Below are 144,179 nucleotides of genomic sequence, written 5' to 3'. Positions count from 1 at the left end.
GTACCACATTGGACTTTAAGTGGGAGGTTGTTGGGGTATAAAGCCCAATGTGGTCGCCCAGGTAAGTGGGCGGGCCGCCAGGTATGTACACATATTTTTTTGTAAAAACCTAATAAGAACTCACTATGCTCTACACATTACAGTAGAGCGAGTTCACCATATCGTCGTGATTTTCTTCTCGCACTCTCTCTCGCGTCGCACTTCCGCTCGTACTCCTTCACCATGGGCCCACGGCCCGGGTCCAGCGTGTTTAGCCGCTTAAAAGAGACCCTTACTAGAGCTACTCGCTCCGAACATGCGGTTAATGAAATAAATGAACGGAGTGGGGAGGTAAATTCGTCATTCATGCCTAAAATAGACCCTATGCTTCTTGAGAGTGTGCATGTGAATGTTCCATCCACTACACCTCCTGATCCTTTAGGACTATCTCCCTCTGAGGTTCTACTACCCGATGGTAGGAGTCTTGCCGAAGTGCAAGAGATCGAACGCTATATGCAAGCAACAAGGGAGAGGGAAATTGAGAACCTACGAAGGCTAGAACAAAGTCGAGCCCTGAAAGCAAAGGCTCCTATGACAACAATCATGCCAGCCGAGCAACCGAGTGCTCCCAAGGTAGCAGTCACGGAGGGGCAAGCGATGGGGAGCAATAATGCTTCCACTTCGAGGGAAACCTCCAACACGCCAGGCCTAGATGGGATATTCCTAAGCGAAAATTGGGAGTATGACCTACAAGCAGAAGCTTTAACTGATCGGTACACAGGACACACCTATCATGTGGGTTGGTTAGATGTTCTACAATTCACATCGGGTGCTACTAGCATAGATGAGCAACAACAGAAAGTCTATGATGTCCTCCATAGGATTGTCGAGTTAGAAAGACGGAACACAGGGATAAACATGCCTTCAACAGGCCTAATGAGATTCTTGGATACGGGAAAGGCCAACCAACCAACCCTATCACAAATGGAGACTCCCTCAGTGAGCCCCATTGATCCTCCATATGTTGTTTTGCCAGGAGCCTCAATACAATCTGAGCCCACAAGTGGCAGCTTTACCTTCCCAGATCTAGCTCATCTTTCTATTAATGACACTACGGCTACCATGCATATCCCAGTGGTGAGCATGACAAGAAGTACACCATGGAGTTCATTTGTTAATATTGCGCCGATGCCTAGTAGCATAGTGCCCCCAACTATAGCTACATGTATGTATCAATCATGTGCACCTGTCGTACCTCAGCCTCATGTAGCTCCTACACCTCCGATTTTTCCAAGAGCTTACAATCCACAATGGCATTATCCAAGCTCTTATACAAGTGGAGCCATGCCATTTAATAATAACATGCCATATCAGGCACCCCCTATGCCTACGGCCACGCCTGTAAACTTTGGACCACCGTCTGGTACACCACCGTACGAAATATGGGACCCAAGAGCCGCGCGTATGCCAAGTCCAAGGCCAACTCCCATCTCACATATGGTTCTAGGAGCACATACACCCATTATACCTGCTCAAATAGGAGATTTGGCAGCATTTGCTCAAACTATCGGTCGCTCTATTGCGGAAAACATGCGTAGTGCACCTGATAGAGAGCCTAGGAGCAAGGCAGTTCAAGTAGCTAAGCTCACACAGAAATTCAGTGGAGACGGAGATGCTAGAAAGCATATGGAAGTCTTTGAACATGTGTGCGATTCCTTGGAAGAGCACAATGAGCTACATAAGTGTAAGGCTTTGAGTTTGACCCTAAGCGGAAAGGCTGGAGATTGGTATAGAACCTTAAGAGTAGAAGAGAAAACGATATACTCTACTCTTAGGAGACTGTTCTTAAAAGAATACATACGAGAGGGAGTACTTTGGGGTGTAGCCTCTCAGCTCCAGAAAGCCCAACGAGTGATTCATTAGTCGCCTAAAGAATTTGAATTCTCGATGCAATCCAAACGAGTGATTCAACAACAACCAATTGCTCGATAGATTCATTAGGGAACTACGACATGAAAGTATCTATAATGGCCTAGTCATTAGAGGTATCACTACTTGGGAAGCAGTCACCATGAATGCAATCCAATTGGAGGATAATTTAATGATTGCAGGAGAAAGAGTGTCTGCCGAGCCGAAGTCTAGTAGCTCGCAAGCGTCAGGGCATGAGCCAATGAAGATAAAGCCAATCGTGAAAGAGCAAACGATATCTGAGATGACTCTGGCAGATCTCACCAAGGCCATCCAAGAAAGCCTTAGGGGTAATCGTGCTCCACAAAACACTCATATGTATCCAAGAAGGGAGCAACAATGGTGCTCAATTTGCTTGGGCCCACATACTACGAGTGAATGCCCTACTTTCAGAGTAAGTTTAACGGGACTTGTAACGCGTGTGGTAGGTATGGCCATCAAGCGAAGGATTGCCTAATGCTTAAACGCATCATGGAAAATAGAACGCCTATAGCTTGGGCAAACTCACCTCGAGTTCCTGCATTGATGCCTACCCCACCCATGGAGCAACAGTTGCCATTACAGCACATGGTCCCTAGAACCCAAAATGTGGTCCAAACCACACCGTTGCCACCTCCAGTGCTAGGACCGCAACCCCCTCATCCAAGAGTTACACTTATGAACCAAATAGGTTGCGAGTCATCTAGTACTTATGTAGATTGTGAAGAGGACATAGACTCTAGTATCACCTATGGAGTCGACATGCTTGAGGAGTGTCCCATGTACTATATGGAAGACCATTGGGGAAAAATCAAACCAGTATATCAAGCTACTGCTCTAGCAGAAAGAGGCCAAAACATTAATAGTTTTGCCCGGAGACCACCTCTTCAGTGCTACGAATGTGGTGGACCACATCGAGTAGCTGAGTGCCCCATTAGAATGCAAAAGAATGCCGCACTAATGCAAACAAGTCAAGGGAGTGCATTGGCAATGCCAATACTCACTTGTAATCGTTGTGGCATAGATCATTTGATCGCACAGTGTCCTAACAATCCAAACACACCGAAAATCACACCATTGAACATAATAGAGATTGTTGATGGGACACCACCAACTATAAACATAGCACCAGTGAATGCACTCACACGGTCGATGCTCCAAAAGAAAAATTACATCCTCGAAGAGAGAGAGGCTGCATCCATTGGCCGAGCGAGAAAGAAGAAAACACGAAGAAAGAAATCCCTTAATGCTTCTAGCTCAAAACCTAGTTCAAAGACTAACATAGGGACATGAGAGGATCCCGTGTATATGAATGACCCTGAGGATGACTCAGATTCGATAGAGACCACGGAGACCAAAACTATTACTACAAAGGAAAAAGCCAGTGAGGAGGATCACGAGAGGGAATTACGACGAACACCAAAAGAGTATTCAAAGTTAAACCACCCAGTTGCGAACCCCCAAGATAAGCCACGAGAGACAAAAAATGAGGATTGCAAGAGAAAGATTGGAACCTATCCAAACCCAACAGTGGAAATTGAACGAGTCCGACAACTGAGGGGTTTGGTGGAAGAAACTCAACGAAAATTAGAACCTGAACCCAAACATATCCAGATGTCAGACACAGTGTTTCCCACACAAGTTCAACCTCACAAGAACTACAGGCCGTTAGCTATACCCAGTATCATTCGGGAAGAGAGTGAGGGTAGGACATCTGAAAGTGGACACACACCTTTCCTACTAGAGAGAATGTTCAATGAGGGAATACCCGACCCCCTTGAGGAAGTGGAGATTCCATCTTCACCATTCTCTTGTCAGGGTCCTACGTCCCACAAGATGCCATTAAATGTTGCCAAATTGATGGATTTCATGTCTTCAGAAGTTAGAACCACCATCATGTCCAAACTATATAAAGACCCCGAGCTAGTCTCAGCTCTTCGAGCCTTCCTCAATGGAGAATTACAGGCCGGATTACCACAGTTTGCACATATGAACAAACCTGACTCGGTAATGAATGATGAGGAACATTTAGCACCACCATTTGACCTAGCGGGACATGAATCTGTAATTGAAGTACCCGTTAATAGGTTGGGGCAATACTTTGAAGGTGATGAATCTAATGCTACTCTACCAATAACTACTAAAGGATTAACTGTAAAGGGGGTCCTTGACGGTGGTGCGGGAGTCAGCATGGTGACAAAGAGTTGTTGGGAGTCTATGGGGCGACCTCACCTTGAAGCCACAAGCGTAGTGGTAAAAATGGCTAATGGATCTATTGTTACGCCTATTGGAATGCTAAAGGATCTCAGAATCAAGGTCTTGGGACACAAGGTAAGGCAGACCTTCATTGTTATGGATTTTTCCAAGCATCCTATGTCATTTGAGATGATCTTAGGGCGTCCATTCATGAGGGAAGCAAAAATGGTGCATGACTAGTCCAAAAACCACGTCTACTTACAATTCCAAGACTCTGTCATTCGAGTTGATCTTTTAAGTGGTCGAACGCATCCTCTAGGAAATAAATTCATCATTGATAATCGATCAGACACAACAATTCACTCAGCTACATTACAGTATTGTTACACGTGTAACGAAGACACGGATATTGGGGAGAACTCTCCTTATATGGATATCCTACCCGGAATGGCTGAGTCAGACAATGTCGATTGGGTACACCTAGCGGCAACTATAGATACATGGGGAGCTAGAGGAACAATCTGGGTAACACCAAATGGGGAAGAGATACCACACATTGCACCAGTAAACATGTTAGGTGTAGTGCATGTAACATCCGATGATAAGAAAGAGGCACATCTACCTAAGAGTGAAACCGATGATTCCTCAAAGGCTTCAGGCCAATACACATCAGAAACGGAATCTCAGGGAGAAATGGATTCAGAACCTGAAGAAACATCGAGTGAACCAAGTATAGAAACTGAACACTCAAGGCCTAGTACGACCATCTATGGTAATTTATATGAGAGTGAAGAAGATACAAGCGAAGACCTATCAGGCGAGTCGAGTTCAAACTGTTAAGTATGGAGCCTGATTTACCCTTGTAATTTTCTGTGGTAAAAGCGCACATTTGTAAGGCCCCCATTATGAGGAGAAGCCATCGTGCGTGAAGGAAAATCACTCGCCGGAAACCAAAATTTTCACGGACAAGAATCAGGGGCAACTTTAAAGGCCTTGGGGGCGGAGGCCCGCGAGACTTTTTTTTTCGTCAAAATATTCTTTTTCGCCGGAATATTATGGCCGGACGGCGGCCGGAAAGTGGTCGGAAAACAACCGGACGGTTGGCCGGTGGCCGGTAGTCAATGGCCAATGGCCGGTGGTCGAAAGTCAATGGCCGGTGGCCGGTGGCCGAATTCAAAAGCGGACTTGTCTTCTCAAGGGCGGCCACACATGGGCGGATTGGAGGGTCCGATTTGGACTTATTCGCACAAGGGCGGCTACACATGGCTGTCTCTCATAAGAGAGGGCAGCCCTTTTGGCCTATAAAAGGAGGCCATTTCTACACACATTTCATAGTGTGAAGTTGATGCAACAAGGTGAGTGTGAGGTGGTGAGAGTGAAGCAAGGCGGGAGCTCCATTAAGGGTATAATCCTTTTGTAAACTACTTATTGTTTTGAAGTACTAAAGCAATTGAGTGGCTGCTTTCCCGTGGACGTAGCCCACATTGGGTGAACCACGTATATCGTGTGTACTCTCTCTCTCTCTCTCTCTCTCTCTCTCTCTCTCTCTCTCTCTCTCTCTCTCTCTCTCTCTCTCTCTCTACTCTATAATCTCGTGTATATAAATATGTCTCTCTCCATTAAGTAATCTACTCAATTATCTATTTAGCTACGTCTTATTTCCTAACAACTGGTATCAGAACAAGGTTTGCTCGTAGCTAAATTATCTCAAGGAAAGGATTCCTTGAATTGAGTGGGAGTTATGGCGGAGGAAGGGAAGCTCAAGATTGAGAAGTTCAACGGCAAAAACTACCAACATTGGAAGATGCAGATTGAAGACTATCTCTACCAGAAGGACCTCTATTCGCCACTAGGCGGTCTTGCGAAGAAGCCCGCAACAATGGCAGATGAAGCATGGATTGTCCTTGATTGAAAGGCACTGGGAACAATCCGGTTAAGCTTGGCTTCAACGGTGGCCTTCAATGTTTTGGAGATGAAGACCACGGAGGACTTGATGAAGTCACTTGACGACTTCTACGAGAAACCATCGGCATCCAATAAGGTATTTCTTATGAAGCGCTTGTTCAATCTAAAGATGGCAGAGAATGGTTCAGTTGCAGAACACCTAAATGACTTTAACACAAACATAAGTCAACTTCGATCAATGAAAATCAATTTCGATGACGAAGTGCGAGCTCTCCTTATACTATCATCTCTACCGGATAGTTGGGACAGCCTTGTGATGGCTGTAAGTAATTCTATCTCTGGCACAAATACTCTTAAGTTTGATGATGTTGTGGGTGTTCTCCTAAGCGAGGAAATGCGAAGGAGAAGCACAGGAAAATCATCAAGTGTTGCACTATCAGTGGAAACAAGAGGAAGGCTTAAGGAGAGGTTCAAAAACCAAAAGGGTCGTGATCGCTCAAGGCGGAGCAAGTCACGCACAAAGTCAGTTCTTGAATGTTGGAACTGCGGCAAAAAGGGCCACGTCAAGAAGGATTGTTGGTCCAAGAAGAAGAAGGAGACAGAGTCTCAAGACAACAAGCCAACATCGCAGGCCAATGTGGCACGTAAAGTAAAGCAAGATGCTCTAATTCTCTCATTAGACAATGTGTCTAATTCCTGGATAGTAGATTCCGGGGCTTCATTCCATGCGACACCACACAAGCAACATTTCCAAGACTACACCAAAGGTAATTTTGGGTATGTATACTTCGGAGATGATGAAGCTTGTGAGATTGTCGACAAAGGTACAGTTTCTATCAAAACTGCTAACGGAAATGAATGGAAGCTTAAAGATGTTAGGCATGTTCCTTCTCTTCGTAAAAATTTGATCTCTACAAGACAATTGGACGATGAAGGTCACAACATTGCATTAGGAAACAAACGGTGGAAGATCTCAAAGGGATCTTTGGTGGTTGCCAAGGGTGAAAAAGTCGGTACACTTTACTTGTGTACTGTTAGCACGCAACCTTCAGCTTGTGCAGCAACTACAGAAGTTGACAGTGCGGTGTGGCACTACCGACTTGGGCATATGAGTGCCAAAGGAATGCAAATCCTTCAAACAAAGAAGCTTCTACCAGGTTTGAAAGAAGTGGACTTAGAGTTCTATGAAGATTGTGTTTATGGTAAACAAAAGAGGGTAAAATTTCAAAAATCAGGAAATGAAAGAAAAAATAAAAAACTTGAGTTGGTTCATTCTGATGTTTGGGGTCCTGCAAGTACACCATCACTTGGTGGCTCATTGTACTATGTAACATTCATAGACGATGCGACTAGAAAAACATGGGTTTATGTCATGAAGAATAAATCCGATGTATTTTCCATATTTCAAAGGTGGAAGGCCTTTGTGGAGAATGAAACAGGTACCAAGGTTAAATGCCTCAGATCCAACAATGGAGGCGAATATTGCAGCCAAGCTTTTGAAAGCTTTTGTGCTAGCAATGGCATTCGGAGGCAAAGGACAACCCCAAGGACACCTCAATAAAATGGCATTTCGGAAAGGATGAACAGGACAATCATGGAACGAGCACGAAGCATGCGGCTACATGCAGGCCTACCGCTTGAGCTTTGGGTGGAAGCTGTAAGTACGTCTGTGTACTTAATCAATCGGTCACCCTCAACGGCATTGGATGGGGGAGTTCCAGAAGAGGCATGGACAGGTAAACCAGTGAATTATGCATTTCTCAAAGTGTTTGGGTGTGAGGCTTTCATGCACATAGATAGAAGCCTAAGATCAAAGTTAGATGCAAAGTCCAAAAAGTGTTTCTTCATTGGCTATGGAGAAGGAGACTTTGGGTATCGCCTATGGAATCCTGAAGATGGTAAAATCTTAAGGAGTAGGGATGTAATTTTTAACGAACAAAATATGTACAAAGATTACTTGGAAAGAAAACAAACAAAAGAAACAGGTGATGAGTACATGGAGCTTGAGGACGGTGAAGACTCAAGGACTGCAAACGGTGACAATGTGCAACAACGTCAACCAAATGCGGAGCCTCAACCTATTCCCCGAAGATCTACAAGAGCAAGTATACCTCCAGAAAGGTTTGTTCCTTCCTTCAACCATCTCTTGATCTCAGATTCTGGAGAGCCGGAATCATATGAAGAAGCTATGCAACATGAATCCAAAGAAGAATGGACGAAGAGCATGCAAGTGGAGATGGACTCACTACATCGCAACCAAACATGGGAGTTGGTTGAGTTGCCTAAAGGTAAGCGGGCACTTCAAAACAAATGGGTGTACAAGCTAAAGGAAGAAGAAGGTGGGAAGAAAAGGTACAAGTCTAGGCTTGTGGTAAAAGGTTTTTCTCAAAAGAAAGGTATTGACTTCAATGAAATATTTTCTCCTGTTGTAAAAATGAACTCAATTAGGCTTGTCTTAAGCCTTGTGGCTACTCATGATCTAAATCTCGAGCAAATGGATGTAAATACGGCATTCCCTCATGGTGACTTAGAGGAGGAAATCTACATGCTTCAACCAAAGGGGTATGAAGTAAAAGGTAAGGAGAAAATGGTTTGCAGATTAAAGAAGAGCTTGTATGGTTTAAAGCAAGCATTAAGACAATGGTACTTGAAGTTTGATCGATGGATGTTGGATCATGGATTCACAAGATGCAACTCGGATCACTGCGTCTACACGGAGAATTTGGGAGATGGGAAATTCATCATCCTAATGTTGTATGTTGATGACATGTTGATTGCAAGTGCTAACATGCACGACATCAAAGACCTAAAAGAGGAGCTGTCCAAATCTTTTTCAATGAAATATTTAGGTGCTGCAAAGAGGATACTTGGTATGAAAATATCAAGGGACAGGACCAGGAAGACAATAAAGCTATCTCAAGAAGGTACTAGAAAGGTTTGCAATGCAAAATGCAAAACCAGTTTCTACACCTTTGGCTGGTCATTTTAAACTAACGAAGGATATGTGTCCAAAGACACAAGAGGAGATAGCCTATATGTCTAAAGTTCTATATGTTGCAGCGGTAGGTTCTCTAATGTATGCTATGGTCTGGACAAGGCCAGACAATGCAGTGGGAGTTGTGAGTAGGTTCATGGACAACCCAGGTAAAGAGCATTGGCAAGCTGTGAAGTGGATACTTAGGTATCCAAAAGGGACAACAACAAATGCTTTGTATTTTGGAGGAACTGATATTTTTCTAGAAAGGTATGCTGATGCAGATATGGCAGGTGACAAAGATACTCGAAGGAGCACTACTGGCTATGTGTTCATGGTTGGAGGCACAGCAGTAAGCTGGGCTTCAAAGCTGCAGAAAGTGGTTTCACTTTCTACCACGGAAGCAGAGTATGTAGCAATGACAGAGGCAAGCAAGGAAATTCTGTGGCTTCACAGATTCTTAGAAGAGCTTGGATTCAAACAAGACAATTGTGTCTTGTACAGTGATAGCCAAAGCGCTATCCATCTTGCGAAGAACTCAGCCTTTCATTCAAGGACAAAGCACATTGAGGTGAGATATCACTTCATACGCACTCTTTTGGAAGAGGGACAACTAAAGCTAGGAAAGGTGCATACAAGTGAAAATCCTGCAGACATGTTTACAAAGGTGGTCAACAAGGAGAAGTTGAGCTTTTGCTCATCTTCAATCGGCATTCAAGGATAAGAAGCCAGAATGGAAAGCAGTCACAGGTTTGGTTTGGAGATCAGTTTCCAAGTGGGAGATTGTTAAGTATGGAGCCTGATTTACCCTTGTAATTTTCTGTGGTAAAAGCGCACATTTGTAAGGCCCCCATTATGAGGAGAAGCCATCGTGCGTGAAGGAAAATCACTCGCCGGAAACCAAAATTTTCACGGACAAGAATCAGGGGCAACTTTAAAGGCCTTTGGGGGCGGAGGCCCGCGAGACTTTTTTTTTCGTCGGAATATTCTTTTTCGCCGGAATATTATGGCCCGACGGCGGCCAGAAAGTGGTCGAAAAACAACCGGACGGTTGGCCGGTGGCCAGTAGTCAATGGCCGATGGCCGGTGGTCGGAAGTCAATGGCCGGTGGCCGGTGGTCGAAAGTCAATGGCCGGTGGCCGGTGGCCGAATTCAAAAGCGGACTTGTCTTCTCAAGGGCGGCCACACATGGGCGGATTGGAGGGTCCGATTTGGACTTATTCGCACAAGGGCGGCTACACATGGCTGTCTCTCATAAGAGAGGGCAGCCCTTTTGGCCTATAAAAGGAGGCCATTTCTACACACATTTCATAGTGTGAAGTTGATGCAACAAGGTGAGTGTGAGGTGGTGAGAGTGAAGCAAGGCGGGAGCTCCATTAAGGGTATAATCCCTTTGTAAACTACTAATTGTTTTGAAGTACTAAAGCCAGTGAGTGGCTGCTTTCCCGTGGACGTAGCCCACATTGGGTGAACCACGTATATCGTGTATACTCTCTCTCTCTCTCTCTACTCTATAATCTCGTGTATATAAATCTGTCTCTCTCCATTAAGTAATCTACTCAATTATCTATTTAGCTACGTCTTATTTCCTAACACAAACATTTACCAAAATCAAAACCTTAACGAGAAACAAAGGTCATATAAGAGACGACAATATCGAGCAAATGTAAGAGCTAGGATAAACAAGGAAAGATCTACTACAGAATGGCTTAGGTATCTAGGGACATGTGATGCTCATCGAAAGCTAGTAGACAATTGGGGTGAACATCTCCAGAGTGTCATGTGGTGCAGCCCGCCACCCATTGACCTCGCTCAATTGGAGGTTACAGAGCCGAAATTGAGTCGAACTATAAGAAGACGTCAAAACCGAGAGTTAGCACAACAACAAAAGGAGGCAGAACTAAAAGAAAGGTCTCCGTCAGGACAAGAGCCTGTTGACTTACATACGGCTCCTGAACATTTTAAATCTTATACCACGGGGGAGCGAAAGGTTGTGTATGCCAAAGCCCAACGAATACCTACCAATGGAAGCAGTGCAGTCTATGATGGTCCAGCGGTAGTTAAAGAGATAGAATTAGCAGAACCAGGTGAGGAGTCTAAACCAGTCTTTATTGCTCAAGACCTTACCGAAACTGAAGAGGCTGTACTTAAGGAGCTCCTCAAGGAATACAAGGATATCTTTTCTTGGACATATCATGACATGAAGGGTGTTCCACCTTCTGTGGTGCAACATACAATTCCCATGATCAACACTGCTAAACCCGTCCAGCAACGACCATATCCAATGAATCCTAAGTACGCCAAAATTGTACAAGAGGAGATTGAAAAACTTATCCAATGTGGATTCATATACCCTATTGAGCACTCAGAATGGGTTTCTCCAACAGTCATTGTGCCAAAAAAGAATGGGAAACTAAGAGTGTGCGTGGACCTCAAGAAAGTTAATGCAGCTACTAGGAGAGATCATTATCCCTTGCCATATTCAGAACATGTGCTTGAAAGAGTTGCGGGCAAGGAAGCTTATAGCTTTTTAGATGGGTACTCTGGTTACAATCAAATCACAATTGCATTAGAGGACCAAGCTAAAACTGCTTTTATCACAAAGTTTGGAGTGTTTGCATTTCGTGTTATGGCTTTTGGCTTAACAAATGCCCCTGCTACATTCCAACGATTAATAAACACTGCGTTTAAAGAATTTCTAAGGGAGTTTTGTGAAGCTTTCCTAGACGACCTTTGTGTTTATTCTTCTTGGGAGAAGCATTTGTTATATCTACGAAAAATATTTGAAAGGTGCAGATTTTATCGCATCTCATTGAACCCTTTCAAATGCCAATTTTGGGTTAAGCATGGAGTCATTCTAGGGCATATAGTTTCCAAGAACGGGATATCCACAGATGAGAGTAAGATTAAAGCCATTGCCGATTTGCCACCACCTACTAACTATAAAGGAGTTCAAAGATTTATGGCCATGTTGGTTTTTATCGAAGGTTTATTTTAAACTTTGCCGAGATAGCGCGTCCATTGTACAAGCTTCTTATCGAGTTTCACTGGATGGAAGAATGTCATCAATCTTATGAGTTATTAAAGAAGGCCCTAACAAGTGCTCCAATCCTGCGAACACCTGATTGGAATGTACCTTTTCATGTGCATATTGATGCATCAAATTTTGTTATTGGGTGTGTTCTAACTCAACCAGGAGAACATAAATTGGACTACCCTATTAGCTTTGCAAGTCGCCAATTAAATGATGCCGAGATGAACTACACTACTACAAAGCGCGAAGGTCTAGCTATGATTTACGCAGTAAAGAAATTTCGCTATTACCTTCTTGCTACCAAGTTTGTGTTTTATGTTGATCATCAAGCATTGCTATATTTGGTAAACAAGCTGTGTTCCACAGGTCGAATTACACGATGGTTGTTAATTCTTCTTGAGTTTGACTTCACCGTTGTTGTGAGGCCTGGGAAGAAACATGTCATGGCGGATCATTTATCTCGTATCCCTAATGGCGAAGCTCCTACGGGGGTTGATGATGAATTGCCTGATACTCCTTTGTTCATTGTTGAGACAATGCATGAATGGAGTGAAAAGATTGTTAACTTCTTAGTTAATGGTTTTCCACCCAAAGAACTGCAAAAAGATATAGCTCGAAAATTAATCAAGGAATGCGAACACTATTGCTTACTGGCTGGAACTCTCTATAAGAGAGGAAAAGATGATGTTCTTAGACGTTGTGCCCGCGAGGATGAGTATTTATATATTCTACAAGAGGCACACATGGGCGTAGCTAGTGGTCACTTTTCAGGAAAGTTGACTGCCCGAAAGATCTTACAGTCAGGCTATTGGTGGCCCACTCTGTTTAAGGATGCATCACTTTTTGCAAAGGGATGTGATGAATGCCAACGCTTCAAGAAGCCACAAAGAAGTGATAGGATGCCTCTACATCCCATCAAGGTAACCCAACCATTTGAAAAGTGGGGCTTAGACTTTGTAGGACCGATTAGTCCGGCTGCACGTAACAAGCAATCACGATATATCATTGTGGCTACCAACTATGTAACCAAATGGGCTGAAGCAAAAGCAACACGAAAGGCGGATGCAAAAACAACAGCTAAGTTCCTCTTTGAGAACATTATCACACGTTTTGGATGCCCCTTTGAACTTGTGAGTGACAATGGAACTCATTTTATAAATGAAGTAATAAAAGAACTCACATCAAACTTCATGATATCTCACCACAAGTCTACACCCTATTATCCCCAAGCAAATGGCCAAGCTGAGAGTACCAACAAAACTCTCATCTCCATTTTGACAAAGACAGTTGAGGCTCATCGCACTGATTGGGACCTAAAGCTTACATCAGCTTTATGGGCTTATCGTACTGCGTATAAAGTTGCTATTAATTTCACACCGTTTAAGATGGTGTATGGCCAAGAAGCAGTTATGCCATGGGAGTTTGTCATTCATAATCTTCGAGTAGCTTCTCAAGAAGGTTGGGATGGTAACCCCTTAGTGGAGCGATTATATATCCTGGAAAGGCTAGATGAAGAGAGGCAATTAGCTGTGCGAAATGCTCTAGTGGAGAAGGATAGGAGAAAGAAGTGGTTTGATAGACATTTAAAGGATAAAGACATCAAGGTTGGTGATAAAGTTCTTATGTACGGGGTACGTAATGAAAAGAAGAAATTGGAATACGTTGGTAAGGGACCATATCGAGTGTGTGAAATTGCCCCACAAGGTACTACTCGTGTGGAGACTCTAGATGGAGTTGAAACCATTGGATTCCTTAATGGGAGTAAATTCAAAAGATATTATGATCCTCTAAGCCAGGAAGAGTTGCAAGCCATCCATCAAAAGAAGGCTGCCAAGGAACAAGCAGAGCTTAAAAAAATCCAAGCAAGAGTTGACGCTCGAGAACGACAACAACGTCTTAGACGCCAACGAGAGGCTAATCTGGGAATCACGCAAGCATTTTTCGAGGACACAGATGACGACTCATTAAAATCTGAGCCACCCCTACGATACCCAATTGAGCTAAATAGCCCCTATGGGAAAGTACTATACAATGCCTTATTAGATACGGGAGCTAAACACAATTTGTTATCCTATGGAGTTTGGTGTCAATTAGGGAAACCGACCCTATCCCCGAGTACGATGCAAGTCAAGGACATTAATAAAAAGAAAACTGCTATTCTTGGAGTCCTTCAGACCCCTGTTGTCTATGACAATGGAAGCATAGTGCAGAGGTTTCTAGTCATACCCGCGGGAGCTATGGAAGGCAACGTAAACCTGGGATGCACGTGGATGTTGGCAACCAAATGCACTATTGATTGGGATACTGGTAGTTTCACGACGCGACCACCGACTCTTACCCCTATCATTCAAGCAAAGTCACCTACGTTGCAAACTCTAGCAAAGTTGAAGGATAGCCAACATTCACAAGCCAAGGTGGTTAACTCGTCTTTGCCGGCTACCCATGAACCTAGCACTTCAAAACTTGTAGTTGCAGCAAGCAGTAATATTACAAGTACTCAACTTGCACGACCTAAGAGTACATATCAATGGGTCCCCAAGGCCTTACTTCCAACTACCTCAACCCTCCCATCTATTCCAAGAAAAAATTTCCCCGGAAAACCAAGAGTGCGCCCTAAGAGAGTCAATACCAAATCACGATGGATTCCAAAACAACTATTAGAAGCCCAAGGCTACTATGATGGAAATGAGCAAATTTGGGTACCTAAACGTAAAATGTGTCCTTCCCTATCGACAACAAACCCATATGAGTCAAACAGTGTAACGCTAAAGCCAATGGCAAACCGTGGGAAGGGAAAGATCACAGAATGCTACACACCTAGTCCATAGCTAGTTTGGGATCCAAGGCAAAACCAATTTATTCCACCTAGCTCAGGAAGGGGGGAGTTCCATGAAGCTTCTAGCTCCTCATGTAATACATCCATAGAGGTAAAAGCTTCTACACAGCCTCCATCTATAGTAGTGGACCTCCATGAAGCTACAAATGAATCCACACCTCCCAGTGTTCAAGAATCACCTGATGAACCACTTCAAGTTCGATCCTGGGAGAGTACCTTACCACCCTTTCAACTTGACGAGGCACCTAGGGTAATAGAAAACTACTGGCAAAAATCCTCACCTATTACCAACTAGAACAATTGGTTTCAAAGGGTCACGACATCATTTCAAACGATATGATCTACCCAAGGAAGGGGGGAGTGTTTGTGGACATTTATTATTCACTTGCTTCCCTCTCGACCTTTCTCCCTGACCTCTTAATCTCCAATCTTAGGGAATGTATATATAAAGCCTTATACTCACAAAAACAAGATAAAAAAGTAAAAGAGAAAGAGCCATAACATAAATCATAAAAACAAATTATGCACAAGAACACGACCCTTGTAATATTTGCACTCTAACCATATCTATTTGCGTGTACAGATATGGCTAGTACGCTAGAGTCATCCACTCCTGCCTTGGGTGAGAGGTACCCTCCTTACTTTTCACAAATATTTCACATGGTCTTTCCAGTGCTTGCATGTGAATGGGATTTGATAGGTACGCTAGCATGTGAGAGGAATTTTGAGGAGTTAGAATGGCTGATACATCTCTTGACCACGTCTGATCCATACTTAGTAGAGAGCGTTTCTCCCATTGCACAAGCCTACCCTTTTGACCAAGATGACTATAGGCGTCTAGTGACCTTCTTAGTAAACATGGGCACCTATGATGAAGAAGATAATTTACAGGACTACACGGATGGCACATATGGTCTCATGGATGATGACTTTGTTTATCTCGACGACGAGGATAGGGGTTTAGCCTTAGGGTTTCCCCCCAACCTCTACAATATCCTATTCCCTTGACTCTCTAGGGGGAGTGCAAATAATTAGGTTAGGGTTCCTTATGTTTTTTGTTGTGTTCAATAAGTGTTGGTACCTTTTCCCACTAATGTGCCTCCTAGAGGTATTCCTTTTGTTTCCTAGTGTGTACAGGAGCGTGTTGCTATTGATAGGATTTGGACCTTCATGGAATCTTTATCTCGACTCACTCTTCAAATCAAGCACGACCATCGACACAAACAGGTGTTTCTTGTCCATTTGCATTGCCCCTTATCTTTTTTGCATCTATGATTGTCTGCTTTAATTGTGATTGGTAGCCTAATATTCACCGCATTTGCTTAGTATCAAACATTTAATTCAATGTAATTTTTTGTCATAATCACTTGTCTAGGTTTAAAAATCAAGCAGTCCGACTAAGCTATTTTGACCAAGTTAGGTGTTAGAGATCTTCTCTTAATACCATGGGGAATGCCTTCCTAATAATCAATGGTTACTTAGGTTCTTAATCCGATTTAGGCAGCATTGTGTGAAATGTACTAGGGCTTTCTAGTGGACTTGACCCTATTGACCTTTCGCTTAAGTATTATAAAGGGATTTTACTAGTGTGATGAGCCTGGGGAGGTGTATCAGTGTTATATGACCCCCCAAAGTTACAAAATTAAAATGCTGAAAATGAACAAACAAAAAATCAAAGTGCCACACTGTAAAATCTTAAGCTGGAAGAGAAATCTCAGCTTGATTTGGTACTTCACTCACATGTATTGCCTATGGTACTAGAGCCCTAGAGGTTCCCAGTGTGGGCACTTTTCCTTGAAAAGCAAAAAACCCAAGGCATACAAAATAAGCACACACATCAAATTGAATCACTGTGAAAACACTTTGGGGGGTCAAAGAAAAGGTAATCAATCAGGCGATGATTTCATGAGAAATTCCTTTTATCGTAGCTTAACTACAAGGTCCTCTAGGTATAGCCTCTAGTCAGCCCTCGAACATGAAATACTTGGCTCTCGCGATTAAACAACTTAATTGACCAGAGAAAATTAAGAAGCTTACCCATGGTATTAATAGTCGATCGCTAGTGCCTTTCGACCGTTAAATTAGCGACCCCAGACTTGTTTAATTTTTTACCTTTACATCTATTTATGCAATTGATTACATTGCAATTTAAATCTTATTGCTGACAAATTGTTTAAAATTCTGTTACCAATCAATTGTCTGCCTAAAATTGCATATGCTTTTTAATCGCTTATGAAAATGCAATTATTGTGCAATGTTGTTTGATTTTGCAGTGACTAATGAAGGCTAAGGACATTCATCTCAAATGCTCTCCCACCTCGACCAACGAGCTGCAACTCAATAGCTTCCGAGGATGAAATCTACATCAGGAAGGGGGGCATGTTAACCCTCACGGCTCACGGACACCCTATCACCTACGAGACGGACGTTGCAACCTACGGTGGACATTGTATTATTTATTTGGTAGAGTCAGGTACCGGGCTTGTCGGTCCAATAGGAAAACGGTAAGAGTGATCGCCGATGAGAGGTGCACTCTAACTGGAACATTCAAGGGATTAGTTGGCTAAGCATGGGTGCCCAAGTGTGAATGGGGTGAGCTCATATAAAAGCCAACTAAACCTAAAATTCACTCATTCTCTCATTTGTGCAATAGAAGAGTGCTCTTGCTCCATCTCCATCTCCATCTTCTTCTTCTTCACCTCCTTGTGTGTGTGTGTGTGTGTGTGTGTGTGTGTGTGTGTGTGTGTGTGTGTGTGTGTGTGTGTGTGTGTTGTTGGGGTATAGGCGCATGTGCCTTGCCCGGCCGCCCAGAGTCTGGGCGTCCACTGACTTGTATACCTTATACATAGCATAAGTGTATAGGGGGCTGCTCACTCTTTGGAGTCTCCCCACCCACATCGTGTGTGTGTCTCCTTCTCTCTCTCTCACTCTCCGTCTGTGTTGCTCCCCGATCCCCTTCAATTGGTATCAGAGCGACAGGTGTGAGAGCGTAGATGGACGGCTTCGCGATGAACTCGTCAGCTATGGCGGAGAGGTCACAGATCTGAGCAAAGAAATAGAGGAGGTTTGTGGACAGCCATACAGAGGCTTTCAGGAGAGCTCTCAGGAGCTTCCTAGTGCTCACAGATCAGAGTTCCTCTACAGATCAGCCCACAGTGTACATCATTTTCCCTCTTCGGGCAAGCTTTGCAACGGCTACATCGGCGACAGGTTGGAGCTTGGAGCTTCCATAGACATGGAAGCATTGTGAGATTGATGCATTCAGCTCACGCATCGAGGTGGGAAGTGAGTTTGAGCCTTTCTATGAGCTCAAAGAAGCACAGAAGAAAGTCGTTCACTTTTTGGCAGTTTGACAGCAGTCTACTGTTTTGCTCATAACTTGAGCTACAGAGCTCCGATTCCAAAAAATTTTGGTTCAAAACGGAGCTGGCTTTGAGCTCTACGACTTTGTAGAAGGAATCCTTTTCTGATTCGGAGTGCAGGTGGGTCTGAAATTAAAAACACAGAGACTATTTTTCATGACAGTTTTGGGCTCTGTTGTTTTCTTTGCTGCAGACAGCTTACCCGTGTACACTGCAGGTAGCAGGCACATATGAGGTGTTACAAGATCGGGTTTGACTCCCAAGTACAGGTTGAGTCTAGTACTCCCACAGGTGTTGCCAGTTGCAGTTGAGTGGTTCTTTTGCAGTGTTGTGGCTTGCATACATGGTGTTTGAGCGGGTAATGCTCTATGTATGCTTATGTGGTGAGCAGTAGATCTTGTCAGCAAGTGCAGAGGTTGGTTATGAATTTGGGGAGACTACAACTCATGCTTTATGGCAGAGATTGATCCCACATGCAAGTCTCGACGGCATAGAGACTTGACATGTTGGCATTGTGGACATAGAGGGCACATTAGGCGTCGATGTTTCAGGCGTTTGAGACAACGGAGGCGACAGATGCGTGATGCAGATTTGGGCATGACAGATGCTAGTGAGATCAGTACGGTGGTTACTGAGTATGCTTGTGACGGCGATGTCACATTTACATCTAGCTTGTCTTCAGACGATCTTATGTCTACGGATTGCATATCGGATTGCACATTGTCTTCACGTTGGTTACTAGATTCAGATACTACTTTCCATGTCACGTCGCATCGTCAGTGGTTTAGCACGTTTTCTAGTGGGAGACTTGGTTGTGTGCACATGGGTGATGGTGCTGTGTATGACATTGAGGGTGCAGGAGACGTATGTTTGTCCTTGCCCAGTGGTATGAGATTTACCCTGCGTCATGTGCGTTATGTGCCAGATCTGAGACGGGATTTGATCTCAGTCAGACAGGTACGGGATTGTGGATGTCAGATTTCGCTACGAGAGCGAGATTTTGTGATGCATTTGGGTTCGCTAGTGATTGCGAGAGGTGCCAGGAGTGGTACAGGTTACCCATTGCATGTGGATCACGCGAGAGACGGTGTTGTCTCTGTGATCACGCAGCCAGGTAGAGAGCGAGAGAGCAGGCGAGTCTCTTTTGCTCATGGGTTGCAGGGTACTTTGCATGGAGTGCAAAGTAGTGAGCTCGTTGTGCACACAGTTGGGGCACGACTTGAGCAGTCACACAGAGAGGTGACAGAGTCAGACATGCATGCTTTGCTAGTGACTGAGCAAAGCAGAGAGTCAGTTGTGCGAGATACTTCTATGCAGGATAGACAGGTAGAGCGGTCTTGCTCTAGTGAGTCACGACAGGAGGAGGTTGTGCAAGAGTCTACGCATACGGAGTTAGAGCATGAGAGCTCTAGTGAGGCACAGCAGATTGAGTGGTCATGTTTGCAGTGGATGATTGCAGAGGAGACTGAGATGTCAGCGTTTATGCAATCATTCCTTTCTATGCTCGACAGTGAGCATGGGGATATAGTTGTGTAGGATATGTCTTCCAGCAGACACCTAGAGCAGCTGGTTTGCTCTGAGGTTGCACGACAGGTTGATGCATCTTTTGCGGACAGTCAAGAGATGCATGTGGCTGACACGCCTTGTCAGTCAGAGATGCCTATTGCCAGGGATATATATGTTGATGCATGCTCCGTAGAGCTAGCAGGGGCCGCTAGCATTGCATCGGCATTCGGTGGTCTCATGTATGAGATGTTGATCTTGAGACCAGATATCGCAGCTGCAGTGGGAGCATTTGCAGTTGGGGTTGTCAGTCATTTGTTGATTGATGATGGCATAGTGCACGAGGGAGATATGCAGGTATTACGTACATACTTGCAGTACGTGTGCGGTACGTCTAGTGGTGTATGGACTTACACGGGAGTAGGACAGCCGGATGCACACGATCACAGCCAGCCAGTGGGTATCGGTTGAGAGCGGTTTTCTCTCGCCTTTTGTAGTCTTTAGACTAGGTTCTCTTGCTTAAAGGCACAGTCGCCTTTAAGTGGGAGGTTGTTGGGGTATAGGCGCCTGTGCCTTGCCCGACCGCCCAGAGTATGGGCGCCCACTGACTTGTATACCTTATACATAGCATAAGTGTATAGAGGGCTGCTCACTCTTTGGAGTCTCCCCACCCACATCGTGTGTGTGTCTCCTTCTCTCTCTCTCACTCTCCGTCTATGGTGCTCCCCGATCCCCTTCATGTATGTGTGTGTGTGTGTGTGTGTGTGTGTGTGTGTGTGTGTGTGTGTGTGTGTGTGTGTGTGTGTGTGTGTGTGTGTGTGTGAGAGAGAGAGAGAGAGAGAGAGAGAGAGTGTGTGATCGAGCATTGCTACGAAGGCACGGCGGCGGCGACGCGATTGAGCGCGGCACGACTGCAGCTTCTTCTTCATCGCGGTGAGGAATCCACCACGAAGGCGAGCGTAGAGCGGTGAGTGACACACCCTTTGCTCTCTTGAGCTTGCTAGATTAGTCTTGTTGTGTGCTTGGAGCCATTTGTGGCTCGCACACGGTGTATCGGCAAGTCCCTTGCTTCGACAGTGCGGCAAGGAGCGTACAGCCCCATTCAAAGGTGTCTACATCTAAACCCGTTACAAATCTTTCGTTGAAAGTAAAGTTAACTTTCAACGAAACTTTCCTCTATCATTATAGCCATCCCATAGCCATTCAGTCCCTCACATTCTGGATGGTGTTTTGATATATACTAACATAATTTACCAAGCACAAAGCTACTTTTGTCAACAAGTTAAAGAAGACCTACAAATGGATGTGTTATCCCCACAAGCTTCTCTACAGCTTGCCAAAATATGGGAGACCATCGCCATTCACACTTGGTAGCACACTCTTGGTAGCTAGGATATTTCTCTAGCCACACGTCCTAATGTCGATCTACCATCGTCTCTCCAAGTGTCATGGCCATACACTTGAGGAAGTCATTCCAAATGTTGGCATATGGACATTCACATGGGTTGATATTACCTTTGAACTTTAGCAAAAATGCTCCCTAATTTACTCACATTGCCATGAAATTTGTGTCCACAACTTTTTCATCCTATATGTGAGGTCATTTTTCCCATAGAGAGTTTCTCCACAGAAGACTCTCACTAACCATGCTGTCAAAATACAACCTAAAAAGCCTATAAATCTATAATCAAAACAAAAAAATACTATACAATGCTCCAATGTAAATCTTTTGATGAGCCTTGGAGACAAGTAAATAAAACAGATAATAAATGTGACAGACAATTAATGGTAAGAAAAATGACCAAAGTGCAAGTCAATAACATAAAGACATTTGCAAACATGTAATCATACATTCATATATCGGTGTGAGTCGGTGTGAGTCCAATCGACCAACAAAACATATCATATTTAAAAGCAAGCAATATAACCGACACCCAAGTGTGAGTGGATGACTTAACATAAAGACATAAACCTCTATATAACTAGATTCAACTCAGAGAATGAGTGAAATACTCCAACACGATGAGATAAACACTCCTCTATCTTCTGTTGATTGGATTCACTTTCAAAGATTCAATGAACTACTCCAACACAATGAGATGATCTTTCCTAAATCTTCTCTTTACTAGATTCATCCCAAAGAGTGAGTGAAATTACTCATACACAATGATCACACCTAAATCTTTTCTTTCAACTAGCATCATCATTAAGTGTGAGATGCAAACTCCACCAAAAAGGATGCACAAAACTATATTGACATTATCGCCAAGTGTGACTTTACACTCCAACGCAAGAAGGTGATTTTAACACTAGTCTTGTAAAAAAGTAGCCACTTTTGTGGCTTTTAGAGACTTTTGTAAAAAATCCTTCAACAACATGTAAGTTACGTAAATAGAAAATTCTTTTAGGAACTATGCCCAACACTCAATATGAGTTGATAAAAAATAGTACAAAGTTAAATGAAGGTCTAAAAGTGTCTTTTCATGGCCATCTTCAATAACTACTTTATGGGGAGACGGACAATTTTGCTCTATTCTCTTTTTAAGGTAAATCTAATTAGTGTTAAGCAAGCAAAAACTTATTTGAAAAAATCCTCAATAGGTATGTGACAGATGCACCAAGATTTTTTGACCTATATCCAAAAACTACCGACATTTTTTACTCCTCCAAGTTAAGTAGTGAGGTACAGTTTTATGTTTATTTGGCTAATTTTAGAAAACAAAAAATGAGCTTTTCATCTAAAATTGTGTATTTGAAAACTTGTTCTTAGCTTAAACCCATACATTAGAAGTTTCGTGAGGTTTTGATGTCATATACAAAAGCTATGTCTCATTTATTGGAATCCTGATAAGAGGCATTTTAATGGCTTCAACCAATTTTGTGGCTCATTTCAAGTCTAGTGTTAAGCATGGAACTTGTAAGAATGTGATCTCTAAGTATGACAGCACGCGTTCACACAAAGGACACATATAAATAAACATAATGGAGCAATTTGCATCTAAGTGTGGGTTTACAATCCAACAAACTATCAGTTTTAATATCTTTGGAGATAGGGAATTTCTCTCCCTTAGCCACTTTGTTAAACACAATACCAAATGTTCACAATGAGGTATTATAGAAATGAGAATTGAGCTCTCAATCTCGTACCTTATGCTATTCCATACAGGTGCTAACTGAAGCTCTCAGCAAGTATATCCTTAGATTTTAGAGTTTCTTTCCACAAAAGTTCTAATCTAATATAAATCAAATTATGATAATAATACAAAAATTATAAACTAGAGTAAAAACTTAACTTTAGTATATAAAATTAACTCTACCTTAGAGTTTAACCAAAGATAAAGAGCTACATTGTAAATTATTAAGAGTTTTTATTCTTTAAAACATTCTATTTACTTTTAGAACTTTCTTTGAATCCCCTTAAAGCTCACATGTCACTTCCTTACAAGGGAGTAGTTGGACTAGTTTAATGAGTCTCCCAAGCCACTATTAACTATAATGTAGTGAATCAACAATTCAATCAAAAGCTTTTTTATCAAAATGTTAAGGGTAAAGGTGTTCTTAGAGATACGTAACATGGCACCATATAATGCAACCATCTAAAAGGGTGGTCTTGTATAGCAAGGGTATATTCTTCATATTATAGGAATATCTCATAAAAGATTAGGTAACTTGTCATGAGGATTGATGCATGCCCTTAGTCTTGAAAATGCATAAAAGACCATGAGAGAGAGAGAGAGAGAGAGAGAGAGAGAGAGAGAGAGAGAGAGAGGAAACAAACTCCACAAGACTAGGGACAATATAGAATAGTGTTGTGCCCTCGATGTGATCCATCCTGCAACCTTGAAGACTTATTGATCGAGATTGATGCCTTATGTAGTCGTATGGTATCTTCCTATAGACCATGCACTTTCAAGCAGAATGTGACATTCTAGTGATGCCTTGCAATGGTCATGAAAAGAAATGGTTGCATTGACATCCATGTAATTCATCTATCAATTGGTTATATTAGATCCCAAAAAGTTTAAGCTTCCAATAAAGCAGTAAAAATAGTTTTCTACGATTTCACAATGCATAATTTTATTTATGAATAAAATAATTTGTCATTATGCCATGCAAACAATGAGAGAAAGACATGAAGAAACCCATTGGCATCATCACCTCTCTTCTCCTCTCCTCCTTGTCAATATTGGAGTTAAGAATACTAAAGGCTAAGGTTAGGTACTCTTTCTCACTTTCACTACATGCCGCACTTGAACATACTTACCCAGTACTCACCTTTGCAAGCCGAAAATATTCTTCCTCGAATGACATGTTGAGTCCCCATGTTGATGGTTGTGGGAGACTCTCACTAACTCTACTTTCGCTCCTAAAGCTTCCTCTCCTCCTAGATGTTTGTGTAGTACTAGACCACCTTATTGTAGCGCTTTATCGTCTCTTTTTATTGGTTCATGAAATTTTTGTAAGATCTGAAACAAATTAAGGTTATTTCTAAACCAACATGCAAAACTGCTACCTTGAAAAAACTCAAATGACTGGAATCCTCTAGACATACAATCAAAACTAAGAAATGAACTCTTCCATGTAGGAGGAATAAAGAGAAAGGTGAACCCAAAAGTGGATTAATTAAGAAATAATCATTACATGCATGTAATATGCAACAAATATAGCATTTTTGCTTTGCAATTACCCAAATATAATGCTAATCCTTGCAACAAACCCTAATTTAAGGATTTCTTTTGTGGATTAAGAAATAAACTAAGATCATAATCATGTACGTTGCATGTAGAAAAAAAATTTAAAAACCTTACAGGATTGACATTAAGGTAAGTGGAAATCTTAACAAATTAATCAATGTAACTCCATAAATAGTCTTTTTCAACAAGTAGAAATCTATAAAGGCACAAATTCATTCATGGTCTTTGTCAAATAATCAATCAATTGAATACTCTATCTTAGTTCCTTTGTTGTAGCTGTGCTTGCATAGTCTCTACCATAATTCTCTACCACGATTGTAATCATGTCCTCTTACCAATGGGATGCCAACTACTAGGTTACGTCCATAGTCGACATCTCCCAAAAAGAAACTCTTTTGAGCCCTCACTAAAATTTGTGAGTTAAGACTAGTGAATCACCACCAAACCTCCGTATATATAGGCCTAGCCTATATGTAGTCCCTTTCTAGCTAGCCACCTCCTCTAGAGCATACATACCAAGGACCCTTTTCCTCACATACAATGAAGCAAAAGCTCAAGAGTACACAACGTAGACCATGACTTGATATGATTGTAAATGGGCAAGTTAGATGAAAAGATATGGGTGTATGCAGTACATTGCATGTTGTTTTGTTTTCATCCCTTCCAAAGCATGTAGGTCTATTTAATTGGAACATTCATCCCTCTTGCACCTTCCTTTGCTTTTGATTGATCAAATAAAGTATATCTCTATTTTTATATTATTACCCTCAATAAAGAGATGAGCCACGGGCACTTGGAGAGTGTAGTACATTAAGGCGTTGTGTATTGTGTTTGGCCAAAGAGAGAAATACTACACAAAACTAGGCCCAACCTCTATTTTCTTTTACATAAAAGTCTTGCTAAAGTTAAAACAAAGGTCAAATTTAGAGAAACTTTGGCACCACTTAGCTTACTCATTCGTTAATGTAAAAAGATGGTATATTCATCCCAGCCGGGTTAGGGTGGCCAATCCATCATTTGGACTAGGGGAACAGCCCCTAAGGGCTACATGTCATACGAGCTGTCAAGGGGGTTTGAACCCAAGACCTTTGACACAAGGGGCTCTTGCTCTACCAACTGAGCTAGCTCTCGTTGCCTCCACCTACGGGGGTTGGGTGTGTGTGTTGTAATTTCAAAGTTCTACTCTCTCAAAAAAAAAAGATGGTATATTCTTTCTTGCTTATTTAAATCGCTATAAATGATGCACGATCTTTGAGTTCTATCTTTCATTCTTGAAATAGCTTAGGACTATCCCATGGAGACATACTAGGCTTACCCTTCTTTAAAGGATTTCCAAAATGTAAGTAGAGTTCTTTAAGTTCATCTGTGGTGAATCTATATGGAGCCCTTGAATAAGGTTGTGTTTCCAAATACAGATGTATCTCCATGTATATCACTATAGTTGGAAGCATATTAAGTAAATCATTTGGAAGGACATTCTAAACTTATTAAAAAAAAAGGCTTCTCTACCTACCTACTGAGGATTGTTTTCTTGTTCTTCCTTCTCATTTATCTTATAGGCACTAAGAAAAGGTTCACATGTTGCATAATCCCTCTCATGAGTTTTATAAAGTTTTCCTTTAATTTTGTGTTCCTCGTCCTCTCTCACTTTGTGAGATAGGGAGACTGAAGAATAGTTTGGAGAAGAAGTATCTTTGTTGTAATGATATAGAAAATTACAACAGTACGGCGTCAAAAGACTTTTCAAGTCCATATAAAAAGGTGGTTGAGTGTGCATTGATACATTTGTAATTGTCTTCTTCTTTACCTTTCCTTTAGCATTTTCTTCTCTTTAGAGTTTCCTTGCACTATGTAGGTGGTCTTTTTCTTTTGAAACCGCTAAGAAATAGAGAATTTAGTAGTTTTTTACATTAAATGTAAAAAGCAATGTGAATCAAACTCTTGATTTCATTTAAAACACTTCTTTTCAAGAACCATCAAAATAGCAAGGGAATAAAACACGTTATATTCGCAAGAAGCCCCTTAAATTCATTTTTTGAAAGAACTTAATGAGTAAATCAGAAAGTCCTACACATACAAAACTTAGCAAATATCTAATATGCCATTTCCGTGTTTTTGAAAATGTGGAACTAAATGGTGGAATCAAGAATCCTACATAATTGTAATGTACAGGCCATATATTTGTCATAGTAAAAGCTTCATGATTACACTTAAAAATCTGGGGATTTCATTGTAGAAGAATTAAACTTTTCTTGTTTTCATAAATAAAGCTCTATTCCTTCAAGAGGTCATTGTGAGACTTTTTAGCCCAACCAAATGAAGAAACATTAACTTTCTAATGAATTGTGGTAGCCAACAATTGCTAAGAGAAATTAACTGAGAGAGAGAGAGAGAGAGAGAGAGAGAGAGGTACATGTGAAAAAATTCAAGCATTATCCCTTAGCAAGTAAGTACATCTTTGTAGATCAAACCTTGTTGTACTTGGTTAATAAGCCATACAACACGAGCAATTGTTTAAAGATTGTGGTCAAGAAGCCGACCACACACCTTTCTACAATAAATGGCCCACTTGCTCTATGGACCAGAAACATTCTCTATGCATGAGATGCCTAAACTAATCTTAGTTAGCCCAAACATGACAAGCAACACAGCGGTCATGCCTTACAAACGACTATTCGATACCAGGCATAAGCTTTTACTTGCTAAATCTCAACATCTAAAGCTTCTGCCAACAACCAGACTATTTCACATGTTTGCAGGTGCAAAAAAGCCAAGAGCTTAAGTGCAATAGACATCACTTCCCATCTTCCAACCAGCCCACACACAATCCGTCGCCCCCTCTTCCAAAAAAAAGGGGGGGGGAAAGTCCACCCATGTTCACACAAAAGCACACGAACACACGAAATTTAAGCAATCTTCAATAGGTGGAGTTACTAGAAACATGAGAAGGGAAGGCACCAAAGGCCTACACAAGGCCATCATGGTTAATTCAACTTGATAGCTCAGCTTTTGACTTCAATACAACAAATTTTGTAAGTTCCAAAGGGGGACCATACTGGCCCTCACGCAAAGCTCAATAAAGACTGCTACAGGGTGACGACACCCCATGCCCATATCCAAGCAAAGGTGCCTGAAAAAGCATATAGAAGACAATTTCAGCATCAAAGCTACATATTGAATAAGGTGCAATATGTTACATCAGGGTAAAAATCCCCGAGCAAAAGATGTAGTCTCCAAGCTGAAGGACCCCTGGAATTACACTTCATATTCCAGCAATTCTAAAAGGGGCCCAGATAAGCTGAGTATCCAGGTTCACATTAATTCTGCAATCATGCATGCAAGGCATTGTCACTTACTATGTGCCCCTTCACCATTTCACACTTGCACAAGCGATGTGCCTGCAATTTTCAAATACTGCATAACCTTCTCTGCTACTTGATTAATTTCCTCCTCTCTCTCCTTGAGCAGCTCTTGAAAGGCATCTTCTGCATTGGTTTCAGGATCTGTATCAACTGCCTCCTTAAAATACGCATCAACCTTGACGACGCCATTACTCCCATTGCCTGGAGATGGCTTTACTTTGAACATCATAAAAGTTCGAGAGCTATCGTGCTCATTTTCTACATCTAGTAGCATTTTATTCTTGCCTACGGCAACACTCTTCGAGTTTCCAAAGACTTCAAGCCTCAACATTCGAGCCACCAGGCTTTGGAAGAATGACAATACTTTCTCCTCAGCATCACCCATAATATGGAGATAGATCAACACTTGCCAACAGTAGTGAAACTGCGTTTTGCAAATCTTGAGGGTCTGCCTCACGTTCTCGACCAGAGCAGGAGAAGGCATCCATGGTTTAAAATTCACAATACTGCCCTTCAGCTCACTATTCAATTTGAATTTTGATAGTGCCATTTGCAACTCTGACCTCACTGGATCAAAAGAAAGAAGCAATGCGGTATCCATACACTCTCGTAAAACTTGCAAGTCACTTGATGGCTCTTCCATTGTAACCTCAAAGCTGCCTCTTTCAACTGCTGTTTGGTAAACAGTCTCCAAAAGATGAAAGCCATTTTGCTTCCCTCGATAGGGGGGAAGAACAAGAATCTTGCGGAAGGGAAAAAACACCATAACCAACATTAGTTCTGGTAAGCAGCCAGAATGAAAATCAGACATTGCAACCCCGTCACTCACCTGGCTGACACGAAGCCTTGTGCTATCTGGATACTTGAAAAATCTATAAACTCTGCAAAAACCAACCATTTTCCATACACAGCTGGACTCATTTGAAGCCTTCTCTAGGCACACGTAAACCTCCCACCGTGGATCCTTTAGCTCTATTGGAGTGGCAGCTGGAACAAAGAGCTATTTGAGATCTTTGTGTTATATTGCAAAGTGAAACTGTTAAGGACTTTAGTCAAAATAAATGCTTTAAAGCATGTATGCACAGTTGCGTCTGACACACATCCTGGAGGAAGCCTGGTCCAGTTCACTACAACAGAATGAGCCTTTCTTTAAAGAAGACTTCAGCTATAGAAACTGGCATTTAGCAACATAATTCAACACATTAAAGACCTCTCCCAACTCCTTACTGAACATAGATCTTTTGACAGCACAAGTGAATTAACCATAGAGATGCACAATCTGCCAAATCAAACGAATCCCCAGGGAAAAATGCATCTGTATGTAATATTTACAATAGCAAGAGAACTAGACCCAAGTCTGCCTTATACATCCCCTCTTCTTTGCTTGACGATGGGTGTGGATGGAAAAGCAGAAGTTAGAACATTATCTGCCACTGCTGTTTACATTTGTAGTTGCTCGACACTGCTATGGGCTGCTGGTATCACTGAGACCGCTCTTTCTAGAAAGCACAGACTAATGCAACCAAAAAAGGAGGTAACAACACATGGACGCAGGCTTCTTAGACATTTTAGGGAAAACAGTTACAGTCAAGACTGTAGCACATCTTGCAAACCAAGTCTGAACTGCAGCTATCACAAGGACGACGGCTCACCTTCAATAAACATGAGCGCAAGAGGTGTGAGACGGGCATGCCAGTCCTTAAGCTCCTTTGATGTTAAATCCTCTAAGCACAAGATCTACATCAAACAAGATCTAAAAGTTACATGAAAGCAGAAAACGAGATTAAAAAATGAGAAATTCGACTCACAAAGGTCATAAGGTGCTAGTAACATCATATAAATCCAAAACCAGCACGTTACAAACAAAACCCAATGCCATCTCTCAGGGTGGACAGAAAGCACGGGGGGCCAAAGATACCTTCAGACTAAGGAACACTACCACTATAGTTAAAACCTTTGAAGAGGGTCTGAAGACAATTCCGGACTTACAGGCTGCCTGTTCATTGACTGCTAGAACCAACAAGCATCCCTCTTATACATAAAAAATGCCAGTGCCCAAACTTGAAGTTCTAACTAAACACCTTCATACCTTACACTAGCTAAAATTACCCTCTGATCCAAGCCCAAGCCTCACTCACTAGATTGCACTGATCTGGACAGGACAGGACACGTCGAACTTCAGAAGCTGAGCTTTTTACCTCCTTAGTAGCATCAGAAGTATCATTTTCAACTTTGTCCCAGCTTCGTTCTTCAGACAGGTTCCAAGATGCTATTTTTCTTCCATGCTGATGTAACAGATCACTGACAATAAGAAAAAATTTGTCCAAGTTAGAAATTTATTCAGCATCACAAACTACAAAAATGGAGTTCAAACATATGCGGCCACGGTCCAAAGAAGCAAGAACTACCTGAAATCTTTATAAGAAGCTAGCAGCTCAAGGAAAACAGCACGATCTTCAATGAGACCATCTCCAAAAATATCCTGAAAGTTGAGATAAATAGAGTTTCTCAACACCTAACATTCTGAAAGAAGAAGACGTCTGCATCTGGTGGAACGATAAAAATTTTACCTTGAAAATTTTTGACAGGTCTGTAACTTGCTGTTTCCGGACTTTTCTGTCCTGTTCCAGCCACCAAATTTAAATTAGAGCAAAGCAACATAATTATCTACAAAAATGGTAAACCATGGAAAAATACCTGCGCTACATCCATGTGACTAATCTCAACATGTGAGTGAAATGACAAAGCATGAAGCCAGACTATAATCTGCATCCAGAAAAGGAACTTGCATGTCACCTGCAGTCCTTGTCCATAACAATCAAATATGTTGAATTGCACTTCATTACCTTTACATTTTTGTAGCCAATAATTTTTCCATCTTCACCAAAGAAACGCTCTGCAAAATCTGGAGAAAATTCTGGAACTGATGCCTCGCCGGTTTGCATTTCATGCACGGAACTAACTGCAAACAAAAGCAGTCCTTAACCTTGGCCCTTCAAAAATACTAGGCAGATAATGTCTTCTACCGAGAGAAAAGAAGAACTGCCTATATGAGAGTCACTCATAAGGCATAAAGCAAAGGAAAAGGGCAGAATGAGACAGGACAAGGCCATTTGCATGATGTAAAACTAACACACGATTGGTATGAACTCAATTCCCACCTCTCAGTTTTGCCTACTTGTGTTGCACACCTTGTAAGGCCCCCATATGAGGAGAGGCCATTTGCGCATATAACTTTGATGGAGCCCTAGCCTAGAGAGGGCAGAACAATTTGGAAACCGAATGAGGAGAGGCCATATGTGCATATAACTTTGATGGATCCCTAACCTAGATAGGATAGGATGGTTAAAAGATGGCTTGAGTGGACTAAGCACATCAACCAAGAAAATTTAGGTGAATCATGAATGCAAGTTTAGGCGATGTCTTAACTTGCAACTTCAGACAAAATGTCTTGCAGGTCCCACTTATGGGACAAAGAATCTTGGGTGAAACGCAGATGGTGTATAAGATCAACATGGTTTGAATAAGCGGATGGTGGATAAAGTCTATGCAATTTAACTGTGACATGAATGAAGCATGAATCACACATGCTTTGTACTCATCTTACGCACTACTTGTAACATTAATTATTCTATAAGGAGACCAGTTACATCACCCAAGCATTTATCCATAAATCAACTAATGCTTAGTGCATTAGCACTCCTTTGTATCCTCCATCTAGAGTTGTCTAGATCGTTGTCACGAAAGTGATGACATGGCAGCCTCAACAGAAGAGGGAAGAGAAAGGATCGCAAGCAGATGACGTGGCCTGTACAGAATCCCGTAGATTGCATCGAAAATCACGGGAGCATGCTTATGTGGCAGTTGCAGCCATACAGAAATTGACTTTCAGTTTGACAAATTTCAGAAGAAAGTCAAACTGAAAGTCATCTGCTTTATGGCCGCAAATGCCACATTAGCATCTTTCGTGATTTCCGACGCAATCTACAGGATTCCATCCAAGCCACGTCATCGGCTTGTGATCCTTTCTCTCTCCTCTTTTCTCGAGGCTGCCATGCCATCACTTTTGTGACAATCGCCATTTAAGCTCTACCTTGAGAGCGCACGGGTGGAAGGAATCATCATATTGTACCTTGTTGACGATCAGATTTTTTATCCCCTCCTCTATCTAATTTGCATTGCCTCTCTACTTCTCTTTTCTACAAGATGCTACTTGCAGCTAAGGTTAACCATAGAATTTTTGTATTTTTGTTTTTTTTGTTTTGGGGGGGGGAGAAGGGAGGGGGGGGAGCAGTATTTTGCCTGCAAATGCAAAGGGTGAGGGGAATACCTCTTCAGATGGCTCAAAGAGAAGCCAAAAAAGCTCACACAAACTATGAGAGCTAGAAGTATTTCCTCGCTGAAGCCAAGTTGTTAGACAAAAAAAATGAGATGGCCAACTTTATCATATTGTTTTCACTTCCAAATTGTTGAAGTGCAAAGAAAGAAGAATGTGGTTTCTCTATCATGCAAGCCACACAAGTAGTAGGTATCACTACTCTTTCCCCCCATGAGTTTGAGAACACGAGGGAGTAATATGCTACACATCTATAAGCTACAGAATGTAGTGTATACATTCTCTCTCAAAGATGGCTTCTTGATAAAGCGGACCAGATTGTGTGTTATATAGAGTTTGAGACCAAATGTATTGATAAAGTGTCATAGTCCACCTTTTGCAGCACGTTTGAGTCTTACTTCTTTTGGCCTCAACCCAAGACAGATGTCAATATATTTGTGCAGGCATGCATGATTTGCCTTAAAGTGAATTATGGTTGTAACCACTTCTAGCAAGCGATCTCACAGAAACAAAGAGAACAATTACAATCTGCAAAACTTCACAACACTTTATCACGTCAAATAACTTGAAAGAACTGATTGGAACAGAGAGTGAAGGGAGAGAGAAGATGTTGGAGCAGGGTGTCCCATATACATGGTCGGTGGCCCTAAACCGCCGCTATCAACGACCCCGATCGGGTATTCCTTTTTTAGTTGATCTCTTCTAAAACAAAAGTCGGAGAGCTAAATTCCAGAATCAGGTGCACAGCAATCAATCTCCCGAAATCCTCTATGTGCAGAAGTGTGCCAGTGGGGTCTACGACAGTGGGGTGCTTTCGTAGACCCCCAAGGGTGCTCCTAATGGGCATCCTTGGTGCTTTCTGGGCAATCACACCCACCAAAGCTGGCGCCAGAACAGCCAAGCACGTCACAACCCCCCCCCCCCCCCCCCAAAAAAAGGTTTTAGAGGCAACCTTTTGAAAATAAAAGCTTGCTTTTATTTTAAAACGGGACACATGAATAACTCTTTCAAAATTCAGTTTCAAAGAAAAAATTCCTGATTTTTGTAAGAGAAATTTCAGCTTTCTAGAGAGAGAAAATTCTAGATACAAAATATGCAAAAGGGAGAGAACTCAGGTTTAGAGTGTCGGACGGTGTGGTAACAAGGGAAAATGCATGTGTGTGTGTGTGTGTGTGTGTGTGTGTTAAGCATGAACTTTTCCGCACGATGATTGTGGACGTTATAATGTAAGGTGCAGCGGAAGTGAATTTGAACTTTGCTCAAGATGCGTGCTCCGAACTGTGCTCAAGGGTTTCTTTTACTTACGGAAGGGAGAGCCTTCCGTTCCTTTAGTGAGAGAGTGAAAATGATCACAAACAAAGTGAATAACACTGAGTCGCAATAACTAAAGAGGTCGCGCGCTCGCTACTGCTGCCCTCCCCCCTCGCCTCCCTACTCTCCATCGCGCTCCCCCCTCCTCCCGTCCTCCCCCCCTACCTGCCCGCTGCCCTGCCCGCCTGCCCCCTGCCCACCTCCTCGCCCACTCCCGGTCTTGCTTGGCAAGTCTCACCCACACCTTCGACGTGCTCGGTCCAGTAGAAGGCCTCCGTTCGCCGACACCACTTCGCCCTTTCTTCACAGCAGCATATACTGATGGAGGCTCATGCTCCACCTCAGAGGGACCCTCAAGAAGCCCCCTCGCCCGACCCTGAAGAGCCCACCACCCGATCGATTGAAGAGCGGATATCATCAGATCTGAATCGCGCCGGAAGATGTCTACAAGACAGCTTTTTGGACGACTTTTGGTTTATTTGAGTTTTGGGTGATACCTTTTGGCCTAACCAATGCTCCAACGACATTTAACCGAATTATGGACAAGATTTTTCAAGAGTTCAGACTATTTGTTGGCACTTTCTTTGACGACATCATTGTTTTCTCCAAGGATGAGGCAAAACATAGAGAACATCTGCTACAAGTCTTTTAGGCATTACGAGATCACAAGTTGGTGAGTAATGCAAAGAAAAGTGAATTTTTCCTACCCAAGATACACTTTTTGGGACACTTGTCTCAACAACAGGAGTGCAGATGGACCCGCCCAAGATAGAGACTATCCGTGATTGGCCCGATTTAAAGAATGTCCATGAAGTTAGAAGCTTCTTGGGCTTATGTTCGTACTACCGGCCGTTCATTAGAATGTTTGCAGAGGTTGCTTCCCCTTTGCATATCTTGACGTAAAAAGGAGTCCCTTTCTCGTGGGGACCCACAAAAGTGACTGCCTTTCGGACATTGAGAGAGAAATTGACTACAGGACCAGTTTTGACGTTGCCGGATTTGCAGAAGTCATTCGAAAGTATATTGTGATGCTTGTGGTCGTAGTCTAGGTGTGGTCTTAATGCAAGAAGGCCATGTCATTGCCTACGAGAGCCGATTGTTCCAAGGCCGGAATTGACAGCACAGATTTATGAGAAAGAGCTTTTGGCGGTTATCCATGCTCTTACTTAGTGGCGACATGTAGCAGGCTACAGTGTCACTTTCACAGGACACAATTAGTACAGTTGGTCTAGGCTGTTTCACACTGGACGGACCCTTTGGGCTGGGAGTGCCATGTGGCAGTTGCAGGGTATCGACGGTGGTCTAGTGGGCATCATGGCCAGGTCACCACATGGCTAACATTTATGAGCCGTTGGTGGCCCTTTATGGTGTTACATATGAGTAGTAGCGGTTGGTCATCGGTATCATCTGCTTCACCTTTGGTCCAGCATCGTCCTCGAGAGCAGTGAGTCTATGCACAGAGCACATCTTCACCATCCCTGCACATCTGAGCCTCGACACCCCCATTGTACCTGTGAGTCCTGGGCTGGAGTTGAGTGTGCTGCCACGCCAGAGTCTGTATCAGCCTTTGAGATAGTCGAGTCATATGTTCTGGTCTGTTGTTGTGTCTTTGTGAGCTCTGTTGATGGCTATTGTTCCCTTTCTGTTCAGTTTGTTTGAGTGAGATTGTCACGCACATTGCACTGAGGACCACCCACTGTAGAGAGCACGACACATTATCCGTGCTACAGGTGCTCTCATTTTGGCGATCACGGTGGGACCTCAACTGAAATCTCACTCTGTGAGGTGTAAATCTTGGAGCTAGTTGGGTCCATCTAGCTTCGCCGACCTTGCCTTGCACTGTTCTCCTCTCGCCTGGTCCAACTGTTCTCTCGCCCTAGTCATCTCTCGCCCTAGTCCAACCTGCCCTCGTCTCTGGTCTAGACCCCCTCGACCCTGGTCTAGTCCTCCTCGTCCCTGGTCCAACCTAGTCTAGTCACTTGCCTGGTCTAGACCCTGGTCTAGTACTCCTCGTCCATGGTCCAGCCTGGTCTAGTCACTCGCCTGGTCTAGTAGAGTCTAGACCAATCTTCAGCCAGTTCAAGGTTTTCTTGCCCAAAGCTTGGTTGGTTTGGTGGTCACTGCATGACCCATACAAGGAGGTCAATCGAGCGTCAAAGCGCCCTCCTGAGTACTTTGAAGTACTACAACAGAAGACGACCCTTGGAACCTCTTAGAAGTCCGTCAACCTCATCACCCATACCTCCACATACGGCATCACCCATTCCTCCCTCCGGTTCCACATCTTCCATATCACCATCTCCAATGAAGCTCTCTCCTATTCTGCTACAACAGGCTACTGAGCAACAGGCTCAGCAAGGGGCCATGGAGCCATTGGCTAGCGTTTTGGCTAAGGTAAACATCAAGTTCCCTACATTCAAAGGTCTCTCTTCAGAAGATGCTGACGACCATGCAAGGAGGTTTGTATCTCTTTGTAGGGGTTGTGGTCTTAACAGGGAAGATGCTTATTTGGTACTCTTTCCATCCACCTTGGATGGCTTAGCAGACAAATGGTACAGCTAGTTTGCAGAGAACCATTTTGCAACTTGGGCAGCCTTAAAACAGCAGTTCTGTGCAGCTTTCTGACCATGTGACTACCAGGAGAAGGTGTTGGATGAGTTGGCCAACATGGTGCTCCAGCCAGAGGAGACTTTTGCAGAACTTATGACCAAAACCAAGTCTCTGGTTGCCAAGCTTCCCCAGCAACCAAGTGAATTTATGGTTAAGAAGTGGGTAGAGAAGGCGCTTCCCAAAATTTCTCAGCAAAAACTACGAGAGAGTCTCCGACCCGACGCCACTCTGGAGGAGTTCATCGCAGTTGCACGAGGATAGAGGGGGCTAGGAAGCTGTTCACCAACCCCCCTCACATAGAGACCCCCCCTGTGTTTTTGGAAAGTCCTTCTGATCCTTTAACTTCTTTACGCAGGGAACTGGAAGCCCTAAAGTTACAGCGAGCTCTTCAAGAGGAGAGGTCCTCTCTTAGACAAGAGAAGCCTCCACATCACGAGGCATTGGAACAGATTAAGCGCGAGCTAGAAGAGCTCAAGTGTCAGCAAGAGACTAAGGCTACGGTTTGGTGTAGCTCATGCCGCTCTCCAGGGCACCCTCCACAGGAATGCCCCCTTCGGGTTTACTGCCACTTTTGTGAAAAATCTGGACATGAGGATAAGGATTGTTACTACCTCAAGGGATTGCGACAAATACAGAAAAGTCTTGGTCCTTCTCTTCAGCAAGGGCCAGCACCTGCATCCAACATGGTTTCTACCTGTGGCCATCCACACCATATGCCACCTTTGCTGACAACCCCTCCTATGCAAGGTATGCAGAGCACTTTTCCCTCTCAGAGCTTTTATAATACCCATGCTCCCTCATCTCCTCAAAGCTTCTATGCCTCCACCTCCAACTCAATACACCAGGAGCAAGGACCACCTCGCACTTCGACTCGCCCTTTGAATCGGCCCATTTTGTGCTACAGATGCGGGGAATATGAGCATTACCAAAGCAAATGTCCCCTCCCAGAAGGGTCCCCTCCCTGCCGTCATTGCCCCGAAACGAAGGATCACTACAGTAAGGATTGCCATAAAATTCGTGCATCCACAGCTTCAAACCCAAGTCAAAGCCAGAATGAGTTTGCCTTTCCCAAACTCAATTTGATAGCAGTTAGCATTGTTTCTCAGCCACCCCATTCTACCCACATGGTTACCCCTCAAAATAAGCCGCCGCAGTTGGCAAAGGAGCCATCGGGCGTCCTCACCCGGGCCCAGAGAGCCGCTCTCGGTCTTAGCATTCCATCAAGTTTAACTACCCCACACATTCTCACACCAGTGAATACCCTGCCTGCAACTGTTAACAAGCAATCCCCCAGTGCCATGAAAGAATCCAAATCTTTGCTCTCCGATATTGATGAAGCTTTCTTGGAAGCAGTTTCCGATCTACAGAAGATCAAGATACCAAAGGAACAACAAGTAGAAAAAGAGAAGCTTACAGCAGAGACAGTCTTGAAGAACACTTTCCAACAAGTGTCCCTTTATGACATGTTGCGGCTAGATGCAAATTTTAGAAGTGACACCCTTGCTGTTATTCAGTCACTTTATCCTGGAGCAGGTCCTAGTGGAGGGCACCTCCCAGTGCGACCATCAGAGTCCTATATGATATCTAATCCCGCTGCTCCACTCACTGATTATAGAAGCCCTCACCTGACAGTGTCCGGTTTAGGTCGGCAATTCTCAAGAGTGATAGTGGATGGTGGATCTGGGCATCAACCTGATGCCCGAGTTCACTATGTTAGCTCTAGGTCTACAGCCTACTCGCCTTGCTCCCTTCACAGTTACATTGGCCGATCAACGAACAGTATACCCAGTGGGCATCATGGACAATGTGCCTCTGCAGGTACAAAACTTTACTTTTAACTTGGATTTTGTGGTGGTTCGTCTTCCCCAAGTTGAGGGCGGATTTCCCTTGCTTATTGGAAGACCATGGCTGCGACACACTAAAGCACTCCATGATTGGGGAAACGATGCAATGTGGATACATACTTCTGGCTCCCCGATGCAACCGATTCTCTTAGAAGGAGGTATGGATCCAGTGGTGCAGCAAGTTTCTTTGTCAATGGAAACCAAACCTGAACAAGAACAGCCTACTACACTTGAAGGGTCAGACGAAGATCTGCTCGAGTGGTTGGAGGCTACCAAATCTATGCCTTGTTATGGAGTCTCTATTCACTCTTTGCCTGAAGGAACACCCTCTTCAAATGATTCCACGGTAGCTAAATCTAATGTGCCACCTGAGCCTATGAAGAAGCATAGAAGCAGTAAGAAATCTCCTCTACAGGAGTTCACCCGCCCTCAAACATCAACCCCTTTGGTGTCTGCTTCTCCAACCAGAACAAAGCTCTCCTCTGTGTCTAGCAAACTCCCTTTACATAGCCAATCCTGCAAGATGAATTCCAAGATCATGATAGTTGTCTTGCTCATGATAGTTGTGTGCTCCTTATTCGCACCTATCTATCCCTATCCCCTCGATCCTATACACAATAATGAATGCCCACATCCTTAGGGTTCACAGTTGTGGCAAAGAGATCATCAAGAGCGCAAAACATTGTTGTTCCCATAATCTACAAGAGAGTCACCAAAACAAAAGAGAGCAGGCACTGATGTTGTCCCCTGTTGTTGTAGGCTCCTGGCAGCATGGCCTCACCCATTGGTGTTGGCTCCTGCATTCAGTTGTTCAGCGGCTGGTGGAGGTGGAGCTAGGCCGGGAGCAGCTGCAGGTGAGCTCCATCATCCCCGCCACTCCTAGTCCCCCTACTCACCCTCGCCCCCTACCCAGCTCTCGACACTCTCCCCCCTAGCCCCTGCCTACTCGCCCTACCCTCCCCCTCGCCCCCTACCCCTAGCCCTACTCTCCCCCTCGCCCTCGCCCTCGCCCTCGCCCTCGCCCTACCCTCCCCCTCACCCCCTCACCCTAGTCCCCCCCTCGCCCTCACCCTAGCCCTAGTCCCTCGCCCTCGCCCTTGTCCCTCCACCTCTCCCCTCGCCCTCGCCCCTACCCACCCCCACTCACCCTTGTCCCTACCCACCCCCTCAACCCTCGCCCCTACCCTCCCCTACCCACCCCACCCCCTCGCCCCTACCCTCCCCTCCCCCCTCACCCCTCGCCCCTACCCACCCCACCCCCTCTCGCCCCTACCCACCCCCTCACCCCTCGTCCCTACCCACCCCCTCGCCCCTACCCACCCCACCCCCTCTCGCCCCTACCCACCCACTCACCCCTCGCCCCTACCCACCCCACCCCCTCTCGCCCCTACCCTCCCCTCGCCCCTACCCACCCTCTCCCTTCCCCTCGTCCCTAGCCAACCCCCCTCGCCCCTACCCACCCCCTTCCACCACTCGCCCCTATCTAGCCCTCCCTACCCCCTCAGCCTCAGCAATTTTTATTGTCATCCCTCCTTGCGGTGTTACTCGGGCTTATGGTCATCCCTCCGTTCGAGAAGCGTGTGGCAAGGTTATCTGCAAGCATGGACGAGGTCATTTTCCTCTCACTATGGTTATCAATAATAAAGATGCGCTGGTTCCAAACCGAGGATATCTCTTTGCTGTGGAGCTTTATTCTGTTTAGCCAATTGGGATTCTTGGATTATGCAATCATACTAGTCCCACCTATCCAAAGGCTTAAAACGTTTGCAAGCAGTGCAATGTCTAAACTCCACTTTTGGGCATAGAACCTGCTTCAAGAAAGATGTGCAGATGCAAAACCTTACCTAATGGTTTTCTTTCGCAGTTTTTTCAATATTTCCTCTCATCGAGACGGTCGGTCTTGTGGCGGGCAACCTGTATAGCAGGCTACAATGTCACTTTCAAAGGACACAGTTAGTACAGTTGGTCTAGGCTGTTTCACACTGGACGGACCCTCTGGGCTGGGAGTGACACGTGGCAGTGGCAGGGTACCGACGGTGGTCTAGTGGACATCGTGGCCAGGTCACCACATGGCTGACATTTATGAGCCGTTGGTGGCCCTTTATGGTGTTACATATGAGTAGTAGCGGTTGGTCATCGGTATCATCTGCTTCACCTTTGGTCCAGCATCGTCCTCGAGAGCAGTGAGTCCTCGAGAGCAGTGAGTCCATGCACAGAACACATCTTCACCATCCCTGCACATCTGAGCCTCGACACCCCCATTGTACCTGTGAGTCCTAGGCTAGAGCTGAGTGTGTTGCCACGCCAGAGTCTGTATCAGTCTTTGAGATAGTCGAGTCATATGTTCTGGTCTGTTGTTGTGTCTTTGTGAGCTCTGTTGATGGCTATTGTTCCCTTTCTGTTCAGTTTGTTTAAGTGAGATTGTCACGCACATTGCACTGAGGACCACCCACTGTAGAGAGCACGACACATTATCCGCGCTACACGACATTACCTACTCAGAGAGGATTTTACTGTCTTTACAGATCACCAAAGATTACGCTACTTCTTGTCACAGAAGCAACTATCGAAAAAGCAGATGCGGTGGGCGAACATCTCCGCGATTCATCATAGGAGCTTCGAGGATATGGTCGATCAGTATGCCACAGATACAGATTTTGCAGATATTTTCACTCGGATACGGAATGGGGAGGTAGTAGCGGGATATTCCATTCGGGATGGCTACTTGATGAAGAAAAAGACGTTGTGCGTTACACAGCCGTTAAGGGAAAAGGTTCTAACCGAATGCCACTGTCCACCTTTAACGGGTCACCACGGCATTGCTACCACCTTGAAAGGTGTAGAGAGATATTTCTTTTGGCCGGGACTCAAGAAGGATGTGGACGATTTTCTACGCAGTTGCTTGGTATGCCAAAAGGTCAAGTTTGACAGGCATAAAGCACAGGGATTGTTACAGCCTTTACCCATACCCACCCATCCCTGGGAAAGTATTGCAATGGATTTTATTTTTGATCTCCTGAGAACACAGAGTGGGCACGACAGTATCTGGATTGTTATTGACAGATTTAGCAAGCAAGCTCATTTCATTCCAGTAAAGCAGACAGTGAAGCCGAATCACTTAGCGAGACTGTTTGTGGCCTAGATCTTTAGATTGCATGGCATGCCTGAGACGATTATCTCAGACAGAGACCCAAGATTCACGAGTTTGTTTTGGAAGGCTATTTGGGAGAACATTGGCACGCAATTGCAGTTCTCGTCATCGTTCCACCCGAAGACTGACGGGCAATCTGAGATTGCTAGTTCAGTGGTACTAGATTTATTGAAGTCTTACATCTCTAATCAGAAGACTCAATGGGAAAAGTATTTACCTTTGGTGGAATTTGCCTACAATAACACGATACACTCTTCGACGGTGAAGGCGCCATTTGAAATTATTAAAGGTGCTACGTAGGTTCCACCCTTCCTAAGCACGAAAGATAACATTTTTGAAGCCGAAGAGTACACGCGTGACTTGGACACGGCTTTTGCCAAGGTCTGGGAGGCTTTGTAGAAATCTCAGGAAAGACACAAAAAGGAAAGCCGATCGACATCGTCGCAATTTGAAATTAAATGAGAACGATTGGGTGCTCTTACGTTTTGAGAAGGCATGTCAAGTGACACATCCAACCCTATGTGTCCGTGGACAAGCTATAGCATGATCAGGGTTCAATCAGTCCAGTCAGTCTAGATTAGACGTGATCTGGCACTTTTGTGAGTCTATTCGTAGATCGTGCATGCCCAGTCACTTAGTGTAGATGCATATCCTCTGGTTGCACACAGCATGATCATCAGAATTCCCATTAGACTCTCTTCTCTCTCTATCTCTCAGTCTCATACACTTGCACGGACAGTGTCCATTCACTTTGTTCGTGATCATAGCACTTTCCATTAAGAACGGAAGGCTCTCCCTTCCATAAGAACTAAAAGGAACCTTGAGCACAATTCGGAGCACTCATCTTGAGCAAAGCCCAAACAATCATTCCGATGCACCTAACATTGATATTAGAGCTTTGGCAGTGTTCTGTATTACTCAAGGAAAGAACCGCTGATTTTTTTTTGCTTGTTGAGGTCGCAGGAACCCAAGTTCGCTTGGGCGTGTCGATTCCTAATCATGTTTTTGAAGAGTGACAGGAATCCCAGGAAAGAAGGGCTTGTCCAACCTCCCCTTGTGTCTCTTTTCACTCATTGAGAGCGGACCGTGCACTTAGCAGCCGGCCAATCGACGTGAGGTGGAAAAAAGTAACCTTGGTGTGAGCGCAAGGCCGCCAAGGGGTGCGCCCGCAGAAAGGAGTAGAACTCAGGTGAAGAGAAAATCCTTCTCAAACGCGATTTGCAAGCGAAAGAAAACCTCAAGAACCCAAGACCCACAAGAACCCAAGTTCCTCGTGAACTTAAGAATCCAAGACCACAAGAACCCACGATTACAGAATGATCATCATCATCACTCGAAGCGGAATGGATACTTCCCTTGGAGGTGATGAGCATGAGAGAGGCGAAGAAGAATTTTCTCCACCAGGAGGTTTTTCCGACCCTCCTCCTTTTCCATCTACGACAAGGATTGCACTAACTCCTATGGAGGCTTTCGACAAGAGGATGATGGACAGGAAGTTAGAAAGCGAAGAAAGAATCGCAACCATCGAGCGTAAGTACCAAGAAAGAATGGAAGCCATAGCACGTGAGAGCGAGCGAGCACGCTTGGAAGCCAAAGCAAGAGAAGCAGAATTTGATTGAGAGAACAAAGCAAGACGAGCAGAATTTGATCGTGAGAACAAAGCCCTCAAAGAACAGAGCGATCGACAAAACAAAGAGTTCTGGCGCCTCTAATCTCAAGTTCAAGCACAGATGCAAGAGATTTGGGGAAAGGAGACTCTCTCAGTCTCTTCTTCTCCAAAGCATGCCTCACAAGATTTGCATGATTATAAGAAGCATGATGAATTGAATGCCAATGATTTGCATGATGATTTGAATGACAAGCATGATGATTTGGATGACAAAGATAAGCATGATCATTTGAATGATATTGCTAAGCATGATGATTTGATTGACAATAAAAAGTATGATCCTTTGCATGATCAAGATGTGATTTCTCACAAGCATGATGAGTTGCATGAAGAAGATGCGATTGTTCACAAGAAGGATGATGTGTTAGTGGATGCTTTTTCTAGCGAAGCTAACCTCGTTGCATATTCGATCAATCACGAAGGATCGATCTTGGCTCTCGAGCCTAGGTCCAAAGAACCCCCTCAGGAAGAACCAATCTTGGCTCTCGAGCCTTGGTCCAAAGAACCCTCACAAGAAGTATTATGTGTTTGCATGATTGATACGCACGCATTGTTCGAGTGTTTCATTCGTGATCGTTTCCTGTATTTTAGTCAGCATCTTTATAGATCCCTTTTCCTAGGCATGACATATTGTATGTTGAGCACGTTTCTCTCATGGATGAGCACGATACATGCGGATTTCTCATGAAAAGTTGAAAAGTATGTATGTAAGGAAGTCACATTCCATGTCTCTTCCTTGGCATGACACATTCGTAGAACGAGCACATGAAAGTATGAGCACCAAGCATGGGCATTTCTATTGGTTCATTTACATTGCATGCACAGTCTTTAGAGAAGACAAGATTTTTTCCACTCACTTTACATGGAATGGGTATGTTCATGGTTTTGTGTTGGAAGTGGTTTCACAAATTTTAAGCCATGGAGATTCTTGAAGAAGAAGGAAGTAGGTCTCTAGACGAAGTTAAAGCAAGGAAGGAGCCACAGAAGACTTTGTCGCTTTCGGCGCGGCCCAAAGAAGCAAGCGTTGCAGACCTTTATGAAGTTCAAGTACCGAACGACCCACACATCAGAGTGGGCCGGCGAAGAGTCCCTTCCAGGATTCTGGATGCTATTGGCAATCTCCCTCGACGCCATACAGTTCAGTACCAGTACCTCACTTTGAAAAGGAGGGGATGTCACGTGACACATCCAAACCTATGTGTCCGTGGACAAGCTATAGCATGATCAAGGTTCAATCAATCCAGTCGGTCTAGATTATAAGTGATCTGGTACTTTTGTGAGTCTATTCGTAGACCGTGCATGCCCAGTCACTTAGTGTAGATGCATATCCTCTGGTTGCACACAGCATGATCATCAGAATTCCCATCAAAATCCATTAGAATCAGTTAGGAGAATTTTCCAATGCATTTAGCCTATTTTCCCTATTTTTGGTATTTTTCACTTATTATTTTTTAAGTGACTTTCCAACAAAAGTAGGTAGGGCAATTTTGCTAAGTTTGTATATAAGCAAACTCAAGTTAACACTAAATGGCAGAAGAGGCCGCAAGAGCTTCCCGCTCAACAGGCACCTTCTCAACAGGAACCCCTCAGCACCCCTAGCGTTTTTGGATCCCCATCCTCGCCGCACTTCAACCTTGGCGTTTTCATCCCTTGCATGATCACCTTCATCTTCCAGATCCCCAGCGATATGCATCCCTTGCATCATCGCCATCAACAGGCAGCCTAGCTTTCCTAATCCCAGCCAAGCTTCCCCATCTGCCAACGTTTTTACTAACGCTCAGCCACAATCCAACGTTTTTGGTTTTCACTCCAAACTGCAGCAGATACACAACGTTTTCAGCCTATAGCAAAGCAGCAGATTCAGCCCCCATTGGTTGCAAAAGATCCCCCATTTTCAGCCACCGAAACAGTCCCGAAATTCAGCAGATAGAAGATCACAGATTTCAGCCCTAAAGTCATCGTCGTCATCACCGTCGTCATCATCGGCATAGTCCCAGATTGTATCAGTCCATTGCATCGTCATTGTACCATTTTGTGCAATCATAAGTAGACCACTCTCGCCGATGAGAGTGGGGCCTTCGGAGGAGGGTTTTACAACGTCTCTGGTGCCGTATCTCTCTTCTCTCTCTATCTCTCAGTCTAATACACTTGCACGCACAGTGTCCATTCACTTTGTTCGTGATCATAGCACTTTCCATTAAGAACGGAAGGCTCTCCCTTCCATAAGAACTAAAAGGAACCTTGAGCACAGTTCAGAGCACTCATCTTGAGCAAAGCGCAAACAATCATTCCGCTGCACCTAACAAGGCACGCCTGAGAAAGAAAAAGGGAAAGGAGCGTCTTTTTCCAAAGCTTAGCATGAAATACTATGGACCTTTCCAGATTTCCAAAAAGATAAATGATGTCTCCTTTCGACTGAAGCTGTCCAATACTTGGAGGATTCACAATGCTTTTCATGTGAGTCTCCTAAAGCCTTTTAAAGGCAATGTGCTCGATGATGAGGAGCCTGATGAGCAACCCAAGGTGGAGGAAAACGAGGAGATACTCGTTCCAGAACAGATTTTGGCACATGAAGAAAGAAAGGTAAAGGGTAAAATGATAAGGCGGTTCTTGGTTAAATTCAAGAACTATCGTGCATTGGATGCGAAGTGGATGGAGCAAGAGGACCTGGCAGATACTCCTCGGATTGTGAACCTTTACCTTGAAGCATTTGGTTTAGCATAGTCTATTCCAAAATTAAACCCCGAACTCAACTGGGCGGAATTTGGTACAATGGGTATGCACGGGAGGAGAGTCGCTCCACTCCTTTGTCAACACATTTCCCCGATTTTCATACTAAAGTCACTGATGTCTCTTTTGAGTTTCGGGGATAATGTGAGTTGACAGTATTCTGCTGTATGACTTTATGAACTGGAATTCCCGATAATATGATACTGATTTGTTCTTGACTTGTGTAAGTGCAGGAACTGACAGACGAAATGACTGCAGCATTTCGGTCTGAAAGATCTCGATAGACGTGATTGCAATATGGATTAGTTAATCGGGCATCTATGAGGTCCCAAGTGAATCTAGATGCGATTGCTAAATACGTTGCCGATTAATCATGGTGTGAGATCAGATTGAATTTTTGAATGTGATTTGTCATCTAATGTCATGTGATGTCAAGTGATGTCCTGTGATGTCTTGTCATGTGACTGTCGATTGGTACATGTGCTATATGTGTGTTCCTAGTGCGTTGGCACTAACAGTCAGTGTCTACTAAGACAGTTTATGGCCTCTATCTGTTTTGCAGGTGTAATCGAGGGCGATTACAATGCTTTCAAGAGGGGGGTATGTCACAAACCGGTGACGTGGCGTGGCTAGTGGGCAACACGCACACACACCCTTGCTGGCGGCAGAACCCGGAAAACACAAAGAATGGCTGACGTGGCACTGCTGAAACCGGCCCGTAGGGCGGTAGGCGTTGGCTTTCACCCGAAATTCTTTACTTTATGCACACACACAGAGCACTTTGCAAAGAAAACCTGCGACGGGAGTTAACACTTGAATACACACACGGCTCAGAAGCTAGAATGCTCCGAGCAGACGCCGACAACCTGTAGGCCCCAAAATTGGCGCCCCTTTCGGTATTTCTTTATTCTTTAGGAGGGTAAATTACAAGGTAAGGTCCTGGGAATCCTTCACGTGTATCCACCTAGATACCATTTGATTTGGCCAAATTTCCGCAGCTTAACAACCCCAAAACTTGCACGAAACCCATTCCCCTGCTGGAACTCGCTTGCACTGTCGTATACCCTCTGATTCCTGTCCAAAAACAGTAAATTCAGCACGCTGTATTTACTGGTTTTTGCCCTGTTTTCAGCCCCAAACAATCCCCTAACTGTCCTTTGCCAGTGGGGCACGATTCCCAATAATCCTGGCGTCCGTATGGCTGAAAAACAGTGAATTTACAGCGCATACACAACGCTGATTTTGCACCTGTACGGTGAGGTTATGACGCTCACTAGTGCCTGCTTTGGAGCAGCAGTTAGCTACCCCTGTTCCTGCTCAAGGAGGCTCTTGCCTCAGCACAAAAGCATGAACCCACACAACTGTACATCAGTCAAATGAGTAGCCCTCTTGTGGGGCATCACATAACTGCACGTAGGGGAGAAAGAGAGCAGTATGTAGCGTGCGGGGCATCACTCCCGTCACCATACTGTACATAGAGGGAAAGAAAGCACTCCATAGCTCTTAACCTGTGACAGGCTCTCAATGAAGCATCCTCCCGGCATAAATCGAGCGCCCCCTCTGCTGCCCTTGACCTGTAATGCATCTGTGAACAAATAGATGCAAAAAGGAGAAGATTTCCATGGCTGCCAAAACCTGCGTATCGCTGAAAACGCAGCAAAACAGCCCTGTAAACACGTATCTGATGCCTTCCAATGCTGAAAATGAGCTCCTTGGACCTAGGCAAAGTCATGGGAAGCTCAAAAATGGAGAGAAATGGCTGAAAATCCAAGTTAACAGCCTCCAAAACTGCTCTCAAAAGTCAGTTACGGGTTCTGTTCTCCCAAACTTGGTAAATTGACCACAAAGTGCCACTTGGCACTCATACATGCAATTTCCCCGCATTGGGCTTCCTGCTTAAAAATCTCTCAACTTGTGCATCAGTTGACTTTGCAGCAAAGTAATAAAATGTTCCCTTGGTCATACCGAAGGTAATGACGCGAACACATTTCACGGCCCAGAATAGCAGTTCCCTAATTTTTAGGAGATGCTTCCGTCAGGCTCCCGCTGGTCTTCTGACCATCTATCCTCATTGGGACCGCATCCAAAAGTGCAATGTGGCCCAACTGTCGGATACTTTCTGTTGATGATCCCACCTTGACTTTATGCCTTTATTGAGTTCACTTCCTAGTATCCACCAACTTGCTAAGTGCGACGGGGGGGACCTGTATGATCTTGCTCTGAGCCTAGACATCCTCTTATTGTACGAATTCCAGTGCCGACCAACTTCCCGTCTGCGGGTGAAACTACCGTTCACATTGGTCATACAATGTCCGACCATTTGCAATTTCAAAAGGAGGGTCTCAAAAATAAAACAAAAATCATTGGAAAGAAACCAACAACTAAGGTTAGCAATTGCCACGTCCTCGTGACATACCCCCCTCTTGAAATCGCAAACGTCCTCGATTGCATACCATAAATACATACCATAGATGATCTTGTGTTGTTAGCACTCTTTTATCATCGCATATATCCGCAAGAAAGACTGTCAAAACATATGTACAAATGACTTAATGAGACCTTCATACTTTTGTCAAACTGTACACTGCTGTTGCACTGAATCCATGAGTACATTTGATGTGCTAGCTCTATCATTACCCCTCCTTTGCAAACATTGGGTTGGGGCATACGTAGGCTGTAACCCAAAGGCCTCAAGGTAAAGCTGCAATACATTTGGTGACTCTGACAATTCATGCTCTTCCATCCACTTTGCATCCATAGGTGGATAGTTCTTGAACTTCACCATAGCATCTTGCAACCTGTCCCTTAACTTTTACGTATGCAACAAGCTCTTGCCTCTGCAAACGAGCATAATTCCACCAACACTGTGGCGTACTACCCACGACCAAGCAAGCTCAAATTTCAAGATGATTTACCAATGCGTCATAGAATCCAAGCAATCACCTCAGAGAATTGGCAAGCAGCATGTCACCTGGCAGACCCACATCACTCCCGCAGGAGATCTAGTGGCCAATCTACCACCGTGAGACCTCTCCCTATCTCATCTTGGTTCATACTTGCAAACCCTAAAACGCAGCAGAAAATCAGCCCTAATTTGACCACTTTTTGGTAGGGCGAACATGCGGAATTTCTTGTTTGTCCTGTGAAGAGGAACCCTCTTCCATAATTCCAATCCCTTTGTCGGCCATAGTGTAATCCCGTATTCCTGCACTGTGTGTCTTTACCCTGAACAATCCAGGCTCACTCTTTGAGGAAAAAGTGATTGATATCCCGGCGATGGAACCATGGTACCGGCCCGTAGGGCGGTAGGCGTTGGCTTTCACCCGAAATTCTTTACTTTATGCACACACACAGAGCACTTTGCAAAGAAAACCTGCGACGGGAGTTAACACTTGAATACACACACGGCTCAGAAGCTAGAATGCTCCGAGCAGATGCCGACAACCTGTAGGCCCCAAAATTGGCGCCCCTTTCGGTATTTCTTTATTCTTTAGGAGGGTAAATTACAAGGTAAGGTCCTGGGAATCCTTCACGTGTATCCACCTAGATACCATTTGATTTGGCCAAATTTCGGCAACATAACAACCCCAAAACTTGCGCGAAACCCATTCCCCTGCTGGAACTCGCTTGCACTGTCGTATACCCTCTGATTCCTGTCCAAAAACAGTAAATTCAGCACGCTGTATTTACTGGTTTTTGCCCTGTTTTCAGCCCCAAACAGTCCTCTAACTGTCCTTTGCCAGTGGGGCACGATTCCCAATGATCCTGGCGTCCGTATGGCTGAAAAACAGTGAATTTACAGCGCATACACAACGCTGATTTTGCACCTGTACGGTGAGGTTATGACGCTCACCAGTGCCTGCTTTGGAGCAGCAGTTAGCTACCCCTGTTCCTGCTCAAGGAGGCTCTTGCCTCAGCACAAAAGCATGAACCCACACAACTGTACATCAGTCAAATGAGTAGCCCTCTTGTGGGGCATCACATAACTGCACGTAGGGGAGAAAGAGAGCAGTATGTAGCGTGCGGGGCATCACTCCCGTCACCATACTGTACATAGAGGGAAAGAAAGCACTCCATAGCTCTTAACCTGTGACAGGCTCTCAATGAAGCATCCTCCCGGCATAAATCGAGCGCCCCCTCTACTGCCCTTGACCTGTAATGCATCTGTGAACAAATAGATGCAAAAAGGAGAAGATTTCCATGGCTGCCAAAACCTGCGTATCGCTGAAAACGCAACAAAACAGCCCTGTAAACACGTATCTGATGCCTTCCAATGCTGAAAATGAGCTCCTTGGACCTAGGCAAAGTCATGGGAAGCTCAAAAATGGAGAGAAATGGCTGAAAATCCAAGTTAACAGCCTCCAAAACTGCTCTCAAAAGTCAGTTACGGGTTCTGTTCTCCCAAACTTGGTAAATTGACCACAAAGTGCCACTTGGCACTCATACATGCAATTTCCCCGCATTGGGCTTCCTGCTTAAAAATCTCTCAGCTTGTGCATCAGTTGACTTTGTAGCAAAATAATAAAATGTTCCCTTGGTCATACCGAAGGTAATGACGCGAACACATTTCACGGCCCAGAATAGCAGTTCCCTAATTTTTAGGAGATGCTTCCGTCGGGCTCCCGCTGGTCTTCTGACCATCTATCCTCATTGGGACCGCATCCAAAAGTGCAATGTGGCCCAACTGTCGGATACTTTCTGTTGGTGATCCCACCTTGACTTTATGCCTTTATTGAGTTCACTTCCTAGTATCCACCAACTTGCTAAGTGCGACGGGGGGGACCTGTATGATCTTGCTCTGAGCCTAGACATCCTCTTACTGTACGAATTCCAGTGCCGACCAACTTCCCGTCTGCGGGTGAAACTACCGTTCACATTGGCCATACAATGTCCGACCATTTGCAACTTCAAAAAGAGGGTCTCAAAAATAAAACAAAAATCATTGGAAAGAAACCAACAACTAAGGTTAGCAATTGCCACGTCCTCGTGACAACTGCCATATGGACCCCCGCAATTTGCGACGCAAAAAGCGCTAACTATACGGCAGATTGTACGGAAAAAGCAAGGTTGAGCTTTACGCAAATTTTTGGCAACTTTTGAGAAATTGCTTTATTTTTTAAAGAGCTTTTCATTTTGAAGTTTTTGGGGCTCTGCTTTTAGCATCCCTTGTAAACCTTTAGAAATGTGGGCAGGGCTCCCACTCTACACAACATCTGGACGCAGAGTCTGAGAGTGAGACCCTCCCACTCCCTTGTACTTTGAGCACAAATTTAATACAAAAAGAAATACCAAGGGGCGCAAATCTTTGGGGCCAGAATCTCTAGGCAAGGAACTCCGTCGGGCCGTGTCGAATCAATTGTGAACTGTGAATTGTTTTGAAGTGAATCTCTGTTGTGTTGCGATAGAATCTTGACTTGGAGTGTCCAAGTTTGTTAAAATATCACCCGATAACTGGGCTACATTGCATTTTTGGATGTGGTCCTAATGGTGATAGATGGTCGGATGACCAGTGGAAGTGCCATGGAAGCATCTCCTAAAATTTAGGGAATTGCTATTTTGGGCCATGAAATCTGTTCGTGTCATTAGCTCCGGAATGACAAGAGGAACATTTTATTACTCTGCCGCTAAGTCAATTGAGCAACCGGTTGAGATATTTTTTGACCGGAGAGTACAAAACAAGAATACCATGCATGAGTGTCATTTGGCACATTTTTGGGCACTTTCCAGCTTGAGGGAGAGAGAGGAGTTGAAATTAAACGTGGGGCTGCATTTTCAAACGTATGGTGGATTGTTGCAGGTACCAAAGCTACTGTGTGCTTGCCTACCCTCTATGTACAGTGAAGTGCAAGAACTGAAGCCTTGCACACCATTCACTGCTCTCTCTCCTCTCCGTGCAATAATGTGATGCCCCACAAGAGGGCTTTTCATTTGACCTATGTACAGTTGTGTGGTCATATGCTTTTGTGCAGAGGCAAGAGCCTCTTTGAGCAAGAACAGGAGTAGCTAATTGCTACTCCAAAAGCAGGCACCGGTGAGGGTAATAACCTCCACGTACAGGGGCATTTTCAGCACTAGGTATGTGCCGTTTTTGGACTGTTTTTCAGCCATATGGATGCTAGAAGCATTGGGAACAGTGCCCCATTGTTAGAGGACAGTAATGGGGGTGTTTAGGGCTTAAAACAGATGAAAAACCAATAATTACAAAGAGCTGTAATTACTGTTTTTGCGTTGCAGAGGGTTTATGCCATTGGAAGCGACTCCCGGCATGGGGGTTTGTTCACAGCAAGTTTTAAAGCCGTTGTGCTGCAGAAATTTTGCCAGAACAGGTGCCATCTAGTTGGATATAGGTGAAGATCCCCAAGACTCAGCTTTGCAACATTTTACCCTCTTAAAGAATAAATAAGTACCGAAAGGGGCGCCAGTCTTTGGGGCCAACAGGTTGTCGGCATATGCTTGGAGAGCTCCACCTTCCAAGCTATGTGTGTTGAAGTGTCAATTCCCGTTACAGGTTTTATCTGCAAAGTTTCTGTGTTTTAAAGTTTTAAGTAAAGTTTCGGGTGAAAGCCAAAGTTTACCGCCCTACGGCCAGTTTTACCTATTGTGGGGTAGTCTTCAATGGACCGGTGTTTTCATTGAGAGCAGCAGAATCTAGATTGACGAGAGCTTATGCAGCCTTGGGAGGATTGGAGAAGAGGTGTTCGCAGGTCCAGTTTCAAGAAACTCGAACAAAGTTATAGCTTTTTGACACTCTAGTGGCTTCAGCTATTCTTTATGGGATTTAGATTTGGGGATCCTCAATGGACCACCATAACAGATCTGGTAGTACTGATGGATGGAAATATATGGTGAGGCCTCTAGTCTCTATGATCTCTCGGCTGATTCGGGCTACGGCCTCAATGCCACGTGAGATTATTCGAGCCGAGCTAGCTGCCCCTCTCCCCCCCCCCCCCCCCCCCTCATAGTTGAGGCCCTTACTGGATCACTTTCCTTCATGCATAATCTATGGGACCTCCCCAGAGACAGATATGCTCGGCTAGCCCTTGAGTCATCCACACAACTAGCGCTACAGGGGGACACGGCATGCTGGTATGGGCAGATGACATCATGGTTTCAGTCACATGGCTTCAACATGGATAGGCTGCCTCCATTCCAGTACTCCTTGGATGCACCCTCCCTTTCTCTCACACGGACAGAGAGAACTAGACTTATACGTCAGGATTCGATTCAACTAGATACCATAAGCACATGGATAAAGCTAACACGAGTTGGGCATGAAGATGGCTTTCTATAGGGAGCAACATCTCCAGCTAACACGGGATGGATATGTGATTAGACTGGCCTATATGGTCAGACGCGCACATCATCACATCAGCTAGAGATTGAGACTAGCAGATTTAGGAGAGTACCAACAGAGGCCAGGATATGCCAGTTGTGTCATATAGAGCCAGAGATAAGAGTCGTGAGATATCAGGATCAAAGATGCCTTTGGTTGTTTTTCCTAGAGTTGCGCAGACATAGGGAGAGTCTCTTGAGGAAACCATGCAATGGGAGACATTCACAGAGGGAGATCACTGACTTCTTTATAGCAGGGACTCAGCAGCCAAATGAGCATGCCTCACGAGTCACAACAGACTTCAGAGCCCACTTATACCAGAGGTATGTTAGTGGACAGAGCTACTAAGCTCAGAAAATCTTCATAGCTTTGATACCAATGTCAGGTGCAGTGGAATTGAAATGGTGAAGATCTAGGTTTTACACTTCCACACAATCCCTTTCTTTCTTTCCTTGCATTAGTGATTCCTTTTTGCTTGAATGATGGTTTCTTTTACCTTTCCATAAGAGAGGGAATGAGAGTGCGGTAGAGATATGTAGAGGGAGGGAAAGAGAGCGAAGAGGAGAATGACACCTAATGGGGTCCCAACCAAACCTCTCAAGGGCCCCCCCACACCGTTGCCGATGTGGTATTTGCTTTACATTGCGTAAATGGAATGTACGCATATGCAATACCTCAAGTGCGGACTCTTTTGACTTGAATGATGACTGTTGCTACAGTAACTCCTCAAGACGAGGCACCTCAGAGGCTGATTTGATGCACCTTTGGATCCTTCTCGATATGGAATTGCGGATGGTCACCAAGGGGTAGACCTGGGGCTGAATTGCGTCCCGGATGTGAGAGCAATGAAGGGCTGAAAACGCAGATCTGGACGATGCATATGATGGACAGCAATGGAGTACTCGATGCCAACGAGGGAATGGCCGAGGGGCAATGGGCAGCTGAAGTACTGGACGGCAACGAGGATGGCTAGCAATCATAGATCCGGGCCAATTCGGCAAGGAAAGGGTTGAAAACTGAAAATGCCAGGGCTGACATGTTGAAACAGGTGGCGATGGGCTAAAATCTGAAAATGTTGGCTGCTAGTCTGAAAACATTGGTGTTGATCTGAGAACGTGGGTGCTGATCTGAAAGCGTTCAAGCTGACCTGAAATTGTTGGTGCTAATCTGAAAACGCTAGGGCTGATCTGGCGATTCCAAGCAAAACGCTGAGGCTGATCTGAAAACTAGAAACTCTAGGCTGCTCTTCAGGTAGTGCTAGGTGATCTGCAACTTGTTGAAGTGCTTGGCTGCCCGGTTCCCTTTATAGGGCTGAAATTGGACTTATAAATTTACTAAGGCTTCGGTAGGGCAAACTGTCCACAAAACCAACCAAATTAAATCATAAAAATGATTTATTATAAATTGGACTAGGGGGTCAGGTTTTTGGGTGAAACTGCCGCACATCTAACCTAAAACTATATGCACATCATGCCATATGCCCACCTTAGTGTAATAACATATATCAAAACGCTTGTACAAACCATTTATGCAAGAAGGTTCCAAAACTGGAAAACCTAATTTAATGGACTCGTCCGAACATGCAAGTCCTCAAACCGGCCTGTTAACTTCAAAAAGGGCGGTAGACTTTAGACTTGAACCTTAATTGCTTTCACCCATTTAATTCGTCGCCCACTTTACCTGTACTTTCAAGACACGACAAAGGGGAGAGGGATACATATTACAAGCTGCTAGATTGCACCTGTATGAGTAGACCGACACCAGATTGGCCCTTAACTTAGGCGCCCCTTTCGGTATTTCTTTATTGTTTAACAGAGGGAAAAAACGATGTGGTTCCCTACAAGCTGCCCCGCACAAGCTTGGCTGAATTTCAACTCTTCCGGTCCGATCGGTAGCATAACTGTACTAGAACCCTTCACGGTCAATATTCCCACGCATTGAATGACTTTCCCGACGCATACATGCACTTTGCAAAACCTGGCGAGAATCTGCAGCACACTGAATTCTCTGTTTTCAGCCCCGAAAATGCGCCAGATCACCTGTACAGCAGTCCCCTCGCGTCCCCGAACCTCCTTGGGGTATTAGGGACCGTTTAGGGCCAAAACCCTAAACCTGCAAAAATACACAGCAGGCTGTAATTTACTGTTTCGGGCTCCGTTTCGCGTGCCGGTCGCATCCGTAGCAAGTCCTCGAGCTCCCGCACCTGTAGGGCTACTTGCCCTTTGAATCGGACAAGATTTCTGGCGTGAAACCTCTCCGAATTCACTTGTACCTGCGGGGGATTAGCCGCTAGCTAATCCAATACCTGTGCAAGAGGCTCTTGCCTCGGCAATCGCGCATGAACCCACACAACTGTACATTGGTCAATTGAAAAGCCCACTAGAGGGGCATAACATACTGCCATAGGGGAGAGAGAGGGCAGTGCGTAGCGTGCAGGGCATCACTCCTAGCACCGCACTCTACATAGGAGGGAAAGGAAGCACTCCATAGCTCTTAACCTGTGACAGGAACTTGCAAAATGAGGCTCCCAGCTATAAATTCAGCGCCACTTCTTCTTTCATGAGGAAAGTGCACAGAAATGTGCCACTTGGCGCATTTACAAGCTATTTCCCGTTTCGGGGTTGCCGCCTAAAAATCTCCCGACCGGTTGCCCGGTTGACTTCACTGCAGAATAATAAAATGTTCCCCTTGTCATTCCGGAGATAATGACGCGAACACATTTTTAGGTCCCAAAATAGCAGTTCCCTAAATTTTAGGAGATGCTGCCATTGTATCTTTCTAGATCATCTGACCCCCTTTGTACACTACAGCCACACCCAGAATTGAAATGTAGCCTCTGTAGCAAAGGATTCCACTTTGGCTAGTCAATGACCCCACTCTGGCTAACCATAGTCCTTGTCCAACCTTAGTGCTCTCGGCCTGGACTCCTCTGAACACTTCCACACTAGCTATGCAATGCAAGGCAGTTAGAATTCTCGAGGGGTGTTTCCGAAAAGTGAAAGTAAATAAATAATAAGAAAGTAATCAACAAAAAGGATAGATAGTAGTCACACGCTGGTGACATACCCCCCTCTTGAAATCTCAAACGTCCTCGTTTGTATCTATGTCGTACATGCTCACAGTCAACACTGATGTATTCAACACCTGTCGACACATGTACGACACATACATGCTCATTGTCAACCCTCGTGTATTCAACACCTCGTCGACACATGTATTGTTTGCGTGTGAACCCTGTCCCAATGACATAGTGGTAGCTTCGCACTCTGCCATTGCTTTGAGTCACTATCTTTCCAATGACAAAATGGTAGCTGCACATTTTGCCACTGTCTTATAGTACACGTTGGGCCCAGTAACACTTTCGAGCATACCCAAACCGACAGTTTAAGAATGCAGTTACACATATACCCTTTAATAGAAGCAGATACTGTATCCTTGACAAACTGACAAGAAATACTCACTTCAATAGCACTAACCATACTTTTGGACATTCCATAAGAGCAATTGCCAAACTGACAATCTGTACAGCTCTAACATTCATGTAACATGTACTTGATTTGAGCTCACTTTAAATACCATGTACATCATTTGTTTCAGAAGCCATTGTCACACTGACAATCCATGTAGCTTTGAAACTCAAGGGGTCAAGGTAGGTTGCAAATCGAAGGCTTCCAAGTAAAGTGATAACACAGTTGGTGACTCTGCAAGTTCACCTTCTTCCATCCACTTAGCATCCATTGGTGGATAGTTTCTGAACTTTACCAAGTAACGCCTAGCAACCTTGCCTTTCACTTTTCTTTCTATATGTGCCAAAATATGTTCCAGGACCAAGATCTCGTCAAGTTTCTCGACTTCCGGCTGATCTTCAGCTGGCATATCCTCTGGCACATCACCCACATAGGGTCTGAGAAGACTCACATGAAACGCATTCTGAATCTTCCAACTGTCAGGCAATTTCAGCCTATATGCAACATCACTGATTATGTCGCACACTTGAAAAGGCCCATAGTAACGCATGCTGAGCTTTGGAAACAGTCTTTCCTTGCCCTTCATCTTCTTTAACCTTGCCTTTTCAAAGCGTAAAAGCACCCAATCTCCAAGTGAAAATACCACTTCACGACGATGACGATCAGCTGCTTTCTTTTGCTTTGCCTGAGTCTTTTCTAAGGCCACTTTGACCTTCTTGTACATTTCATCCATGTCCTGAACATACTTATCTGCTTCAAATATCTTGTCCTTTGTATACAGTATGGGAGGAACTTTCTTGCCACCTTCAACTATCTCAAAAGGTGCCTTGCCAGTTGATGAATGCACTGTATTATTGTATGCATACTCCACCAATGGCAAATACTGCTCCCACTTTCTTTTATGCTCTGACACGTAGCACTTTAGCAGATCTAGGACAGTAGAATTTGCCTCTTCTGACTGCCCATCTGTTTGAGGATGAAATGACGAAGAGAATTTGAGCGTTGTGCCCATATTCTCAAACAAGCCTCTCCAGAATAAACTTGTCATGCGTGGATCACGGTCGCTAACAACAATCGACTGTGGCATGCCATGATACTTGAAAATATTGCTCATAAACAAGCGTGCCATCTAAACTGGCTTTATCTTCTTCCTGACAGGAATAAAATGAGCTTGCTTGCTGAATCTGCAAATGATGGTCCAAATACCATCGTTTCCTGTCTGCGTTCTCGGAAGATCAAAGATAAAATCCATAGCAATACTTCCAATGGTTTATCTGGAATAGGTAGTGGTTGCAATAACCCTGGTGCCTTTTGCCTGTCAAACTTGACCTTCTGGCAAAATAGGCATTCTCGCACAAAGGCATCCACATCCCTTCTCAATGTAGGCCAGTAGAAGAATGTCTCAACCGCTTTAATTGTAGCATCGATACCACGATGCACTGCATAAGGTGGGACATGACTCTCTTCCACAACTTTGCGTCGCAATGGCTTTGTGACACACAATCTGCCATGCATCATCATGAACCCATCTTTGAGAAGATAGTGTTCATGACGTTGTCCATCCATTAGCTGCTCGAAGACCCTTGCAAAATCTTCATCATTTGCATACTGTTCTCTCATATTATCAAGTTCATGATGATAAGGAATTGCCACAGCTGAAATTTGTGGCTTCCTTGACAAGGCATCAGCCACAACATTCTTCTTGCCTTCCACATGCACAATCTGAAAGTGAAACATGGACAAGATATTTGCCCATCGCATATGCTTCTCAGATAACTTTGCCTGTGTCAAGAAGTATCGCAAGATCCGATGGCCCGTTTGGACAACGAAATCTGCACCTAGCAAGTAGTGTTTCCAACTTAAGAGCGCATGAATCACAGCCAGTAACTCTTTCTCATAGACCTGCATGGTCATCTCTGGCCCTTGCAAAATTCTGCTCTCATAGGCTACTACCCTGCCATCTTGCATTAGCACTGCACCACTGCTACTACCGCAGGCGTCGCACTGGACCACAAATGACTTCCTAAGATCTGGCAACACGATGACTGGATCTAAAGTCATCTTGTCTTTTAAGAGATTAAAAGCTGAAATCTCTTTCTGTGTCCATCTAAAGGTGACTGCCTTCTTTTGAAGAGCATGTAAAGGTGAAGCAATCTCAATGAAATTTCGGATAAACCTTCTGTAATAGGGGCATAGTCCCAAGAAGCTTCGGACATCATGCACCGTCTTCAAATCTGGCCATGACTTGATCGCTTCAACTTTTGCAGGATCCATTCTGACACCATCCTTAGAGACAATGTGTCCCAGAAAGTGAATCTCTTCCAGAAAAAACTCACTTTTCTTTGCATTGATGAGCAACCTATGACTACGTAGCTCTTTGAACACAATGGCCAAGTGATGCCTATGCTCCTCTTCATTCTTTGAGTAGACTATCATGTCATCAAAGAATGTACCAACAAACTGCTGGTGTGGATGGAAAATTATGTCCATCATCCTATTGAACATAGCAGGAGCATTTGTGAGACCAGAGGGCATCACTAAAAATTCGTAAAGGCCAAACGTCGTTCTAAAAGCAGTCTTGTGCACATCCTCTGATCTAATGCGATCTGATGGTACCCACTCTTTAGATCTATCCTGCTAAACATAGCTGCTCCTTCTAATTTGTCCATAATATCATCAATTCTAGGTATAGGGAACCTATTCTTGATGGTATTCTTGTTCAGTGCACGGTAGTCGATGCACATACGCCATGAGCCATCCTTTTTCTGCACCAACACCACTGGAGAACAGAATGGAGATGAACTGGGCTGAATCAGCCCCTTTTCTAACAGCTCTTGTACTTGGCCCATTATCTCTTTCTGCTGAGCCGCACTAACCCTGTACGGAGGCTTATTTGGTGGGCTACTGCCTGGCACCAAATCTATCGCATGGTCCTCGGGTCTCTCTGGCGGTAAATGAGACAGTAATGAATCGGAAAAGCAGTCACTATACTGTTGTAAAAACATTGAGCTTTCTTTATCTAGCACAGATAAATTTGATTCATCACAATCTGACTCTTCACGTGCAAAAACCAAGTACGCAGAAAGATGCTTTTTCATTACAGAAGTAATAGCAAAAGCTGATACAGTGGGAATAGACTCCCCTTTAAGCTTTACATCCAGAATGTGAGTCTTTCCCCTGCTCTGTACAGTTATCTTTTTGTTGTAGGCATCCAGGATTCCCTGTATACGAAACAACCAAGGAATACCTAACAACACATCACATCCGTCCAGTGGCATGATGTAAAATTCTTCAGCATCTACATAGGACTTGATGTGTAGACGCAACTTTCCAATGATGGGTGTCACAGCCTCTGTATGGCCAGGACATGCCAAACCTGCCTCTGCTGTATACCCCATCTCTTCAGGTCTGATTCCCAACTTTGAAGCCAATTCTGGGGAAATGAAGTTGGCTTTGGCACCTGGACAAAGAAGATAAGCACTGTTTGATCCCTTCCCTTTTCCCATGCTCTGCAAAGCTCACTTGCATCTGAATTTGGCTTGTCGCCCACCATATCTCGCACTAGACCAGCCTTGGGCTTCTTTCCTTTCCTGTCTTCCTTGTCATCAGAATCAGCTGGCCTTTTCTTTGTAGGACAATTGTAAGCAATGTGGCCAGGCTGCTCACATATGAAGCATTTGTTCTTTGACCTCAGGACCTTTTGCTCTTCCGACTTGCGAGGAAAACGTCTTTTCCATTTCTTTGCTGGTCCCTTTTCTCATTCACCAGTAGCTTTGCCTTTCCCTGTGTTGGCCGGCTCCTGAGTCCCTTTAGGAACCTCATTGGGAACGTGCTTCTTCGCTGAATTTTTCTTGGCTGATCCTTCCTTGACGCCAGTATTGAATTCACAATCTTCTCCCTTGAGCAAACCATTGCCAGTGTTTGCTACCTCGATGAGCTGCGTCAAAGTAGTGACTTTGGTCTTCGTGCAGTACTTTCTCAATCCTTTGGGTAGGCCACAACAGTATTTTTCAATCTGTTCTGTCAATGGCACAAACCTATAGGAAGTTACTGGAGGTAGAGCTTTCCAAAACTTCCGATTGTAGTCATCCAGATTCTTGCAAGTAGCAGCATTAAGCTGGTGCCATTCTGTCATGACATCTGCTTCAAAGTCATCAGATAACCATGTTGCTGCAAAAATCTGCTTGAAGTAAATCCATGTGGACGGAGCTTGCCCTTGCAGCAATAAAGTTGTCCACCATTGTTCCGCATTCCCTGTCAAGAAAGTGGCTGCCTTGCGGACCTTTGAAGCCTCTGTAAAGTTTCCCCCTGCATAGGCCTTGTCAAACTGCTGGAGGAATGAGAGAGCCTTCTTCCTGTCATCAAACCCTGTAAAGGTCGTGAAAGTCACACCTTTGTCACCTTCTTTGTACGGAGTTGGCCTCTCCAGCGGCGTTAAATTGTCATATGGAAGTGACTGAAACATGGGAACACTGTTAGGGTTCATTTGTGTTCCCTGACCGCAATTAAGTTGACCTGGAAATGCCATATTTGGCTGCTGATTTGTAATTCCAGCCATACCAAAACTTGCCTGTGGCATCCCAAATTGGCCCTGAGTGCTTTGAACATGCCCGTGACACCATACATGGGGTTAGGCATCATCGTTTGAGCACCCCCGAACAGTGTTCCTGGCGTGTAAAACTGATTTCCAGGTGCATGACCAGCCATGCTTTGGAATTCCGATCCATCTCCAAAATAGCCAGGGTGTACTGAAGGTGGTGGGAAGACGTGTTGCATAGCCTCTAGGTTGCTTCCCTGCCCATTAGAACCAGCTATAGGCTGCTGAAAAGTGGCAAGCTGAATTGGTACAGCTTGAAAGACTGGCATCTCAGCCACCTGTTCTTGCACCTTAGGCATAGTAATTGAAGACTGCATGTTCTCCGTTAAGTATACAGGTGTTTCCATTGACTCTGCAGTATGAATCACCTGCGTTTGAGCCTTAATAGGCTTTTGAATATGATCCAGTGACCCAACTTGCTGAGACGGAAGAGGAGGTTGCAGAAAGGCTAAAAACCTCGGGTTCTGCATTACTTGTGTGAACATAGCCACAGCAGTAGCCAACTGGGTCCTGAATATATCATCATCCGTCTGTGGTCGTCTTGAAGACTCACCCACTTCATGTGTCTATTGACCCTGTGAAGAGGAAACCTCTTCAGTCACATCATCTGGTCTGTCAGTCATAATTGCAATTCCTTGTGTCTGGTCTATGATCCCCTGTGTCTTCAAACCCAAACTGACCAAGGCTCACTTCTATGGGAACAGTGATTTAATCCCGGCGATGGAACCATGAAACCGGCCTGTTAACTTCAAAAAGGGCGGTAGACTTTAGACTTAAACCTTATTTGCTTTTACCCATTTAATTCGTCGCCCACTTTACTTGTACTTTCAAGACACAACAAAGGGGAGAGGGATACAGGCTGCTAGATTGCACCTGTATGAGTAGACGACACCAGATTGGCCCTTAACTTAGGCGCCCCTTTCGGTATTTCTTTATTGTTTAACAGAGGGAATAAACGTTGTGGTTCCCTACAAGCTGCCCCGCACAAGCTTGGCTGAATTTCAACTGTTCCGGCCCGATTTCGGCAACATAACTATACTAGGACCCTTCACGGTCAGTATTCCCACGCATTGAATGACTTTCCCGACGCATACAGGCACTTTGCAAAACCTGGCGAGAATCTGCAGCACACTGAATTCTCTGTTTTCAGCCCCGAAAATGCGCCAGATCACCTGTACAGCAATCCCCTCGCGTCTCCGAACCTCCTTGGGGTATTAGGGATTGTTTAGGGCCAAAACCCTAAACCTGCAAAAATACACAGCAGGCTGTAATTTACTGTTTCGGGCTCCGTTTCGCGTGCCGGTCGCATCCGTAGCAAGTCCTCGAGCTCCCGCACCTGTAGGGCTACTTGCCCTTTGAATCGGACGAGATTTTTGGCGTGAAACCTCTCCGAATTCACCTGTACCTGCGGGGGATTAGCCGCTAGCTAATCCAGTACCTGTGCAAGAGGCTCTTGCCTTGGCAATCGCGCATGAACCCACACAACTGTACATTGGTCAATTGAAAAGCCCACTAGAGGGGCATAACATACTGCCATAGGGGAGAGAGAGGGAAGTGCGTAGCGTGCAGGGCATCACTCCTGGCACCGCACTCTACATAGGAGGGAAAGGAAGCACTCCATAGCTCTTAACCTGTGACAGGAACTTGCAAAATGAGGCTCCCAGCTATAAATTCAGCGCCACTTCTTCTTGCATGAGGAAAGTGCACAGAAATGTGCCACTAGGCGCATTTACAAGCTATTTCCCGTTTCGGGGTTGCCGCCTAAAAATCTCCCGATCGGTTGCCCGGTTGACTTCACTGCAGAATAATAAAATGTTCCCCTTGTCATTCCGGAGATAATGGCGCGAACACATTTTTAGGTCCCAAAATAGCAGTTCCCTAAATTTTAGGAGATGCTGCCATTGTATCTTTCTAGATCATCTGACCCCCTTTGTACACTGCAGCCACACCCAGAATTGAAATGTAGCCTCTGTAGCAAAGGATTCCACTTTGGCTAGTCAATGACCCCACTCTGGCTAACCATAGTCCTTGTCCAACCTTAGTGCTCTCGACCTGGACTCCTCTGAACACTTCCACACTAGCTATGCAATGCACGGCAGTTAGATTTCCCGAGGGGTGTTTCCAAAAAGTAAGTAAATAAATAATAAGAAAGAAATCAACAAAAAGGATAGATAGTAGTCACACGTTGGTGACAAGTCCTATGAACAGGCTCACAAAATTGTCGGTACTAATCCTCCTAGGATTCTAGACACTCCTATCTAGGAAGACGAGGAAAACTGAGCTCTGGAAGTCGATGAAGCATATCCACGTGACACATAGAGCCATGTGCATGTCACATCCCCTTCTACTTATAGTGAGGTACGAATACCAAACTCCATGCACGTCATAAGATGGTCTCGAATGAAGTTCCTTCTAGATGATGTTCTCCACGGTGACTTTTGAGAAAGCGGCTCCCCTGCGTGATGTGGAAATGTTCAAAACACAAGGATGGTGATGATGCATCTACTCACAAACAATGGACTGCCTCTTGGATCAACGATGCCCTTGTTGGTTACTGGCCAACAATAACCTTTGTTGTCCCAACTTGAGTGTTGTAAACCTAAGTGCAAACCAAATGGATGCTCATACAGTGAATGGCCCGATATGCAAACGTCGATGTCCACGAAGGTTACCGGCTAGCATATGCTGCCCCTACGCGGAAAGAATGTCGAGAGCAACACCAAATGAGAAATGAAGATGGATATGTCCTTTGGAATGCCCACGAAATCAGCATCTTCATGTTTCCAATGCATCACTTCAATGATGCGATCTATTATGTCGAAGAATTTATGACTCCAAATATCCATGCTAGGATTTCTTTCTATTGAGGTGGTCGAGCGCGCACACCAAGTTACCTATCATCTTGCAGGTGCACCACAATTGTGACCCTCAGTATACAGTGTTTGCATTTCCTACGCTCAAGACGCACGGTCCTACACGCAATGGCAAGTCTTGCAATTCCCCAAGTGAGAGAAGCGTCCTTGGGTGACACGCTACAACACGCACTCAAACACTAGAGAGAAAAAAAATTCCAAAGATTAGCGGATTAGTGCAAAATCTTCATAGCTTTGATACCAATGTCATGTGCAACAGAATTGAAACGGTGAAGATCTAGGTTTTACACTTCCACACAATCCGTTTCTTTCTTTCCTTGGGTTAGTGATTCCTTTTGGCTTGAATAATGGTTTCTTTTACCTTTCCCTCAAGCGAGGGAATGAGAGAGTGCGGTAGAGATGTGTGGAGAGAGAGAGAGAGAGAGAGACAGAGAGAGAGAGAGAGGAGGAGGAGAATGACACCGGATGGGTCCCCCAACCCTCTCAAGGGCCCCCCACCGTTGCAGATGTGGTATTTACTTTAAATTGCGTAAATGGAATGTGCACATGTCACCAGTGTGTGACTACTATCTATCCTTTTTGTTGATTTCTTTCTTATTATCTATTTCCTTTCACTTTTTGGAAACACCCGTCGGGAAATCTAACTGCCCTGCATTGCATAGCTAGTGTGGAACTGTCCAGAGGGAGTCCAGGCCTGAGGGCAAGAGAGTACTAAGGTTGGACAAGGACTATGGTTAGCCAAGTGGGATCATTGACTAGCCAAAGTGGAATCCTTTGTTACAGAGGCTACATTTCAGTTCTGGATGTGGCCGCAGTGTACAAAGAGGGTCGGATGACCTAGAAAGATACAATGGCAGCATCTCCTAAAATTTAGGGAACTGCTATTTTGGGACTTGAAAATGTGTTGACGTCATTACCTCCGGAATGACAAGGGGAACATTTTCTTACTCTGCCGTGAAGTCAACTGGGCAACCGGTTGGGATATTTTTAGACGGCAACCCCGAAACGGAAAAATGCTTGTAAATGTGCCAAGTGGCACATTCTGGTGCACTTGCCTCATGCAACAAGAAGTGGCGCTGAATTTAGGAGTGGGAGAGCCTCATTTTCAGTTTTTGTCACAGGTTAAGAGCTATGGAGTGCTTGCTTTCCCTCTTATGCACGGTGCGGTGCCAGGAGTGATGCCCTGCACGCTACGCACTGCCCTCTCTCTCCCCTTTGGCAATATGTTATGCCCCTCTAGTGGGCTCTTCATTTGACCAATGTACAGTTGTGTGGGTTCATGCGCGATTGCCGAGGGAAGAGCCTCTTGCACAGGTACTGGATTAGCTAGCGGCTAATCCCCCCGCAGGTACAGGTGAATTCGGAGAGGTTTCACGCCAGAAATCTCGTCCGATTCAAAGGGCAAGTAGCCCTACACGTGCAGGAGCTCGAGGACTTGCTACGGATGCGACCGGCACGCAAAACGAGCCCGAAACAGCAAATTACAGCCTGCTGTGTATTTTTGCAGGTTTAGGGTTTTGGCCCTAAACGGACCCTAATACCCCCAGGAGGTTCGGGGACACAAGGGGACCGCTGTACAGGTGATCTGGCGCATTTTCAGGGCTGAAAACAGAGAATTAAGCGTGCTGCAGATTCTCGCCAGGTTTTGCAAAGTGCCCGTATGCGTCGGGAAAGTCAGTCAATGCGTGGGAATATTGACTGTGAAGGGTTCTAGTATAGTTATGCTGCCGAAATCGGGCTGGAACAGTGGAAATTCAGCCGAGTTTGTGTGGGGCAGCTTGTAGGGAACCACAACGTTTATTCCCTCTTTTAAACAATAAAGAAATACCGAAAGGGGCGCCTAAGTTAGGGGCCAATCTGGTGTCGGTCTTCTCATACAGGTGCATTCTAGCATCTGTATCCCATTCCCCTCTCTTGTGTCACTATAGCGCAGGTAAAATAGACGACTAATTATGGGTGAAAGCTAAATCAAGGTTTAAAGTAAAGTCTACCGCCCTTTTTGGATTGAACAGGCCGGTTTCATGGTTCCATCGACGGGATTAAATCACTTTTTCCCATAGAAGTGAGCCATGGTCAGTTTTGGGCTTGAAGACACAGGGGATCATAGACGAGACACAGGGAATTGCAATTATGGCTGACAGACCAAATGATGTGACTGAAGAGGTTTCCTCTTCACAGGGTCAACAGACACATGAAGTGGGTGAGTCGTCAAGACCACCACAGACAGATGACGATATATTCAGGACCCAGTTGGCTACTGCTGTGGCTATGTTCACACATGTAATGCAGAATCCGAGGTTTTTACCTTTTCTGCAACCTCCTGTTCCGTCTCAGCAAGTTGGGTCACTGGATCATATTCAAAATCCTGTTAAGGCTTAAGCACAGGTGATTCATACCGCACAGTCAATGGAAACACCTGTACACTTGACGGAGAACATGCAGTCTCCAAAACCTATGCCTAAGGTGCAAGAACAGATGGCTGAGATGGCAGTCTTTCAAGCTGTACCAGTTCAGCCCGCCACCTTTCAGCAGCCTATAGCTGGTTCTAATGGGCAGGGAAGCAACTTACAGGCTATGCAACAGGTCTTCCCACCACCTTCAGTACACCCTGGCTATTTTGGAGGTGGATCCGTATTCCAGGGCATGGCTGGTCATGCACCTGGAAATCAGTTTTACACGCCAAGAACAATGTTTGGGGGTGCTCAAACGATGATGCCTAACCCCATGTATGGTGTCACGGGCATGCAACCAGGGTTTCAGAGCACTCAGGGCCAATTTGGGATGCCACATGCAAATTTTGGTATGGCTGGAATTACAAATCAGCAGCCAAATATGGCATTTCCAGGTCAAGTTAATAGCGGCCAAGGAACACAGATGAACCCTAATAGTGTTCCCATGTTTCAGTCACTTCCATATGACAATTTAACGCCGCTGGAGAGGCCAACTCCGTACAAAGAAGGTGGCAAAGGTGTGTCATTCACAAACTTTACATGGTTTGATGATAGGAAGAAGGCTCTCTCATTCCTCCAGCAGTTTGACAAGGCCTATGCAGGGGGAAACTTTACAGAGGCTTCAAAGGTCCGCAAGGCAGCCACTTTCTTGACAGGGAATGCGGGACAATGGTGGACAACTTTATTGCTTCAAGGGCAAGCTCCGTCCACATGGATTTACTTCAAGCAGATTTTTGCAGCAGCATGGTTATCTGATGACTTTGAAGCAGATGTCATGACAGAATGGCACCAGCTTAATGCTGCCACTTGCAGAAATCTAGATGATTACAATCGGAAGTTTTGGAAAGCTCTACTTCCAGTAACTTCCTATAGGTTTGTGCCATTGACAGAACAGATTGAAAAATACTGTTGTGGCCTACCCAAAGGATTGAGAAAATACTGCACGAAGACAAAAGTCACTACTTTGACGCAGCTCATCGAGGTAGCAAACACTGGCAATGGTTTGCTCAAGGGAGAAGATTGTGAATTTAACACTGGCGTCAAGGCAGGATCAGGCAAGAAAAATTCAGCCAAGAAGCACGTTCTCGATGAGGCTCCTAAAGGGACTCAGGAGTCAGCCAACGCAGGGAAAGACAAAGCTACGGCTGAATCAGAAAAGGGACCAGCAAAGAAATGGAAAAGACGTTTTCCTCGCAAGTCAGAAGAGCAAAAGAAGGTCCTGAGGACAGAGAACAAATGCTTTATATGTGAGCAGCCTCGCCACATTGCTTACAATTGTCCTACAAAGAAAAGGCCAGCTGATTCTGAAGACAAGGAGGACAGGAAAGGAAAGAAGCCCATGGCTGGTCTAGTGCCAGATATGGTGGGCGACAAGCCAAATTCAGATGCAAGTGAGCTTTGCAGAGCATGGGGAAAGGTCAGGGATCAAACAGTGCTTATCTTCTTTGATCCAGGTGCCAAAGCCAACTTCATTTCCCCAGAATTGGCTTCAAAGTTGGGAATCAGACCTGAACAGATGGGATATACAGCAGAGGCAGGTTTGGTATGTCCTGGCCATACAGAGGCTGTGACACCCATCATTGGAAAGTTGCGTCTACATATCCAGTCCTATGTAGATGCTGAAGAATTTTACATCATGCCACTGGACGGATGTGATGTGTTGTTAGGTATTCCTTGGTTGTTTCGTGTACAGGGAATCATGGATGCCTACAACAAAAAGATCACTGTACAAAGCAGGGGAAAGACTCACATTCTCGATGTAAAGCTTAAAGGGGAGTCTATTCCTACTGTATCAGCTTCTGCTATTACTTCTGTAATGAAAAAGCATCTTTCTGCGTACTTGGTTTTTGCACGTGAAGAGTCAGATTGTGATGAATCAAATTTATCTGTGCTAGATAAAGAAAGGTCAATGTTTTTACAACAATATAATGACTGCTTTTCCGATTCATTACCGTCTCAATTACCGCCAGAGAGACCCGAGGACCATGCGATAGATTTGGTGCCAGGCAGTAGCCCACTAAATAAGCCTCCGTACAGGGTTAGTGCGGCTCAACAGAAAGAGATAATGGGCCAAGTACAAGAGCTGTTACAATAGGGGCTGATTCAGCCCAGTTAATCTCCATTTTGTTCTCCAATGTTGTTGGTGCAGAAAAAGGATGGCTCATGGCGTATGTGCATGGAGTACCGTGCACTCAACAAGAATACCATCAAGAATAGGTTCCCTATACCTAGAATTGATGATATTATGGACAAATTAGAAGGAGCAGCTATGTTTAGCAGGATAGATCTAAAGAGTGGGTACCATCAGATCCGCATTAGATCAGAGGATGTGCACAAGACTGCTTTTAGAACGACGTTTGGCCTTTACGAATTTTTAGTGATGCCCTTTGGTCTCACAAATGCTCCTGCTACATTCAATAGGATGATGGACAGAATTTTCCGTCCACACCAGCAGTTTGTTGGTACATTCTTTGATGACATGATAGTCTACTCAAAGAATGAAGAGGAGCATAGGCATCACTTGGCCATTGTGTTCAAAGAGCTACGCAGTCATAGGTTGCTCATCAATGCAAAGAAAAGTGAGTTTTTTCTGGAAGAGATTCACTTTTTGGGACACAATTTCTCAAAGGATGCTGTCAGAATGGATCCTGCAAAAGTTGAAGCGATCAAGTCATGGCCAGATTTGAAGACGGTGCATGATGTCCGAAGCTTTTTGGGACTATGCTCCTATTACAGAAGGTTTATCCGAAATTTCGCTGAGATTGCTTCACCTTTACATGCTCTTCAAAAGAAGCCAGTCACCTTTAGATGGACACAAAAAGAGATTTCAGCTTTTAATCTCTTAAAGGAAAAGATGACTTCAGATCCAGTCATTGTGTTGCCAGAATTTAGGAAGTCATTTGTGGTCCAGTGTGACGCCTGCGGTAGTAGCATTGGTGCAGTGCTAATGCAAGATGGCAGGGTAGTAGCCTATGAGAGCAGAATTTTGCAAGGGCCAGAGATGACCATGCAAGTCTATGAGAAAGAGTTACTGGCTGTGATTCATGCGCTCTTAAGTTGGAAACACTACCTGCTAGGTGCAGATTTCGTTGTCCAAACGGACCATCAAACCTTCCGATACTTCTTGACACAAACAAAGTTATCTGAGAAGCATATGCGATGGGCAAATATCTTGTCCATGTTCCACTTTCAAATTGTGCATGTGGAAGGCAAGAAGAACGTTGTGGCTGATGCCTTGTCAAGGAAGCCACAAATTTCAGCTGTGTCGATTCCTTATCATCATGAACTTGATGATATGAGAGAACAGTATGCAAATGATGAAGATTTTCCAAGGGTCTTTGAGCAACTAATGGATGGACAACGTCATGAACACTATCTTCTTAAGGACGGGTTCATGATGATGCATGGCAGATTGTGTGTCACAAAGCCATTGCGACGCAAAGTTATGGAAGAGAGTCATGTCCCACCGTATGCAGGGCATCGTGGTATCGATGCTACAGTTAAAGCGGTTGAGACATTCTTCTATTGGCCTACATTGAGAAGGGATGTGGATGCCTTTGTGCGAGAATGCCTAATATGCCAAAAGGTCAAGTTTGACAGGCAGAAGGCACCAGGGTTATTGCAACCACTACCTATTCCAGATAAACCATGGGAAAGTATTGCTATGGATTTTATCTTTGATCTTCCGAGAACGCAGACAGGAAACGATGGTATTTGGACCATTATTTGCAGATTCAGCAAACAGGCTCATTTCATTCCTGTCAGGAAGAAGATAAAGCCAGTTTAGATGGCACGCTTGTTTATGAGCAATATTTTCAAGTATCATGGCATGCCACAGTCGATTGTTAGCGACCGTGATCCACGCATGACAAGTTTGTTCTGGCGAGGCTTGTTTGAGAATATGGGCACCACGCTCAAATTCTCTTCGTCATTTCATCCTCAAACAGATGGGCAGTCAGAAGAGGCAAATTCTACTGTCCTAGATCTGCTGAAGTGTTATGTGTCAGAGCATAAAGGAAAGTGGGAGCAGTATTTGCCATTGGTGGAGTATGCATACAATAATACAGTGCATTCATCAACTGGCAAGGCACCCTTTGAGATAGTTGAAGGTGCCAAGAAAGTTCCTCCCATACTGCATACAAAGGACAAGATATTTGAAGCAGATAAGTATGTTCAGGACATGGATGAAATGTACAAGAAGGTCAAAGTGGCCTTAGAAAAGACTCAGGCAAAGCAAAAGAAAGCAGCTGATCGTCACCGTCGTGAAGTGGTATATTCACTTGGTGATTGGGTGCTTTTACGATTTGAAAAGGCAAGGTTAAAGAAGATGAAGGGCAAGGAAAGACCGTTTCCAAAGCTCAACATGCGTTACTATGGGCCTTTTCAAGTGTGCGACATAATCAATGATGTTGCATATAGGCTGAAATTGCCTGACGGTTGGAAGATTCACAATGCGTTTCATGTGAGTCTTCTCAGACCCTATGTGGGTGATGTGCCAGAAGATATGCCAGATGAAGATCAGCCGGAAGTCGAGGAACTTGACGAGATCTTGGTCCCTGAACAGATTGTGGCACACAAAGAAAGGAAAGTGAAAGGCAAGGTTGCTAGGCGTTACTTCGTAAAGTTCAGAAACTATCCACCAATGGATGCTAAGTGGATGGAAGAAGGCGAACTTGCAGAGTCACCAACTGTGTTATCACTTTATCTTGAAGCCTTCGATTTGCAACCTACCTTGACCCCATGAGTTTCAGAGCTACATGGATTGTCAGTGTGACAATGGCTTCTCAAACAAATGATGTACATGGTATTTAAAGTGAGCTCAAATGAAATACCTGTTACATGAATGTTACAGCTGTACAGATTGTCAGTTTGGCAATTGCTCTTATGGAATGTCCAAAAGTTTGGTTGGTGCTATAGAAGTGAGTATTTCTTGTCAGTTTGTCAAGGATACAGTAATTGCTTCTATTGAAGAGTACATGTGTAACTGCATTCTTAAATTGTCGGTTTGGGTATGCTCGAAAGTGTTACGGGATCCAACTTGTACTATAAGACAGTGGCAAAATGTGCAGCTACCATTTTGTCATTGGAAAGTTACTGACTCAAAGCAATGGCAGAGTGCGCAGCTACCACTATGTCATTGGGACAGGGTTCACACGCAGGCAATACATGAGTCGACGAGGTGTTGAATACACGAGGGTTGACAATGAGCATGTATGTGTCGTACATGTGTCGACAGGTGTTGAATACATCAGTGTTGACTAGGAGCATGAACGACATAGATGAAAACGAGGACGTTTGAGATTTCAAGAGGGGGGTATGTCACCAGTGTGTGACTACTATCTATCCTTTTTGTTGATTTCTTTCTTATTATCTATTTACTTTCACTTTTCGGAAACACCCCTCGGGAAATCTAACTGCCCTGCATTGCATAGCTAGTGTGGAACTGTCCAGAGGGAGTCCAGGCCTGAGGGCAAGAGAGCACTAAGGTTGGACAAGGACTATGGTTAGCCAAGTGGGGTCATTGACTAGCCAAAGTGGAATCCTTTGTTACAGAGGCTACATTTCAGTTCTAGATGTGGCCGCAGTGTACAAAGAGGGTTGGATGACCTAGAAAGATACAATGGCAGCATCTCCTAAAATTTAGGGAACTGCTATTTTGGGACTTGAAAATGTGTTGACGTCATTACCTCCGGAATGACAAGGGGAACATTTTCTTACTCTGCCGTGAAGTCAACTGGGCAACCGGTTGGGATATTTTTAGACGGCAACCCCGAAACGAGAAAATGCTTGTAAATGTGCCAAGTGGCACATTCTGGTGCACTTGCCTCATGCAACAAGAAGTGGCGCTGAATTTAGGAGTGGGAGAGCCTCATTTTCAGTTTTTGTCACAGGTTAAGAGCTATGGAGTGCTTGCTTTCCCTCTTATGCACGGTGCGGTGCCAGGAGTGATGCCCTGCACGCTACGCACTGCCCTCTCTCTCCCCTTTGGCAATATGTTATGCCCCTCTAGTGGGCTCTTCATTTGACCAATGTACAGTTGTGTGGGTTCATGCGCGATTGCCGAGGCAAGAGCCTCTTGCACAGGTACCGGATTAGCTAGCGGCTAATCCCCCCGCAGGTACAGGTGAATTCGGAGAGGTTTCACGCCAGAAATCTCGTCCGATTCAAAGGGCAAGTAGCCCTACACGTGCAGGAGCTCGAGGACTTGCTACGGATGCGACCTGCACGCAAAACAGAGCCCGAAACAGCAAATTACAGCCTGCTGTGTATTTTTGCAGGTTTAGGGTTTTGGCCCTAAACGGACCCTAATACCCCCAGGAAGTTCGGGGACGCAAGGGGACCGCTGTACAGGTGATCTGGCGCATTTTCAAGGCTGAAAAGAGAGAATTCAGCGTGCTGCAGATTCTCGCCATGTTTTGCAAAGTGCCCGTATGCGTCGGGAAAGTCAGTCAATGCGTGGGAATATTGACTGTGAAGGGTTCTAGTATAGTTATGCTGCCGAAATCGGGCTGGAACAGTGGAAATTCAGCCGAGTTTGTGCGGGGCAGCTTGTAGGGAACCACAACGTTTATTCCCTCTTTTAAACAATAAAGAAATACCGAAAGGGGCGCCTAAGTTAGGGGCCAATCTGGTGTCGGTCTTCTCATACAGGTGCATTCTAGCATCTGTATCCCATTCCCCTCTCTTGTGTCACTATAGCGCAAGTAAAATAGACTACTAATAATGGGTGAAAGCTAAATCAAGGTTTAAAGTAAAGTCTACCGCCCTTTTTGGATTGAACAGGCCGGTTTCAGCACATATGCAATACCTCAAGTGCGGACTCCACTGACTTGAATGATGACTATCACCGCGGCAACTGTAACAAACTTGGACACTCCAAGTCAAGAATCAAGCGCGACAGCACCAAATAACCACTTCAAAACAATTCACACATCACAATAGATTTGCACTGGCCCGGCGGAGTTCCGTGCCTAGAGATATTGGCCCCAAAGACTGGCGCCCCTTTCGGTATTTCTTTTTGTATTAATCAATCATCAAAGTACAAGAGAGCGGTTAGGGTTTCACTCTCAGACTCTGCGTCCAGATGCCCTGAGAAGTGAGGCCCTCACCACTAATTTAAATGTTACAAGGGATGCCCAAAAGCAGAGCCCCAAAAGCTTTTAAAATCAAAAGCATCAGTTCTCTCTCTCTCTTAGAGAGTCTTTTCTCTTTTTTTTTTATTAAAAAAAAGCAAAAGCAAAATTCGCGTCGCTCATCATTTTCCAAAAAAAAAAAAAAAATCCGCCTCCGCGATTTCCGGAATTTAGGGTTTTTTGGCAAAAATTAGGGTTTGCAGGAATTTTAGGGTTTCTGGCAGAAATTAGGGTTTCTGCTGTCCGCCACGTCATCACTTTGTGACATACCCCCCTCTTGAAAGCATTGTAATCGACCGCGATTACGCCTGCAAAACCGACAAAAGCCATAAACCGTCTTAGCAGACACTGACTGTTAGTACCTACGTACTAGGAACACACATCTAGCACATGTACAAAATCGACAGTCACATCACACGACATCACAGGACATCACCAGACATCACAGGACATCACATGACATTCAACATTCATTCGGATCTTAGACCATGATTTATCGGCAATGTAGCTAGCAATCACATCTAGGTCCAATCGGGACCTCATCGATGTCCGATTGACTAACCCCTATTGCAACCATGTCTATTCGAGATCAATCAGACCAAAATGCTGCAGTCATTTCGGCTATCAGTTCCTGCACTCACAAGAAGTCAAGAACAAATCAGTATCATAATCAGGAATTCCATTTCATAAAGTCATCCAGCAGAATACTGTCAGCTCTCAGTATCCCTGAAGCTCAAAGAGACATCAGTGACTTTAGTATCAAAATCGAGGCATCTGTTGACAAAGGAGTGGAGCGACTCCCCTCTTGTGCATCCCACTGCACCAGATCTTCGGCCAAGCTGAGTTTCTGGGTTCCGTTTGGAGTAGACTATGCTAAACCAAAACATCGAGGTAAAGTTTCACAATCCGAGGAGTATCTGCTAGGTCCTCCTCCTCCATCCACTTCGCATCAAATGCAGGAAAGTTCTTGAACTTAACCAAGAACCGCCTTCAAACTTTACCTTTCTTCGTATCATTATGTGCCAAAATTTGTTCAGGAACAAGGATCTCCTCGTTTTCTTCCACTTCGGGTTGCTCATCAGGCTCCCCATCATCAGGCACATCACCCTTAACAGGGTTCAAGAGACTCACATGCAATGCATTATGAATCCTCCAAGTATCTGGCAGGTCCAATCGGAAGGAGACATCATTTATCTTGTCAGTAATCTGGAAAGGTCCGTAGTATCACATACTAAGCTTTGGAAAAAGCCTCTCCTTTCCCTTTTTTTTTTCTTAGGCGTGCCTTCTCAAAAGTAAGAGCACCCAATCATCCTCCTTCAGTTTCCAGTCGCGACGATGGCGATCCGCTGCCTTTTTCTGTCGTTCTTGAGACTTCTGTAAAGTCTCGTGAACCTTGGCAAAAGCCGTATCCAAATCTCGCGAATATTCATCCGCTTCAAATTTCTAATCTTTCGTGCTCAGGAAGGATGGAACCTTCGCAGCAGTTTCAACAATCTCTCATGGCGTCTTCCCCGTCGAAGAGTGTATCGTGTTATTGTAGGCAAATTCCACCAAAGGTAAGTTCTTTTCCCATTGAGTCTTCTGATGCGAGATACAAGACTTCAATAAATCTAAAATCACTGAATTGGCAATCTCAAATTGCCCGTCAGTCTGCAAGTGGAACGATGACGAGAACTGCAACCGCGTCCCAATGTTCTCCCAAATTGCCTTCCAAAACAAACTCATAAATCTGGGGTCTCTGTCGAAGACAATCGTCTCAGGCGTGCCATGTAATCGGAAAATCATCGTGATCATTCTGTATTCTCGAGAGATAAAAAAAAATGAAATCCATTTCAATATTTTCCCAGGGGCGGGTGGGTGGGTATGGGTAAAGGCTGTAACAATCCCTGTGCCTTATGCCTGTCAAACTTGACCTTCTAGCATACCAAGCAACTGCGCACAAACTCTTCCACATCCTTCTTCAGTCTCCGCCAAAAAAAATCTCTCTCTACCCCTTTCATGGTGGTAGCAATGCTGCGGTGACCCGTAAAAGGTGGACAGTGGCAATCAGTCATAACCTTTTCCCTCAACGGCTGTGTAACGCACAACATAGTCTTTTTCATCAAGTAGCCTTCCCGAAGGGAGTATCCAGCTACTGTCTCCCCATCCCGTATCCGTGTGAAAATATCTGCAAAATCTGTATCTGTGGCACACTGATCGACCATATCCTCGAAGCTCCTATGATGTATCGCGGAAATAGCCAGAACCAACGGTTTCCGAGACAAAGCATCTGCCACCACATTCTTCTGTCCCTGCACATGGACAATCTGGAAGTGAAACTGTGACAAGATGTTCGCCCACCGCATCTGCTTTTCCGAAAGCTGCTTCTGTGACAAGAAGTAGCGCAAACTCTGATGGTCTGTAAAGACAATAAAATCCGCTCCGAGTAGGTAATGCCGCCACTGAGTAAGAGCATGGATAACCGCCAAAAGCTCTTTCTCATAAATCTGTGCTGTCATCTCCGGCCTAGAGAACAAACGGCTCTCGTAAGCTATGACATGGCCTTCTTGCATCAAGACCGCACCCAGACTACGACCACAAGCATCACAATATACTTCGAATGACTTTTGCAAGTCCGACAAAGTCAAAATAGGTCCCGTAGTCAATTTCTCTTTCAATGTCTGAAAGGCAGTCACCTCTGTGGGTCCCCACGAAAAAGGTACTCCTTTCTGTGTCAAGATATGCAAAGGGGAAGCAACCTCTGCAAACTTTCGTATGAACCGCCTGTAGTATGAACATAGTCCCAAGAAGCTTCTAACTTCATGGACATTCCTCAAATCGGGCCAATCACGGATAGTCTCTATCTTGGCCGGGTCCATTTGCACTCCTGTTGTGTTGCTGACACAATGTGTCCCAAAAAGTGTATCCATGGTAGGAAAAAATTCACTTTTCTTTGCATTAATCACTAGCGTGTGATCTCGTAATGCCTAAAAGACTTGAAGCAGATGATCTCTGTGTTCTGCCTCATTCTTCTAGAAAACAATGATGTCGTCAAAGAAAGTGCCAACAAATAGCCTGTACTCTCGAAAAATCCTGTCCATCATCCGGTTAAATGTCGCAGGAGCATTGGTTAAGCCAAAAGGCATCACCAAAAACTCAAATAACCCAAAAGTCGTCCGAAAAGCTGTCTTGTAGACATCTCCTGGCGCTATCCTGATCTGATGATATCCACTCTTCAAGTCAATCTTGCTAAAGCACGAGGATCCCTGTAACTTGTCGAGTATATCATCGATCCTAGGAATCGGAAATCTGTTCTTGATGGTGATTTCGTTGAGAGTGCTATAATCGATGCACATTCTCCAAGATCTGTCTTTCTTCAAAATCAACAACACTGGAGAGCAATACGGTGAAGTACTAAGCTGGACAAGACCCTTTTCCAAGAGGTCTTTCACTGAGTTCATAATCTTTTCATTCTGTACTCGGCTCACACAATAAGGTGGCCGATTCGGTGGTGTGCTTCCAGATATCAGATCAATGGTATGATCTTCAGGCCCTCTCAAAAGCAATCGGCATGAGCGTGGAGAAAAAAATCTTGGCGTTCTTTTCTTCAGGTCAAAACATATTCAACTTTTATCCATGGTTCAGTTCTCCCAAAAGAATGAGTAAGAAAACTGAAGTTCATCAAGTACAATCTCTAAGCCCTTCATTTATCAAAGTCGCTTTCTCGGCCCGGTAGTCAACCACGGCGTAGTTCTTGTGGTACCAAGGGATCCCGAGTAGAACGTCACTCACGTGCCCTGAACACCCCTGTCATTGCAAACGAAGTTTGCCAATGCTCGGTGTAATGGCAACATCCCATCCGGGTGCCAGTCGAACTACCTCCGCCAGTGGCGTCAGTCTGTCGGGCGCAGTTCCAAATCGAGCCGCCAATTCCAAGTGAAAAGAAGTTGGCCTTGGCTCCTTCAAAAGAGCTTCTTGATCCTTCACTTTGCCCCAAAAAAAAACGCCAAAGTTTGTACTTTCATTCATTTGATTCGGTGCAAGTCCCACGCCATGTGGTACCAGTTCTGCTTTTCTATCTGCCTTTTCTGCCACATTCCTCAGCTGCTCTCGAACTCTCAGACCTGTCGTCGTCTTTATCATTCTGTTCTTTCTGTGCCTTATCAGGGCACTTTGCGGAAATATGTCCATGTTTCCCGCATCCAAAGCACTTCCCCTCTCTGATGAAGCGAGCTCTCTCCTCAGGAGTAAGCTTGGGTCGTGCATCCTTTTTTTTTTCTCTGGGTTGCTCTTTTTCATTCTACTTTCATTCCCAGAAGTCTGTTTGGCTCGTTGTGTCATGGCCCATCTGTGGGGTAGGTCAGACTGCCAGAGTGAATGGCAAGCCCCGCTTCGCATGACTCATCAACTCCTGAAAGAAGCTGACTTCTGTTCCAAGCAGTGATCTCGGATCTCTGTAGGTAGACCCAAGGTAAACCGCTCAATTTGTTCTCTGAACGAGATCTTCTTGAATGAAGAGGCGGGTAGAAAAGAGCTCCAGAATCTTTCACAATAAGAATTCACTGTATCGCTCTTGGTCATCCGGAGATGGTTCCAAGCAGCTCGTATATCTCGCTCAAACTCTTGAGTCAACCAAGAAGAAATAAAAAGCCTCTTGAATTTCAGCCATGTAACTGGCACAGTCTTGCTTAATAGAAGCGTGGACCACCAAGTACGAGCATTCCCCTCAGAGTAAGAGGCAGCTCTCCGAATCTTGGAGTGCTCTGAATAGCATCCTCCCGCGAAAGCGATGTCAAACTGGTGTATAAAAGACAAAGCCTTCGAAGCATCTGAGTATCCTGAAAAGTATCAAACTTGATCGAGTGGCCACCTTCCTTAAACTCTCGGACTTTCTTACTGTTATCTTCGAGAAAGTCATACTGGTTGGCTTTGTAAAAATTCTTCTTGTTCGCATAAAACTTTCCGTCATCGGAATCTGAGCTGTCTGTAGACGAGTCCTCAGTAGAACTGTCAGTCTCTGGGCGAGATGTAGCCTTCTTTGCCTTTTTCTTGCCCGTTCCGAAGCTTTGTGTCTTGCTTCGCTTTTTGCTTTTTTTCTGTCTTCTTCGCTCTAATCCGAGGAGCTAGAAGAACTGTCAGAAGAAGAAGAAGAAGAACTGGGTACTCCTTCAAATCGAACACGCTTCTTCCGTTTCTTTGCTTTGTCGAATGTCGACTGACGACCCAAATATCCCGGGAAGTCAGTACCTTTGTTCTGCTTTTTGCCGTGCTTTTTGCCTTTCTTTTGCACGTCGAAAAGCTGAGCAATCCGTGCATCAACCACGTTCTCCAGTTCCTTCTCCGTATATTTCTTGGAGGTAGAAGGTTTCTTGAGAGCGGGTTTCGGGAGTGGTGTTGTGGTTCTCTGCCACTCCATCTGTACCTCTTCCAAAGAGGTCTGATTCATATATTTTGCCATCTTCGGGTCCTTGGCAAAATTGAGCATCATCTTTGTTGCATCACCAATCAATTGACGACGCTCCATCTCTCTTTGCTCCGCCTGAGTAGGCCGAGGCGGGCCATACTCTCTGCCTGAATCTTCGTTGTGATCCCAGCCCGCATCTCCAGATGCAGAGGGAGTCGACTGATCATTGCCTGAAGCCATAGGTGCCGCGGAAAAAAAAAAATTCGGGGATCGGATTTCCCGTAGAAGAGAAATCGGCCGTGCTCTGATACCACTGTAACAAACTTGGACACTCCAAGTCAAGAATCAACCGCGACAGCACCAAATAACCACTTCAAAACAATTCACAGATCACAATAGATTTGCACTGGCCCGGCGGAGTTCCGTGCCTAGAGATATTGGCCCCAAAGACTGGCGCCCCTTTCGGTATTTCTTTTTGTATTAATCAATCATCAAAGTACAAGAGAGCGGTTAGGGTTTCACTCTCAGACTCTGCGTCCAGATGCCCTGAGAAGTGAGGCCCTCACCACTAATTTAAAGGTTACAAGGGATGCCCAAAAGCAGAGCCCCAAAAGCTTTTAAAATCAAAAGCATCAGTTCTCTCTCTCTCTTAGAGAGTCTTTTCTCTTTTTTTTTTATAAAAAAAAAGCAAAAGCAAAATTCGCGTCGCTCATCATTTTCCAAAAAAAAAAAAAATTTAATAATCCGCCTCCGCGATTTCCGGAATTTAGGGTTTTTTGGCAAAAATTAGGGTTTGCAGGAATTTTAGGGTTTCAAGCAGAAATTAGGGTTTCTGCTGTCCGCCACGTCATCACTTTGTGACAGCAACTCCTCAAGACAAGGCACCTCCGGGGCTAATTTGATGCACCTTTGGATCCTTCTTGTTGTGGGATTGCGGATGGCCACCAAGGGGTAGATCTGGGGCTGAATTGCGGTCCGAATGTGAGAGGAATGAAGGGTTGAAAACGCAGATCTCGACGATGCATATGATGGAAAGCAATGGAGCACTCGGTGCCGGCGAGGGAATGGCCGAGGGGCGATGGGATGCCAAAGTACTGGACCACAACGAGGATGGCTAGTGTCACGACTATGACTATGTTGCAGTATTACATCTACTCCTAGTTGCAGATATGCAAAGTGCCATGCCAAAGAGAACCCCTACGCTTGGATGGTCACGACCCTTCGCTCAAGAGACGTGCCTCTTTGCCAAAAGCCACACTCCTTCTACGACTGGTCACACCTACGGTTGCGACTTTTCGTCCAATGGTTGCAGCTCTTCGCCGAAAGGATGTGTCTTTACGTCTTAAGTCGCGTCTCTTCACCATGAGATGCGTCTTTTCATTTGTGTCTCTTTATCTCCTATATAAGGAGCCTATTGTACTCAGTTTTCAAGCATTCATTCAATCAATCAAACACACATTCAGTCTCTTGAGTCTCAGTTTGATCTTAAGTATGAAATTTAAGTCTTAATTATAGGATTAGCACCACTAATCCTCACAGTGGTATCATAGCAAATTTTTTTTCCCGCGACCCGAAGGTTGTGACTCGCTCACCCTCACCACTACCCTCTCCCCCCTTCCCGGAGTTGTATGGAAGCAGAAGAAAGGTGGTACACATGTGCATATGAGCATGAGGTAACTTGAAAAAAAAAATTCTGATCAAAATCTATATCTAAAAGACAGAACAAAAAGTGTGTGCGGCGTACCCGGCAAACCTCGTGCACCCTTTCATTGGGTCTTACTTGTTCGCACCCGTGTATTCGCACCCTTTCATCCGAAAGGACAATGACCCGGCAGAAGGTCACCCACCTCTCCCTTGCTCGCACCTTTACCCCAAGCAATGAGTCCCTTCGCAGCACCCTTCCCCACACACCCCGAAGGGCTGAATTCTGCAGCAATGGGCTGAATTTTGCAAACGCTGGGCTGACCTGTTGCTAATTGGACTATTTTCTTATTTTTAATGATTAATCTCGTTTTATGATATTTTATTATGTGCACTAAGAACTGTTAAAAGATTGTAGCTACAGGAACTGCCATCAGGAACGGACAACTCTGATGTGTCATTTGATGGGTGACGGTAAACATCGCGAAGGAGTTTCCGTAAGTTCGGTGGAAAGGACCGGGTTACGAGCGCCTCTGATGCGTCACATGATGGGTGACAGGTGCATCAGTAAGGGGGCATCCCGTAGGCTAAGGAGGAAATCCGAACTGAGTAAGAAAGTACGCGTAAGAACGCAAGCACAAGAATAAAGATGGGTTCAATGAAGCTTTTTACGAAAAGCAGGAACAGTCGCGGGAGGGCAGATGCTTTCCCACGAGGAGTCTATATCTGCATTGCATCTGTGTCGTGTCCTCCACCCGAGGACGCCTGGAATGTGTCCGTGTAGCATTGTTTTCACTAACGGAGTGAGTTTTTAAAGTTTGAACAGATTCACCCTTTATTTTATAAAGTGACCGGTCACTTTTAAGTGACCGGCCTCTTTATTAATAAAATAAAGCAGCCACTTAGAAGATAAAGCAACAAAACCAGCCAGCGAATTCTCTCTCCCTATTTCAGGTAGAACAACGCAAATAATAATAATAATAATAATAATTTTTATAAAAAAAAACGACCGTGATCTCTACGCGAGCAGTTATTCGTGCCGTGGCCAGGGAGCTATAAAAGCACCACATGCCCTCACTCACGGGAGGTACCAATATCAACAAGAGAAGACTTTGCCGCAAGAGATCGCGAGACTACGAAGCATGGAAGTCGCTTTTCCCGCGCAAGAGTGACAGGTATCTATTGTGGATTCGTCATACGAATTGTTTAGTTGTCGCGTGTTTGTGTGGTTTGTTTTGCAGGAATCTCCCGTCTTACGGGAAGGCCCTTTACGGGAAGTACGGCTTCACGCCTAACTCCTTTACGGGAAAGTAGGGCTTCACGCCTAAGTCCCTTACGAGAAAGCACGGCTTCGCGTCTAAGTCCCTTACGGGAAGGAACGGCCTTGTGCCCAAGCCCCTTTACGGGAAAGCACGACCTTCGGGTCTAAGATTACAGAACGGAGGGGTTTCCTCGGGTTCTCGTGCTTGTATAAGAATTCTCCCTGAATAAAAGAATACTCTTTACGGGGGGGGACCAACCCATCTTCTGGTCCCCAATACTGTGTCGATCTTCTCCCTTCTCTCATGTTCTCAAAGAATTATAATTTTCAGATTTTCTAAGTGCTCGTGTACGCTCCCATTTTGTGACAGTGGTATCAGAGCTCGGACTCCTCTCTTTCTCTGCAAAGAAGGACGATTCTAGGAAGAACGGGAAGAACCATGTCGAGCCAAGGGAGAAGCGTTGAAGAGGAGCTTCAACAAGTGCAAGCTCAGCTTGCGGAGTTGCAACAAATCTTACTATTGCCAGACGTCCAAAAGCTTTTGGGCGGAATGAAGAAAACGAATGGAACTAATGCTGCCAAGCATCGAGACAACACTGTTGGCGTGAGACCACAGGAGGCAAGAGAAGAAGAACGTGCCGAGGTGCACAAAGGATCTTCGGATCGGATTGAACGGCCTACTTCAAGGAAAGGCCAAGAAAAAGCGCTCTCTTTGCTAGATGAGAGCAAGGACATCTCTATCTCATCTCCATCTTACTCTCTTGATTATACTTCTACTTCTCGATCATCTCGTCAGAAGAAGGAAGCCGCTACTACTGCCACTACCCTACATCAACCTAAAGATAAGCCTCAATTCAAGAAGCATGGTCGCAAGTCTCAACATCGCATGAGAGTCTTCAAATCGGGCGACAAGGACATCAAGTTCGAAACCTACAACGGACGGAGAGACATCTCCAAAGCACTGTCCTTCATCAGACAGTTTGAAGTCGCCTTTACCAATGGGCACTTCACAGAAAAATCCAAATTATGCCATGTGGGGATGCACCTCAAGGAAACGGCAAGTAATTGGTGGTTAGCCAAGATTCTGGAAGGTTCTCAGGCCAGAACTTGGGAGAGCTTCAAATCTGAATTTTATGAACAATTTCTTCCACCTGACTTTGAGCAAGACATACGGAAGGAATGGGACTGGCTTGCCCAGAAGGAACATGAAAGAGTAACGACTTATGTAGACAAGTATTGGTCGGTTCTTCTGAAGGTCACTCCCTTCATGAAGATTGCCGACGAGGAAAAGAAAAGAAAGTTCGAAGCGGGTCTCCAACCGCAGCTTCGAAAGAGTATGAAGGTGTATCCGCATGATACTCTTCAAAGGATGATGGAGTCAGCAATCATTGCTGAGGATTTGCACTCAACTAGGACGCCCAGAAAGATGGAGCATAGCACTTACCGTGCAAGACAAAGAGGGGTCTACGATGACCAAGGGGGCCAAGGAAGAAAACGTCCTCCATCTAGAGACGATGACCACTCTAAGAAGCCAGAGGGCACTGGCAAGCGAACTAAGTATCTTTCTCCTACTCAACTTCAAACTTTCAGAGAGGAAGGAAGATGCTTCTACTGTGGCGAGAAAGGACGTATGAAACCGGATTGCCCGCTAAAGCAACAACGGCAAGAGAAGGCCTCTACGAGGCCAGAGAAAGCAAGGAAGGAACCCGCACCGCCAAGCTCGAACTCAATTCCAGATGTTCAAGGAAACACAGAAACGGAGAAAGGGAAGCGTCAACTTCTAAAGGGTTGGGGGTCTTTGAACAACTAGCGAATACTGATTCTCTATGATCTAGGATCCACTGATAACTTCATCTCCCTGGATACTGCAGAACGTCTGTGCCTTACACCGGCTCAGCTTGGCACACCGGTTACATCCGGATCCGCATTCGAGGGGTTGACAACCAATGCAACTCCCGTGCAAGGACAGCTCAATCTTCGGATTGGCGAGTACAAGGACCGCAAATCATTTTTTATGGCACCCATCGAGGGATGTGATATCATCTTGGGTATGCCATGGCACTTTCATATGACACCTATTCCCGATTATGTGGAAAAGACCCTCACTTTTGATCATGGGGGTAAGAAAATAAAGATTCAAGCTGATGCAGGAGATTGGCTGTTCCCAATTGTAAGCCATATCTCCATTAAGAAAGAAATGAAGAAGTGTGTTTCTGCTTACTTGATTTTTGCAAAGGATAAAACTAGTAGGGACTCTCTCTCTAGTCTGGAAATTAAGCGTCTTCAATTTATTGAAAAGTACAAGGATTCTTTCACGGAAACACTTCCTGATGAACTCCCTCCGGTACTCCCAGAAGATCACCGCATAGATCTCATCCCGGGTAGCTTGCCTCCCAATCAACCCCCTTATCGGGTAAGTCTTGTTCAGCAAGAGGAAATTTTGAAGCAAGTCAACGAGCTTCTAGAGAAAGGGTTAGTACGGCCAAGTGCTTCACCCTACTGCTCTCCGGTTCTACTGGTGCAGAAGAAAGATGGCACGTTTCAAATGTGCATAGACTATAGGTCTTTAAACAAGATTACGATCAAGAATCGCTTTCCGATCCCCCGGATTGATGATATACTTGATAAGTTGCAGGGTGCAAGTGTCTTTAGTCGCATAGACTTAAAGAGTGGGTATCATCAGATACGGATCGCCCCTGAAGATGTCCATAAGACTGCTTTTTGCACGACCTTTGGACACTATGAATTTTTGGTAATGCCTTTCGGCTTGACCAATGCTCCTGCGCCGTTCAATCGCATGATGGACCGCATTTTCAGCCCGTATCGAGCTTTTACGGGAGTATTCTTTGACGACATACTCATCTTCTCTAAGTCAGAAAAGGAACATCGGAAGCACTTGGACTTAGTGTTTCAAGAATTACGAAAGCATGAGTTGCATGTAAATGCAAAGAAGAGCGAGTTCTTCCTCTCAGAGATACACTATCTTGGCCATATAGTCTCTCACAATCAAGTGAGTATGGATCCTGCCAAGATCCGAGTGGTCGAAGATTGGCCTATTCCCACTACGGTACATGATGTACGTAGCTTTCTGGGATTATGTTCATATTATCGAAGGCTTGTCCGAAGATTTGCTCATGTAGCAGGACCACTTCATGATTTGACAAAGAAGAAGATTCCTTTCAGATGGGGATCGAGACAACAAGGAGCTTTTGATCGGCTCAAGTATTTGCTAAGCCATGGACCTATTTTGATAGTGCCTGACTTAAGGAAACCATTTGAGGTTCACTGCGATGCTTCAGGCGATTGCATCGGAGCAGTGTTAAACCAAGAAGGCCATGCAGTGGCTTATGAAAGCAGACGCCTTAAGGATGCAGAGTTGCATGCATCAATCTACGAAAAGGAACTCTCGGCTGTGATTCACGCCTTATCCAACTGGAAGCACTATCTTCTAGGAGCAGATTTTGTGATCAAGACTGATCACCAGAGTTTGCGGTATTTTCTTACGCAAAGGAAACTATCTGAGAAGCAGATGAGGTGGGCAAACTTTTTGTCTATGTTTCACTTCCAGATCCTTCACACGGCTGGGAGTAAGAATGTGGTCGCAGACGCATTGTCTAGACGGCCAAGGGTGAATGCTATCACTTCGATATATCACCAAGAATTAGAAGCACTACCGGATTTGTATCCAAATGACCCAGACTTCTCCACCATTTGGGGAAAGCTACATCGTGGAGAGAATGAGTTTCCCTATTCCATTTGGGACGGTTATCTCTACCACCATCAGGCCATATGTGTGGCGGAACCATTAAGAAAGAAGATCATGGATGAAGCACACGCTTCGCCTTATGCGGGTCATCGGGGTATTCTCCCTACGACCTTAGCAATGGAAAGATATTTCTTTTAGCCTAGCCTTAAAGCAGACATTGATAAGTATGTCAGGGAATGCTTGGTTTGCCAAAAAGTGAAGTATGATCGGCATAAGACGCCTCGGTTGCTACAACCTTTGCCTGTGCCTAATGAACCTTGGGAAAGTATTGCCATGGACTTCATCATGGATCTCCCTAGAACTCAGACTGGAAATGACACGATCTGGACCATTGTGGATAGGTTTAGCAAGCAAGCACACTTTATACAAGTCAAGAAAACGATCAAAGCAGATCATATGGCTAGGGTCTTTCTAGCACAGATTTTCAAGCATCATGGAATGCCTAAGTCTATTGTGAGTGATCAAGATCCTCGCATGACAGGAAATTTTTGGCGTGCCTTGATGGATAATCTTGGTACAAAGCTGTATTTTTCATCTGCCTACCATCCTCAAACGGACGGGCAAAGTGAGTTAGCCAATTCCACAGTATTGGATATGTTAAAAGCTTATGTGTCAGACCGGCAATCTGACTGGGAGAAATATTTGCCTCTTGTCGAGTATGCGTATAACAATACCATACACTCAACGACGGGGAAAGCACCTTTTGAGATTCTCTATGGTAAGCCTTTGCTTCCACCCATCCTTTTAACTAAGCATAAGATCTTTGCAACAGATGAATTTGTCCGAGATTTGGACACCGCCTACGGGCAAGTTAGGAGAGCTATCCTATGCTCTCAGGAAAAGCATAAGAAAGCTGCAGACAAGCACAGAAGGAATCTAAACTTAACAGTCACACAGTTAGTCTTACTCAAGTTTGAAAAGGCAAGACTTAAGAAACAAGCGTCTCATAAGGGGAAAGTGGTAAAACTTTCTACCCGTTATTATGGGCCGTTTAAGATCATTGAGCGAGTGAATGATGTCGCTTTCCGATTAGAGCTACCGCCTAATTGGAAGATCCATAATGCTTTCCATGTCAGTTTACTCCTACCGTATGTGGGACCGCCTCCAAGCCAACCTAGTGCTGAAGAACCTCTTGAGGTTGAGGAAACAGAAGAAATACTCCAACCGGAGCAGATAGTAAGTCATCAGGAGCGGTCTCTCAGATCCGGAAAGATAACACGGAAGTATTTGGTTAAGTTTAAGAACTATTCGAATCTAGATGCTCAGTGGATGACGCAGGAGGAATTAGCAACTTATCCCGAGATACTGGAGGTATATGTCCAAGCACTACAGTTGAGGTCAACTGTTTAGAAGCTAGAGGGATGTTGCTAATTGGACTATTTTCTTATTTTTAATGATTAATCTTTTTTTATGATATTTTATTATGTGCACTAAGAACTGTTAAAAGATTGTAGCTATAGGAACTGCCATCAGGAACGGACAACTCTGATGTGTCATTTGATGGGTGACGGTAAACATCGCGAAGGAGTTTCCGTAAGTTCGGTGGAAAGGGCCGGGTTACGAGTGCATCTGATGCATCACATGATGGGTGACGGGTGCATCAGTAAGGGGGTATCCCGTAGGCTAAGGAGGAAATCCGAACTGAGTAAGAAAGTACACGTAAGAACGCAAGCACAAGAATAAAGATGGGTTCAATGAAGCTTTTTACGAAAAGCAGGAACAGTCGCGGGAGGGCAGATGCTTTCCCGCGAGGAGTCTGTGTCTGCATTGCATCTGTGTCTTGTCCTCCACCCGGGGACGCCTGGAATGTGTCCGTGTAGCATTGTTTTCACTAACGGAGTGAGTTTTTAAAGTTTGAACAGATTCACACTTTATTTTATAAAGTGACCGTAAAATAAAGTGACCGGTCACTTTTAAGTGACCGGCCTCTTTATTAATAAAATAAAGCAGCCACTTAGAAGATAAAGCAACAAACCAGCCAGCGAATTCTCTCTCCCTATTTCAGGTAGAACAGCGCAAATAATAATAATAATAATAATAATTTTATTAAAAAAAAACGACCGCGATCTCTACGCGAGCAGTTATTCGTGCCGTGGCCAGGGAGCTATAAAAGCACCACATGCCCTCACTCACGGGAGGTACCAACATCAACAAGAGAAGACTCTGCCGCAAGAGATCGCGAGACTACGAAGCACGGAAGTCGCTTTTCCCGCGCAAGAGTGACAGGTATCTATTGTGGATTCGTCATACGAATTGTTTAGTTGTCGCGTGTTTGTGTGGTTTGTTTTGCAGGAATCTCTCGTCTTACGGGAAGGCCCTTTACGAGAAGTACGGCTTCACGCCTAAGTCCCTTACGGGAAAGTATGGCTTCACGCCTAAGTCCCTTGCGAGAAAGCACGGCTTCGCGCCTAAGTCCCTTACGGGAAGGAACGGCCTTGTGCCCAAGCCCCTGGGTTTCCTCGAGTTCTCGTGCTTGTATAAGAATTCTTCCTGAATAAAAGAATACTCTTTACGGGGGGGGGGGGGACCAGCCCATCTCCCCCCCCCAGCCCATCTTCTGGTCCCCAATACTGTGTCGATCTTCTCCCTTCTCTCATGTTCTCAAAGAATTATAATTTTCAGATTTTCTAAGTGCTCGTGTACGCTCCCGTTTTGTGACAGACCTCTACAAGTGTTGGGCTGAATTTTGGAAACATTGGGCTGATAATTGATTTGCTGAACACCTCTTCGCCACATCTCTTCCCAAGCGGCAGCAAACGGCACCGTTCCAAGTTTTTCTTGCTCGCTGGAGAATTTTCTTTACGCTGGCCAATTTTGCACATTGTTTTTTTTAGCGCTGACAACCGTTATAAGTTGAAACCTTAACTTATTAAAATACCAAGTGGCCGGCCAAAGTGGGCTGGCCTGCCCCAAATTTTTAAAAGAAAACAACCTCATATGAAATTACCCTTGCAATTCAACTTCTGTACAAACACAAAACATGCCAGATAGATAGAGATTTCAGAGATTCAACATTGTCTCTCTCCCGTTTGCTACTCGCGCTGGCAAGTTTCTCGCATGTGTGCCATGGCTGACGACGCCTTCCATGTTCCGATCCCTTTTCTCTCGTACATGGACGAGATTTCCGAAGAAATTTTGCCAGAACGCGAAGTGATCATCATATTCGATACTCCAGAACCCGAGATTTGTTACCCGACCCCAGAGCCAGAACCCGTTTTAAACATAATTTCCACTCCCGGAGTACCCGTCCCAGCGCCTGTTCGAGAGTTCCCTTTGAGGCGTAACCATGTTGAATTCTCACGACGGAGGTGGTCAATCTAACGACGCCCTTACTCTTATCAAGGAGCAGATGGTCACACTTTCCACAAGCCTCGCATCACTACATACTCGTTTGGATCATATGCAGACCCAAAACACTTCCCGGAATCATCCTACAACTTCTCGGACTACACATGCTGATTCAACACCTTTGTCTACAGCTTCAGTGGACGAACCGAACGAACCAGATCCAACTGATGAGGTAGACAATCGCGAACTTCAATTACTTTATAAAATTCTTAATGCTGCACAGAAGAAGAAGCTTGATGTTAAACTGTTGGAACCGTATAATGGTCGCCGCGACAAGCACGTGCTGGACCAATGGATATTCAAAATGGAGGTCTAATTGTCCAACACAGACTTAGTCGAGAGTAAAAGAATTGCACTTGCTAGTTCTCTGCTCAAGGACACAGCATTTCTTTGGTGGCAACGAAGGATTGCTAATGGTAAACACACCTTCTTGGGATAAATTCCGAAGTGCTATTTGCAAGGCGTTCAAACCTGCCAATTCGGATTTTCATGCCCGGTCCTCTCTTCGCCACTTGAGCCAGACATGTTCCTTGGCCGCGTACATCACAGAGTCCCAAAGACTAACTCTAGAGATAGAGGATCTCAACCCCTCTGGTAAACTTCACAGCTTTATCGACGGCAACCTGAAGGACGATGTACACAAATACAACCCTACCACCTTAGATGTTGCAATTGCCTATGTGGAGCGTCTTGGCGATAATTGATGCTCCACATGGAATTTTTTTCCTGGTGATAGATCTTCAAGCAGCGCTCGCTTTTCACAGCGCGATCGCAGAGAAATCTTTTTAGCCAAAGTCAACAGCAACAATCTCAGTTCAGACAGCAAGCAGTGGAGCCTTATTCAACTTCAAGGTTCTACTCTCAAGATTGACAATCTCAAAGCAGATCTTCTTTAAAGGCTCCACTTGATCGTGGTAAAGGACGTGAATTTTCTCAAGATCGGCGTTCCAATACTCAACAAGGCTCTTCATCAAATGCTTCTTGGACTTCAAAGAAGGAAGGATTATGTACAATTTGCGGTGGTGACCATAGATGGTATCAATGTCCAAAGAGACCAAATCCGTCTAATTTGAAAAGAAATTCCAACGCGGAAACACCATCGAATGCTAAATAACCAACTTCTGCTAAGAATAAAGGAAAATTTGTGGTCAATATATTCAGATACGACTATTCTTATGAAGCATGCTCGGTATGGTTCATCAGTTTTGGAACCTCGTTCAAAGCAAGTTCTGAGCCTTCTTGGAACTCTGAATGGTCTCTCCATCAACATTTTGGTGGCCAACGGATACTCGAATAATTTCGTCAATACTCAAATAGTTCAACAACTTGGCCTACCAACTCAGAAGACATCTCACTTATATGATTCCGAGTCTAAAGACGACTATGCTTTCTTTGATTCTGTATCGGATGATGATATGTCAATTACAAGTCATGAAATCGCAGTTTCTAAAGACGATTCTAAAGAATTTTGGGATTCATTATTAGAAGATGATTGCAATCTCAATCCAAAATTCTCTCCAGTGATTAGTAACATTGAAGTTACCCTCTCTTAAGAATGTCTTGAGAAGATTTACTCTTCACCAACTATTTCACAATTATTGGAAGATTTTGAACCAGACGTCTTACATCACATGAAGAATTTTGAAGATCAACCTCTTGTTGCAGTCAACCTGACTATGCCAGATTCCTCTAAAAAGTCTTTGAACAATGCAATAACATGGGATTTAGGAATCAAAGCAAAAAGGTTTCGCAAGAAGCAAAAGTTCAAGACAAAGGTTTCAGATAAATTAAAGACTGAAGATTTTCGGAAATTCAATGCTTTTCCAAAGTTCTATCAACATCAAAAGTCATTTCTTTGACTCGGGCTCTCATTTTAAATGGGAGGGAATATCACGATTGTGACATCTACTCCTAGTTGCAAATACACAAAGTGCAATGCCAAGGAGAACCCCTATGCTTGGATGGTCATGACCCTTCGCTCAAGAGACGTGCATCTTCGCCAAAAACCACACTCTTTCAACGACTGGTCACACTCCTTCAACGATTGGTCACACCCCTTCGCTCTACGGTTGCGGCTCTTCATCCAATGGTTGCAGCTCTTTGCCGAAAGAATGTGTCTTTACGAAGTCGCGTCTCTTCACCATGAGATGTGTCTTTTCATTTGTGTCTCTTCGTCTCCTATGTAAGAAGCCTATTGTACTCAGTTTTCAAGCATTCATTCAATCAATCAAACACATATTTAGTCTCTTGAGTCTCAGTTTGATCTTAAGTATAAAGTTTAAGTCTTAATTATAGGATTAGCACCACTAGTCCTCACAACTAGCGATCAACAATCCGAGCCGATCCGGCAAGGGAAGGGCTGAAAACGAATAACGCTAAGGCCGATCTACTTGGAACAGATGGCAATGGACAGAGATCTGAAAACGCTGGCTGAAAACAATGGTGCTGATATGAGAACGTTGATGTTGATCTGAAAACGTTGAGGCTAATCTGAAAGCGCTAATATTGATCTAGCGATTCCCAACAAAACGTTGAGACTGATCTGTAAACTGGAATCGCTAGGGTGCTCTTATGCTGGCGCCAGGTGATTTGCAACTTGTTCAAATGCTTGGCTGCCCGGTTCCCTTTATAGGGCTGAAATTGGACTTATAAATTTACTAAGGCTTAGGTGGGGCAAATTGTCCACCAAACCCAACAAAGTAAATCATAAAAATGATTTATTAATAAATTGGACTAGGGAGTCAGTTTTTGGGTCGAAATGCGGAAAATTTGTCCACCCAAGAATCCGATCGACGCGAGGAATGGCTCGTTGGATTCCTCTAGAAAATCTAATCTAATGGACTCGTCCAGACATGCACTTCCTACGAACAGGCTCACAAAATTGCCAATACTAATCCTCCTAGGATTCTAGACACTCCTATCTAGGAAGAAGGGGAAAACTGGCTCTAGAAGTCGATAAAGCATGTCCACGTGACACATAGAGCCATGTGCACGTCTCTCTCTCTCTCTCTCTCTCTCTCTCTCTCTCTCTCTCTCTCTCTCTCTCTCTCTCTCTCTCTCTCTCTCTCTTCAAACAGTATGTGATAATGTGTGTCAATTCATGCAGATAATTTTATCAAGAGCTCAAGAAAAGGAGACACTCACCAAGCCGTATTGCAATACAACTATTCGGATCCTTTGCCAAATCTGCATGTAAAAAATTGAGCATAAAAATCTCATTAACAAACACAAACAATACTAACTATTAACCCCATTGCTGAGAGAAATGAAAAATGCTCTTAGCTTGGCCCTAATAAATGACGACAAGAAACATCTACTTCTATAGAAAGAATGATATTGAATGAAAGTCACGGAGCCCAATATCATAAGAGTTCAAGATCGACCAAGAGAATGGTAAAGTATTGACACAGAGTTGCACATTAATTCAAAATTCAAGATTCCAACAAGATGAATACAAAATCTCTTATATATAGAAGAGGAACTACAAATTTGCAATCAAGTCTACCAAACAAATGCATAAGCAAGATGCGCATTATTAGAGGTGTCACAGTCTCTATCCAGCTTATCACATGAAGAAAAGTGGTATCATTTACACAAAAATGTTAATTATTAACAAACCCTTTTCTCTCTCCAATGAGTTGGCATAATGGCATACTTGTGCTTACACTCGTGCACGCATTGCTTTGGACCTTCGGTACTAAGATTAAGCTTCAAATGCAACCTCTCCATCTCTTAGTTCCAAGCTCAAAATTCTTTTCACTCTTTGTCAAAAGAGAGATATCAAAAAAGTTGATGTACAGATGATTGTGAACTTTTGAATATGTCTCCTCCTTCATTCCTCACGATGAATTCATTGGCATAGTAGCTACTTAGCCTGATTCTCCTACCCCAAATAAAGCAAACACTGCAAGCTTCTTATAGCTCTATGTACTAGGGAACATATGCAGAACCTCGCAGTATGTGCAAGCTGAACTGGCCTTGTTTCTACAACTGTACTGAGTAGCGTATTCAGTAGTCAAAATTTTGACCTCATCGTCCCTTACGTTTCAGTCTATTTGGAATTGCAACGAAATCTCTCTCTCTCTCTCTCTCCCCAGCTCCAGTGAAGGTATGCGTAACCTTACGTCTGGTAAGCGCAACCCTAAATCCACCCAAAAGGTGCGATTCCTGCCTATCAAAGCCACAGTTTCCTCGGATCCAATTGAAGGGAAAAATAGAAGCTTTAGCATTCACCTGCAGAGAAGGAAACCTTGCGCTGTCGCTTCGCGGGGTTGGGCAACTCGCTATCATCCTTGGATGTCATGGCGGGAGCAGCTTCAGCAGCAGTGTTTTCCCGCCTTCTAAACAAAAAATGTGAAGCAGCTCGTTTCGTTCCAGCTAAAGGTAGCGGCTCTCGTTGTATGCGACAGTGTCCGGGCCGTCCAAGACAGCAACGTAAACCCGGCAAAAACATCTACCAACATAATATGGCGGAGGTAGCAACCCCCCACACGTGTCTCTATCTGCGATGAAGGCTAAATGCCAAAGCGAGAGAAGCACGCCATAAAGAGGGGGAGCGAGAGAGAGAGAGAGAGGCTGCCGAAGGCGGTCGGCCGTACTCGTATGGTTTAATATGTAGAATTTTCACTTAGGAATTGGCTTAAAGGGATTTATGTATGTTTTCGAGGATGAAGGTTTTCAAACACTGATGCAAGGTAAAACAAGAAAACCAAAGGTAGATGGCGGCCGCTTTCTTCCTGCATAGAGCGAGCAAAGGGAGGCCACTTTCTTCCTACATAGAGCGAGCAAAGGGAGAGGAGCAAGCATGCCGAGGTAGAAGAGAGAGAGATTGGAGTTCTCAATTGAACATAAATAATTTTTGTGGGTGTGTGTGCATATGCATGTGTGTGTGTGTGTGAGAGAGAGAGAGACAGAGTCCTTGAGCATGAAGTTTCCTTTGCCTCTTCTCCTCCATCCTCCACCACTTGTTTTTTTGCCTCTTCTTCTTCAAAGTGCACCTTGTTGTTGTCAACAAAGAGAGAGAGAGAGAGAGAGAGAGAGAGAGAGAGAGAGAGAGAGGGTTTGGCCATGCATGAGAGAGAAGGAGACAGGGACTGGGCGACAATTAACGTGGTTGTTGTCCGCACAAAGAGAGAGAGAGAGAGAGAGAGAGAGAGTTGCTTGGCATGAGGTCTTCTCGCTGCTATTGTTGGAAATAGGGTTGCATGGAAACACACACAGCTTGGAGAAGACGAAGAATCTCAAGGCTTGCTTAGTGCACAAATGAAAGATAATGATGGGCGTATATACAATGCACGAAGGAAAAAAAAACCTCCTAGTGAGGGAAAAAATGCCCTGGCGGGCCTAACTGTGTTCACACATATCACTACCGCATATGTATGGTAACAAATTCCCCCTGGGAGTGATGCGATCAACAAGAGCTTGGACATAGAGTATAGGGAAGTGTCATGTCCCGAGAACATGATCAATCCACAAAGCGGAGTAGGCCCAAAGCTTTGTGGAAAGCTTCGAACTTCTCACAAGACAATGCCTTTGTGAAAAGGTATGCAAGGTTGTCCTTTGTTGGCACATAGGCCAAGTTGATCTCTCTAGTTGAGAGTCCCTCCCTGACATAGTGACAATGCACCTCAATGTGCTCTGTGCGAGCATGAAAAATTGGGTTCCTCACAACTACCAATGCGCTCTGACTAATAGTGTAGATGATGTTGGCAGTGTCCTGTCGAAACACCCAAATCATCCATAAGGCGTATGAGCCATACACACTCGACCGTACCTGTGAAGACTGCCATGTACTCAACCTCACAACTGGAATTGGCACAGTAGGTTTCTTCTTGCTTAACCATGATATGCATGAGTTGTCGAGCATGAAACAAAAACCACTCGTGGATACTCGTGTGTCATAACAACTAGCCCAATCCGAGTCCGAAAAAGCATGTAGATCTGGCGGCAATGATCCCCCCTTGGGATAAAACAAGCCAAGATACAAAGTGCCACTCAAGTAGCAAAAAAATCTCTTGACAGTCTGCCAATGCTTAGACCGTGGGCTATGCATAAATCTGTTGACCTGTGAGACTACAAACTAAATATTTGGCCTTGTATTGCATACATAAATAAGGCATCCAACAACACATAGGCTATGTCTTTCTGTTGTGCATAACCTTTTGCAACTAGTCGAGCCTTATAGCGATCAATCTCACCATTTGGCTTGTGTTTCAACCTGTAAACCCACTTAGTACCAATGGCCTTTTTGTCAAGACGCAAATCACATAAAGTCCATGTGTCATTTTCTATAAGTGCATCATATTTTGATTGCATGGCAGCCATCCAATTTTCAAAATTATGTGTTTCATCAAAAGACAGAGGCTCCTCTACATCACATAAGTTAGAAATAGCCAAAGCATAACAACATGATGCATGAGATGCATGGTGAGAACCTCAATGAGTATGATTAGACAAAGGTGCATCCAATTTACTATCGCGCAAAGTATGCACCAGCCATTTTGGCATACCTCTAGCTTGCTCATTCTCAGCCCTTTCATCAAGTATAGTACATCATGTACATCAACATCAGAAATAGACTGATTTATAGCATTTTCAGAAACCCCCATAGGCTATACATTTGCCTCATTGGAATTTACATTTAAGTTTCCACCACTGAAAAGAGGCAACAAATTGTCATCAATGTCCTGCGAGCTTACATTATTGTCTCTAGTACATGACAACAAAGGCTAAACAAAATCTTCCACAAACACAACATCACGTGAAACCAAGATACGCTTCGTTTGTGGATGGTATAACCTGTAACCTTGCTTTCAATACTATAACCAACAAAAATTTATTTGACATCCTTATCATCCAATTCTCTGTGTTGCGTTTGTGGCACTAAAACGTAAGCCAAACAACAAAAAACATGCATGTGATCAATAGATGGCTTTTTATCATGCCATGCTTCATAAGGAGTCATAGATTGCAAAGCTTTTGTAGGACACCTGTTAAGTACATAAGTAGCACATATGATGGCCTCAAGCCAAAACGAATGTGGCAAAGCTTGACGATTGGCCATACATCATGACATCTTTGTAAGTGACATGTTCTTTCTTTCAGCAACACCATTTTGTTGAGGCGTATAGGCACTGTACATTGGTGTTTTATCCCACGACTAGCCAAAAATGCATTAAACTCATGAGACATATACTCCCCCCTCGATTGGAATGGAGGGTGCCCATAGTACATTTAGAGACATTTTCAGCCATATACAGAAATTGGTTGAAGCACATAAATACTTCGAACTTAGCTTTAAGCTTATACACCCATGCATGCGTGGAGTAATCATCAATGAAAGTCACAAAGTAAAGGTAATTGCCCAAGGATGGAGTTTGCATAGCCCACAAACATCACTATGCACAAACTGCAACTTGCAAGTAGCCCTTACTAAACCATCCTTTGGAAACTTTGAACGTTGCATCTTACCCAAATATACGGCCTTCACAAGCATGCTTTACAGGTGCTTTAAGAGGTGGCAAAGAAGCAACCATATCAAATTTCTACAAACGCGGCAAATTGGCAAAATTTAGATGCCCAAAATGTGCATGCCAAAGTTTTTCATCTAAAACAGCCTTCTCCATTTGCAAAATTCTACCCACACTTGTCATACAAAGTGAGCTTATACAGCCCACGACAAAAAATACCAGATGCAACAATTTCATCACCAAAACTGAGATCATGAACTATATATTTACTGTCATAATAACTAATATCTAATTCTCCTAAATGATTTTCTCATGTTAAACTAATCATTTAATATGGGAAAGTACCAAGGGAGAAAAAGCTAGAATATTGATTAGGCTGACAGACCGGTCACAGTAGGGATCCAAAGGAGGGAAAATAGGAATCCAAAGGGAGGGTCGTCTGCAAAAGAGCAATGTGCATCAATGGCTTTCAAAGACCCTAACGTTCAACCCATTAAGACTTCCAAAATGCTAAGGTTCCAAAATTCAAAGGTAATGTCCAATGGCCAAAGTGTGGGGGAATTGGATGGTCTTGGGGAAGACTAAAAAGTCTTCCCACATCCCTATCAAGGAGGGGGCGAGCCATATTAGTAGGGGATGAGAGAGAAACACACACGCACTCTTGCAAGCTCCCTTTACACAAAGGGCATAGTGGACACGTGTCAACTCCCTAGCTCAGTTGCCCCCAAGGTACATTCAAATCCTCTTGGATGGCCATAGAGGTGGACCAATGAGAATTACCCTAGAGTAAATTTAGTTTAATTGATTAAAAACACTTGATAAAAGAACCAATAGAAATTAGTCTCTCTGGAAGACTATTGGACAGTCTCCCAAGGGGTCCAATGAGCATTCAACAACCCAATGGCTTGCCTCATTCCTATTGGCCAAAAAACTAAGAGGTCCAATGAGAGTTTAACTGCATTATTTAAATACCTAAAGCTCTCACGAAAGGAGAAAGGGGAACACATGTCACAAGGCTATCACTTATGCTTCTTAATTGTCATTGGCTAAGCTTTGCAGGGGCTAATAGGATGCCAGCATGAGCAAATAGCAAAAGGGGTCGACCAAGAGAGAGAGGGGGCTGATTTTTGCGAGGCATTATCACACACACTCTCGCACAATCTCATGTGTGAAGTAAAGAAGACTATCTCCTTCTCAAACTTTAATGGAAAGCTCGTCATCTACTCCAAGCTCATGAGAAGGGAGGCCTACACCAACAACTCTTGGCTTTGTGATGCAAATCCAACCAAGAGCCAAGCTCCAATGCATGCTCATCTCCTCTACCATGCTAATTACTGAGCTATGTTAAGCTATTAAGATTGATTATGTGAGGAGACATACTTCTATCTCGTAAGAATACTCCTTCTTCCTCTCGATCTACTCTCATAACCCGCTAGCTCTCACCATCTTTGAAGGCGTGTGAGGTCTTGGGTCTAAGACCATGAGGAAATTGGTGTCGTGTTTTTGCAGCAATCAGCACAATCTTTCTAACTCCCTTGACCGGATAAGAGGTATTGTTGGCACAAGTGAGCAAATTCCCATGAGGGACATCGTTGAGAGAGGTAAACAAGTCACGATGAGAGGTAATGTGCTTTGTAGGACCACTGTCAAAGTACCACACATAAGAATCTCTAGCAACTGACATACATGCATCATGGATGGAAGGATCATAAGTGCACTCTGCACTAAAAGCCCATTCTGCATACACATCAGCATCACAATCTCCTTTCACAGGAGACTCTACAATAGTTGCACTTGTAGTGGAACCAACCTTTTTCTTCTTAGCCTCTTTTGCCTTCAATTTTGGACACAGCTTGATCGAGTGATCATTAGCTTTAGAATAATGAAAACTCATCTTCATTTTGCCCTTTTCACTAGAATTCTTAAACGAGGTGTTGTCAGCAAAAGCACTGGAAACAGGTGATTTGCCACTCACCGAAGAAACCACGAGCAGTGGCTACATTTGCTATTACCACTTTTTCTTTGAGCAGCAATAAAGGCATGTTCAACTGCACGCAATTTAGCCCTGTATTTTCTTGATGTGACCCTTGCAATAGCATGTGCATAATGCATCAAACTTGACAGCTACAATCTTTCCTTGGGCCATAAATCTCCAAGTACTAGCAAAAGTCTAGTAAGAATATGGAGAAGCATCAAGAACAGTCTGCACGAGGGAACCGTTAGAAATGACTTCGCCTGCAAAAATAAGTCGCTCATTAATATCCTTGATACCAGCAAGGAAAGTGTCCATTTCACCTTCTTCGTGCATAATCTTGGACTCCAACTCTTTATGCATCAATGCAATTTTAGCCTCATTGTGCGACTTGCATAAAGACCAGCTAGAATATCCCAAGCCTGTTTTGATGATTTAGCTGAACGAATATGAGGAGTGATAGTGCGCTTCATAGATAATGCAATCAATGCATGAGTCTGCGCATCTCTAACATCCCAACGAGCTTGTCAGCCATAGGCAAAACAGTTATGGCAGCAACAACCCTACCACCAAAACTTACAACATCCTCAAGATCGCATGTGTACTCATAACTAGGGCATACATCAATGCCTTGCACAACATTCCAAACTTCCTTTGACACAAGAACATGTTGCATCATGTAAGCCCACATTGGGTAATTGTCCCCATCCAACTTATCCTCAATAGTAGCAAACATCTTGAGCGCATCTTTGTTGTTGTCAACCATGGCGAATGCCTGCACTTGATGTGAAAACTGTTCGAAAAGAGGAGAAATGAAGTTGGACTAATGCGTTCTATATAGCACAACCTGAAGAAGACTGTAAGGTACCTACTATCCAAAAGATGACACTAACACAAATTCAGCGCAAAATGAAAAAATTGAATGTGCAATACTGCTTGTAGTGAAAACAGAGGCCGAATGGAAAATTTGAGCAGATTTAGCTCTACAAGTCTACTCAAAGTATTTGTCAACCTGTTGATGCTCACCCTTGCTCACAAAAATATGCAAAAGTGAGCAGGCGTGTGGTAGCGATGATGGCGACTATGCCCGGGAGGACGAAACCTGCTCTGATACCAATTTTTGGAATTAGGGTTGTAGGGAAATACACACAACTTGGAGAAGATGAAGAAGATCAAGGCACGCAACAGGGAGTATGCATTGCTTAGTGCACAATGAAAGATGAGTTAGCTCTAGAGTGATAGACGTATATACAATGCATGGGGTGGGGAAACCTCCTAGTGAGGAAAAAATGTCCCAACAATCCTAAGTGTGTTCGCACACATCACTACCACATATGTAAAGTAATAGGTTTTGAGTGAATTTTATTGTTTCATTATGTTCAACACTAACTTTTTGAAATATCAACCTGCCATCAGCATACTTAACATATGTTATTTTACTTGGTATGTCGTGCAGTGCATATGGACACGCATATAGGTGATATGTAGTGGTTATTTTATCTCAATGTCAAGTAATAGGTATGTTTCTAGTTTTTGATTTCATAATTACTTTTTTTTATGTCAGATGAAAATGGCTTTGGTAATAATATTTATTTGATTTTCCTTCTTGTTTGAGTGACCATACAATTTACATAATTGTTAAACTTGTTCCAAGCCATAAAAGATAATCAAAACGATTGTAGATAAAATGAATCTACAACAAGCATTGGACTCAAAGAAATGAGTGCACGCTTAGTTAGTGTAGCTAGTAAATGCCCTTACACTTGATGAATTTTGTGAGACAAGTGATGGCTACAACATCTGCTCTCTAAGATGGTTTACTCAACAGTATCTAGATTTACAGAGGCTCGCATTAGCATTATACAAGACCTCATAGAGAGACATGGATAAAATACATCATTGATATAATCGCTAGAGGATCAAAACGAAAAAATCCAATCGGGTTAGGAAGAGTGACATGCAAGCCTTCTTTAGCAAGAAGATATAAAAAAGATTGTTAAAGCTCAAGGGAATGCTCAATGCGGTCCCATCATTTATTATGTTTTTTAGGTATTTATTTATTCTTGGTAGGGCAATTTACCAGGTGAGGTACTTAAGGTTCCAAAATTGCTATACAAAGAGACCCTTAGTCCCCCATTGTATAGTCATCTAATTCATTGCCAAGTTGGTTAGTTTAGAGCAAACGCTCTTTCTCTTTCTCCCTCTCTCTCCCTAATTCTACACTTTTGCATCATCGACTTTGACAAAGTTTGTGTGTCTATTGTTCATGTCAAAGAACCCATAAAGACTTTTAGGCATCTTCAGCAAACATTAATGAGCTCATTTTTTGTTGGGGTAAAGGGGCGTGCCTCTTACCCTGGCCAAACACGCCAAAGGTGTTCGACCACCCAGCACTTGTACACACTTTATTCGTTACTAAATAGAAGAATAAGTGGCTCTCTCTCACATAGTGTGTTGAGTTGCTCCACCCACATCATATGTGTTCTCTCTCTCTCTCTCTCTCTCTCTCTCTCTCTCTCTCTCTCTCTCTCTCTCTCTCTCTCTCCCCACATATGGACCACATTCACGCACTCGCAATTGGTATTAGAACTACAAGTTAGCGATGGCCGAGAGTATGGCGGCGTTGAGAGCTCCGAGGCAAAAGTTTGCTCACTCTCACTGGTGGAGAGATCAAGAATCTTGAAAGCTTTGTGAGAACACAATGGGGGTTTGTGAGCTCAGTTGAGAGTGATGTATGCTTTTATGGAAGCTCAGAAGAGAGCGTGGAAGATAGTTTGTAGGTGAAGGTGCTGCTTTAAAAATTGTGTGCACAACAACATTGTTTTGCATGTTGTTTTTCTTCTTGTAGAATGCATATCTAAAAATTTTGCTCATCCACGCCCCTCCATTTCAACGTGCTCTACAACTTTGCAAAAGAAACTTTTTGCAAATTCTTCACCGATTTGTTGATATTCAGCCTAGAGTGGCGTATGTAGAAAATTTTAGTTTTTTAATTTTTCGCGCAGTGTGCGAGTTTAATGCACTTTTGGCAGCACGACAAGTGCTCAAAGTTGGGTGCATAACTTTTGAGGTTAAAGATGCAATTTTATCTTATGCAAAGCTTGAGGTTTGAGGTTTTGGTAGATTTGGGTAAAGAAAAAATGGGTAGATTTGGCCAACAAATACCATTTCCAACGGAGGCAAAGTTGTTGGCATTAGTACTAAAGGTGGATCTTCTTTCATAGGTTTTCATAGGACACTTGGTAGTGATTTTGTGCTTCCATTCATGGTCTCTATGGATGAATTTTCATATGGTTATGGTGCATGGTTGATGCCCATTGTACATGCATTTCGACGAGCACTTTTGAGTGTCGGTGAGCTCTCCTGAGAGCACTGTTTCCGCATTGATCAATCTTCTGATTTGCATGTGCTTATTTATGCGTAGTCACTCCATTTATGTTAGCTGAGTGTGGAGTGCCATTGTATGCACATTGCGGAGCCGTTTTGGCATTTCTACTCATTGGCATTGTGTAGTGTTATGGTTTATGGTTTTGTCATCTTTCACTGACTAAAGTGGTCAAGGTTTACTCCCATTTTGCCATACTTTTAGTTGATAGATTTCTTGGGTCAGTTTATAGTGTTCAAGATCATCTCCCACTTTGGCATCTTGGATGCGGTTTATGGCTTGAGAGTTTGCATTGAGATTTTTCTCATTTTGCAAGGGAGACTTTGTTTGATTTTCCTAGATTTCTCGTCATAGTTTTTGCTTGGTTGCCATACACTCTTTTGATGTATTTGCTATCATTGGATTGAGACAGTGATTCTCTCTTGTTTTGGTCAACTTTGCTCCCACATTGACAGGCATATGGTTGTTTTTGAACATGGTTTGGTGTTCTTGTATCCACTTTTGCAAGAGTGACTTGTGTATGCTTGCAATGTCTACATGTAGACTTATGGTATCATTGTTTTTTATCAATAAATATTCCGATCGTGAGTCTACTACATACAGTTTATATGTAGTCACTTGTTATGGGTTCCATGTACATTTGCCAGTTGAGACTTGGATCAGTGCGACATTCGTAGAGCACAGTGTGGTTACACTGATACATGAGATTTTATGCTTTGATGCGCTTGAGTACTACGAGTGCTGGCTTCTGAGAGTGTTTTCTCCCCACAAGGATCCTTTTGTTCCAAATTTGATGCACTTCTCTTTGGCATTGGTTTATGCACATTGCTCTTGTACATCTATAAATCCATAGCTTCAATAATGGTAGTTGATATGTGTGACAGTTCTGAATCGACGACGATGACTCATATGAGACATCATTCTCGTACATGTTGACATTTGAGATGTTGGCATTGTGGTCACATAGGGCACATTAGAGGGCGTTCTTACGCATGAGACAGCGATGCAGACGTATGCATGGTGCAAAAACAATTTTGACACATATTAGAGAGGTGACTTTGTATGCTAGTGATGGCAATGTCACGTTTACCTCTATTGTTTCTCTTGCTTTTATGTCTAATAGAGATGCCCTTGCTCTTGATGGTTTCTAGATGAGTATGCAATGTTCTATGCCACATCATGTCGTGAGTGGTTTAGCACTTTTGTTAGTGGGAGCCTTGGTTGTGTGCATCTAGCGAATGGATCAACATATGACATAGAGGGTGCAAGAGATATATGCTTGTCATTAACCAGTGGTGTATCTTATATGCTGCGACATAAGCATTGTGTTCCTAAGATTGCATCTCGGTGAGACAAATGAGAGATAGTGGATGTCAGCTACTGCTTAGAGAGTGATTCTTCCACATGCATTGCAATTTGACAGTCATTGTTGTGAGAGGATCCAAGATTGGCTTGGTCTACCCTATGCATGTATCTAAGGTGCAAGATGACATAGTCTCAATTACATTACAGTCACGTCATTGAGAGATTAGACACATATCTTTCATGGATGAGCTCTTGAGTGTTGTGCACGACATGTCTGTAGATGCAGAGTTAGAGTGTCCATGCTCTAGCGAGACACGACAATTGATCCTCTTAGGACAGAGATGCCTCAAACCATGGAGATGAGCGATATGGAGTTCTTTATTATGCTCGTGCTAGAGGCTGATACGGTGATGCCAACACATGTGGATGTAGTCCCTATGGATGATGAGAGAGTGATGATTACCATGGAATCATGCTCGTGCGTCCATACATGACTTCAAAAATAGGGTTCCAAAAATTAAATAAAAATAAAGGGAAAGAAACAAACAACTAAGGTTGGCAGTGATGCAGTTTCGATGGAGTGAGCATCGAGATACCTGTTGCGGATAGATTGGCAGAGGTCACTGCACATGGCGTTGATGCACACATGTTTTTCACCAGCCTTCAAGACTCTCATGTATGACCACTTAGTATTGAGACCAAGATATAGCAATTGTAGTGGGAGCATTTGCAATTGAGATTGCCAGTCGTCTGATGACTAACACTAGCATGATGCATCAGGAAGTAGTGCAGATCATTACAAGATACTTGTAGGGTATGCATGTTGATTCTAGCAGGGATATATGATTTTGCACACTGCTAGAGTCTATACGACAGCGTGCATCGGCTTCGAGAGAGCCAATGGGTATAGGTTGAGACAAGATTTCTCCCTATACCTCTCGTACATACTACTAGGTCCTATAGTAGTACCACTTATTGACACATTCGTCTTTAAGTGGGAGAATGCTGGGTAAATGCGGTGCATCTCTTACCCTGACTGGAAATGCCAAAGGCGTCCGACTGCCCATCACTTGTACGCACCTTATTCTTTACTAGATAGAAGAATAAGGGACTCTCTCACACATATTGTGTTTTGATCCACCCGCATCCTGTGTGTTCTCTCTCTGCCTCCTTCTCCCTCTCTGCACGCACACCGCATTCGCGCATTCACATTTTTTTTAATCACATTGGGCATTCTTATTGAATCTATCAAACATAGAAGGAAACTTAGTTCAAGGGCATATGGATTTAGCCATGAATATAGTATTCGAGGAATTTCTTTCTTCTTGTCTACCAATGTGTACTACTATCAAGAATATAAAGGTCAACCAAAAAACTCTTTTGCAATCGAAATAGCATTCATGTGAGGACAAGGGTTGCCGACAAGAGACAAAGAGCCCATATGGCATTTGGAATGGGCCCTTTGAGTTGATGGCTATAGAGGGGTTGGTTGGAAGGCGAAACAGATGCCATAATCCGCATCCTCACCTCGATATCTAAGCTCAAGGTTGTGATCTTGGGGAAGTGGAGAAAGGTTGTGGGGAAAATTTTCTTAGAAGAGGGAAAAGGGAATGCAATGCATGCAAGCCCATTCCTATAGCAAATAAGTCGCGGATAATTGAGTTGGACAAGCCGTGGGAAACCCAGCTTGCACACAAGGAGGTGCTAACATCGACCTACATAGAAGGGGCTACAGAAGGGCTTGATGCGGTGGCCTCTTGAGGGGAATCCATTCTTGTCACTACAAGGTCTCCATTTAAGGACTTCATAAGCCACAACGATCACCTCTCTCTCTCTCTCTCTCTCTCTCTCTCTCTCTCTCTCTCTCTCTCTCTCTCTCTCTCTCTCTCTCTCTACTTTGTAGGGTGCCACCATGAAAGCTCGATTTCCATTTGTACTTTTTATAAATTTATGGCACCCAAGAGTGCCTAGGATCACATCAAGGGGCTGCTTACACTGGGTGTCGAAGAGAGCTCTAGATTTTCTTGGGCTTTGTAGGTTTTATCAAGGGTTCGTTAGAAACTATGCCCAAATTGTTCCTATGACGGACCAATAGAAAGTCAAGGGCAAAGAATTTAATTGGGGAGAATCTCAATGGATGCCAGTAATCAATCTATAAAGCAATTCTTTTCTAAGAAAATAGACCCATTGCCTTTGAAAATAAGAAACTTGATTTTACCTAGCATAATTATTATGTGTATGAATGCGAGCTCTATGCAATAGTGTGCGCTCTGAAAAATGGTGACATTATTTGTATGGGTGCTCACTTTGATATAGTGTTTGACTATGAAAATATAAAATGGTTTACACAACAGGCTGATTTGAAGGGTCGAAAGGCCGGGTGACCTAAGATTCTTCAAGAGTATGATGCAAAGCTTTGATATCGTAAAGGCTTATACAATGTGGTAGCTAATGCTCTTAGTTGAATGCTTGAGACCAACTATGTTCTCTTCATGGGGCTTATAAGTAAGTTTTTGGAATCTCTAAAGAGTACGTGTGAGCATGATAATGCATACTCCAAGGTGTAGAGCCACGACAAAACAAGGGATCCTTCTCACTCCAGTGCTTTTATTGTGTCTACTTCCTCCACACCCAATTCTCCTCTTTTCAGTGATGAGTGGCATGAATGGAATAAATTTTCCATAGATAATGGGTACTTACTCCACAAGGGGAGAGTTTTTGTACCGACAAATGCACACATTTGGCACTAGGATGTCATAACAATCTCATGCAAGGCACCCAAGCATAAAGAAAACTTATGCAGTTGTACAACAATAGTTTTAAAGGCTAGGTCTACATGGGTATGTTCAAAGCTATGTCTTGCACTGCCAAAAATATCAAGTTAATAAAGAAGAGCGCCTGAAAGCAAGCAATCTCTTGCATCCTTTGGAGATTCCCAATGGAAAATGGGAGAGTATCTCAATGGATTTCATAGTGGGCCTACCAATCACCATACACAGACATGGCTCGGTATGGGTGATCGTAGACCAATTAACTATAAATTGGTTTGTACCACCCCTTTTTTGCTTCCTGCATCAAAATTGCTCCTACTAATTAATGGGAGGCATCTACAAACATGTGGAGTGGTAACCCCAATTTGGTGGAATAAGTATTGGTGCAGTTACCATAATTTTCTTGAGTAGGCCAAAAGCAATTTCATGTTATTCTTTCCACACAAAATCCACATCTTTTTTAGTTACAAAATGTGTGAGTGGTATGCATACATGGGTCAGGTACCTCGAGAACCTGTTGCCACTTTACCTGACTAATAGACCTCATCAGTTGTTTCACTATCTTTGGTGGTGAGGCCTTCAAAATTGCTTCCATTTTTCTTAGGTGAATTGCTATCCCTTATTTATTGATTATGTGCCCCAACAAAATGTCTCTTTTCACATCAAAGACACATTTTACAGGGTTCAGTGATAGTCTAGACTTCCTGCATTTCTCAAAGCACAATCTCAAATGCTTCAAGCGATCCTTCTTTTTCCTTGAGACACTAAAGTCGTCTAAAAATACCTTCATGAAGGAAGTCAGGTAAGGACCAAACACCTCCATGACCCACTTTTGAAAAGTAGGTGGTGCGTTCTTCAAACCACATTTCGTGACTGTGGAAGCATACTCTTTATCATTCAATTATAAAAAGCTGTTTAGTCCCTATCCTTTAGGGCCATCTTGATTTGATTATATTTACTAAAACCATCCAAGAACCTTACATATCCTCCCCAACTACTGCATCCAACATTGTGTCACAATATGGCAAAGGGAATGGATTAGTAATTGTTGTAGCATTCAATCTCCTATAATCCACACAAACCCTAATTTTTCCATTCTTCTTTGAAATAACAAAATTAGTGATAACCAAGTTACCTTATCTACTAGGTAAATGAAGACAGCCTCCAACAATTTATCAATCTCTTTGGGGTTCATCATATACCTTTGTTGCTTGACTGGTACTGCAACTGTTTTTAGATTAATGGTATGCTAGCAAACAATAAGATCTACTCTTTTCATGTTAGTGTATGACTAGGAAAACACGTCCTTGAATTCTAATAGCAAAGCTTTCAATGCCTTTTTGAACTCATTATCCAATTCAGTAGATACTTTCACCATTTTGGGGTCATCTGCATCTCCTAAATTCATGTCCTCCAACTCATATTCCCTCACTCTAGAACTCTGAGACATTTGTTCTTCAAACATCTTTTATGCATGTTTGATGGCTTTAGATGCTTCCCGCTCCTCTTCTAATCTCTTCTCTTTAGAAGTCTTTACTATTTTCTTTTGTTTTCTATCAGGTTCACTTCAAGTGACTGCTTTTCATTCTCAACTGTATCTGCAATCTTTTGCACATCTACCTCAAAAATTGGAACCACTATTGTATTTCTCTCTAGAAACTCCTCTTCTTCAATAGCTTCTCCCATATTAATCCCTCCTGCATATAAAGGTCTTAAACCATATCATACGGTCTTCCTTGCTACCATCTGCATTCTCACTTTCTTCTTCCTTTGTTTGATGACAATTGTATCTCCACCCCATAATGTTTCACTTTGGCTGCCCTTAGCCATGGTCTACCCAAAATCATTGGGTAATAGCATGTTGACTCTTCCAATCTCAGGAGAACAAAGTTGACCACAAATGTTAGTCTTGCTACATTTATTGTTTGTTTTCTAAGAATCCTCAAAGGTTGCACCCTTCTTTGATCATCCATTTTGACCTAAAAAGGTGTTGGTTCCCATTCCATAAGGTTTGACTTCTTACAAAGTGATTCAGGGAGAATGTTAACACATGAACCTCCATCCACCAACACATCTAAAAGGTACGCCTTCCGAATGGAGATATTTACTATAGGTACCTTGTAATCTACATCCACTGGAGATGCATCTCCACAATCAACTTGAGTCAAATATTTTTGAGTGCTTTCTCTCTTTTGCTTTTCTTCCTTTTCTTTGATGTGACTTGTTAATTTGTTGAAGAATTTTGACTAGAATCGGGAATTAATTTTAGTAGTTGTCCCACCTTCACTGAAATGGGTGCTTCCACCAGAGCTTCAAAAAGATCATATGATAATCCTTTATTCAGTAATTGCTTGTAATTGTTTGCCTTTTGTGAGGAATTAATCTTCCCCCTTCTAGGGATCTCTTTCCTAGATTTTCCCACAATGCTTGCATTGTCCCTGCTGATCATGAATTTGCAGATTCTTCATTGTCCTACTTTAATTGAATTTCCTTTAGCACTCCCATTTTGATATTATTTTGCACTTCCTAATCAATGGGTCCTTCAAAACTATTCCCTTGTTGTTCTTGTTTTTCCTTCCATTTTCCTTTTGACCTTGTTTTTGCTAAGCTTTTTACCTCCAGAGGTTTCTCCAACTCTTCCTCAATCTGGATACATGTAGGGGAAAATCACATTGAAATCGATGTAGGCTATCACCTTATCAACTTGTCAATCCAATTGAGAACATTTCAGGAGACTAGTTCCTTCTCTCCCCTTTTGGTTGGCTTTCTTGCTTTTCAACTTCAGGAGAAATCTCTTCCAAGTGAACTGCATTCACTTGAGCAGGTGCCTTCATTCTTTCATCATTGGAGGTGCTAGCTCCTGCATTTGCAGGTGCATAGTTCACAATTGGGATGCCCCTCTCATTCTTGTGTGTGCACCACAGTTCACAAGTAGGTCCTTGATTCCATCTTTGCAAGAATATGTACTAGTCTCCTTTCCGTGAAAGTGGGATTATAATAGCAATTATCATAATCATGCCTAGGTCTCTGACATACCTTAAAAAATGGTGGTTTTGATGGATTTGTAAAAGGTGAAGTTTGGATCTCCTTTAGCTTCTCTAGAATCAGCCTGTTGATGTTAGAGGTGTCTTCAGAATCTGATTTACCATTTTTCTTCCTTCCTTTGCTCTTCTGCTTCTTTGGCTTGACATCCTTCTTATTCTTTGACCTCTTTTTCTTCTTTGTAGTCTATGTATCTTCTTCATCTTCATCAGTGTCTGACTCTTCATCTGAATCAGTACCCGAATCTTTATCTTCATGTTCATATGAATATTCCTCTTCCTCTTTTGAATCCTATATGGATTTCTTCTTCTTGATTTTCTTCAGCTCACTTGTGCAATACCTCCTTTCATCTCTCATTGTTGCATCCACTACTCTACCAAAATCATGTTGTTTGTTGAGCAAGGGGTGCATGATCTGCAACAACACTCTTGAGATGCTTTCCCAGTCCTCTGGCAAAATAATCCCCTAACTGCTCCCAAGATGGTATTTGATTTGCTTGCAGTCTATTTGTCAAGTTTCTGGGTTGTTGTGCATAATCTTCTACCAACAAATCCTTCTACTTGATTTTGTTGATCAAGGGGTTTTTCAGCCTTGAACCTTGCCAAAAATCTGATCTTCAATTTGTGATAATCTAGGAAGGTATTAATACCATACTGTAAGAACCATGTCATGGCCTTTCCCTGCAGTGTGGCTGTGAAATGCTCCTTCTTGCATCATTATACAACACATCATACCCACTTGCAGACCACCAAGTCTCAATTTTCCCCACATGAATGTCAACATCTTGGGATTCTTTCCCAATGAATTTTGATGCCCCTACTTTAGGGTTGGGTGGTGGTTGAGCCATTATTGGTGGGTTGAATGCAAATTTTGGTAATGGGGGTAATTGAAGTGGGTGTGGTTGAAACTTCAATTGCCTCCTTGACCTCAAAATTTGATGAATTGCCTGAAATCCAACCAATTGGTGGATTTCCCTTTCAGGAGCCTCTGGGGTTCTTCCCTGCTCTTCTAGCTTGGGTGAAGAACTCTCCCCTCCTTCCCGTTCTAGGTATGCCCTTTCTTGGTTAGATTCTTATGACTTTGTCTCTTCAACAATTGGTGGCAAGCCTGTAAGCACTGCTACTTCAGGGATGACATTCCTTGGATACCCACATGATCTTTGAATTTGAGCTTCCAGCCATGCACCCCATCTTCTCTTATGTAATATGGTACCATAAGTGGAAATTGGTGGTTGGTCCCTTGTCATGCATTTCTTCTTCTTCTTCTTCTTCTTCTTCTTCTTCGGGATCCAAAATACTCAATTGATTGCCTTCTGCATTAGAAAGACATGTATTCATGAGCATTACAAACCCCAAAGGGTACCCTATTGACCCTGTCTTGATGAATCCTCAGAGCTACATTGAGCCTCAAATCATCTGGTAAGGAGTCAAAGTATGTTTCCAAAAAAACTCTATTGTACTACTCTACTTCTTCTTCTTTGTAACCCAATTAGAGTGATCTGATGATGATTTTCCCCTTGTGAATGTTGGGCCAACTGGCTGGGTGCTCGTTACTAACACATCATTACTAACTCACTTATTCTTTACTTTATATATGATAAGGAGCGAGAGAGGATAGCTCACTCTCTATGCTTCATCCACTCCGTGCTCTCCATCGTCACACAACACTGCACTCAATGCTTCATGCACCCACACTCTTCAAGTGGTATGAACACCTCAGGTTGTAGTGCAACTCCTCTCCCGACGTTTCCCTCTTCCCAATGAGCCTCACATTAGCAATGGATTGAAGATCGGAGCTTCCGTGGCTAAGGGAGGCATCAAGAGATCGGCACATAGAGCTCACATATCAAGGTGGCAAGGGACCGAACTCCATAAGCCACAAGGGGAGAGAGATTGAGCTTTTTGTGAGCTCAAAGAGAGAGAGAGAGAGAGAGAGAGAGAGAGAGAGAGAGAGAGAGAGAGAGAGAGAGAGAGAAGCTGAGTGCTCAGTTCAAGGAAGATTGACAACACATCACTGTTTTACTCATAACTTGAGCTAGAAAACTCAATTTCATAAACTTTTTTAATTAAAACAAATCTCTATTCAACCTCTGTGGCTTTGTAGAAGAGCTTGTCAACTGATTTGGAATGTAGGTATGTCTGAAATCAAAAACACAGAGGCTGTTTTCTAAAGACAAATTGGGTATTTGAGTTGAGTAAGAGAGAGGAGAGAGTGTAGAGAAAGAGATAGGTTCATATAAACTTCAACATTGAAAGCATCGAGGACACATACAATGGAGCAGTGAGAGAGAGATAGAAATTGAGAGAGGATAAGACTTTGTTTGGATTAGACCCTTGAACACTTTTGGCATCGGTGACTACATATAGAGAGAGCGAGCATAGCTCTTTGATCTTATTCCAAGTTAGAGACTGAGACAAGGACACAAATATACATGCATAAAGCTTATGCTTTGGCAGAGCACAATTATCTCTCAGCTTGAGAGAGATTTTTTCCATAGCCATACTTGCTACGTTTTATGTATGCTTATTTGTGGCTATCAACAATTGATTACCCCTAATTCATACTCATAACCGTGTTGGCTTACAGAGAGGTGGAGTGTTATTTGTAGTTAGCATCAATGTTTATGCACTCACAGGTGTTATGAGCTCTCTATGTGGCTTGAGAGTGATTTGGTTATGCCATATGCATTTTGGGCATGATGTATACACTTGTGGTATACTTTTGAGATTGCAATCTCTGTATCTCCAGATTTGTAGTCCTCTTACACTCACAGGGTCTAAAGTAGATTTGACACAGGATTTTTCGAATCATCTCGATTCCGGTGGGAGTTCCATGCATATGGTTTTCTGCTTATGATAGCACAAGTTTAGTGGTGTGAGCACTTTTGAGGGTCCCTGTATGGATCTATTTTTCTTGAATACATGTTGGCACTTCTTTATGCACATGTCCTACATCTTCAAGTGATCTATACAGCTCATGTATGTTGTGTTGCGGATAGTGTCTACGTATGCCATTTTGGAGCCTATTTTGGCTTGATTTGGTCGTTACTCAACTATTTTTGAGACTTGATTGAGAAGAGCCCTTTTTGATACTGTGACGAATCACGGAGTCTGTTGAACCTTGTAACTCCGCGCGCCTGTTAGCAAGCTTGTTTTCAATGATGTTACTAGTACTTTGTTCACGAAAGAGATTAGACGTTAGTCTCTTTACACTCATGGGCATGGCAATGCATATATGCCTAGTGATGGTCTTCACAAGCAAAAAGGTCGTAGTCATAGTTGCAATCACAGGATTACAAGAATGCTCGTTAGCAAGAGTCATGGACGTGACCTCCAAAATGTAGAGTGCTATCATTGCCACAAGAAAGGCCATTTAAAGCAAGACTTTTGCATTTTGTGACGTGAAAAGGGTAAATTTTGCAGCCATCAGATGTCTTGATAATTACGATTGACTCGAGTCTAAATGCATAATTGGCTCTTGATGAGCATTATGCACAAAAACTAGATCATTGATTGAGGTGCCAATTTCTATGCTACTTCCCATAAGAAATGGTTCTCCAGGTATGCTCCTATGTAAGGTTTGGTAAAGCTAGGTGACTTGTATCAACTTGACATTTGTGGCATTAGAGATGTGAATTGTTGTATGTGTAACGACATTGAGTTTATGCTTCGAGGATCAGATATGTGCCAAAGTTGACTAAGAGGTTAATGTTAGCTGGTTGACTTGATAATTTGGGCTATATTCTCGTTTTTTGGCAATGGTTCCTAGATGATTCGTAACAAAATTTTGCTTGTTTTAAAGGGCAAAGTCTAGCTCGTTGTACTCTTTGTATGTCTCTTATGTTAAAGAGAACCTTATTTATGTTGTTGAGCTGCTTTCTATTGAGTAGTGGCACAATCGGCTTGGTCAAATGAGTCAGAAAGGATTGAAACAACTTCATCTTTTGGACTACATATTTGTCTTAAGCTATTATGCTTTTAGCTTGTGTGAGCATTGCATTTATGGAAAGCAGATAGGATTACCTCATCGCCATTGAATAGAGAGTTAGGGAATCCTCTATAATTAGTATATAGTGATCTATGTGGGCCTATGTCGTACGAATCTCTAGGGGGCATTATATTTCCTAACATTCATTTGTGACTCTACTAGGAAGGTGTGGGTCTACCTCTTGAAGAGGAAAGACAAAGTCTTTGATACGTTTTAGAATTTTCTTACAATGGTAGAGAACCAATTAGGCAAGAAGTTGAAGGCTTTGTGCACTGAAAACGGGGGAGAGTATGTCTCCACCGAGTTCAAAAAAAATTGTTGCAAAAGAGGCATTAGACAACATTTTACTACACCGTACACACCTGCTTGAATGATATTGTTAAACATATGAATAGGACAATCCAAGAGAGAGCCACAACCATGTTGTCTATGGCAAACTTTTCTCTAGAGTTTTGGGGAGAGACTATTATGACAACAGCTTACATTATCAATCGATTGCCTAACATGCCATTGAACCATAAATTCATTGGGAGATGTGGACTGGCAATAAGCCAAATCGTGCCATATGTGTATTTGGGTATGAGATGTTCTCTCATGTCCCTAAAGATCTATACAAGAAGCTAGACCCCAAATCACACAAATGCATCTTCATTGGATATGGTGTAGATGGATAGAGGGTCTATTGTCTTTGACATCCAGAATCTAGGAGTCATTTGTAGCTCTCTAGTTATCTTCAATAAGTCAAAGATGCACATACAGCCTATCAAAGAGGTTGAGTGTTGCAAGGTTATGTACGGAGCCAAGAAGATCATTGTTTGTATACCCGGAGTTGAACAATGGTTCACTTAACATCTTGATAGTTTATGTCGACGATATGCTCATTGTCGTCCAAAGACGAGATTGCCATCTTGAAGAAGTCACTTAGCACACAGTTTTCTATATAGGATTTGGGAGATGCAAGTCACTCTCTTGGTGTGCATATACTGGAGTTATCTCTGAAAATGTATATCCACAACTTCTTGCAATGTTTTAGTATGCAGGGGAGGAAGCTACATTGAGTACCCCAATGTAGGTATTTGCAAAACTTAGCAAGAATGATGCTTGCAAATCTGATTCTAAGAAAGCAAAAATGGCAAAGGTGCCATGTTCTTCAGCAGTAGGCAATATTACATACTCCATGGTGAGTGGGTTACACAGATGCGGACAATGCATCTTATGTGGATAGTCAAGGATACATGTCTTGCTATGTATTCCTATTTGCTAGAGTAGCCATACCATGGAGATCATGTCTCTAGGATTGCACTTTGTCTTCCACCGTAGAGGCTGAGTATGTTGCAGTCTTTGGTGCTAGCAAAGAAGCTATACGGTTAGCTTGTCTAGTGGGAGACCTTGGCAAGTTGTGTGGATAGTCAAAGATCCATGTTTGGCTATGTATTCCTATTTGCTAGAGCAGTCATGCCATGGAGATCATGTATCCAGGATTGCACTTCATCTTCCACTATAGAGGTAGAGTATGTTGCAGTTTCTAGTGCTGGCAATAAGGAAGCTATATGGTTAGCTTGTCTACTAGGAGACCTTGGCATTTACCAGACTCAAGTGCTGCATTGTGATAGTCAGAGTGCTATTGCGATAGCAAAAAACCCTGTGTTTCACTCCAAGTCAAAACACATAGAGGATAGGTATCATGTGATATGGGACATACCGGCTAGCAAGCGCATCGAGATAGTCAAGGTTCATACGGATGACAACCATGTAGATGCTCTCATAAATAATACAGACTTAGAGCGGTTTGCACATTGCATCTAGATGATGGGTGTAGGGTGAAGCCACTGGAATGCTTCACGATTGTATAGGTTGTACATACATAGGCCACTTGGGCAACGGTGGCCTTCAAGTGGGAGGTGAGGTTCATGCCAACTGGTCGGACACCAATTACTAACCCATCATTCCTAGCTCACTTATTCTTTACTTTGTATAGAAGAAGGATAAAGGATAACTCACTCTCTATGCTTCACCCACTCTGTGCTCTCCATCCTCGCACAACACTGCACTCACACATTTGTGCACGTGCACTCTTTAGTTAAGCGCTGGCTCAGTCATTGGAATTTTGTTGGATGTCCCCTATTCTAGATCCATGCTTAGCATGTGCACCTTTGTTGATGCTTTGTGGGGACTTTAGCCCTCAAGTCGTTTCCTTTTCTCTTCCCACCCTTCTCTGTATTGGGCTTCAAAGCCTCCTTCCATTATGTTTTTGGGGCCATCTTTGGAGTGGCCTTAGCTACCCCCTTCCTTATGGAGTCTTCAACAAGCTATGATCAACAAAAGCATTGTTGGTTGGGTGCATAGAGCATTGAGCAGAGCGTAGGAAGAGCATAGCAAAGGCTACAAGCTCAATGCACTCTCCCTTTGCTATGCAAGAAAGTTTAGCAATGTCCAATCACAGTTTTCATACTCATACATTTCTACTGGGACCAATGATAGTTGTGTAGGCAGGAGAAATAATCCACCCAATTCTTGCCATCAATTATAAATTGCATGGATGCTCCACTCTCCCTCATCACACACACACACACACACACACACACACACACACACACACATTTTGTTTCACATGTAGTCTACTAACCTTTAAAAGTAAGCCCACCCCTTTAAAAGTAGGCCCCATGTTTTGTCCATAAAATATTTTGTCAAAGTTATTCTTTTCTCTTGAAACAAATCCCCTCCAAGATCCAAATGTAGAAATGGCAAAAGCACCAACTAGGTAGAAAAAAACTGGTCCTTTTTTTGTACCACCAAACCATGCTTTCAACCACCTGCTAATGCAAAAACGAGTGTGTTCCAAGATTATCACAAAGGGATGTGAGACACAAGTACTCAAAAAGAGGAAAAAAGAGGTGGAAAAAATAATCAAAAGTCACTTGGTGGCATGCAGATTGTGCAATAGTATTAGATGTAGGGAGAAAGTCATGCTTAATTAATAGCTGAGAAAAAATGTCACTATGTGTTGTACTTGTTTTGGGCCAAGGAGAGTCTTATAGTAGGAGCTCTTCCCTCCCCCCCCCCCCCCCCCCCCCCCCCCCCCCCCCCCCCCCCCCCCCCCCCACTATGAATCACCAATGACTGTCACGATTGATGCATGTTTAGTGAAAAGCTTTGGTGCTTCTTTCCTAGGCACGGGACCTCTTCCGTTATAGATTTGCAAAATCCTACCAAAAAAACTTGCAATATAGCAAGCAATCAAAGCTCGGCTTTATTCAATATTCTTAGTATGTGTACAAATTGTTTACATCATTAGGCAACAAAAATGAGCATGAAAGAAAAGATGCATATGACTTCTGCATGTTCACATGGCGGCCTTTTGAGAATTGTTTCAGTTCTCTACCCTCAACATAATTGTTCAAGTGATAAGAAAACTCACACATCATTTTGGGGGGGGGGGGGGGGGGGGGGGGGGGGGGGGGGGGGGGTTAGTGCCTGATCCATCAAGGCACTTACTTTTTGATTGTAACTAAGGTCTTAGTTTTAATCCTTAGGGGTTTATTTACACATGAACTTTATGCCTAAGTAGTTTTAAACATTCGAATGGTCAGATGGCGCGTAGGAGTTTTTGGATGTAACCGAGATACAGCTTTAACAGTTCCCTGTAGAGGTACTGCTGTTTTTTGTTTTGTAGTTTGATAGTGATGATGGATATACCGTGAAGCAGTACTTTCTTATCCTTATTATGGCATCTCTTCTTCATCTACTCTACAGTTCTGTTATTAAATGTGCAGTCTTCTACCTCATTTTCCTTCATACTGTCTGTTTCTTGTACTTAATACATGTTAGGGCTGTGAGCCCCTAACACTTTGGCGATCCTGCAATCGGTTCGAATTCATCTTGAATCATATGGCAGTCAGGAATACAGTAGGCAACTGATATGCAAGTGGATATAGACCACCTGAGGAAATTCTCCAATTGGGTAATCCCGCAGGAAGAGTTTGAGGAATATGCAACCAAATTCTTGGAGGAGTTCTTCCCAAATCTACCAGGGGAAATCAAAATTGCAATTGATGAGAAGGTAGTTACTTCATTTTTACCTTTTGGGGCATGCAATTTACCTTCATGTTACAATCTGTATGAAGGAAGATGTTGGTACATTATTTAAGACAAAGAAGAAGAAACCATGTATGAGTGGGTCAGGGCAAGGGTCCAATTTACCACAACACTCATATGCCACAAGGTTTGGACTAAGGAGAGAGTTTGCTGCAAGGGGAAGACAAGAAGAAGAGTCGAGTAGTGATGACCAAAAGGAACCTGTAAGGGGGGCTTGTTGCAAGAGAAGAAACTTTTGGGGTGGGGACTGAACTGCAAGACCTTGAACACATGCTGGAGGAGACCCCACCTGCAAACCAAGGAGGCCAACAAACAACTCCTCCCACAACAAACCCACTTTTGGGACAATTGATTAATGTACTGCTAACTCAAAAAATGTTAAGGACAAGAAGACAATTGCAGTTTGTATCATCAGGAACGAGTACTTTACCTTTCAATCCACTGTCGATAAGAGTACTCAAAACACTTCCGATACCTCCAATGGCTGCACTAAATCCCAAAGTGGGCGCGACAAAGTTCAATGGGAAAAAGTCCCAAGATGCTGATAGCCACGTTGGTCAGTTTCAAACATGGTGGTCTACAAGTGGTTATGAGGTGCTGCATCCGAATGTAGTGAAGAAAGAGCATTTTGCAGCAACACTGTAGGGTAAGGCCATGGATTGGTTCTTTACAGTATGCCATGGCAGCTTTTGTTGATTATAATGATTTGAGGCAGACATTTTTATTAAGGTTTAGGGAGATAAAACACCTGAAGACATTTTGAAGAAGCTGAGAAAATTGAAACAGAAAGATTTGTTGGTTGAAGATTATGCATAGAAGTTCAGAAACTTGAATAATGGGTTGGAAGCAGCACAACAACCTTCTATGGAGCAATTGGGAGACTATTTTTGCAAGGGACTCAAAAAGGAGATCAGAAGTGCAGTGTGGCAGGGAGACCCCCCATTAGCAAATGCAGGGGATTTTACTAAGTTGGTGGAAGCAGCTGCAAGAGCTGAAAGAAGATATGGAGGTAAGGTAGAAGTAAAGGAGAAAAAGAAAAAGAAGACTGAGGATTCAGAGTCAGAGTCAGAAACTGATGATTCAGATCAGGATATAGAGGTTGACACTGATAGTGATGAGGAGGAAGATTGGTCAGAAAAGAAGAAGAATAAAAAAAAAGATCAAGGTAAGCACAAGAATGAAAAGGAGGGAAAGGAAGCAGTAATTGCAAATGCAGTCAACAAAATCATTCAGGAGAAACTGCAGACAATTGGAATGAATTAGTTTGGAATGTCAAGAAAACCATATTGCCAAGTTTGTCAAAGATTTGGTCGTGAATATGAAAACTGTTATTATAATCCAGATTTCAGGGGAAGAAGACCTGAGTATATTACTCAAAAAATGAGGGAGGCGGCTGCAAATGTGGTAGCTCTTCAAGGTTTTAACAGGAGATATCAGGGATCTGCACCTCAGAGAAGGTTCAAAAATCCCAATAATTGGGGATATCAAAATAGGAATCAGAACAATATGCAACAGCCACCATGCAATTATTGTGGGATCATGGGACACAAGCAAGGACCTGATTGTGAACGCTGGTGTAGACATTAGAATGATAGGGGAATCCCTATTATCAGGTACAACAATAACAATAATAATCGACCTCCAGAACATAATCATCCACTTCCACCACAACAACAGCAAAGACCTCCAGGTCAGACTAATTTAGTGATGGATTGAAGAAGCATGGATTGAGAAAAAGGTAGAGTTTCCCAAAGAGAAACAGAAAACTGATCAACAGGTGCATGAGAGCAACCTGACTCAAGAAACACCTAGGTATTATAATTACGATTGCACGGCTTGTATCCTAATTGAGGATGTTCTAGAACCCAGTGGATGCACTGATGCCATCATGGTCACTAGGGAAAAGGCCAAGGTTGGAAAATCCACCTTGGGTGAAGTGGACAACCCGCACAGTTTGAACTGGAAAGATCAAAAAGCAATAAGGACAGGGGCACTCAAGGAAGTGCAAGACTCTCAAAGAGGGGGTGTACCACTTGAGGATTGAAATTTTGTTATAAGATCATTGGATGACCGGGGGGAAGAACTTCAAACCATAGTCCATCTGTACTGCAAGAACAGGTTGGTGGTGATGAATTTTATGAAGCTTGGTTATCAGCTCCATTAACCATCGCAGTAAAGCAAATGTTGAGGCTGGTACCTGAACAATTGTTAAAGAGACTTACTAAGGAAGTAGCAAGAAATAATCAGGAAACAGGAATGTATACTGAGGAAACTATTTGTGGGGAAGCTTGTGAAGTTCAACCTCTGGATGTTGATTACAAGGTACGAGTAGAGGGGCTTCTATTGGAAAGGTGTTTAACCTCTTGGATGGGGGGTCAAGAGTTAAAATCCTTCCGGAGTCAACCTGCAAACGTTTGAATATTTTTGAACTGGGATCCAACTTCTTTTCGGGTGAAAATGGCAGACCAAAGACGGGTTCAGCCTTTGGGAATTCTGAGGAATTTGCAAATCTCAGTTGGAGGACTGCAGTTTGTGGCCAACTTTGTGGTTCTCATATTGGAAGAATTTACTTGCTCTTATCCAATGATGTTGGGGAGGCCCTGGTTAAGAGCAACAAGAGTAAAGCAGCTATGGGGAGCAGACTCTATAGTGACCAAAAGAGGAAAGAAGAAAGCGAGAATGCAAATGGATGCAAAAAAGGTAATACCACGTGGTTTCAGGGCACTGCATGCAGAAGGACTAAATATGGTAGAAGAAATTGGAGAGGATACAAAAGAAGAATTTCTTATAACTAATTTATCAGTTGTACCTATTTTTGAAGTGGATGTGTAGAAGATAGCAACCAGATATGTTATCTGTGCTACAACCAGAAAATGATGGAATACAGTTAATGGCTCAGGAATTAGAAATTACTCAGGGGAGTAAAAAATCTAATAACAAGATGGGCAATGAACTCTTGAAGAACCTAAGATTGAAAATAGAGAAGAGGAGGAAGCTATTGAAGCAGTGAAGCAAGCAGAAAGAGCCTTTGAACATCAAAATGCAAGAACTGCTAGAGTGACTCAGGATGAACTGCAGGAACTAAACTTGAATACCTAGGAGGAACCACAGACAGTGAAGGTATCAACAGATATGGATGAGGAGTTTATACTGAAACTGAAGGAATTGTTGTTAGAATTCAAAGATGTTTTTTGCATGGAAATACACAGATATGAAGGGAGTAGATGCTAGCTTCTGTCAATACAAAATTAATTTGAAAGGAGACGCATTTCCAATTGTACAACAAAGGTACATGATGAATCCTAACTATGGCAAACAGGTTAAAGAAGAGATTAACAAACTATTGGATGTTGTTTTCATTTATCCTTTGGAGGAAGTTACTTTGTTGTCACCAATTGTTGTAGTTCCAAAGAAGAATGGAAAGATCAGGATGTATGTAGACTACAGGAAACAAAATGTTGCTACAATAACTAATCCATTTCCATTACCTTTTTGCGATACACTATTGAATGCAGTAGTTGGACATGAGCTGTATAGTTTCCTAGACGGTTTTAGTGGATACGACCAGATCTTAATGGCACTTGAAGACAGAAAGAAAACAACTTTTGTCACCGAGTGGGGAGTTTATGCTAGCAATGTGATGACATTTGGCTTGAAAAATGCTCCACCAACATTTCAGAAAGCAGTACAAAATGTGTTTTCTGAATTCCTTACAACATTTATGAGGGTTTTCTTGGATGATTTTAGTGTTTTTGGAAAGAAGCAGAAGCATCTTGAACACTTGAGACCGTGTTTTCAGAAATGCAAAGAATTCAAGTTGTCATTAAATCCATCCAAATGTGCTTTTGTAGTGAAAAGAGGAGTTCTTTTAGGGCATGTGATTTCTAAAGAAGGGGTTTCTATTGATCCAAGAAAGGTGGAAGCTATTAGAAGGTAGCATAACCAAGCACACGATTAATAAAGCTTACAAGGAAGGATATTGTATTTGAATGGGGAGAAGAGCAGAGCAAGGCATTTAGGATTTTGAAGAATATGTTGGTTGTAGCACCAGTGTTGATTGTTCCTGATTGGAAGTTACCATTTCACATTTTTTGGATGCATCTCATGTAGTAGTGGGTGCAGCTTAATGCAAGAAACCAGTAGAGACTGGTTCAGACCTATTTACTATGCAAGTTGAAGGAGTACGAGCGGAAGTGCGACGTGAGAGAGAGTGCAAGAAGAAGAGCACGATGATATGGTGAACTCGCTCTACTGTAATGTGTAGAGCATAGTGAGTTCTTATTAGGTTTTTACAAAAGAATATGTGTACATACCTGGCGGCCCGCCCACTTACCTGGGCGACCACATTAGGCTTTATACCCCAACAACCTCCCACTTGAAGTCCAATGTGGTACTTTAAGTGTGAGAGAAGCTACTATACAAGCTAATATACAAGAGATGTAGAGAAGTGATGTACTACCCTACACCTAACTGCTTGCAAAAATGCGCAAAGCTCTCTGAGGGAAGTCCTTTTGTAAGTAGATCAACAGGATTTTCTGTGGTGTGAACTTTGACAAGCTGAAGTTGCTTATCCTCGAGCATTTCCCTGATGAAATGATACTTCACATCCACATGCTTTGTCTTTGAGTGATAAACTGGATTGCGAGCCAATTGTATAGCACTTTGACTATCACAATATAACACAGGCATCTCTTCTTTGATTCCCAAGTCTATTACTAGTCGATTAAGCCAAATTGATTCTTTGCATGCTTCTGATGCTGCAACATATTCAGCCTCTGTAGTAGACTGAGCAACACAATCTTGTAATCTAGAGTGCCATGATACTGCTCCACCAGCCAATGTAAAGACATAACCTGACGTAGACCTTCGGTTGTCTAAATCACCTGCATAATCTGAGTCTGTAAAACCCTTTACACTTAGCTCCTGACTCCCATAGCATATGCGCATACTCTTTGTAGCTTTCAGGTATCTCAATATTCCTTTCACTGCCTCCCAATGTTTCTTGCCTGGGTTTGACATGTATCGACTTACTACTCCCACTGCAAATGCAATGTCTGGGCGAGTAGCAATCATTGCATACATCAAACTACCCACTGCAGACGCATATGGAATCTTATCCATTTCAGCCTGTTCTTCCTCAGACACAGGACAATCTTGTTTGCTAAGTTTCACATATGGTTGCAATGGAACACTCAGTGCCTTTCCCTTCTCCATATTGAAACGCTGCAAAACCTTGTCAATATACTCTGTTTGAGATAACCAAATCAACTTCTTTGATCTGTCTCTCTCAATGCGCATACCAAGTATATGACTTGCCTCACCCATGTCTTTCATGTCAAACGATTTTGCCATCTTTGACTTCAAACCTGAAATTTCTTCCAAGTGCTTGCCAGCAATCAACATGTCATCCACATACAAAATAAGGATCAGCCAACTGCCATCCTTAGCCTTCTTTGTATATAGACAGTGATCGAACTCACTACGTTTGTAGCCTTGAGAAAGCATAAACTTGTGGAATTTATGGTACCATGCCCTCGGTGATTGTTTTAAGCCATAAAGACTCTTTAACAACTGGCATACCCAATCTTCCTTGCCTTTCTCAACAAACCCTTCTGGCTGCTGCATGTAAATTTCCACATCTAAATCACCATGCAAGAACGTTTTCTTGACATCCATTTGGTGCAACACCAAATCTAATATGGCAACCAATGCAAGAAAGCATCTCAATGTAGTCATTTTGACCACTGGAGAGAAGACTTCATCAAAGTCAATGCCTTGTTCTTGCTTAAAGCCCTTGGCAACAAGCCTTGCTTTGTACTTTGGCTGACTATCATGAGCGGTGATCTTATACCTGTAAACCCATTTACAAGGTAGAGCCTTTTTGCCCTGTGGTAATTTAACTAGCTTCCATGTCTTGTTTTTATGCAGAGCTGTTATCTCTGATTGCATGGCCAATTGCCAATTCCCGGAGTCCTTCATTTGCACTGCTTCCTTATAACATGAAGGCTCATTGCAATCAGTCAACATGACATAGTTCATAGATGGAACAAACCTATCAGGAGGTCGCGTGACACGTCCAGATCTATGCACAATAGGTGGCTCAGGCTCAGCCACAACCTGTGGTTCCACTCTATCCTATCCTTGCTGCTCTTGAGCCCTGACATTTTGTCTTGCATGTGCAGGTCCATCTTCTTGGAAGACAACTCTTCTAATCTCCTCAACCCTCTCTGGTTTAGAATGATATTTGGATTCATTAAAGTGAACATCATTGCTGCGGACAACCTTTCTGGATTCGGGATCCCAAAGTCTGTACCCCATCTCACCAGAATTACCATAGCCTAGAAAGATGCACTTTCTACTCTTTGGCTCGAGTTTGTTCCTAAATTCCTTTGGAACGTGAGTATATGCCTCACAGCCAAAGACTCTGAGATGCTTGTATGAGGGCATTTTGCCTGACCATACCATCTCTGGCACTGAATCCTTCTGCAAAACCTTGCTAGGAGATCTATTTACAAGATGAACAGCTGTTGATACAGCTTCAGCCCAAAACCCATTTGGCAGCTGTGCATTAGACAACATACTTCTGACCTTCTCTTGTATGGTCCTATTCATCCTCTCAGCAACACCATTTTGACGAGGATTGTAAGGAGCAGTAAGTTCACGTTTTATACCTTTTGACTCACAAAAGTCTTGAAAGGCCTTTGAAACATACTCTCCACCATTGTCAGTGGGACTTGCTACGAGACTGATTCCTCTTTCCACCTTTGTACTTTTCTTTGGTCCTTCCCCTGACAACTAAGGCTGTTCCTTTGCCTTTGTCCATTGTCTTTCTATTGGTTTCTTCAGTAAGCAGACTTCCTTCTACACCTGCTATGTTCAAACCATCTGGAGGTGCAGAATTACTCAAAGCTGTGCGAAAAGTGTCCCAACTTTCCGACAATGTGATCAACAGGAACATAGCTCTAACAGGTTCATCAAACTTGACACCTTGAGCTGACAACTGACTATAGATTGTGTTGAATTCATTCAGATGATTGGACATAGGTGTCCCTTCTTTCATCTTCAAGTCAACAAGCTTCTTAAGCCAGTATACCTGTGAAGCTGCACTCTGCTTCTCATAAAGATCACTCAGCTTTAACCATGCTTGATAAGCCGACATCTCGTCTGCTACATTGAAATAAACGCTTTCTGCCAAAGTCAGCATAATGATAGAAAGTGCCAATTCATCCATTTCGCTCCATTCATCTTCGTCCCTATCTTGTGGTTTTATCCCCTTGAGCTTTATAGGTTTTATCTGCTTCTTTTGTACCAACACGTGCCAAATCTGCTTCTTCCACAATGGGAAATTAGTTCCATCCAGCTTCTTGATATTGTAAAGAGCAGTGTCCAGTGATCCAGCCATAACTACGCTTCACAGTAGTTTACTTTCCTGGGAAAAAATTTGGCAGAGTTTCCCCTGTAAACTGTCCTCTGAACCAATATCAACATGTCAAATGAACCAATAAAGCTTCAGATTCTGCAGAAATTTTGGCAGAGTCTCCTTTGTAAAATGGCTCTGGTGTACTAAAAACAGACAAAAAAACATCTCAAAAAACACTGTCTCTCTGACACTGTAAGCTGCGGGTAAACATGTCCTGCACCTGTATTGTCTCTGACTGTCCTGTAAGCATAGATTGCGACAATGCCTCAACGGCAGTAAAGCAAAGATGCAATCCCAACTATCTAACTCACAGTCGATACATCCTAGCTGCCTATCTAAGGGTGCTCGAGGGATCGCTCCAAGACCTGTATCACCGAAAGGATCTCAACATTCGAGAATCCCCCAACTCAATAAAACCTCACTCGACCCTCAACAAAGGCTGCAGTAAATCTGACAATACATAGACTTCCCACAAAGTCATACATCCACAAATTTCCCACTGTATGCTGTAATCGCTGCGGCGGTTGTTTGCTGCGTGACTCATAGCCAGTAAACCCTCAATAGACATACATCATCTCTGACCACGTAGTCGAAAATGGCCTGCGCAGACCTTTGTCGAAGCCGAACGGTGGCCGAGATGACCTCAGAATGAAATTCTAACAACACCGAGCCCTTCAAGCTCACCCACAAGATTTTGGGCTGTGTCTTTGCCTGTCGAATTTCACTCCAATCTGAGCTGGTGACTCTAGCCTCCTGCAGTGCTGCCCCGAGCCTCGATCTGAGCTCTGATACCAGTTGAAGGAGTACGAGCGGAAGTGCGACGCGAGAGAGAGAGAGTGCGAGAAGAAGAGCACGACGATATGGTGAACTCGCTCTACTGTAATGTGTAGAGCATAGTGAGTTCTTATTAGGTTTTTACAAAAGAATATGTGTACATACCTGGCGGCCCGCCCACTTACCTGGGCGACCACATTGGGCTTTATACCCCAACACAAGTAGGGTATTGACACCTGCAGAGAAGAATTACATAGTTGCAGAGAGGGAGTGCTTGGGAATGGTTTATGCATTGCAAAAGTTTAGACATTACCTATTGGCAAATAGGGTAATTTTTCATGTAGATCACCAGGCATTGATCTACTTGGTGAATAAACCACACCTTTTAGGGAGGTTGGCAAGATGGATATTGCTATTGCAGGAATTTGATTATGTAGTAATACATACTCCAGAAAGACTTCATGTAATGGCTGATTATTTGAGCAGATTAGAAATAGGAGAGGAAGATTCTGGAGGTGTACTTGATCAACTGCCTGATGCAGAGTCGTTTCTAGTTCAGGTGACTGACGAGTCAAGAGACTGGTATGAAGACATGCTTCAATTTTTGACTGAGGGTGTTACCTGAAGTAATGACTAAGGATCAAAGAAGATATTGGCATTAAGAAGCAAACCTTATACAATTATTGCAGGAGTGGTTTTGTACAAAAGAGGAATTGATAAAGTGATTAGGAGATGTGTCCCTAAGTTTGAACAAAGAGCAGTACTGGCAGAAGCTCGTGCATGTAATTCAGGAGGACATTTTTAAGGAGATATTACTGCAAGGAAAATACTTCAAGCGGGACTCTGGTGGCCAATTGTTAAAAAGGATGCTCACGAATTCAATAAAAACTATTTGTTATGTCAGAGAGAGGGTAGGCCACTGAATGTAGATAGACTACGCTTGCAACCTATATTACCTTTGGAACCTTTTCAGAAGTGGGGATTAGATTTTGTTGGCCCAACCAATCCACCTGCAAGGTTTACACAGAACATGTACATCTTGATTGCAATTGATTATTGCACAAAATGGATAGAAGTTGTTTCTTTGAGAGATAACACAGCAAGGAGTGTGGATTTTTTTTTGTATAAAAACATTATGACCAGGTTTGGATGCCCTATTGAGTTGGTTTGATCAGGGAGGACATTTCATTAACAAAGTGATCAGTAAACTGACTAAGTTGCATATGATCCCGCATAAGAAATCAATTGTGTACTATCCTCAAGCAAATGGACAAGCAGAGAGTACCAATAAGATTTTGATCAGGATAATAAGGAAGTTGGTCAATCAGAACAGGACAGATTGGTATGAGAAGTTGTATTCAACACTCTGGGCTTTTAGGACTGCATTTAAAGTGACTACATGCATGACACCATTCAAGTTGGTGTATGGATTGGAAGCAGTAGTTCCTATGGAATTTTTAGTACCAAGTTTAAGGGTTACAGTTCAACAGAAACTGTCTCTTGAAGAGTCAGTAAACTGCAGGAAGGAAGCATTACTGAAACTGGAGGAGGATAGAGTTCAAAGCATGTATATTGTAGAGGTCATTTAGGAAAGAAGGCAAGCTTGGATCAACAAGAACATAAAGCTCAAAATTTTCTCCACAGGAGATTGGGTGATGAATATCATAAAATATAATATCTAAATTTACCAAATGATTTTCTCATACTAAATTGGTCACTCGATATGGGAAGATAAAAGGGGAACAAGAGTTAGGATATATATATATATATGTGCTTTTAGACCTATCTCAATAGGGGACCAAAAGGAGAAATGGTTGCATCTCAATAGGGGTCCAAAAGGAGACGGTCTACCAAAGAGCAATGTGCAATAAGTGCTTCTAGATTTACCTTAGCAAGGGACCAAGAGGAGAGATGGTTACATCTCAAAAGGGGCCAAACGAAGGTAGTCTATCAAAGAGCAATGTGCATCTAATGGAGCTTAAAAGACCTTAGGGTTAGCTTCATTACAGACCTCCAAAAGTTAGTGTTAAAAAGTCCTTTGACCTTACGCAAGCTAGGGCTAACCTCGAGGTGGGAATCCTACCCAAGCATGAGGTGCTAAAATGTTTAAAGTGGTTGTGGGAACCTTGCCCAAAGCTTGAGGTGATTTTTATGTTTAAATGGCTAAGGTTTTTAAAATGTTCAATTCAAAGATAAATTCTTAAGAGGCATGAACATTTCCATGCTTGATTGACTAAAGCTTGAAGTATTCAATTCAAAACAAATGACTTAAGAAGCATAAAAGACACATGCTTGCTTGATTGACTAAGTCCTTGAAGTGTTCGAATCAACCAAATGACTTAATAAGCATAAAACACATATGTTTAAATGATCCTCCACACGTGACCCTCATGATGTGCTTGAATGCTATTGGATAGGTTTTAAAGCGGTCTAATGAGAATTTAGGTACATAAAAATAAATAATTAAGTTCTCTCTGTCAAAGAGGAAAAGAGGACACGTGTCCAAATGAAATAATAAAATAATACGAGAGAGAGAGAGAGAGAGAGAGAGAGAGAGAGAGAGAGAGAGAGAGAGAGAGAGAGAGAGAGAGAGGTGTGGACCAAGCATGAGAGGGGGGTATAGTCTCCCACTCACACACACATTCTCTCATTGTGTGGAGTGCAAAGTGCAAGAGCTCCATCTCCTTCTCCAAGCTTGTTGAGAAGTGGAGAGCCTACACCAACACTCTTGGCTATGGAATGCAAATCCAACCAAGAGCCATGCTTCAATGCTTAAGCTTGCCATCTTCTTCATCTTCATTACTATGCTATTATGCTATGCTAAGCAAGAAAAGTGATGACAAGTGAGGAACTATTTCTTTCTCCTATGGAATGTTTCTTCTTCCTCTTCCCTACCCTCATTCCCCGCTAGCTCTTTCCACCTTCAAAGGTGTTTGAGGCCTTGGGACTGAGGCTTGGGATAGTTAATGCTTTTTGCAAAGTTTATGTTAAGCTCGTGATGCATGAAGCTTTCCATCTTCATAGCATCACCAAGGTCACAAGGAACACAAAGATTGTATTGTAACAAGTTTCTCTTTATGGGAGAATCTATAATACAAACGCCTTTTGAAGGGGGGACCGAAGTAAATCCGGTCCTCAACTATTGTCATGTTACTCTCTCTCTTGCAAAAGTATTGTTCATACCAAGTTAATTAAGTACTATGTTCATGTTTCTACCGTCAATTAAGTTCAACCTCTATGTTCTCAAAGTGATCTCACAAAAATGCTTACTCTAATTCTCTTAATTCGGCTATTCTCAAAGTTCATAGGCCATTTCCATTACAATGGTTTACAATAGCAAGCTACGACACAGACCTGACAAATTGAAACTGAGGTATGTGGGACCATTTCAAATAGCTAGAATTGTGGGGCCTAATACTTTTGTTTTGGATGATGAGTCAGGACATAGGTAATTGCCAAACTAATTAATGGTTTCCGACTAAAGCTATTTTTTGGAGAAATAATCCGGACTCGAGTGGAGCATAAGTTTAACGATGATCTTGGGAGGGTGACCCCTTATTCATGCGACAAGTTTGATGAAGTGACTTTTAGCAAGTGCACTACAAATTTTCCTCCTTTGCGTTTTTTTGTGACACTGGGTTCTCCACTTTGCTACAACATGTCAATCATTTGTAACATTCTTGGGGGAGAAGGGTCCGACTCACGCTTGGAGCATGAAGAACCTCTTGCCATGCTAATATATCAAATACCTATGTAGAGTGCTCCGTGAACTTTGGGGGTTTGATCGAGGCCAATAATTTTGTGATTCTCCTCTCTTCCCCTCTAGCCTATTGTGTGTGTACAAATCTTGTCATTGTCTTCGCGTCTCACCTCTTACATATTACTCACAACATATGTCTACATCTAATTGTTGTATGTATGTGTGTGTAGGAGAAGAGCTTGTGAAACACATTCGTAAATCAAATAAGGGTGACAAGATTATCCATACATCCCATTATTTTTGCAACCATCACACTAGAAAAATGTGTGTGTGTGTGTGTTGGAAGAGAGGTGGTGAGTGGTGATAGCGATTGAGCGTAAGAAGATATTGGAGGACGTACTTAGACTTCCCTTTTGACAATATTGGTATCAGAGCTTTGGAATTTTACTCTTAATGATGTTGCAAAATCGGCAAGTGTTTTATGATAATCAAATCTCACAATTAAGCCTTGGATATGTCCTTGAATTAATCAAGAACTGCATCAAAAGTCCTATTTTTTAATGTTTGCATGCAATTAAATTGGATTTGTATATGGTCTTCATCTCATAATATATGGATAAGTATAACTTGATATGAATTTGAATCGGGTGAAGAAGACTTAAAATTCTATGTTTGTCAAGCTTTAAACTATTTTTAAGTGGTTTGGGGGATAATTGTTTTAACGTATTTCAAGAAGAAAACAAATTGAAGAGAACACAAGCTCTCAACCCTCTACGTGTAAAAGACCCCTAGCACACAAGAATAGGACTTGCCCACCTCCTTTAAAACCTCTAGCAATGCATCTAAAAAGGGTTAACTTTGTCTTCTGTGCCATGGTCGATGATGCCTTCTATAGGCTAGTATGAGCCATCTCCTACTCCATGTTGCCATCTCTTTCCTGCTTGCTTCCATCCTTTTTTTTTCCATTCATTAGCTATCATATTTTTTTAATAATGAGGCATTTTAGCATAATTTAGTGGTTTTTGGACAAAAAGACTTTAAGTGGCAATTCTCACCAACTTTCTAGCTTTTGGCTTTGGAGCCGACATAAATTTAATGCAGCCCCAATACAAAAATCAGTTATCGAAAGATCATACAAGATAAAAGGCTTCTTCAATTTTAGCCTTGAAAACCTGTACATAAACTTTAGACAATTGAAACATTCAAAACTGAAAATCATTTGAGAAAGTAAATTTGAAGATGCTACTAGATTGCCATCAAATTTCATCTTGTTTTTTCCAATTTCATGACCAATCAAATTGTCGCACATAAGTTGATTACTTGGGACCAATCAAAAGGGAAAAAGTAGAAACTTAATAGCTTTTCACACGCAAAATTCAACACCTACCAACTATTGCTTCTTCCTTGACACAAATCGATCAAGCATTTGATGATCGATTACTACAATGCAATTAAGTGTCGTTATCTTTTTGTACAACTATGATTTCTTGCATATTTAATTAGTTAATTTTGATGATGGATTTACACCCCAATTAAGTGTCGTTTTGTTTTTGTACAACTTTGATTTCTTGCATATTTAATTAGTTAAATTAAACGCTCATGGTGCAGCCATGCATCCACCATTAACACATGGTGATGCATTTAATTGCTACCATATACATGTGGTAGTGATGTGTGTGAACACACTAGGACCGCCGGGGCATTTTTTCCCTCTTTAGGAGGTTTTTCCCCCCGTGCATTGTATATACGCCCATCACGCTAGGGCTATCTATCTTTCCATTGCACACTAAGTAACACACTCTATATTGTGTGCCTTGAGCTTCCTTCGTCTTCTCCAAGCTGTGTGTGTTTCTCTGCAACCCTAATTCCAACAATTGGTATCAAAGCAGGTCACGTCCTCCCGGGCTTAGTCGCCAGCTGCTGTAGCACACGCCTGCTCACTTTCTCCAATTTCAGTGAGCGTTCGCAGGTCAACAAATATTTTGGGGGTGCTCGAAGAGCTTGGTCTGCTCAGAATTTTGATTTGGGCTCATTTCGGCCTCCGTTTCCACTACATGCAATACTGCATAGGCTATTTCGTCATTTTGTGCAGAATTTCTGTCAGTGCCGTTTTCTGTATAACAGGTGCCTTATAGTCTTCTACGATTTGTGCTATATATCACAGGTTGTTCCCGCTCGGTTTCTCCTATTTTCTGGCAATTTTCACATCAGGTGCAACATTTACCATGGCTGACAACAACAACACAGATGTGTTCAAGATGTTTGCTGCTGAGGACAGGTTGGATGGGGACAACTACCCTATGTGGGCTTATATGATGCAACATGTTCTTGTGTCAAAGGGTGTCTGGAATATTGTGCAGGTCATTGATGTACGGCCTGGTTCTGAGGATGTAGGCGATGTTGAGGATATTGCATGTCTTGCTGCAAGGATTGCAGCTGTTAGAGTTGTTTTGCCTACGGTAGAACAAGCTCGTTGGGATGTTAAGGATGCACAGGCTCATGCATTGATTGCGTTGTCTGTGAAGCACACCATTGTTCCTCACATCCGTTCAGCAAAATCTGCAAAACAGGCTTGGGATATTTTAGCAGGTCTTTATGCAAGCCGCAATGAGGCTAAAATTGCTTTGCTGCGTAAAGAGCTGGAGTCGAAGATTATGCATGAGGAAGATGATATGGACACTTTCCTTGCTAGTGTCAAGGATATCAATGAGCAACTTATTTCTGCAGGTGAAGTCATTTCAGACAGTTCCCTTGTGCAGACTGTTCTTGATGCCTTACCAGATTCCTACCAGACTTTTGCTAGTACTTGGAGACTAATGACCCAAGGAAATCCTGAAGTTGTCAAGTTTGATGCATTATGCACATTGCTGTTGTAAGAGTCACTTTCCAGAAAAAACAGGACTAGACAGCGTGCAGTTGAACAGGCTTTTATTGCTTCTCAAAGAAAGGGCGGTGACAGCAATGCAGCCACTTCTTATGGTTCTGCTGTGAGTGGCAAAACTTATGTTCCTAATGCTTCTGCTGGCAGCACTTCGTCTGGAAATTCTGGTGATAAGGGCAAAAAGAAGATGCGTTGCCATTATTGTAAAGCCAATGATCACTTGATCAAGTCATGTCCTAAGTTGAAGGCCAAAGAGGCTAAAAAGAAAGAGGGTGGTTCCACTACAAATGTAGCCATTGTTGATTCTTCTGTGAAAGGAGACTGTGTTGCTGATGTTGATGCAGAATGGGCTTTTAGCGCAGAGTGCACTTACAATCCTACTGTCCATGATGCATGCTTGTCAGTTACTGCAGATTCACATGTGTGGTATTTCGACAGTGGTGCTGCAAAGCACATTACCTCACATCGTGAATTGTTTACCTCTCTCGAGTCTGTCCCTCATGGAAATTCAGTCACTTGTGCCAACAATGCCTCTTATCCAGTTCAGGGAGTTGGAAAGATTGTGCTCACTGCTGCTAATGGCAGTTCCTTCACACTTGTTGATGCACTTTATGTACCTGGGATCAAGAAGAATCTCTTGTCTGTATGTGCACTTGCTAGACTTGGACTTGTAGTCAAATTTGTGGATGACAGATGTACAGTTCATGATCTCAGTTTTGGTGATGAAATTGTTGCATCTGGGCTTTTGTGTCGTGGGCTGTATAAGCTCACTTTGTATGACAAGTGTGGACAAAATTTTGCAAATGCTGTTGTAGATTCAAGGGCTATTTCAGATGCAAAACTTTGGCATGCACGTTTTGGTCATCTGAATTTTGCCAGTTTGCTGCGTTTGCAGAAATCTGACATGGTGGCTTCTTTGCCACCTCTTGAAGCACCTGTCAAACATGTTTGTGAAGGCTGTATTTTGGGTAAGATGCAACGTTCTAAGTTTCCAAAGGATGGTTCAGTTCGGGCCACATGCAGGTTGCAACTTGTGCATACTGATGTTTGTGGGCCCATGCAAACTCCGTCCTTGGGCAATTACCTGTACTTCGTGACTTTCATTGATGATTACTCCAGGAATGCATGGGTATTTTCGCTTAAAGCAAAGTCCAAAGTTTTTATGTGCTTCAAACAATTTCTGGCTATGGCTGAAAATGTCTCGAAATGTACTATGGGCACCCTTTGTTCCGATCAAGGGGGGGAGTATATGTCTCATGAATTTAATGCATTTCTGGCTAGTCATGGGATAAAACACCAATAGTACAGTGCCTTATACACCTCAACAAAATGGTGTTGCTGAGAGGAAAAACATGTCACTCACAGGGGGAATGGCACGATGTATGGTCAAAAGTCAAGCTTTACCGCATTCTTTTTGGCTTGAGGCCATCATGTGTGCCACTTATGTACTTAACAGGTGTCCTACGAAAGCTTTGCAGTCTATCGCTCCATATGAAGCATGGCATGATAGAAAGCCTTCTATTGAGCACATGCGTGTTTTTGGCTGTTTGGCATATGCTTTGGTGCCACAAGTGCAGCGCAGAAAATTGGATGATAAGGTTGTCAAATGTATTTTTGTTGGTTATAGTGCTGAAAGCAAAGGTTACAAGTTGTATCATCCGCAAACAAAACGTATTCTGGTTTCACGGGATGTAGTGTTTGTGGAAGATTCTGTTCAGCCCTTGCTGTCATGTACTAGAAACAATAATGTAAGCTCACAGGACATTTATGACACTTTGTTGCCTCTTTTCAGTGGTGGAAATACGAATGTAAGTTCCAATGAGGCAAATGTACAGCCTATGGGGGTTTTTGAAAATGTTTTAGATCAGCCTACTACTGATGCAGATGTACATGATGTACTTGATGAGGAAAGGGCTGAAAATGAGCAGGCTAGAGGTATGCCAAAATGGCTGGTGCACACTTTGTGTGACAGTAAATTGGATCCACCTTTGTCTAGTTGTACTCGTTCAGGCTCTCGCCATGCATCTTATGTATCAGATTGTTATGCTTTGGCTGTGTCTAGTTTACATGATGTTGAGGAGCCTCTATCTTTTGATGAAGCACAGAATTCAAAAAATTGGATGGCTGCCATGCAATCAGAATATGATGCACTTATAGAAAATGACACATGGACTTTATGTGATTTGCCTCCTGGCAAAAAGTCCATTGGTACGAAGTGGGTTTACAAGTTGAAACGCAAGCCGTATGGTGAGATTGATCACCATAAGTCTCGACTTGTTGCAAAGGGTTATGCACAGCAAAAAGGCATAGATTATGAAGAGACTTTTGCTCCCACTTGTCGTATGACTACTGTGCGTTTTCTATGTGCATTGGCAGCTCATTTTGGTTGCGATGTACATAAATCAGACATTGTTACTGCTTTCTTGAATGGTGACATATTTGAGGAAGTTTATGTAACGCAGCCTCGCGGTTTTGTCATAGAAGGACAAGAGGACAAAGTGTGCAAATGTAACAAGGCTTTGTATGGGTTGAAGCAATCTCCTCATGCTTGGTATGAGAAAGCTGACACTCATTTGGTCAAACAAGGCTTTCGTAACAGTCCAACAGAAAGCACATTGTATGTAAAGCGTGAGGGTGATGTACTTCTCATTGTGGTTCTTTATGTTGATGATTTGCTGATCACTGGACCAAATGAGAGACATATTGCTGAATTTAAGGCTGATTTGAATGCTACCTTCAAGATGAAAGATCTGGGGCTGTTGCATCATTATTTGGGTATACAGTTTAAGTAGTGTGATGGTGGTATTGCCTTGTGTCAGAAAAGTTACATAGAAACATTGCTATGTAAGTTTGGACTTGAGGATTGCAAACCTATTGCCACTCCCATGGAAACAGGTTTGAAGTTGAGTCTACATGATGCTAGCGATCCTGCTGATGTCACTCTTTACCAAACTGTTGTTGGCTGCCTCATTTATGTATGCAACACGAGGCCGGATATTCAGTTTGCAGTCTCACAGGTCAGCAGATTTATGCATAGCCCAGGGTCTAAGCATTGGCAGGCTGTCAAGAGCATTTTCCGCTACCTTAGTGGTACTTTACATCTTGGCTTGTTTTATCCCAAGGGGGGATCATTGCCGCCAGACTTACATGCTTTTTCGGACTCAGATTGGGCTGGTTGTTTTGACACGCGAGTGTCCACAAGTGGTTTGTGTTTCATGCTTGGCAGTTCATGTATATCATGGTTGAGCAAGAAGCAACCTACTGTGGCCACTTCGAGTTCTGAGGCTGAGTACAGGGCAGTCTTCACAGCTACACTTGAGTGTGTATGGCTCAGACGCCTTATGGCTGATTTGGGTGTTGGACAGGACACTGCCAACACTATCTACACTGACAGTCAGAGTGCATTGGCAGTTGCGAGGAACCCAGTTTTTCATGCTCGCACAAAGCACATTGAGGTGCATTACCACTGTGTCAGGGAGAGGCTCTCAGCAGGAGAGATCAGCTTGTCTTATGTGCCAACACAGGACAACCTTGCAGATCTTTTCACAAAGGCATTGTCTCGTGAGAAGCTTGAAGCTTTCCGCAAAGCTTTGGGCTTACTCCCCTTTGTGGACTGATCATGTCCTTAGGGCATGGCACTTTCCTTTACTCATGTGCCAGCTCTCGTTCACCGCATCACTCCAGGGGGGATTTGTTACCATATACATGTGGTAGTGATGTGTGTGAACACACTAGGACCGCTGGGGCATTTTTTCCCTCTTTAGGAGGTTTTTTCCTCCGTGCATTGTATATACGCACATCACTCTAGGGCTATCTATCTTTCCATTGCACACTAAGTAACACACTCTCTATTGTGTGCCTTGAGCTTCCTTCGTCTTCTCCAAGCTGTGTGTGTTTCTCTGCAACCCTAATTCCAACATTAATTTGAATAAAAATTAGTCGCTCTATATTCAATTTCAAAGATTTTGACGTTACCAAAGATGTAAGCATTGTATTGGCAGGGGTCAATTAGAAAGATTAGTACCTTTTTCATGAAGATTTTTTCAAGCATGATAAAATTTAAGGTACATTTGATCATATTAATAGTATTACATTCTAGTGGAATGCTATTAAGAAACATGGTGTATAGGCTTATGTTGATCAATTTTGGAATTGTTTAATGCAATTACAATCCATTGATCAAGTATAAATTCATTTCTAGTTTGAGCCTAAAGATTGAACAAAGTCTATTAATTTAGCACTAAATGCTGAGGAGACATTTGGAGGTCATCAACCAAATGGTGATTTTTTGGCTGCTAACAGGAGCACCATTTCTTCTAACTTTGATAGGAACAAGAAGAAAAGTTGTACAATTTTCAAGAGACGCACATGTGACAATGTTTCTCCACTTCCTCAATAATAACTCTTAGCATGCAAATAACAATTTTAAGCAAGTGCAACATCCAAGTCAAGTTTCATTTGCTCCAAGAAAGTGAAATGTTTTAAGTGTTTTCAGTTTAGTCACTAATGATGATAAATGTCCAACCACCAACGACAAAGATAAAGGTAATGGCCAATCCAATGTTGCAATACTCCTTATCACACAGAAGAGGCCTCTCTAATTGACAACAAAGATGACTATTGTGAAGGGTATGATCTTGATTATGAAGGCAATGAAAATAACTCTCTAGGTTACCTCTATCTCTCCTCATACTTTGCTTAAGGTGAAGGACACCATGCAAGACAAAGATGTCACATTTTTGCTTGATGATAAACGTAGTTATGATTTCATTTCTGCATGGCTTGAACAACATTGCTCTACAAATTCCTATTGGTGGTTTTGCACAAATAAGCATATCTTTTGTTGCACCATTGCATGGAATGGATGTGATTTTGGATATGTCATTCCAACATGAATTCGATCCACTAATTGCTTACAAAAAGTGTTTACCCACTCTCATGCATAACAACCGAAAAATTTGCATTTAAAGCTATGATTCAACATAAAAAAATTCCACTTCTTTCTTACAATGTGCAATCATGGTAGTATAGCATCACACCAACCAATTAAATATGTCTATTTTGTGAACTTGGAAATCTGTAATGTACCCAAAATTTATCCATATAAGTCATTTCAGTTATTTTGCAAAGTAATTTAGATTCTCAATTTTGTGAGTCGTATGAGTTTATCAGAGCAATCGGATTGAAATCTGGTTCAGAATCTATTTATTTATGATTTTTATGTGGAACAATAGGTTTATATGAGAACTTAATCTATGTCTGAAGAAAAAGCTTAGAGACATTATTTTTAGGAAAGAAAGGGAAGTGAGTCAAAATTAGGATACTTCTTTCTTTCTCTCTCTCAAGATAAAATGGGAACTTGTAAGTATAGAGCTTTTTAAAAATCGCGCATAAGATTCGCGAATGTTTAAAAAATAAATTTAAAAAAATTTAAAAATTTAAAGAGTCGCAACAACGCGCGAGCTTTTCTTTTTCCTATTCTTGAAACCCTCTCAGTATTCTTAGCATCCCCCTAGGGCCTATATAAAGCACCCTTCTCCTCTCACTTTGAACACACACATCTACGGAAGCGTAAGCTTTCTTGCAACGACGCGCCGGAGGGAGGCTCTCTCCCTTCGCCTCTCACCTTCAAGCCATCTCTATCTCCAATCGTCGACGTACCATCTCCTGGTTTGTGAACACTCTCTCTCTCTCTCTCTCTCTCTCTCTCTCTCTCTCTCTCTCTCTCCAAGAATGCGCTTTTCTTTTCTCTATTCCGAAGCTATGGCTCCGAAGCGTGTAACGTGAAGTTCTAAGCACGCCCATGCCGTTGCACCACCAAAGAAGGTGGAAAGAAAGGTGTCTACTCCGAACGTATCTCATGCGGAAGCATCAACCGAACAAGTGGAAGCCGTCCAACCTCCAGCACAGGAGTTAGCCGTACGCACTCCAAATTCGGTAAGACAAATTTATAATTCTGCATTGCTATTCATGTTTGCCTTGGGAAGCTAAGCATAGGGAACCCCTTAAACGGCCGAGAAACGTGATTCTATCACAAGAAACAAGCATATGTTTTCATAGATTAGTGAAAGAACTGTTTGATAGATTAACATTGTTTGTTGAATTGTTATTGTTTGATAAGTGGTTACTGATTGATATGAAGAATTTGTTGATCATGTTCGATGAATCATTTAAAGAGAAGAATTGTTGAAAGAATATATTTTGTTCCTCGCGGGTAGCGAGATGATTCCGCGGTTAGCGGAGATTAAGCTGAGGTTATCGGCTCTCTTTTGTTCCTCACGGTTAGCGGCATGCCTCGTGGGTAGCAGGATGCCTGGCGGTTAGCAAGATGCCTCGCGGGTAGTGGAATGCCTGGCGGTTAGCAAGATGCCTCGCAGTTAGCGGGATGCCTCGCGGATAGCAAGATACCTGGCGATTAGCAAGATGCCTCACGGTTAGCGAGAAAGGAAGGTTGTGCAATTCGTGGTTCGCGAATAAATCCTTTGCAAAGGCTCTGTTGGTTAGATAGAGGAAGTCCGCGGGTAGCGGCAAACTCATGAGCAATTGGAAAACTTGTTTTTGTTGAAATATAGAGTTGTCTTCATTAGGCCTTGTTTGAATTGTTTTGGTATTGTTTGAAGGGATGTATAAAAGAACCTGTGTTGGAATTAATTAAGGAACACTGTTTGTATATGTAAAACAGTGTGGTAAAAAGTGTGAGTGTGGGGTAGAAAGTGGGGGTTGGCTCATGCTGTCAGTCAAGGATGGGTGATCTCGATTAGTCGAGAAACTCTCCACTCCCTCTTATTAAGAGAATTGAAATTAGAGACTCATCATGCCAAGAGTCGAGATGTCCCAAATCTCCGTGTCCACAAGATTACTAGTTAGTTTAGACTAAATCTCATATCATATTTATGGTTTATGGATGGCGGTTGTGCCTCTTAAATGTGGAGAAAAAGGCGTTGTTTATGGATTCTAAATATGTCAATGGGATTTCTTATTTATGTTAGAAAACAGCTTTATTAGAATCCTAGATTTATCTATCTGGCTTGTGGCGTATGACCCTTATAACCACGTAAACGATGGATAGAGGACTTCCTCTCTTCTGTTGCTCATATCTCTACATTGTGGAAACAGAGTAGGGTGTCATCAATGGAAAAGGAGAATAAAGGAAGACCATCTATCAAGTCGCTCAATCTTCTCGGGGTTGGGGACCTCACAATTCGTATCAAAGCTTAGGTTAAAGAGATTAAATTGACTACTTCAAGCTTCCTCATTCGTATGATTTTCTATACCTATTACTAGACTCATAGAGATATTACGTTCTATCGATTGATGTGTACCATAGTTATGGTTGAAACTTGCATTAAGTTTTCTCATAGAGAGATCTTTTGTAAACCCTATATAACATTTTGATGACTCCATGATTAGAATATTGAGTTGTTTTTATACAAAGAAATTGTTTGACTAGTTAAGTCATGGAAGTGAGTTTTTTTGGAGGATTGAATAAGCTCTACCTGGTTAAGTCGTGTGATTGAGATAATCATGACTGGTTAAGTCATATGTCTAAGTTTTATTGGATTAGTTAAGTCAAGATTAGTTTAGTCATGTGATTGAGTTTTAATGAATCGGATAAGTAAGGATTGATTAAATCATACAATTGAGCTTTTAGTGGACTAGATAAGTCTAAGTTTGAAAAGTACCCTATTGATTGGAATGTGGAGAGTTGGAACATTATCGGAACACTTGTCCACGACTGACTATAGGAGCAGCAGTAGCAAGTGAAGCAGACTAAAGACATCACCTTTTTTGACATAATGACGGTCGCTAGTAATCAAAGTAGGAGTATTCTCACTTTTTCTCGAGACGAGGACATCTCGAATCCCTAAGTTGGGGAGATTGTAATGTACCCAACATTTATCCATATAAGTCATTTCAATTATTTTGCAAAGTAACTGAGACTCTCAATTTTGTGAGTCATCATGAGTTTATCAGAGCAATCGGATTGAAATCGGGTTCATAATCTATTTATTTATGATCTTTCTTTATGTGGAACAATAGGTTTATGTGGGAACTTAATCTATGTGTGAAGAAAAAGCTTAGAGACAATATTTTTAGGAAAGAAAGGGAGGTGAGTCAAAATTAGGATACTTCTTTCTTTCTCTCTCTCAAGATAGAATGGGAACTTGAAAGTATAGACCTTTTTAAATATCACGCATAAGACTCGTGAACGTTTTAAAAAATAAAATAATAAAATAATGATAAAAAATTAAAGAGCCGCGACGACGCGCGAGCTTTTCTTTCTCCTATCCTTGAAACCCTCTCAGTATTCTTAGCCCTCCCCTAGGGCCTATATAAAGGACCCTTCTCCTCTGACTTTGAACACACACATCTACGGAAGCGTAAGCTTTCTTGCAACGACGCGTCGGAGGGAGGCTCTCTCCCTTAACCTCTTAGCTTCAATCCATCTCCATCTCCAATCGTCGACGTGCCATCTCCCGGTTTGTGAACATACACTCTCTCTCTCCAACAACGCGCTTTTCTTTTCTCTATTCCAAAGCTATGGCTCCGAAGCGTGTAACGCGAAGTTCTAAGGACGCCCATGTTGTTGCACTACCAAAGAAGGTAGAAAGAAAGATGTCTACTCTGAACGTATCTCATGCGGAAGCATCAACCGAAGAAGAAGTCGAAGCCGTCCAACCTCCAACACAGGAGTTAGCCAAACTTGCTCCAAATCCAGTAAGACAAATTTATAATTCTGCATTGCTATTCATGTTTGACTTGGGAAGCTAAGCATAGGGAACCCCTTCAACTGCCGAGAAATGTGATTCTATCACAAGAAACAAGCATATGTTTTCATAGATTAGTGAAAGAATTGTTTGATAAATTGACACTGTTTGTTGAATTGTTTTTGCTTAATTAATTGTTATTGTTTGATAAGTGGATACTGATGGATATGAATAATTTGTTGATCATGTTTGATAAATCATTTAAAGAGAAGAATTGTTGAAAGAATATCTTTTGTTCCTCGCGGGTAGCGAGAAGATTCCGCGGTTAGCGGCGATTAAGTTGAGGTTATCGGCTCTCTTTTGTTCCATGCGGTTAGCGGAATGCCTCGCGGGTAGCGGGATGCCTTGCGGTTAGCGGGATGCCTCGCGGGTAGCGGGATGCCTCGCGGTTAGCAAGATGCCTTGCGGTTAGTGGGATGCCTCTCGGGTAGCAGGATGCCTCGTGGTTAGCAAGATGCCTCGAGATTAGCGGGATGCCTCGCGGATAGCGAGATGCCTGGCGGTTAGCAAGATGCCTCACGGTTAGCGAGAAAGGAAGGTTGCGCAATTCATGGTTAGCGAATAAATCCTTTGCAAAGGCTCTGTTGGTTAGACAGAGGAAGTCGGCGGGTAACGACAAACTCATGAGCAATTGGAAAAGTTATTTTTGTTGAAATATAGGGTTGTCTTCATTAGGCCTTGTTTGAATTGTTTTGGTATTGTTTGAAGGGCTGTATAAAAGAACATGTGTTGGAATCAATTAAGGAACACTGTTTGTATATGTAAAACAGTGTGGTAAAAAGTGTGAGTGTGGGGTGGAAAGTGGGGGTTGGCTCAGGTTGCCAGTTAAGTATGGGTGGTCTCGATTAGTCGAGAAACTCTCCACTCCCTCTTATTAAGAGAAGTGAAATTAGAGACTCATCATGCCAAGAGTCGAGATATCCCAAATCTTCGTGTCCACAAGATTACTAGTTAGTTTAGACTAAATCTCATATCATATTTATGGTTTATGGATGGCGGTTGTGCCTCTTAAACGTGGAGAAAAAGGCGTTGTTTATGGATTCTAAATATGTCAATGGGATTTCATCTTTATGTTAGAAAACAGCTTTATTAGAATCCTAGATTTATCGATCTCGCTTGTGGCGTATAACCCTTATAACCACGTAAACGATGGATAGAGGACTTCCTCTCTTCTGTTGCTATATCTCTACTTTGTGGAAACAGAGTAGGATGTCATCAATGGAAAATGAGAATAAAGGAAGTCCATCTATCAAGTCGTCTCAATCTTCTCGGGGTTGGGGACCTCACAATTGGTGTCAGAGCTTAGGTTAAAGAGATTAAATTGACTACTTCAAGCTTCGTCATTCGTATGGTTTTCTATACCCATTACCAGACTCGTAAAGATATTACGTTCTGCCGATTGAGGTATACCATAGTTATGGTTGAAACTTGCATTAAGTTTTCTCATAGAGAGATCTTTTGTAAACCCCTATATGACATTTTGACGTCATGTGATTGAGATAATCATGACTGGTTAAGTCATATGACTAAGTTTTGATGGACTGGTTAAGTCAAGATTGGTTTAGTCATGTGATTGAGTTTTAATGAATCGGATAAATAAGGATTAATTAAATCATACGATTGAGCTTTTAGTGGACTAGATAAGTCTAAGTTTGAAAAGTACCCTATTGATTGGAATGTGGAGAGTTGGAACATTATCGGAACGCTTATTCACGGCTGACTATAGGAGTAGGAGTAGCAGTAGCAAGTGAAGCAGACAAAAGACATCACCTTTTTTGACATAATCATGGTCGATAGTAATTAGAGTAGGAGTAGCAGTAGCAAGTGAAGCAGACAAAAGACATCACCTTTTTTGACATAATGATGGTCGCTAGTAATTAGAGTAGGAGTATTCTCACTTTTTCTCGAGATGAGGACATCTCGAATCCTAAGTTGGGGAGATTGTAATGTACCCAACATTTATCCATATAAGTCATTTCAATTATTTTGTAATTTAATTGAGATTCTCAATTTTGTGAGTCATCATGAGTTTATCAAAGCAATCGGATTGAAATTGGGTTCAGAATCTATTTATTTATGATCTTTTTTTTATGTGGAACAATAGGTTTATGTGGGAACTTAATCTATGTGTGAAGAAAAAGCTTAGAGACAATATTTTTAGGAAAGAAAGGGAGGTGAGTCAAAATTAGGATACTTTTTTCTTTCTGTCTCTCAAGATAGAATGGGAACTTGTAAGTATAGAGCTTTTTCAAAATCGCGCATAAGATTCGCGAACGTTTAAAAAAATAAAAAAATAAAATAATAATAAAAAATTAAAGAGCGACGACGACGTGCGAGCTTTTCTTTCTCCTATCCTTGAAACCCTCTCAGTATTCTTAGCCCTCCCCTAGGGCCTATATAAAGGACCCTTCTCCTCTCACTTTGAATTCACACATCTACGGAAGCGTAAGCTTTCTTGCAACGACACGCCGGAGGGAGGCTCTCTCCCTTAACCTCTCAGCTTCAAGCCATCTCCATCTCCAATCATCGACGTGCCGTCTCCCGGTTTGTGAACACACACTCTCTCTCTCCAACAACGTGCTTTTCTTTTCTCTATTCCGAAGCTATGGCTCCGAAGCGTGTAACACAAAATCTAAGGATGCCCATGCCGTTGCACCACCAAAGAAGGTGGGAAGAAAGGTGTCTACTCTGAACGTATGTCATGCAAAAGCATCAACCGAAGAAGAAGTGAAGCCGTCCAACCTCCAGCACAGGAGTTAGCCGCACGTGCTCCAAATCCGGTAAGACAAATTTATAATTCTGCATTGCTATTCATGTTTGACTTGGGAAGCTAAGCATAGGGAACCCCTTAAACCGCCGAGAAACGTGATTCTATCACAAGAAACAAGCATATGTTTTCATAGATTAGTGAAAGAACTGTTTGATAAATTGACACTGTTTGTTGAATTGTTTTTGCTTAATAAATTGTTATTGTTTGATAAGTGGTTACTGATGGATATGAAGAATTTGTTGATCATGTTTGATGAATCATTTAAAGAGAAGAATTGTTGAAAGAATATCTTTTGTTCCTCGCGGGTAGCGAGATGATTCCGCGGTTAGCGAAGATTAAGCTGAGGTTTGTCCCAAGAAGAGGGAAAAATCCTCATCAGAATTCTCAATGAATACAGGGATGTTTTTTCATGGTCTTATAAACATCTCGAAGGGGTAGATCCTAGAATTTGTCATCACACTATTCCTATGCGAAATGATGCCAAACCAAGTAGACAGAAACCCTATACCTACAATGAGAAATTGGCCAAAAAGATAAAGGAGGAGAAAGAAAAAACTCAAGGAAGCCAAATTCATCTAGGAAATAGAACACACCAATTGGGTGTCATCGATTGTGGTGGTACGAAACAAAAATGAGAAACTCAAAGAGCGTGTGAACCTTAAGAAAGCGAATACTACAAACATACAAGAGAATTGTCCTCTTCCTATCACTAATTATGTCTTCAAGAGAGTGGCTAGAAAAGAAACTCACAGTTTCTTGCATAGATTCTTTGGTTACAATCAGCTAGCCATTGATCCTAAAAAGTTATCACAAAACAACTTTTGCCACATGATGGGGAATGTTTGCTTATAGAATCATGCCTTTTGGGTTGACAAAGTACACCAGCATCGTTCTAAAGGCTAATGAGCCATGCATTCAAAGAATACCTAAAAGACTTCTTGAAAGTTTAGATGGATGATCTTTGGTGCATTCATCCAAAATAGAAGACCATTTTGAGCACGTCAAGCATACATTTGAGAAATGCCATCTCTATAGGATTTGTGTAAAACCCAAAAAATGTGTATTCATGGTTAGACAGAGCACACTTCTTGAACATATTTTCTAAAGACATGGCATTGCAACAAATATAGAAATGGTGGCAGTGA

General features: G+C 43.1%; 1 protein-coding gene across 1 annotated transcript; it reads right to left on the bottom strand.

The window, feature by feature from the left end:
* Nucleotides 1-27,383: 27,383 nt before the first annotated feature.
* On the bottom strand, nt 27,384-93,150 carry HAG2 (histone acetyltransferase of the GNAT family 2). The gene is made up of 10 exons (XM_086495459.1): nt 92,929-93,150; nt 91,840-91,881; nt 30,639-30,754; nt 30,490-30,558; nt 30,363-30,413; nt 30,201-30,274; nt 29,991-30,093; nt 29,445-29,529; nt 28,622-28,779; nt 27,384-28,534 (listed from the first exon to the last, which is right to left on the bottom strand). Exons 1-10 carry the CDS (start codon nt 93,146-93,148, stop codon nt 27,806-27,808), a joined length of 1,647 nt encoding a protein of 548 aa, XP_086351585.1. The 5' UTR covers nt 93,149-93,150; the 3' UTR covers nt 27,384-27,805.
* Nucleotides 93,151-144,179: the final 51,029 nt, after the last annotated feature.

This window comes from Adiantum capillus-veneris, chromosome 22 (assembly GCF_014529385.1).
Source record: "Adiantum capillus-veneris isolate H3 chromosome 22, ASM1452938v2, whole genome shotgun sequence".
Lineage (NCBI taxonomy): Eukaryota > Viridiplantae > Streptophyta > Polypodiopsida > Polypodiales > Pteridaceae > Adiantum > Adiantum capillus-veneris.
Note: the sequence above shows the minus strand (reverse complement) of the source record. Positions and strands in the feature narration are given on the sequence as shown.

Excerpts from the sequence above, each read along its gene's own strand:
- HAG2 (XM_086495459.1), bottom strand. The coding sequence starts at position 93,148 with ATGTTTTTGCCGGGTTTACGTTGCTGTCTTGGACGGCCCGGACACTGT. Across the intron at positions 30,275-30,362 it reads ACCTGTCAAAAATTTTCAAG|GATATTTTTGGAGATGGTCT; the intron begins GTAAAATTTTTA and ends CTCAACTTTCAG. Across the intron at positions 28,780-29,444 it reads TGCGCTCATGTTTATTGAAG|CTGCCACTCCAATAGAGCTA; the intron begins GTGAGCCGTCGT and ends TCTTTGTTCCAG.